This window comes from Cavia porcellus, unplaced genomic scaffold (assembly GCF_034190915.1).
Source record: "Cavia porcellus strain 051 isolate PalLab524CR breed Dunkin Hartley unplaced genomic scaffold, mCavPor4.1 scaffold_31, whole genome shotgun sequence".
NCBI lineage: Eukaryota > Metazoa > Chordata > Mammalia > Rodentia > Caviidae > Cavia > Cavia porcellus.
The window spans coordinates 5,709,859-5,854,037 of NW_026947514.1; positions in this window are offsets into that span (position 1 = coordinate 5,709,859).

Below are 144,179 nucleotides of genomic sequence, written 5' to 3' on the forward strand. Positions count from 1 at the left end.
GTGTGGTGTAAGCGATCGCCACTCACCTGTGTCTTGCCAGGGGCTCCTTTGACAGGCGGCTGAATCAAAGTTCACAGGAAGGGCTTTGCAGGGCCTGCGCCTCACAGGCGAAGCTGGTTCTGTGCATTTTTTTGTTTATCACGGTTTGGATATAAAATGCAACGGAATGAAGTGAACACTCTCTTGTGGATCACTGCTTCCAAAAGCATGAGTACCAAACAACCCCCTTGGTGCTTGCATGGGAAAAATAATAATAAAAAGGATTTAAAATTAAGGACAAAAGGAATAAAAGGGTAGATAAAATCTGAGCTGCATCGGAGGGAAGATAAAGGAACTTGTTGACAGCAACTCTAACAGAAGCTTTGCCTCAGTCGTTGGCTAATGTGGTGTTACTGCGTCTTCTTTACTAACCCTGGTGGATGCAGCTTCTGTTACCATCTCAGTTAAAAGGGACATATATCTCCAATCAGAATCAGCTCGAGCTGCTTATTGCACATTATTTTGTGTTTCCCATTTCCAGGCCACGCATAAGAGCGATCATCTGCTTAGCCCATTTTGGGAAAGATTGCAGAGTGGCCGTTCGTTTTCCCATCCGGCTCTGGCTGCTCCTGTGGATAGATGCTGGAAGCTCAGGGGATCAGGAGCAGAGAGGAAGCTGCCACTGGTGTACCAGGCCTCTGGGGAGACATTCCCACCTGGGTTCCTTGGAGCCCTGTCACCTAGGGGTGAAGATGGTTAGTAGGAAAGACAGGGTTGCAGGATGTGTGTGAACCTGTCTAGGGTCACCAGTAAAGCCCAGTTTTGGGATTCTCAGGCAGTGGTACTGATGTTCCTGGGGCCAGGAGTTTGCAGGGAGACCAGACAAACTGGTCATGATGCTGAGGCTCCACAGTCTTCCCCGCAAATAGATGCAGACCCTCAGCTGGAGGCAGCCACAGGGAAGTCCAAGAGATAGATTGTCTAGTGTCTTGTGCTGGCTGAGTCACCACTGTCTGACGGGGGTTTTATCTACAAAACGAGAACAATGATTCTTGCTTTACAGACTTCGGAGGTGAGGTGACCAAGTTCTTTTGGAATATTCTGTATGACTCAAGTCAGGGGACATTGTTGTTTTTGTAATTTTCATCTGTAGGAATTCAGCAGTCCTGGTCACAAGAAGAGTTCTTCTTTCTTTCAATACACAACAAAGGAAGCAAAAAGCAAAATAAAGTGAAACAATGTCAGTAAGCGTAGTTACTTACTGACCATGAACAGGATCATCTCTAGGCTCTGCTATCAGAAGACAGGCCAATGGGAGATATGGCTCCGTGGCCGGGTTAGTTCACCAGCGTTTGTTGCCACAAAGTGCCAGGAGCTGAATCGCTCATGCGGCAGCACTGTGGGCAGCCCAGGTGTGCAGGCTGTGAGTTGCAGGTTGCGGTGCATGCAGGGCCACGTCTCCTCTCTGCAGGTGCCAGGTGAAGCACCTTCCTGTCCTCTCTTCCAGGTCAGCAGCTCCTTGGCTGGTGACAGTGCAGCTCCAGTGTGCACATGACACTCTCCCTGTCAGATTACCCTTTTATAAGAGCACCAGTCACAATGGGTTGGGGGCCCATCCTGCTCCACCTTGACCTCATCTAAACTTATTTTATCCACAATAACCTTCTTTCCAAAGAAGCTCACACTTTGACATGCTTGGGGTTAGGAATTCTACATAGGACTTTTAAGGAGGGACATAATACAGCCCAGTAGCTATGACCAAAATGAGACTGCAAACTTTTAAGTTTCCCCTAGAGATTTACAGTATGTATAGCTATCTAAATGCCATGTAGTAATGTTTAAAAAGCAGAAAACCTGTTTAAAAAAAAAGAAAAAACAATTTAAACACTTTTTAAAGCATCATTTTTTGAAGAAACTGCAGCCCCTGGCTTAACCCACAACTTTCCATCAGCTCAGAGAGGTTTCATAGTTCCTCCCAGATCTGGCTCCCCAGAAAGGCATTTTTAGTAAGATTTCTCTGCTCATGAATCAACTTCAAGCTTTTTAGAAGTTTCTACACACGGGGTGCTACAGTCGGTGCTGTGTCGTGCCTGTTTTCTTTTACTTAGCATAATGTTTTTAAGGTTTGTCCACCTTAAAACCCATGTTATTGTACTTAGCAATAGCCTGGGGTTTTTTTTTCCTGTTCCATTGAATGCTGTATGTGGTGGACTGAATATTGGTGGTCAGCTTAAACACCAGCTGAAGTGAATCAGTGCGGTGCTGAGTGTAGATGGCCCACCTGAGGACGGTTGCCAGCATACAAAGGAGACCTGGAGAGGAAGAGTTAGAGTTGTGGCTTGGAGCTGTTGGCTCTTTTGGAGCCTTGGCTCTCCTGGAGAAGCTTGTCATGCTGGCTTCCCTGATATGAACTCGGCTGTTGTCATCCGAGGGGCTCGGGACCTTGTTGCTGAGAGTGGCTGGTCACTTTGGGGAGTGCTGGTCCTTATTTTGAGCATCACTTCTTGGCTTCCAGTGCAGACTCTTGGGCTTTTGCCTTGGATCCTTCGGCCTTGTGGCGTGGACTCTTCAGCTTTCCATTGCAGACCCATTGGCCTCTTGGTGTGGACTTCCACGGGGCACTGCAGGGAACTCCAGACCTTGAACTGAATCCACAGCCTCCAGTGTGCAGACACCCTCTGTACACTTCCTGATTCAACTCGGGCTGCCGTGGTAAGCCAATCTTGTAAGTTCTTATACATTTTCTCTATCTTGGGTTATATCTGTTTCTCTAGTAAAACCCTGACTAATGCACTATATATTTTTTTTGTATTTGCTACAATTTGTTTACCCATTCACCTCCTGAAGGGCATTTGTCTGTTTTCAGGTCTGATTATTACAAGAAAAGCAACTAGGAACACTTATGTGTAAGGGTTTATATGTGGACTATGTCTTCATTTCTACACCCAGGAGTAAAGTTACTGGGTCATGGTTAAGGCGGAGCTTTAATTTGGTAGAAAGGCTCCAGTTTTCCTGGTTAGCAGAGTCCTATTCTGCTCCCACCAGCAGTGACGGGGGGCTGCGGGGACCCGGTGTCCTGGCTGCTCTGGTGGTGTCAGTCTTTTTAATATTAGCCTTCCCGATGGGTGTGTACTTATATCTCACTATGGTTTTAATTTTTATCTCTTCAATGAATAATAAAAACTACAGTAATCAAAACAGCATGGTGTTGGCTGAAAGATGGATACACATGTGGAAGAAACTGAAGAGAGAGGCCAGAAATAGATGCACACTTCTATGGTCGATTGGTTTTTCAACAGAAGCACCAAAGCAGCTCAGTAGAGAAAATTCTTTTTTTCAAAAAATCCCAAAAAACCAAACCAAATCAAAACAAAAAATGATGTTGGAGCAACGTATAGCCGTATGGGAAACCACTTGCCTCCAACCTCATTTTATATTGTATATGAAAAATAATTCAAGATGGACCATAGCTCTAAACATAAAAGGTAAAACTATTCTTTAAGAAAACCAGATGGATATTTTTGTGACTCTGGGATGGGGAAATATATTTTCTTACCAGAACACAATGGTATATTCAACTTCATCAGAATACTTCTCATCAAGAAAATAGAAAGGACCGACCACAAAGCAGGAGGGAGTATTTGCCACATAATGTGGCATTTGCATAGGACTGCAGACCAGCACATAAAAACCTCCCACAGACCAACAGTAAGAAGACAAAAACCACCTAAAAATGCACAAAGTATTTGAAAAGATAGCTCACTGAAGAATACTATGGAAAGTGTAATAAGTACATGAGAACATGCTCAGCGAAAATGCACTGGACAATTTGTAGAACCCAGAGTTTTTCTTGCTTCTTTGATCAGTGTGGAGCAGGGATGTGAGGTGGCCCAAGTCTGGATGTGATCAGGACAGGTGGATTTCGACTTCAGCTCCACGGCAGGCAGGGGGATTCTCTGGGAGGAGGCCACCACGGCCGTGTTCCTCGGAGCTGTGCCGGGACCCCGCCTTTGGGCTTGCATACATTGCCAAGGGTGCTCATGAAAAGGCCTAACAGCCGCCATGCCCGAGTGGGGCCGAGCGGGGCTGAGAAGTTCCCCTGTAAAGGGCCTCCTTGTTGGGAAGAGCACATGTTCTTGAAATGCGGAGTTGGGATGGTAGTCTGGACTGGTGCAGAGAGAGCCAAAGTCAACATGCGAAGCTCCAGAGGCCCAGTTAGCAGGACGGCAGGTCAGCGGAGACCAGACTGGCAAACTCAGCCCCTGAAAACAGAGCTCTTGTTGTCCCTCAAGCCTGCAGCTTTCTCCTTTCTCCCTTCCTCTTTCCCTCCTTCTTTCCTTCCTCTCTTCTTTCTGTCTTTCTGTTAGTCAACACTATTCCCGTTACAAAGGCCCTGGCAACTTCAAGGAGGACAGGCTTATTCGTGCTCATGGTTTATTTGTGCTCACAGTTTATTTGTGCTCACAGTTTATTTGGGCTCATGTTCAGTTGGCTCCACTGCAGAAATGCCATGGTGACCCGGTGTGGCCGAGACAATCTTCTCAGCTCATGGCAGCCAGGAAGCAGAGAGCAGGGGACAGCCGGAGAGGAAAGGGGCCATCAAGGCCACACACCTAGTGATGTACTTCCTTCAGTGAGGCCCCTTCTAACAACCCATTCAGCAATGAAGGTCATGGGTTAATCCACTGATGGCTCTAATGGTCTCTTGACTCAGTCACTTCGCTAGATCCCCAAATTTTTGTTTTGGCAATCAATCCCTCCATACAGGAGTCTTTGGGGGATGCTTCATATTTAAATCATAACCTGTGGTTCCCTGCTCCCCTCAACCTTTCCCATCCTCTCTCCCCTCAACTGTCTACCTTAGCCATCACCAGGTCCTGCCAGCCGTCCTCCCTCTCCCCTGTGTATCTCACTCCCCACCCACTGTCACCTCTTAGTTCAGGTTGCCTTCAAGACAGTGGTCTCCTAGGTAACTCCTGGATCACAGCCTTTAACTCCTCTTCCTGCACCAGGACGTCAACCAGGCTGCTTCTGAGTTGGGAATAAAGAAACCACACTGTTTAGGTTATCATTCTACTGAAAGGCATTTGTGGGATGCTATCTGGGGGAGCCTCAACCCTGACTGCCCCAGAACCCCAGACAGCTCCCCATTCCACTCCCTCAGGAAGGAGCGCTGTGAGTGGGGCCGGAGATCCTGAGGGGCGCCACAATCCCTGTGGGTTAGATGTGACAGCCTGTTAAAGAAGTGCTGATTTTTAATCCTTGTCTTCTACTTTCTCCCCCGCTTCCCGGGGGATGGCTGGGGATGGCTGACTCCATGATATTCTTGGGACAAAGTTTATGTTTTCCTGTTGCTATGCTTTTATATGTATGTTTCCTTGCCTGGGAATTTTCATTTCCTATAATTTGCAAATATTTTCTCTTCAATCAATGTCCTTAGATTCATTTTCTATTCCATGAGAAATAACCATCAAGACAGTGCAAAGGGGGCAGAGGAGGTCCAGCATGGTGGGCACTGCAGAATTGTATAACAACCTTGTGAACAGTCACATCACACAGTCACATGCAGGCCACTAGCACGAGTCCAGGACAGCTCAGGAAGAGAGGGTCACAGAGAGGGGGGGCTGACAGATGCGTGGGTGATTAGGGCCACTTTAACACTCTGCCTGCGCCGATCCAATGAAAACTGTCCTTCTCCTCTTTATTCCTCAGAATACCTCTGGGAGGAGAACCTCTCATTTTTCAGGGCTTCCTTCATAGCAACACTGTGTATGCAGTGTGAACTGGCCCCTCTCAGCTCACACCCAAGGAAGCTTGGTGGGAACCGGTCAGAGTTTTCCCTCCCAGCTAGTGCCCCTCCCCTATGCTCACCTCTCAAATTTGACTGCATAATTGAAGGCACTTTGCCCACAGGTAACTGTTGTCCTGTTCTGCAGAACATAATTTGTCATCAAGGAAACAACCGTAGACAAGATCTGCTGGGCCACACCTCCCGAGTTTCCCTCTGGAGACTTTGGGTCTCTGTGCATCTGCACAGGTGTCACCTCCAAGTTTGGCTGTGCCAGGGTGGGATCCCTGGGATGACGAGGAGCAGTGAAGCTGCACGCAGATGCTGCTGAGCCAGAAAGACAAGGTCAAGGTCAAGGAACTTTCCCTCCTCCATCCCTTTGTCTCCAAAGCGCCACCTCCTTCGCGCTCCCTGAAGCCTGTCTCTCTCTCTTCAAACATTTCTTAATAAACTGTAATTTCGTGGAAGGGATAAAGGAGAAGAGGAACCTAGAAGGTAGCTGGATTTACATATGAATGTTGGGTTTTCATTTTAATTTTGACAAAGTGTAAAGGTTGCTAATAAAATCATCTGTCTGCCTCCCCGTTGCTTTGATGGACCCCAGAACAGATTGCTAAGATATGGAGACGAGCCTGGGGGGTCACCGGTTTGATCAGGAGCTATCGTTGATCCTTTAGCAAAAAACAAAACATCAAGATAATTTATTTTTTTTTTTTTTAAAGAAAAGGATACAAAAGAAATGACATTATTTTTAAGGCAGTTGGGCCATTCTTTGAGGGATGGAACCTGCTGTCAGCTGCAGGACAGAGTCTGTGTCTACCATGCATGGGCAGGACAGTCACATGGCTGGTGTCACACAGGCCCCTGACAGTCTGTGGCTCCCCTTAAAGAGGTCTCAGATCAGTCTCAGTAGCAGACAGAACAGGAGGCATGGGTGACCCAAGGGACAAACATAAGTCCCGGCTTTCCCTGTAGCTGACATGACTTTAGAGGTAGGTTTGACAGGATGAGGTGACTGTGGGTAGTGAGCAGGAAAACAGGGAAGACCCCAGGATGACTTTCAGGACAAGCTGATGCTCAGCCGCCTGTTTTGGGTTTGCAAGGATGCCAGCTGCCGCCCAGAAAGCGTGAGGGCCCCAGTGTCCGGAGGTTCTGGAGTGCAGATAGGGGCTGGGCCAGTCCTTGGTCCCCTACTAGCTTGCTGGGTGACCCAACACAAGATACGTTTTCTCTCTGGGCCCTGGCTTCTAAACTGGATGTGCCCAGGGGCCCAGAGATGCTGTGATAGGACTTGTGACATCCTCTGTGGGTACCACAGGGTGTGGTGGACATCTGTGTCTGCAACCAGGACAGATCTACTTTTAATTGTTCCACATCAGGGTTCTGAGGAAGAAAGGGTTGTGTGGTAGGACGGCCTGCTACTTAAAGAGCAGACGCTTGGTGTCAAGAGCCCAAGCTTCTGGTGCTATATGGGAAGCATGCTTGTGAGTACACATGAGTGTGTGGTGTTCACTCTAAGTCTGTTTCCCACTGGCTCTTCTGATCAGTTCACAACTATTCTGTCTTTATTGTAATTTCATCTTCCAGGGAAATGGCTCCTAGTTATTTGAGTTTCAAGGTTTATGTACTTTACTTTGGTTTGCTTGAGCTTTTCCCCCAGGTCTTTGAGGTCTCTGGAGGTGGTGATGACAGGATGGGCTGTGTAGCCATCACGATCTGTCACCAGTTCAGAGCTTGGATGCCAATTTTTAAAAATATCTTTTGATCATTTTTAAGGAATTGCTAGGTCTTTTAGGAATCACTGAGTCTCCATTCTCCTCTTCACAGATGGGTAAACTGAGTCACCGAGCGGCAAAAGGCCAAAGCCACACACTCTAGCACTCCTGTGGGTCCTGCTCCAGTCCTGTCATGTCCTTTTATTGAGCCGTTACTCAACTGTGAGCACGCTGGCTTAGTACCCTACTGCAATCCCTCACTTAGAGCACGGGTCACTCCTCAGTTACACATGTCCAGGCCCACCTGATCACAGTCTCATGACTCAGCCCAGTCCGGGTCCTCGAGCTCACAAATGCTTCTCTCTGTGTTATTCTGTTGATAAGAGTGTGGGGCTGGCAATCAAGACACCTGGCTTTTAGAAAGCATTATCAGTTTGATGCATGGAATACCTTCTTTTGATTAATGCTTATGTTTTTCTTGATTATAAAACTAAACAGGTATGCATGATGGACACCTGGGAAAGTACAGCAAAGATTAACAAGCTTACAATCATCTCCCATCCTGCCAGCCATCCAGTGGTGAAAACCTTATTCCACAACACACCGCGGTACGTGTGCATATGTGCCTGTGTGAGACGTGTGTGTGTGCAGGTTTGCACACGCTAGGCCTACCTGAATGAATGCTAAGGTGAGTGTGACATTCTTGTTTTTCTTCCCTTTTGCCTTAAGCATTTGCATCCAGCTCTCCTAGCTTTCTGGTGGTGTGGACTCCCTGCAGGACAGGTGTCCCTGTCAACTCAGTAGCCACCACATTATTCTGGACAGGGGTACTTAGGGAAGGGAGTCACATACAGAGAGACCATGGAGCAGGACTTGGGGTACCCTGCTGGCTAGGACACCCCAAGTCTCAACCAGCCTTTGCCTCTATCACCTCCTCACTCTCCAGCTCCATCTTTCCCTGGGGTCTTGCCAAGCAGAAAGAAGGCTTAATGTCCTGTTCCCAAAGTTAAGGGAGGATTCAGAGGGACCCTACCGATGTGACCTGTGCAGCATTCAGGTCACAAGGACCCCCCAGCTGTCTCAGAGTGTCACAGGCTGAACCCGAATGTCTAGCCTTCAGACACTTACCTCACGTGTGCTCATTCCCCCCGAAATCGACCCTGCCTGTGACACTGGGGCTCCCAAGACTGAAAATCATCTTCCCAGAGAGACCAAGTCCCCCATGTTGCAGGATGCCAGCTGTCCCATGCCTGTGTGCCACACCTGGGCCTGTTTGAAAGCCAGGGATTCCCTAGAGTGGATGAAGCTGCTTAGGCGAGAGGGGAAGGGGTGGCTGGTCCTCAGGGGCCTGAGATCTGACCCTGCATCTCTGTGACCCCAGGCCTGGTGTCTTTTGACTCTGTCACTTGGCCCCTGAGCTGGAAGGAGTGGGTCTGCTCCAGTCTATCTGGCAGTGTTCCCCTGGTGGGGTTGAGGGTCACACTGAGGACCAGGCCAGAGCTTTCACCTTTCACCTTGGCTCTCAGGGGCAGACCAGTAGTCAGCAAGGAGTGACCTCAGACCAGTGATCCTGGTGATCAGACTCTTATAGAGTCTGTGGGAAGTAGGAAGATGGGTGCATTGAGGTCCCCAGTGGCTTGGGTGGTAAGGGGGAGACTGTCATGACACCTGGAGCCTGCACCTGGGTTTGAGAGGTGTGCTGCCCCTGTAGCACCATGACGCCTAGGCAGTTTGGCAGAGTACAGCAACTTCCGGCTCGCGTGTCTGCAGCTGGGGTGTGGATCCGGTAGGTGAGGCACGGGGCAGTAGTGGAGGGTGATGTGAGACTCTCCCTCCTCCCGGGCTGCTGAGCCCTGGCACTGCTCAACCTGCAGCATCACCGGCAGCCAGTGAACACTACCAGCCCACAGGACACTCCTGGGATGGGGCCGGAAGTTCTCTCGGCTCCCCAGGCCTGAGGTGGGGAGATGGGGAGCTGGGGACTCAGCACGGGGCTCTGAGCAGGGCGTCTCCCCTCCTGCATGTCAGTCCCGTAGCACTGCAGTGCGGTTCCCTGAGATAATGACACAGCTGGCTTGTAAATTCCAACTCTCGCCACGAGGAAGATCGGATATTCTCCTTTTTCCTGCTTTTGCCCCACACATACACACCTGTGTGCACACACGCAAGTGCACACGTATAGCTTTGCACTTCCACTTTTGGGCCTCCGACTTCACTGCCTCCAGACCTGAGCTCTTTCTGACTGCTCTGGGGAAACGCGCTTCTCCTCTTGCCTGCTGTCCGGTTTCCTGTGCTCTTCCTCCAGGAAGCCTACCAGGCTGCTAGCTGGATACACACAGAAGGAAGGTTCAGGGGAGGTGTGGCCTGAAGGCAGGAGGTGGCATCGGGAGCTCTGGTTTTTGCCTGTTTTTTTTCTGCTCTTTCTGTGGTCTCCTGGCTCAGTTCGCTGTCTCTCCAGCCTTCATTCAGTCCCTGCAATCTGAACAAGAAGGCGATGGTCAGAGCTTCTTTCAGGGGACCCAGAGGCAAGGAGCCCCTTTAGAGAGGTCACAGAACCCCGCAGCCCCAATTTGGTTATGCTGGGACTCCCGCACCTATCCAGTGTCCTTCCTGGGGGGCAGCCAGCCTGGAATGTCCAGGATGGGATCCTAAGGACCAATCTGGGGACATTAGGCCACCAGGGCTGCAAGGGGCATTGGGTCTGAAGCAGTGGAAGGGTTGCTGGGTCTCACATTCCCCGGGAAGGGTGCGACTGTGTCTATTCTTTTCACTGCGATTAGCGAGTTTAGTATCGCTCTTCATTTCCAGGGAAATAATTCATGTTATGCAAACTGCGATTTCCAGCTCTGGTTCTTTCTCATGTGCTCACTTGGGTGGCAGAGAAGCTGCTCCGGGGTGGCTGAGGCTGCAAAGGCAGAGGCTGCGGACAGGGCTGGTGCAGATCACCATCTGGCTGGGGACTGAGTTCCCACATACCAAGAGATTCTGGCTTGGGGAAAATTGTCCTTCCTGTCCCAGGCCCCGCGGAGTGGGAGCAGCCACCATGCACTTGTGCGCCAGGGCTCAGGGAAGGAGACTCAGCAGGACCAGGGGCTCAGCCTCCTGCCCCGGTCTGCAGAGTTCCACTCCCCATATTCCCATTCCCTGTGCCCCAAGCTGGGCCCAGGTCCCCTCTCAATTTAGCTCATGGGCACAAGGGTCAGGCTTCCCTCCCTCAGTGAGCCTCCAGAGTCCCAGTTGCACCCCATTTCTGGTAAGCACCAGGCCCTCTACTGCTGGTTTCCCATGGGCCCAGGGCTTTGCATATGTTATCTTCCCCCCCTTTTCACCCCTGTCCCACAGATGGGGAAACTGAGTCTCTGAGAGGCTGACTTGCCCAAGGGAGTGGGAAGCCAGCACTGTCAGTTAGGTCTGTGTGACCATTGTTTTGAAGTGGATAAAACCAGGGCAGCTTCCAGTGGAGCCCAACATGGGTGACTCAGTGGGTGACAGGATCACATCTTAGGTTGGAGCCAGAAGATAAAGCAGGACCAGTGGGCAGGCAGGCGCCTGCCCTTTAATCCATTCCGAGGGTGCCTCCAGCACTGGCCAGGTGACCTTGGACGAATCCTTTAACTTCTCTGAACATCACCTTCTTGTCTTCCAGCTGACAGTGACGTCAGAACTCCTTTCCTGGTGCTGCCACACAGATGAGGTCGGAGCCTGGAGCACCGTCCTGGCCAGAAGAAGTGGCCTCTCGCCATGGAGCCACCTCTGCCATTTGGGCTTTTGTTCGCTCATCTATTTGCTCACCCACAAAGTCTTGGTGTGCTGGGGCATCTGGGGTGACCGTGATCTTCTGCCCAACACCACAGGCAATCGAGGGGCCCTTGGAGGGCCTGGCTCCCTGGGGTCTGATGTAGGAGTAAAAGGAGGAGAGGGGTGAGCCGGCTGCGCTGGGCAAAGGGGTTCAGCTGCCGTGGGGCCAGAAGGCACTCCTGGAAAACGAGGTGTAAGCAGTGTCGAGGGCGAGCTCTGCTGCGGAAGGGAAGGGGTGGAGGAAGAAACCACCCTGCGGCTGCGGACTCGGGTGGTAAGGGGCACCTTGAGTTGGTAAAATAATCATGACACATGGACCACACAGGCCGCTTTAGGTGTGGGATTTAGTGGCATTAAGTACATTTGCAGCTCTCTTGGTTATTTTTCTCTCATTACTGGGACAAAATACCGAACACCCAAAATGAAGGAAGGGAAGGTTTATTTAGCTCACTGTTTGTGGAGGTTTCCGTTTATAATCAGCTGGCTCCGAGGCCAGGTGGGCATAGCACTGGGGCAACATTTCAAGGCGGCATCCAGGACAAAAGCAGAGGGAACAAGCCTCTTCTCCTCCCTTGTATTGTACATAGAACCCCCCTCACCTCCAGGGCAGGTGTAGGACTCAAAATCTCCTGGCCCTCCTGTTACACAGGGTGAAGATCTTCACAAAGTGAGAACCCTGCTCCCTGCTGAGTCTCTCAGGTAAAACTTCTAAACTTCTCAAGTAGACACAATGTATCAATTGTAACTGCAGAGAGGTCAACACTGCTCCCACCCCAGAAGCCCTGGACTCCCTGTTCTTCCCACCTGCAGCCCCTCAGAACCACTTTGGGTCATACAGGCTTCCATCCCCTTGCAGCCGTCTGCTTTTTGCTTAGGATAGTGATTTCAAGATTCCCAATGTTTGGCACCTCGTTTTGAGTGTCTACTAAAACGGACAGGTTTTGGAAATCTGGTCAGTCAGTCCTAATGAGGTGCATGGCTCTCTCGGGAAGGCCCACTCCACCCTGGCTGGACTCTCACATTCCTGGAGAACCCAGTGCTGCCCATGCTGGAAACTCATGTTTGTAGCCTGTCTTCCCTTGGGCTGGGCCACGCTGGGCTTGGGGTCCTCACCAAGTCCACCCCAGTTTTTCATTTGGATGGATTTGGTGCCTTTCCTCAGCTCAACTCTGACCCCAAATCCCACAAGCAGCAGTATGGGCCAGTTAGGCCATAGTAGGGCTGTCTTCTTTTCTTCCTCTTGCCCAGGGCCTTTGCACTGATCTGTATCCCCAACCTTTTTTTTTTAAATATAGTTTTACTTTTTTTATTTTAAAAAGAAAAACAGAAAAATAGCTAAAAACAATACAGAATTTCAAATAAATAGAAAATTAATACTAGTTGATATATTACATACTGTTATCTTAGAAGTAGTTATTCAGGCTATAACATTTAGGAATGAAAAAGTTGCTCTCAAGTTGCTTCCATTTACCTATAAAAACCTCAACATTATCCTTCTTTACAGCTGATTAATACTCCATTGTATAAAAATACCACATCTTTTTATCCATTCTGTGGCTGATGGGCATTTGGTTGCTTCCAACATCTGGCTATTACAGATTGGGCTGCTATAAATATGGGTGCACATATACCATTATGGCATGTTGTTTTATTTTTTTCTGGGAAAATACCCAGAAAGGAAATGTCCCCAGCCCCTTTTTATTTTTATTTGAGACAGCATCTTGCTAAGTTACTAAGTGGTGGAGGCTGGTGACATACACTGTGTCAACTTGAGAAGTGTAGGGGCTTACCTGAGCAACTCAGCAGAGTCCCAGGTCCTCACTTGGTAAACATCCTGAGCTTGTGCAAGAGGAGGGAGGGAGATGGTGAGGGTGCCACCCCTGCCTCAGGGTGTGTAGCCAGCTTACAGTATAAGAGAGGAAAAGAGGCTTGATATCCCCCTTCCTGCTTCTGTTGCTTTTGCTGTCATCTGTCACCATGAACTGTTGCCCCCTGCCACGCCACCCTGCCTCGGAGCCAGCTGCTTAGGGACTGAAACTTCCACAAATTGTAAGCTAAATAAACCTTTCCCTCCTTAATTTTGGGCATCAGGTATTTTGTCTCAGCAACCAGGGAAAAGTAACCAATACAGTTGGTCTTGAGCTTGTGATCCTCCTACCTCAGCCTCCCAGAGGGCTTGGATTACAGATCTGCCCCATCGTGCCTGGATATCACACCCAGCGAAGCTTGGCTTCTTGAACAGTTTAGAGGTATCAGGGTTCTGGACTCCTCTCCCAGCAGGTTGGGACACACCTCTCAAGCCCCCTAGTGCTTCCTGGCTCATATTTCCTGATCAGACCTGAGCAAATGGCCCCACAGGACAGGTGACAAGGGCAGGTGCTCCTGATTGCTGCCATCTGTCTGCCCAAAGAGATGGAAAGGATGGCGGGGCTCAGGGATCACCATTTATTGCCAAATGTTTTGGGCCCAGCAAAACTTAAAGTAGACTTCTATTATGGATTAAGAACTGGTGGTCAACTTAACGCCAGCTGGATTACATCAGCATGGCATTGAGCAAAGATGCTCCACCTGAGGAAAGTTGCCAGGATAAATAGGCGGAGAAGAAGGGAGGTGTTGAGGGTTGAGGCGTTAAAGCGTTATTGCATTGTCTTGAGGTATTATGGGTTCTCCTACATGTTGCTGTTTGAGCCGTTGGTTCTCCTGCAAAAGCTTTGGTCCTCACATCGAGCATTGCTTCCTGGCCCCAGAGGGGAAGACATGTGCTGCTTGGTTTCCAGGATGAACTCGTCACGCTGCTTCCTGGCATGTACCCGACTGTGCTTGTCGTCAGAGGAGCTCGGAGCCTCCATGTCGCTGAAGATGGCTGTGGTGCCTTTCAGGACAGCCCTGGTCTTTGTTGTGAGTGTGACTTTTCGGCTCTAGTGTAGAACCCTCATCCCACTAGCACAGCTCCTTCATTCTGCTGGCATGGACTTTCTAGCTTCCACTGCTGACCCTTGGGTCTTCCCGGCACGGATCCATAAAAGAGACTGGTGTGAGTCCTTCTTGTGGGCTCTGGATCTCCAGTTGGACTCGTGGGAGGTACTGTCATGAGCTCTGGGTCTTCATCAGGACTCATGTGGGACATTGCTGTGGGATTTAGGCTCTTGACTAAATAATCTATGTCTTTGGTGTTGCTTATAGATTTCCTGCATTTTCTTGTGTTAAATCCCAGTGACCATTATAAAAATAATATAAACTCCATGTCCTGATTCTAATTGTTCTCGGCAAACCCTAACAACAACTTCTCCAAGTTTTTACTGTCAATTTTTCAAAAATACATGAGAGTTAGTGTGTGTGAGTGTGCATGTGTGTCTGTGTGAGAGAGTAAGCATGTGTACACACATAAGAAGCTGGACATGCTTTTCTCAGGGTGAATGTAATTGCCAAGTGTCTCATTTCTTCATTACAAGGCTAACCACTCCTCTGGCTAAGTTGGACAGGCTTTACTGGACCTCACCTCTCCCTCCTTCTCCCTGTGATCACACATGACATAGCTCATGACTTAGATCCTGGGCCTGGGAGTAAGCAGGGTCAGCCCAGCACTGCTGACCAGAAGCTGCCTCCTTGCCCTTGGGAAATCTGGGGCCAGACATTGGATGTCTGGACACCCAGGGGTGAACCAAGGGCTTGGATTTTGGGGACTTGGGAGCTGGTCCTGATCTCAGGATGCCTGCAGTTCCCTGATTAGTGCTCTCTCTGGGGTGGAGGGACCTTTAGGAGCCCAAATGGAAAGATTTTACTGCTCTTCTATGCAGATCCCAGCTGGCACCCAGGGAGCACCGCATCTACAAATGCAGGACTCACGGTGATTTGGAATCACTGACACCTTTCTGTTGGCTACAGAACTCCAGAGTATTGTCATCAAAATCAGTGGGTAAACAGTTGATCTCCCTGGGTGTGACCGTGATGCCCAGCCTCTTCCCTGGGATCATTGTCCAGCACCTGCAGGTTCATGTGCCGCCCTGTGAGACACCGTGGAACTCCACTCCAGTCCTATGGTCCTTGTTTGCTCTCATTAGTGGGGCATCTTCTTTGCATGGAGTTCCCCAAATTCTTGCTGGGTCAAATGTAGTGAGTGCCACATACCATCCAGTGGGCAGATGGGGGGCAAGGAGAAAACAGAGGTTATTTTGTTCCAGAAAACTTTCCTTGGGCCAATCAGCCTCTTGGAGACACAGTTTCCATATCTGACAGTGGACACAGAATATTTAGATTACCAGGGAGATTTCCAGCCAGAGCCACAGCTTCGTGGACATGGCTTTCAGGCTGGCCTCTGTCTGACGCCTGGGCAGAGCCACCCCCAGGGGCCTTGTGTTCTTTCTCACCTGTCTTGGTTTAGGCTGAGCTGTCCCCAGAGAAGCTAGACCTCCTTGTTCGCAGGTCTCTCTGGAACTTTCCTGGTGACCCCAGCCTCTCCCTGCCCATTTGTTTTCAGGATAAACGTGGAAAACTCACCTTTGGATGTGACTGACTTGCTGGGCCTCTGTATGATGCTTAGGACCTTCCAGGCCTGAGTGACCTGTCCCCCCACCATTGGCTGTCAGAGGCCATGTGTTGGCATGAGCTTGGCATTGTCCCTTTGCCTGCCCGCAGGGCAGGATACTGTCCTGTGGCTGCCATCCAGCCTGAGCCTCCCCGCTCTCTGCTTCTGCTGTTGTCTGTTCATAATTCTGTCCACCCAACTCGCAGGATCTCAAGTTCTGTCTCCTCATCAGAGGCAGCAGGGCAGTGTGCATCCTGCTTTTGAACTTAGGGTTCTGATCTTGTGGTTTCAGACCTCCTTCCTCTCTGCCTGGGCTTCTTTGCCCATCTGGCAGGAGGATTTGTGCTCAGAGCCTGTGTGTAGCAGGTCACAGACTTCTGGTCAGCTGGGAGGAGGGCTGGCCATGCTGGCCAGGAGGACTCCAAGCAGAGCAAGTGTCCACCACGGGCACTTAATAACCAGCTCCTGGCAGGGTGGAGATCAAGAAGGATCTGAGTTTGGGGCTGGAGTGTCATCTAAAGCAGAGGGAGGGACCGGGAGAGGTGTCACATCAAAGAGGCCAGCACTAGGCTGGAGGGTGGAGGAGAAAGGGGGTGGATTTGAGAGCGATCCTTGGTAGAGATCACTTATGGGTTTCCCCCAAATACTCTTGATATTTTTCTTTGTGTATGTGTGCATGTGTGCACATGCACATGCGTGTATCCTACACATAAATAGAATATTATTCAGCCTTAAAAAGGAAGACAACCCTGCCACTTTCAGTAACTTTTGACATTTTGGGAGTTCACTGTGGAGGGCAACAACCAGTATCTACAGATCAGTGTGGATTCCCTAGGAAGTGTGTCCTAGGCTGAACAATGACCGAACAGATCCAAGCCCTGGTATCCAGAGCCTGTGGATGTCACCTGCCATGGGGAAAGGGGTCTCACGGATGAGGTCCTATATGGAGAGGTGACAGTGGTGGTGAGACCAGCCCCAGGCAAGTCGCTGAGGACCGGGATACGTATCCTGCACTATGAAGTGAGCTCTGCCTGCTAACGCCCGCTGGAGTCTTTGCTTAGGGGGCTCAGCCAGGGACCCTGTGAGGCACCCACCCCTGCCTATTGGGGACTGACCTTCATTCCTCTGATCCCTGTACCAGCTTTGTAACTTGGATAAGATGTGATTTTCTAACTTTCTTGTCAAACAAGTAAATTTTAGAGAAGTTCAATGGTTTGTCTGAATTGTGAACTCTAAGTCAACTTATTCTCATCAGAGATATCAGAAATGTACATTAGACTGTACCTTCGATATGTAGTTCTGGGGAAGCTGAGGATCTGTGTAAAAAATCAACTCAAAAGGCATCAAAGTCCCAAATGCAAGGTGACCGAAGTGTGCACTGTTGGATGAATGAAGAAACAACCAATGGTATTAATGGACTGTTACGCAGTTTCAAAAAGGAAAGAAATTCTTATATATCTGAGATCATGGCTGGGGCTTTGTAAACGTGACGCTACGTGGAAGAATGGGTGACTCAAGGACAAATGCTGTGTGATTCCATTTGTACAAGATTCCAAGATATTCAGAAGGCAGGACGGTGCCTCCCTAGGGCTGGAGGAAGGAAAAGGAGAGAATTAGGGTTCACAGAGCAATCGAGCCTCACTTGAGAAGGTGGTGGAAAGGGTCCTGGAGATGGAGCGGGTGACAGTTTTCCAAACACCACCAGTGCAAACCCTTCAAAGTATCCAGACTAATAAATTTTATGTATACTTTATAATTTTTAAAACCTTTTTAAAACTAGTTGTTTTAAAAGAACCACCAGGATGTCCTTTAGTGTCACATACTTCTGGACATACCAGAGGACAGAGTTTTAGATGAACCTGCAGGGACCCTTCCTACAATGAGGAGTTTTGATGTCCCACCTATCTTTAGAGAAATGGACACTGATACTGGTGATTTAAAGACAGAAAGACAACTTGACTGAAAGGCCCCTCACCTCCCAAAACACCAACCCTGGTGGTTTTGTTCCTTAGTATTTGCAGGCTGCTGAATCGCATCATGAAAAAGCAGGTGAGAGCTCTTTGGAGAAGTCATGACACAGGACAGGATGTCAAGTGTTGGGCTTGGCAAACAAGTGACCCAGATGCCCTGGCCAAGCGCTCACTATACGGATACTCCTTTGTAGCTATCAGACCAGGGCTTATGGGTCTCTAACACACACAGAGGCATGGCAGGGGAGTCTGAGTGACCCTGTGTGGGACAGCACTTGAGCATTGGCCACCTGCCTTTGCATCATCTGTGGACCTGTCACCAGGTGAGAGGGCTTCCATGGGTGATCATCCCTGTTGGGGGCTGAGAGATGAGGGGGAAGCTTCTACCTCCACATCTCCCCTCGGCAGGGGGTGTCAAGAGGGGCTGGGAGGCAGGGTCTTCCTTGTTTTTGGCCCGGTTTACCTGGTCTCCCAGGACAACAGACTAACAGGCAGCCAAAGAGATCGTGAAGCAGCAGAGCGTGACATTCAACATCAAAGTGGGAATGGCACTCCTTGATCCGGACTTGGCCATACCTGCCGGGGCAGCGCCTCGGATATGACCACCCCGGGAATTCAAAGCACCAGCGGACACACTCACTCACTCACACACACACGCACACACACACACACACACACACACACACAGAGCCCCATCGCAGAGCCCTCCTCCTCCTCCTTTCAAATGAAAATAAAAGTCTAGACACCCTTTCTTCAGGATTCTCCACTGACCTAATTATTCAGATCCCTGCTTTCTTTGGGTCTTTTCAAAGAAAGAGAAGAATGGTTAATTTCAGTTAATGGAATAATTGAACGTCATAATTGTTTTTTACATTTCAGCACGAATGTTTGAGTTAAGCTGCAAACACACTCTCTCTCCCCGTCTAGAGCTCTTAATAACTGGGCTGCTCAAAGGGGCCTTTCTGCCGCGTGGTTTCGTCTCCGCACTGGACTGTCTGGGCTGGCGCTGGCAGCCGCATGTGTGGGGGGAGCGGCAGCTAATGACTATTTTGATCTGGGATGTTCTGATCTCTCCCTAATTCATTCTTTGTCAGGCATGAGAGGCACCCAGCAGGACCGAGAACAATGCCTTTTTATTCCGCCTTTCCTTTCCCCTTCTGCGCTCTGGGTGAGGGAACGGGGGATTGGGACCAGGTGCGGGCCCAGGAAGGTACCATCTTCCCCAGGTCAGTTCCACTCTGCTGGGATCCCATTAATGACCAGGGTGGAGACCCACTCATTTATGCCACTGTTCTTTGACTACAAGATAAGACGCAAATACATGGTTAATATTTAAACTGAAAATCACATTACAGTAAAAGGGACATGGTCAGCCCAACAAAATCCCTTCCCTCATTTCAAATATGTTTATCCCACCATGTCTGCTGCTTTCAGAAGCTGTTCTGGAAGTTCTCTTTCACGAGGGTCTTTACCAACTATGAATAAAATATAGGGAGTGCTGCTGCTGATACCCTCCAGTAGGAAGGCAGGTTCCTAAGAAAAGATGATGGATTCTTATTTGCATTATTCCCCTGATACAGTACCATGTGGCTCTGATTCTCTCCTAAAATCACATCCAATATCACCCACAGACAGCAGTTCTGTGAAGGTCACTGTACCCCAGACACAAAGAGGACTGTGGTCCCAGGCTGCTTCTTCCCTGTGTCTTTGCCCCAGAGACCTAGAGTTTGTGTTGTGAGCGCCGTGAGCACCGTGAGCTGTGAGGTCACGGGATGATGGTGGTGGTGCAGGTTGTGCTGCCCAGAATCTCCATGCTGGAGATTCCTCTGCTCCCAGATCCTTAGGACCAACTCTTCTCTCTCCTGGAGCAGACACTGCTAACTTCTCACAGGCAGATATGCCTGTGATAGACCCATCTGTACCCCCAAGATGGGAGTTACTCGGGCCTGGTAGCAGTACTCAGCAGTGCTGGATCTCATGCTTGGGAACCAGAGTGCTCGTTCAGTGAGAGAGTAAAGGAGAAGGGGCAGGGAACTCTCCACTCCCCGTACAGTGGCTCTGTTCTTTGGGAGAGTCTGGGTGTCTCTCCAGATTGTCAAACTGGTGTGTAGTAAGCTGGTTCTCTCTCCATGGAAAATCAAGACTTATCCCAGATCCACGGACCCCTCATGGCCACCTGATGCCCTTTCCTCCTCCAATGATTCAACTTGACCATCCTTGGTCCTTTGTTGACCCTGATGAGTCACCTTCTCCCATGTGTGTCCTGGGAAGCTCCAGCTCCTCACACCCCTCATTTTCCTAGATTCTTCCTCTCTGTCCCTTGTCCCTCCCTCTGTGGAAGCCACTTATAGTCTCCAGTTGACATGGTTTTCCCAGAGGTTGGGATCCAGCACTGAATCACACAAAGAACTCAAGAACGCCAGGATGGAGAAGCCATGAGGAGAGGATGGGGTGAGCACTGAGATGGAGAGGTACTGAGTTAGTAGTAAAAACCAGAATTTTGGTCATCAAGGGCAATGCAAGTTTTATGAACTCTATTGATGGCAAAATAATAGTGTGACTAACTAGGTCAAAGTTTGGTGATAACTAATTATAAAGTGCCAGATAACATATTTTAGGCTTTGCAGGCCACGTGCAGTTGCTGCTGGTTATTTACTTATATCCCTTTGAAGAACTGAGAACCACTCACAGCTCATGTGTTGCATAAAAAGTAGTCAGGGCTGACCTTGGCCATTGGGTATATTTATTATCCCCTGCAGTAAGCCATCATCCTCTTATCTACCATTAAATCTACAAGTCAAAAAGGTCTTGCCTTTTCTCTGCTGCTGAGGGTTTAGCAAAGCTGATGATGTAGTTTTAAGGGGAGATAAAGAGTGAAATCCAAGCCACACCTCACCACTCCCTCACGGGCAGACGGAACCATCTGTGTGGAATCCCAGAGCCGCATGGTCCAGGATGGCAGTCATGACCACAGGTGGCTGTTGAACACCTGAAATGTGTCTGGTTCAGTCCTACGTGTGCTGCCCGGGTAAAACTGCACTCGCTGTGAGGGCTTGGCGGTGGTAAGAGCATCTTATCTCATGAATATCACGTGTCAAAATGGCAATAGATATGATATGTTAGGTTGCCAGGATAATATTTTGGACATATTAGGTTAAATAAAATATCTTTAAGAAATTAATTGCACTTTTTTAAACTTTCAAAAATAGGGTGCTAAGAATGAAAAATGAGGTGCATGTCTTGTGTTATGGTTCTGCCCGACAGTGGAATCAGAAGCACCTGTCAGGAAGATAAAATTATTTTTCATGAACATGAAGCTTTGCCATGAGGGGAAGTCAGGTTAGGTGAAGGTGTTGTGGTTTATATCTGAGAGGAAGCTCCTGTGTTGAGTGATGCGGCTTTTGGAAGGGACTGGATCATGGAGACTCTAACTTCACCAATGAATCCATCCACCGATGAGATCATAGTTTGATGGTGATGTTGGGCGGGGAGGGAAACAGGAGGTGAGGCTTCCTTGATGGGAACAGGCCCCCATGGCCTTGCGGACAGTGTCTGGCCTCTGGCCCCTTTCCGACTGCCTCTTTCTCAGAATCCTAACTGCTCTGAGGTGAGCAGCTCGCCTCTGCCACACTCTTCAGCCATGAGGCTTTTGCCTCATCTCAGGCCAGAGGGCAATGAGGCCAAGTGACCATGGGCTAAAACCTCTGGAACTGTGAGCCAAAATAGTTTCATTTCTCTGATCTGTTCCAGCTGGGTGTTGGGACAGAGTAGCAGAGTGCCACCAAACACAGATTCTTTGGCTTCTGTCCCCTTTTTTCCTACTATCTCTCAGATAGAGCATGGGCTTCTGTTCCAATCTTGGATGCACACCTGCTACCCATGTGTCCTTCTGTCCCATGGTCGTCTGTCTCCCTGGTCTCCTATCATCTGGAAGTGAACCGTCCCAGTTCATTGGGGAGGAGGGGTAGGAGTAGACCTCTCACACACCAGCACCACTCCGCGAGCAGTTGCATAAATGAAGGTTCTGGTAACACTCATCTCACCCAGAGGTGCCCAGTGTTCTGGGTGATGCCATTTAGAACCTGCCAGAAGGAGGATCCTCGGAGTTGGGTCACGGCTGTACATGGACATCCCTTTTCAGCTCATCCTTTGTTCCCAGTATGTGTCCTTGGCTACCTGGCATTTCGGACCACTCACCAGGCTTCTCCCTGTTGTTACCCTTTTATTTTTATGCCCTGTGTGGCTTCGGTGACTTCTCTACTCCCATCTTTATCTTCTGCTCATCCTTTCAGATCTGTGCCTAGTGGGACCGAGCCCATCAGGCAATCTTGGTCCCTTCCTTTCTGGCCTTCCCACCCCCCCATTCAGCTTTGGCTGTGACTTAGAGGCAGAGGAGGCAGGAGATTTACCTCCAGAAACCCAGCATATGGTCAAGGTCTGGTCCTGCCAACCCTCAGGGATTCTTCAACAAACTGGCACATGGAGAGAACGGTAGCCTTCAGGGACTCAGTGAAGAATGTATCTGGGAAGATGTGGTTGTGTTTCTTTGCTCTTCTAACATTCACATCAGCTCCATGACTTGAGCCCTTCTAGATGAACTGTCTCTCAGTTTTGGAGGTCAGAAGTCTGTCCAGAGATTCCAGGAGTCGGTGCTGTTTCCTGTATCTTTCCATTTCTAGGGCCACCCATATGCTTTGGCTTGTGGCCCCGGCCCCAGCTCTCTCCCACTGCTTGCTTCTGTTATTGTTCCCCCTGTAGTGTTGGAGTGTTACTCCCTTGTGTCTCTTGGAGGAAGTTACTTGGAACTGCGCGGGGGGGGGGGGGCAGGTATCCAGGGTCGAGTCCCACCTCAAGATCTTTCACTTGTCCACATCTATAAAGTTCCTTTGCCACACAGAGTGGCACTCTCAGTTCTGGGGACAAGGCTATGGCTTTCTTCCTGCTGCAGGAAGTGCATTTTGCAAAAGCGTAAGCTGCAGGGAATTTCGTGCCTGCCTGCAGGATGCTGGAGCATGACATAGAAGGGGACCCTGGAAGGCGGGAGGAAGCACGATATAAGCTGTAGAAAGCAGGCCACCGGTTCAGGGCTGTGACTCTCCACACTTGGGGTGGTTTTGTGGGTCCAGTTTAACTCAGTTTGACTCCGTGTCATGGCTGTGGGGAGGGAGCCAGGTGACACCTGGGTTTCTGTAGATGGAGAGATGAAGGCATGCACAATATACAGATCAGGTCTGCCAGTGCAGTCAGTCCCTCCTTTGTTGTCCCCTGCTTCCCTCCTGGATGGGCCTTCTGTCTCCAGGAGCCGACACCTCTCACTGAGCCTGTGTGAACCAGCAGCTGGAGCAGGGAGATGGGGGTAGGCTGATGACTTTCACTTCCTGGACAGGCACCCCAGACAGGGAGGCCTGGGAATCCAGGGGCTGGAACAAAGCCCTGTTCTAGGAGGTAAACAGCCTGCCAAGAATGTCACTCCACTGGTTCTTGATGCCCGCCCTGCAGATCCCTGCCCTGGGCCATGTGGAAGAGCATCAACAGAAGGAGAAAATAAACCCAGCCCTGGAAAGCCAACACCACCTCTTCACGGCTACCCAAGCCACTGGCTCCATTGATTTAAGGCCTTTGTTCATTGCTACTTTATTTCTACAAAGGGGTGGGCCTTCCGCACAAGGAACAGGGTTCACATCCATGGAAAATTCAGCTAGAATATTCCTGTCATCCTCCCTTTTGGGAAGAGTCTCAAAGACGTCCAACCGCCTGCCTGGGCTCACACAGGCCTGTAGCCGAGGAATGAGTGTTCTGTTCCAGGTAACAGTGGCATCCTCTCGACATTCCAGCTGCTACTGGACACAGATTTGCAAAACAAGCCAACTCTTTTTCCCACCGAATAGTGGAAAATCCAAGCACTCAGCTAGAAATTGGTTGGGGGGAGGGGGACTGAGCCATGCCAAGACATTTTAAGTCTGACTCTGTGATAAACGGAGATTTGATATTTCTGGATAATTCCCAGTGAGCACCCTTCCCCTTTAATTATCTTGTGGTTGCCCTTTCAAAGGTGATTAAAGCTATTCTTCAGTAGATGTGGTTATAGATTGAGTGGGAACCTGGTCTTTTTTGTGGTTTTTATCGCAGCAATTAAATCTGGCCGGCTCGGAGAGGCTGTGTGGCATGAGGGTTTTACCAAGCGAAACGATTTTCCCCTTCGGGCAATGTTAAATTTAGGAAAAATACAATTAATTATATCAGACAGGTATCTATTATACATAATGCAGGCACCCAGGCTCCTGGGCTGGGTTTGCGGGGAGGTTCCCTCGTCCTCACTGGCTGTGACCCAGAATCGTCTCTTGAGGATCAGGATCCTTTCTTCCTACCCTCCACTCCCATCCTTGTGTTCACCCCCATTCTGCACCCACAGCTCTCTTTGGAAGCACAACTGAAAGGACTGGAGTTTTCCAGAACTTTCTCTGACACTGTCAAACTTGTCTCTAGATGGTTGTATTGGGAAATCGGGGTCCCCTGGAACACTAGGGTCAAGGCCATTCGTATGACCCCAAGTCTCCACTTACTGGGGAGGTAGACACCTCTAAGATCAGTGAGACTTCTTTTCACTCATCTGCAAAATGAGAGGCTTGGACCGGATCCCTCCGAAATCCCACTCAGCTAGGAGACAGGAATGTAAACGAAGGCTCAGTGGAACCCAAGTCCAGATTCCTCCTTAAAAGACATAATTGATATTTTTTTCCTCGGCTGCTCGCTTTGTTGAAAGGAGCCCTGGATTCACATGCGATTATGCTCTTTGCTTTTTGCTGGAAGCTTCATCAGCTCTCAGAGACATTTGGGAAGAAGAGTTCCCAGTCCTCACCCCTAAGCCAACCTCTGGACCGCCAGTGGGAGCAGATGTGCTGAAAAGATTTGGTGAGAAACAAGGTGACTGTTCAAAGGTGTCAATGGTTTGGAAGTGTCTCCCGTGCACTGGCTCAGGGTCACTTACCTACAAGCCCCAGGCATGTTTTTGCACAATGCGTGGGCCTGGCTCGTCCCTGGTTGGGGGTGCCAGCCAGCTGGCGTGGGTGCCAGGCCCTTGTACTTCCCCCTTGTTGTCAGATCTTGGCCCCTGTTCCAAATAGCATCTCTGTTTGTTCCTTCCCTTTCCTGATAAATGGGGGTAGATTTACCTACCAGCTGTCTCACGAGGGTGTTGTGAGGATTAATGAGATAATATTTTTTAAGTACTCAGAGATCTTCTGATGAAAGAGGCTATAAAAGTACAAAGTGTCACTATTATTGTAATTAATGGCACTTCTGAAGCTGTCGAAGTGTACGTTGGGTTACACAGAAGACAGAGAAATCCTGACTCCTAGAGCCTGTGTGTGGCCATGAAAGGGGTGATGAGGGCACTCAGTGTAGCAGGGGGACAGATATGGAGAACTTAACCCCAGGGCAGGGTCTCCCCAGGAGAAACAGTCCCTGCCAGGAAATCTGGAATGGTCTGCACACACAGCCGCCATTCTGGGAAGAGAGGCCAAGTGGAGGTCATTAGGTGACCAGAACTCAACCTGGCACCAAAGCAAACCACATTGTTGGATGAATCTTTGTCCTGGACTTGGTACTCACATGGGTCACCAAGGAGTCCTAGTGTGCACCCCTTACTCCACCAGGATGTGTGGGCCCCTCCAAATGTCCATCCTTGGCCAGGCATCAGGGACCAAAGCGGAAATGGCACAGATCTGTGCCAAAGCTCAGAATCTGCTGGGGAAGGCAGGCCATGCTCCTGGGTTGGAGCATGAGGTGATGGTGGGGCAGAGGCATGGGGAACGGGGACCACTGGGCAGAAGGCATCAGGGAAGGGGTGCTAGAGAAGGCAGCCCGTGAGCCAACTAAGGAATGAGGATGAGGAGTATGGGTGAGAGTGGCAGAAGGGCTCATCCATTTATGGGGACAGTGGATACTAGGCCAGGATGGGCAAAACCACATATTTGATTGGTGTAACTGTGGACAGATGGGTGGGATATGAGAAACCAGCTTAGAATATGGGTATTACGGTTTGTGTTTGGATGTCCCCCGAAAGCCTCATGCGGTCATGGTAGCAGGCTTTCTGGAGGGGACAGAATGTAGAAATTTTGACTGATTCATGGTCTAGTGCTGGGATTGGGTGGTGAGTGCTACACTGACCCCTAAGGCAGGTAGCTGCATACAACATAAGTGATGGAAAGAGGTGAGGCTTCTCTCTCTCTCTCTCTCTCTCTCTCTCTCTCTCTCTCTCTCTCACTTTTGGTGTCTTCCACAGCCGTGAACTGTTGCCCCCTCTGCCATGTGCCACCCTGCTTTGAAGCCAGGCAATTATGAACTGAAGTAGCTAAGGTACTGGGCAAGGCCAGCCTGCTACAAGGAGAGTCTGGCCATAAGGGGTGTGTGGGGGGCGCTAAGAGCCAGTAGAGGTGGATGAAGGAGGGGAGGGTTTACTGCAGGGTCTGTACTACTTGTTCCCATGTCTGAGTTGTGAAGTAAACCATGGGGACAAGGTACTGGGCTTGTCCAGTCTCTGAAAAATGAATGCTAAAGACAGTGTCGGTTACACAATCTGCTATGAAATTGGCGGGACACAGTGCAAAATGCAAATGATGAGTCTCTTTTTCAAACCATATGAATTTCAAGAGGATAATGGAAGGTCATTATCCTGAGGACCTTCTAAACCTGGGCCCCGCTCAGCTGCCCGGGGAGCCCCTGGACTTCTCTGTTGACATCAGTCTGGACAGCTGTGACGCCTTTAGTGGGAGCAACAGGTAGTGTGTTTTGGCTGGTTAGGTACTAAACACCAGCCAGCTGGCCTGGTGGTCCTTTTCCTGAGCACAAGCCCCATTCCAATGGCCAGGAAGACAGTGGCACGTATTTACATAGAAAAACAAGAGAGGATAGAAGTATTGGTGACCATTCAATATGTGTTGGACAAAAGATACAAAAGATTTTTCTATTTTCCATGGAGAAGCCATGCAAGTCACCTCTCATGTTGGCACCTGGATGCTTTCTCTTGCCAATGAATCAGTGGAAGTGGAAACATTAATTTCTGTAAGTTAGTATGTCAATGCGATGCCAGCACGGGGAATCAGCAGAACGTCCTCCAAGAAAGCTCTAAGAGATCGGTGCCTCTCCTGGGAGGGGACACTTTGAAGGTGACAAACATTATACATACATTAATGACAGCTTTTCGCCTAGAAACTGGGTCCGACTGTGAGAAATCCCTTCTGTCCTTATGGGGCTTTCATCTTACAAAAATCACTGATAAAGGACCAGTTACTTCTAAGGTCAGAAACAGAAGTTTCTGTACTTGAGGGCTGTCTCTTTGTGTTTGTTCAAAGCTGTCCTCAGTGGCTTCCTCTGCAGTGTATGTGTGCTTGTCTGAATCTTGTGTCTCTGAACTTTTAGCTCTGTGCCCCAGTCTCCTCCGTCCAAATGGACCGCTACTTGGTGAGTGTCTGTATTCTTAAGAACTAATCTAGACAGAGCTGTAACATTTTACTCCTATGCATCTTGGAAGTTCCAGTGATGATTATGTGTGTGCATGTGTGTGGCTGTGTGCCCTGCACGTGTGCACCTGTGTGTGCACATGTATATGCACGTGTCCACACACTGGGAAGCAGACATTCTCTTTTTCAAATAGTTTGGGTAACACAGCATTCACAAGGATCAGTGGAGATTTCCTGTTATCAGGAGGATGCAATTTTAACACCTCTATTAGTTTTGTGACCTGGGGCAAACTACATAATCCCTCTAAGCCTCTGTTTCTGCCTCAGTAAACCAGGGAAAACAGGGCCTTCTTCCCCGGGCTTGGGGGAAAGTGGTGCGAATGCCTTCAACACTGAGCCCTTTTCCAGTGTATCTCAGCCCCTTAATACATTGATTGCAGCTATTACTAATCTTCTGTGTATTCAGTATCACCCTTGAGAAGTTTGCTTGCCAGGAGCTTTTGAAAAGGAAAATCACCCAGACGATGCTATTGACATCTCATATTATTTCTTGCCCCATCTCTCCATCCCCAATATTTTTTTCATTTAAACTGGCCATGTTTTGGGGATTTATCTGGGGAGGCTTCCAGCAGACACACAGGTGACACTGTCAGACTAAAGGTTCACATCCATGCCGGGCACAGCCCAGTGCTGCATCTACCTGTGACATTCAGCCCTGCCATTGGCTTCTCCAGTCCCAGATGCCTCCTTCCTTCTCTCCACCCATCTCCAGAGGGGACCTGGCAGTCAGGTCCATGCAGGCCACACTCTGGGTGCTGGTCCTGTGTGCCTGTGGTTCTGGCCGGGGTAAAGCAAAGCTCATCCGTCTCCAGATTGTTTGCACTTCTCCACTATGAAGGAAAGTGCTAGAGGGGCAGTCACGTTTTGGAAGGGCAGATATGACATCTCCTTTAGCCATTTGCTAACACAACTGGCTCTCCAAAAGGCTTTCAGCTCTCCGCTGCCTGAGTGTGATTTCCTTCAAACAAAATCTGGTAAGCAGAACATGTTAAAATGAGAAAAATGCTTATTCTCTAGAAGGAGTATCACAGGCACTGAAGTTGTAAAGCTCATTTCAACTCAGGCTCCGTCCTGGCCAAGGTGGAAGAACTATCACTGCACCTCATCACCTCCAGCCTCAGGCTCCTGCAGCCTTAACTCAGGAGGTGACTTAGGGTGGATGACACAGGAAGCACCCTGGCGACCACTAGCACTGTGCCTGTGCTCTCTGTCTCCATCCCTAAACCCTTCCCGACTAGAATTCCAACCAGAGCTGGAAAATACTTCAGATGCCATCTATTTATGCCTGCCCTGTGATTTACAGACCTGGGAACCAAGGCCGAGGCAGTGGAAGACAATGTGAGGGTGGCCCAGGGAGAAGGGTACAGAGTTGGGGCTCCACCCGGCTCTGGGATTGTCACCCTCTGCCCATAGGAAGGTTCCTTCTCCTTTTGCCCCCTTAAGATATTTCTGATTCTAAGTTGAACAAAAAAGATCAAAATTTTAAAAAACAAGGAGAAAAAAAGAAGGCAAGTTTGACCCAAAGTGATTATTCAGTAGATGTTTGTGGGATGAATGGAATTCTTCAAAACTAGAGACTCAGATACAAATTCACTCAAAACACTGATGCGAAGAAATGTAATTTCGGGCATGTGTTGATAATTATGCAGTTCTGCCTGTAACCCTCATTACTGATGGCTTGAGTTGGATTATGCCATTTTTGGCAGCCAAAGGAAATGGAATCAAGCAGAGAAGAAGGATGTGTGGAAGGGTATCCCCTAGCCCTCCGTTGGTCCAGGATAAAGCACAAAGCTCCTGATCTTTGAGCCTGGAATTTACTCTTCAGTTCTGTCTTGTTTAATAATTTTATTGCCAATGTGAATACTGAGGGATAATTTGGGGGCGATAATTTGGGCTTGGGAAGAAATTTAGACATTAACTGACCCAATCCAGGAAGATGCAGTCTTCTAGGGCATCACAGTGGATCTGACTCAGATGGAGATTTATTAAACAGGGAGTAGATACATTTCTATATTTATTAAAAATAAACAGACCAAAACCTCCAAAACAAGAGCAGAAAAATTGGATGAGGCTGTTGTGGTTTAATAAGAAAAAGACAGAGAGATTATTAGTTGACTGTAGGATTGATTATATTCAATATTAGGATGTGTCTAATAAAACAGAAGTGAAATAAAAAGTGAATTTTGGTTGTTTTAAGAGAAATTTGCATTTAATGAAAGAAGAAATTGAATGGCAACTTTCTGTTTTTGTAATAAAATCACGTTGTACAGACCGTGTGAACCCCTGAATTGATGTGACAGAAAAGACCCTTCCCTTCTGTAGTAGTATTTTCAAAACCCATCACCCCAGGTCAGTCAGGAGGAAAACATCAGACAGACTCCAGCTGGGGCACATTCTCCAGAGTTCCTTGTCAATACTTGTCAAGAATGACATGTTATCAAAAATAGGAAGAGGCTGAGTATCTTAGTTACTTTTCTCTTATTGCTGAGGCAAAATACCCAACGCTAAAAATTTAGGAAGGATAGGTTTATTTAGCTTACAGTTTGTGGAGGTTTCAGTCCATAATCAGCTGGCTCCAAAGCAGGGCAGCATGGCGGAGGGGCAACACTTCGAGGTGGCAGCTAAAGCAACAAGAGCAGAAGGGGAGAAGCAGGGCTCTTTTCTTCACTGTATTGTAAGAAGGCTACAAGTCCTAAGGTGGGTGTAGCACTCACCCACCTTGGTGCCCTCCTCTTGCAAGGCTGAGGATGTTTTACAAAGTGAGAGCCCTGGCTTCTTGCAGAGTCACTTAGTTAAAACTCCTAAACTTCTCAGGGTGACACAATGTAGCAACCGTTACACTGAGGAATTGTCACAGACCAGAGGAGACAGAGAGACATGATAACTAAATTCCACATGACACCCTGGATTAGTAGGAAGTCCAGATAAAGTTTGGTTAGTAAACAGCAGCGTGCCGGTGTTGGCTTCTTGGTTTTGACCAACGTGCCCTGGTAATGTACAATGAAGGCTGCTGCTTCTGGTTTACCTTGGAGATGCTCAAGTTCCAGGACCAGCATGACGTTATTTCATGATGACATCATGGATTAATAGAAGGGTTAGGGTCTTTCTGTGTGTCTGCAGAGTTAGGGTCAAAAGTTAATGGAAACTATGGATGAGGATCATCTTCCAAGAATAAAGGCCAGTGTCATTGAGAAGCAATGTTGTAGACCAAGATAGAGGCCTGAAACACTGGCCAGGGGCTTTGTCTATCTCTATCCTCCTCTGTGCATCCTCGGAATTTGGGCTCTTTGGAATCTGCCGCAGGCATTCTCCATCTCCACCTCCACTAACACCAGGCACCTGCTGGTTCCCAGGACCTGTGTGCACGTTTGTCCCTCTTTGCCTTGTTATTTTTCCACTAGTCAAAAATATCCAGTTTTAGGGGACATTTAATTGCTATTTATTCACTTTTATGTGCAGGACAGTGTGCTAAGTGTTTTGAAGTATCTGATCACGTTGTCCTCATAAGCCCTTACCACCAGAGCAAGTAATATTATTATTTCTATTTTCCAAGTCAGGAACCGTAGTCTAAGGTCACAGAGCTGACAACTGGGATGAACAGGATTCATTCTCAGGCACAATTTCTTAAGCCACACTTAGGGTGAGTTACACCTTCTCTTCATGGAATTATTATGGGTCTTTGTCTGGAAAATTCTGGCTCAAACACCATCTCGTGGGGAACTTGTCCTGGAACTTTCCAGGTGATAACTGGCATATGGTAATTCTTTCTCTCTGTCTCTGTCTCTGTCTCTGTCTCTGTCTCTCTCTGTCTCTCTCTGTTTCTGTCTGTCTGTCTCTCTCTCTGTGTATGTGTGTGTGGTTTCCTGAGAAGCAGTGGGCTAGATCCTCAAGTTGGGAGGGATGGAAAGAGCATAGGTTTATGAGTTGTAGAGCAGAGTCAAATCCTGCTACAGATGTGTGACCTTTGCTGTGTGGCTTGTTCCTTCTGCACCTCACCATCCTGACATGGAAAAGGAGGGTGGTTTGTTTCTTTGCTGGGTTACCAAGCAGCAGTGAGAGTCCACAGAAAATTCTCAGCACGGTGCTCGGACATTAGCAGGAACCTGTGCTGGACAGCAGAGCCCGTTGCATGGATGTCTGATGCATAACAAGTATTCATTAGCTGATTTCTCCCCACTCACAAATAATCCAGTGAATTGTGGTTGTAGTTTTTCTGGTTGGCCCTGACATTCAGCTTCATATACTTAGAAGAGATTTCAGAGAGGAAAACCAACATTTTTCTTATATAGACAGGAAAGCTCAAGCCATTAATAGTTAGAAAATAGGCAAAAATCTTGAAGATACTTCTAAAAATAAGGTAATTCTTTATTCTTCATGCCATACCTCACAGTGGTGGCTGTAGACTGCTTCTGTTGTATGTCCCCCTTCATTGCCTGTGGACACTCAAGGTCACCTGGAGAGAGAGGCTTGAAGGCTGCATGTGTCCTTCCTGCTAGGAAGGAAGGGAAGCAGGCTCTCAGTTGATGCTGGGGACGCTCTGCTGGGTGTGGATGGGCATGTCTCCTACGGTCCTGGTGCGTGAGTCCTGCTGTCTTGGTTGAGGAGACTGGGAGGCAGTCAGAGACTGTAATTTGCTTCTAGTGGTGAAGCCTGTGAGCGGTCTGAGCTCAGGGCGACAGGTCCAAGTCCCAGGAGCACAGCCCTCCCATCTGCCTGGATGTGGAGATTCAAGCGGATGTTTCTGCGGGAATTTCAAGCAAACGAAGAATAGGGCTGGACTTGAGATGGATGGAGAGGTGGTTTCCTGGGCTGAGATCTGGCATGTTTAGGAAAAAGCCTGGAAGTGCTGGGAGCTAGGGAGAGATGGGCTCACTGGGGTCACCAAAGTGAGATGGGAGGAAGAGGAAGAGGCCAGGCTATGGGGGACACAGGACAGCTGGGGGCGGGTGGAGAAACTATGCCAGACCTCAAGCAGATTTATACTTGTCTTGTTGACTTATGGGGACACCTCTGAGCAAAGTCCTAGACCCAGTACCAGCCCTCAGCTGCTCTGTTCTTCTAATTCAGTGGATTTAGTTCTAATCACAACGGTGACTGGCTCACGCACCTCAAACCTTGCTGATTGGAGCCAAGGAGCCTCAGCTCTGGGACTTTTGTTTCAGCTCTCACGGACAGGTACTCTCGCTCCCTGTGTGGACTTGCACTTGAGATGTGGTATTTGGTGCTGCTGGACTGAGAGGAGAAAGAGTGTAGGTCCTGGTGACATCCCATGATGCCTTGCATCCAGCCCAGCCCACCTGCATTTTGTACCGGCATCTAGATGTTCCTTTCAGCTTTGGCTATTCTGTCATTTTTATCTTTGGTTGCTTGTGATCAAAACAATCTTGATTTTATTCATTTGTCCATGGCTGGACTCGTTCAGCACACATTTCTGGAGCTACCTTTTCCTGCCAAGCTCTGTGCTACCTAGCAAGGGGGAAAAACCAAGAGGACAGGGCCAAACGAGCTCGGAAAATAATCAGTGGCTATTTGGCCTGCTCCTTCCAGGCTGAAAGTTTGGACACAGACCCCCTGTGTATGACATTTCCAGAACTTCCCTCTCCTTAAAAATGTCCATGTTATCCACTCCCCACCCCTTAACCAGAAATCATCTTCGTTACATATTTCCTTGAAGGAGCCAGGTGCACTCCCTCAGAATGAGAGATTCAGGTTCAGTTTAATAAGCTCCCTGTCCCCAGGCATGGGCAGGTATGGGTCAGGGCAGAGTTCCTCTTGCTGAGGACTTGCTGGACAATGTCAGGGAAAGTGGCCTAGACGTGTGTCTCCAGTGCCAGGAAACAAACAAAATGACAGAGGTAGGACCTCCTGCAGTGGGACACCCTGTGGCCCAGTCACCATCCCCATCCCTGGAAAGCTTAGTTCCCTTAGAGGGGTTCAGGGGAAGAGGGTCCCCATACTGCCTGCCACAGGAAGATAGACTCAGGGGAGAGTGTGCCGGTTTAGAAGGTTTCAGCTGGCTGCAGCGATAATGGTCAACTTGAATGTTCTTCCTCTCCAAGGCAGATTTGGGGAGAAGGAGCAAAGAAGTCGGGGTACACTTGGGGAGGCCCTGCCATTGGACCATATACAGAAACATGTCAGTTTTTCAGTTCTATCTTGGAACCCTTAGGAGATCTTGGCTTTGCAACACAACATATTACCTCTGAATCTGAGATCTCAGGAATGCTAGCAGGGGGCCAGTCCAGCCAGCTCTGGTGCCATATGTGTTTAGAATCCCATGCACAATAATTAATTTCCATTCTGCAAAAATGAATAATTAATACCACATCCCATGTCCATTGATCCAAACAGGAGTTGACACATATTAAGAAAGACACGGCTGCTGAGCAAACTTTAAATGGGGACATTTGATTAACAAAGCAACTTACAAAAAAAATCTCTATCTTCCAGACAATGGGAATTGAATGTGTTCCAACAAAAAAAGGCAGACTGGACAGAGAGTCCAGTCCTGATTTGGGAAAGAAGAGAGTGTGGAGCCATTCCTTTAAGTTGCTGATGAGACAGTTGGATACAAAGGGGACAAGAAAATAAATAAGGCAGAAAAGGAAAATAAAGCTTAAAGGAATTTAGTAGCTAAATGTTTTACTTGATTATTTTTGGTAGGGTGATACTGGGGATTGAACCCAGGGCTTTCACACTGAGCTACATCCCAACCCCTCTTTTAATTTTTGAGACAGGGTCTTATTCACTTACTAGGTTGCCCAGGATGGGCTTGAACTTGTGATCTTCCTGTCTCAGCCTCTCGGATTACATATGTGAACCATCTTGCCTGGCAGATTTTTAATTATGCAGCCGTGATAGTGAAAAGTGGGCACAGAAATGATAAAGTGAGAGGGATTTGAAGCATTTGAAAAATTCTCCGTGACAGAGGCTGGTGAGCAGATGCAATGGAGTCTGATGGCTCTATCATTGCCCCATCGGATTCCAAGGTTTTCCTAATGAGTCAGTTGAAATGAAGATCATGTTACAAGGTTTGTGGCCGATGAGAAGCTGCATTATAAATGCATTGGTTCATACGATGAGGGCCTAAAAGATCCTTTTAGATCAGACACCACAAAATATATCAATTTGATTACCATCATTTTTTTGGTACCAGGGATCGAACTCATGACCTCACACTTGCCAGCTTGTGCTGCTGAGCTAAAACCCCAGCCCCTGATTGCTATCATTTTTATAACCCCAAATCTTCTGCTTAGTTTGCAAATGAGCTGTTTTCTAAGAGGGGACAAATTCTGGACCCGGGTCTTCAAAAACAGTTTTTCTAGTTGAAGCAGGAGGAGGATCAGCATCTCTAACATTTTTCCTTTGGAATCCGGAGGCACCAGGTCTGCAGTGTGTCTGTTTTTACAGTTCCGGCCTGACCAGGATGGCAGTCGTGGACATGACAGTTTTGGGCTGCCTCTAAGAGCACTCTAAGAGCTATGGGTCTTAGAGTGGAGGAGGTGGGGGGAATGGACTGTAGGGGCCTGGATTAGGACAGATGTCTCCTGAGGGGTGCATTCAGCTCTGGTGCCCCAGGTTAGGAGCACCAGCGTGCTCAGCGAGAGGACACCTAGACGAAGGCACTGGAAGTGGGTATGTGAGGACAGTTCAGGAGCTTTTGATTTGCTGAAGATGCGTTTTCTGAAACCAGGCTTCTATTCTCTGTCCTCTAAGGGTCCTGCTTGGAGGTTTTCTGACTTCCCCAGAGTCCCTGAGCAGGGACTCCTGGTTGGGACTCCCAGCATGGGCTTGAACTCAGGGAGAAAGCCCAGCATCAGCCGGAAGCAGCTGCTTGCCTTTGACTGGATGCTGGGTTGGGGAGGAGCCTGTGGAGGGGCAGGAGATCCTGCCTTGTTCTTTGAGGATGGAGGAGTCCCATGCTGGGCACAAGGAGAGCATAGAGCTGGGGTTAGCAAGAGGGAGGAAGCTGGGGAGAAAGAAGTGGGGTGGAGGAAGTGTTGGCTAGCCCCAGCCAGCCACTCTCTGAGAAGCAGGAAGACTTTTGCATGTCTGGCTACTCAGGACTTCAAAGATTCCAGCCCCAGGGCTATGCAGCTGCAGAAACCAGAGGACCTCAGAGCCAACAAAGGTAACATCGATGGCTGTTAAAGGTCCCAGAGTTGGGGATGCTGTGTTATATAGCAGCAGACCCTTGGAGGGGTGGCTCCGTGGGGGTGACCTCCGTCCACGTGGCCTGGATGGCTGTTAACAGTCTAACTATGCCAGGCCGTGCCTCTGTAGAAGCAGAAGCATCTGGTGACTCTTCAGGACTTCACTGAGAACCTTTCACCCTGCCCTCCTGTGGTGGCTGCAAACTCCAAGGCCAAATGGTGCCAAGAAGAGTGGGAAGGCATGGGATTGAAACTGGGCACTGCCAAAATGGCCCATCTGGGCCACCGTGGGTGTCACCTCCAAGCGCAGGTCTCTCCTTTCCACATGGGGACTGCTGAGGTCGTGGGAAGATGCAAGTGGTTGCCACCTAGCCTGGCTCAGCCCACGTGGTCACACTGGCGACCTCATGGCAAGAAATTTCCTGGACAGTGGTCTCCAGATTCCTAACTCCGTCCTCTTCCCAGCACATCAGTGGCTTCTAGAAAGACTTCCGATTCCACATCAGCACTAGAAAGGAAGGTTGGTGCAGGGCAGGAAGCGGCTTTGGTGGACACAGGGGTGCGGCCTCGGTCTGGACTGTCCAGCACCCTCTGGTGTACGTGCATGTGTGCTTGGAATAAGAGCCCCATCTTCAAGGCACCATTCCCACACCACAGTGTCCGCCGGTGCGGATTTGCTGGTGAAGGTAAATGTTCACTTTCTACTCAGTAACCACACTCGGTCTCAGAGGAATCATAATTTATTGATTTTATTTTTAAAGAAGGTAACAACAGGAAAATTACCTTGTGACGATAGCCTGTGGATGTCCCAGAACAAGACTGTGCTTAAAAATAGAGAAGGAAATGTTGTGATTTTACAAAACGAATGGCTATCTGTGAAACAATTACAGATGGAAACCGGAGGGACCCCAGGCCTGGCTTCGTCACAAAGGTCATGTCAAGCTGCTGGCTGCGGCAGGCACACGGCTCTGAGGGTCCGCTGGCCGGTTAACGTGTTATCTGATAAGCGGATAGACAATATTAGAAAGCCTGTCTGGCTTCAAGGGCAGCTCGCTGGGCCCAGTTCCCAGATTCAAGGCCCACCTTGGGCAGTGGCCAGTGTGTGCTCCAGCGCAGCAGGTGAGAGGAAACAAAGCCTCGGAAATGACCTTGGACATGTTAATGGACACCCTGGGACTCAGTTTCTCCTTAGAAATACACCCTAGACTAGGGATCCCTGGGTCTCTAGAGGTCTGAAAAAGCTTGTATCATGGGTGCAAAAGCCTCCGCCCGTGCACTGGTGGCGTGACCACACACACACACACACACACACACACACACGCACACACACATGTACAGATACACACGCACGCACACACTTCCTGAAGATCTACATTATGTTAAATGCATTTTCTAGTGAGTCAGCATGCAGTGAGCAGCCAGCACACTCAAGTGTAGTTTACCAGCAGTCCCCTGCAAACCGAGATGCGTGCTGGGCGGGGAGGGGTCATGTGTGTCCTTCGGGCTTAGCACTGGTCTCCACGTGGGAGCGTTTGCTTTCTGTGTGGGAATCTACACCTCAGGTTAAAGGCCTTCAGGTCTGAACATCTTTTCATTTCACTATACTTTTTCATCGAGGACTCTCCTTCTCCACGAATATTAGAAAAACATATTCTTGGACGTGAAGGCGGAGGAGCAGCCCGCCACCCGTCATTCCTGCTGCGAGAGGGCTGTGGCTGTGGGCTCACAATGTGGAAGGCATTTGACTTGCTGTATTAGTTTTCATCAAAGATTCACAGCTCACACGCAACAGCTTCTTTGCATTAAAATCTGTGACTGTAAAATTTCAGGGAGAAACATTGATCTTTCTTTTGCTCATTAACCCTTCCCCCCCATGCTCTGAGAAAATCTACAATACCCCATTGCTTCTCTGTTTCCGAGTTTGCTTTTCCCATCAAGCACAGCTGGGCCTCTTGAGTCTGGAATTCTGCAGGGCTCCCTGCACCCCACCAGGAGGGTGGAGTCAGAGGACTGGTGCACCCTGGGTGCTGTGTTGGAGGAGGGCACCTGGGTGGGCCACGGGCACCATTTGGGGCTTTGAAGCCCCCTTCCTTGGCCAGCGTCCTGCTTGGGGACTGTCGCTTCCTGGACATTGCACAGGGATGTATCATGCTTCCCTAAGCCCCATGGAGTTCCCAGGCATGTGGGCACCGAGTTGAACTTTTTTGAGACAAAGATCCTTGGTAAATTCAATTAGCTAGATTTTTCTTCTGCTTGGTTTCTTTTTTCTTCCTTTCAACTGTGGTAAAATACGGAGCATAAAACTTACTGTTTTGGCCTCTGGTAAATGTCGCATGGAGAATACTGTGCAGTGATCATCGCTGTCCACCCCAATCCGAAAGCGTCTCTGGATCAGAAACAATTCTCACTTCCCCTCCCTCCGGCCCCGGCAACCTCCTTTCCGCTTCCTGTTCCTGTTCCGCTCGCCTGCATGGAGTCATACAGTGCCCGTCCTTCTGGGGCTGACGGGGGCTAGCTCCTGTGTGGAGATTTCCTTCCTCTCTGAGCTGGATGGCTCCCTCGTACGAATCTGCCATGTCTTGTTCATCTTGTTTAATTCTACCCTTTGGTGATTGTGAATAACACCGCCACAGATGCGGGCTTCCTGCGGTCGGTGCCTTTGGGTGGAGCCCAGCGTGGCATCGCTGTGGGACGGGGTAATTCCCACTGAACTTTCCGCAGCTTTGTCGTACTGTGAGCTGACACTCGAGTCTCAGCCAGGCCCTGTGGACAGCTGTGTGTGGATCTTCACAGAACAACAGCTGGTTCTTTAGGGACAAATGGGCCTCCAGAGGCTTCCAGGGGTCATGCCACCCGTCTGCCGTCATTGCAGACTCAGGGCCACGGCCATGCAGATCCCAGCTCTTTAAGCATTTTCTTTTTGTAGCATATAAATTTTCTGAAGCACAAGGTACACTGAGTTCTTGATCGGAGCTTGTGTAGGGAAATTATCAGACATGTTTCAGAGGAGTTGCTACCTGCCCCAGACCCTCCCATCAGAGGTCACCTCTATCACTCTTGGGTGGGGCCTTGGGCACAGGAGCCCAGGTCCCATCCCCAAGGAGGCAAAGATTGCCTTAGAGACAGCATGTCCACACACTGTGACAAGCAGGCTCTAACAGTGACTTCTATCATGCCCCAACCAGCCAGTGGCAAGGCTGGCGCTGGGCCCTGCGATTGTGAAGCCCATGACTGCACAGGCACGCTCTCCCACCTCCAGTCCTGGGACAGGCAGGGTGGGCAGCAGCAGGCAGAGGCTGCTACAGTCAACGCCAGGCTGTGTCTTGGGGCTGACGCTGCTGCCGGGCCACCGCTGCCTCTGCTGTTTCCTGAGTCTGGATTGGGCTGAGGTTGTAAGTGGTTTCCTGTTTCTCTGTGTCTCAGGCCTGGCCTAATTGGAAAGACATGTCAGACCTATGTGTCCAGCACACTGGAGATGAGGAGGAGGTGGAGGAGTTAAAGATGAGGAGGAGAAGGAGCAAGAGGAGGAGGAGGAGGAAGGAAAGAAGTCCAGTCTGCTCAGCTCTCAGTTGTAGGAGATACTGGAGGCAGATCCTGGGGAGAGCCGGAGCCTGCAGACTGCTGGGGCTCGGGGCAAGCTGGCAACTCTCCAGTGACTTCAGTGGACCACGAAATGCAGGCCACTGGGTGCAAAGCCGCTGGGAGGAGGATGTGCAGCCTGCTCTTTGCCGCTCCCTCCCTCCACTGCCAGGGCAGTTTTCCAAGCAAGAGGGCCATGGGCCTGGTAGGTCCCCGTGTGCATTGTGTCCTGTCCTTGAGTCTGTGTCTGAAACCCTAGGGCAAGGGACATTTAGGGGCCCAAAGAAGCAGAGCACAAGGCCAAGTGTGCAGCCCCTGCAGGGTAGGTAAGGCAGGGAACCAGAGCATGCAGCACACGCGTGTGAACGTGGGTACCACAAAGGCTGACAGGGCAGAGCGGCTCCTTTGTGTTTGTGCCTACACTGTTCCTGATTTGGTCAAGAATCTCCAGATTCCAATGTTAGCTTCTTGCTCCAAAATTCAGCACGAAGGATGGGATAGGAGTGCTTTGCTCCTCCATTCTCTCCTCCTCTGAATGCCAGAGTTTAGGTTTTCTCTCCTGCAAAATTGCCACGAATGTATTGCCTTGGGTCTGGGATGGGACCGACTGATAGGAGCTGGGTCCAGGTCCCCTGTGCACTGCTTTTCCTCCCCAGACATGGTGGCTGACCAGTGGCTCTACACAAACCACCCTAGCCCTCCTGCTTCTGCCATGGAGCTCACGGCAAAAAGGCACACTTGGGAGGCTCAATTTCATGCCGTGAACTGGCTCCCACATGCCTGGGAAACCAGGGCCACCACGAGCGGCATTCCATCCTCTGGCCCGTGGTGGCTGGCCACAGGGATGTGCATTGGGCTCCATGCGTGTTGGCACTAGCATCCATGTCCAGGCGGGGCGCTGGAGGAGGGCACACCGCCTCCCTACGTGGCAGCTACCTGGCTGAGCCCTGCAGGGCCCCAGGCTTGTGCAAAAGAAAAGCCCAGATGGTGAAGATCTCGGAGCACCCAGCCCTCATTTCTGTTTGAGGCAAGGTGATCCCTTGTTTGGCTGAGCGGCTTCCAGGGTCCCTCAGGCCATGGCTGGCCAGGATCACACACGGGTCTCCCTGCTGGTCCTGGGTCAAACACCACAGCAGGAAATGTCTTCATGCTGTCTGACTTCCAGAGCTGTGTGGTTTGGGACAAGCTGGTTCACCTCTTCAAGCTGAGATTTGCACTTTTGTAAAGATAGGAATGCTCTCTCTCTCTCTCTCTCTCTCTCTCTCTCTCTCTCTCTCTCTTTCTCTCTCCAGCTACATTTGTTCCAGAGAACCGAGCTCAGTCCATCCAGAGTGTTATTAAATACTCTCAACCTCTTTTCAGCAACTACTGAGCACATACTGTGTGCCAGCCACCCTCCCAAGTCACAGGAAGAGGATGCAGGACAGTTTAGACCTTGCTTGTCCTTGAGGATGGAGCCCCTGGAGACAAGCAGTCACTCCCAGAATGGCACAGGCCATGGCAGGTGATGCACCCAGGGTCTGAGGGGTTCTAGTCACTCACTGGGTATCTTCAGACACCTGCAGTGTTCCAGCCTGGCCCTGGCACCTGGCATGCTGGGATGGATGCTAAGTGGTCTCTGCCTGGAGGGTTTATGGTCCAGACAGGTGGGAGCCCACATAGTTCTAGCACGGGGGATGAAGACCTAGAAAGTGCAGCTTTCTAAGGCAGCAACCTGCTGAGGGCTCCTACATGTTTTTGCTCAGACATTATCACCTTGACTCTAACGAGTTCGAATCCGGACTCCACTGGGGTCATAGTGGTCACTGTCCACCTCGGCTTCCCTAATTCGTCAGGTATGAGGTGAGATGATCCAATATGGGGGTTCAGTCTACCTGGGCTAGAAGATTTGATACCTTGGCTCATTGGAGATGGATGAGTAGGTAAGACTCACTTTCCATAACAAAGTGGAGACCGAAGGGACAGTATGACTTGCTTACAGTCCCCCAGCAGTGTGTAGCAGAGAAGGTTTCAATTCTAGCCTTGTTTGTGTCCAGAGACCCACGTGTTTTGCTATCATTGCTGTGGTCATTACATTCCGCCTGCCTGGGCAGGACTAACTGGTACTCCGTATCCGGACTGTCACCTAGAAAACAACCCATAACCAAATTCAAGGGATTTCACAGCGTGTCCCCTAGCGGCCACCCCATCAGAGCACAGCGACTCTCCGTGGGTCTCTTTCCATCACAGCCCTCTCCGCACTCTTTCTCCAACACGAGGGGCCAGAATCCCCAGATCCTAAAGAGCTTGCTTTCCTGTCCATATTTGGAGGGAACCCCGTTGCTCTCTGTTTATCTAATTGATCCCAGGGCTGGGCAGTGGCGAGCCAATGCCTGGCATGTGCTGACAGGGTGCCATTCTATTTTTTGAGTTGAGATTCACAGGAAAGTGAAGCCACAGTGTTTGCAGCCAAGGGGGTGGGGTGGAGCCAGGCATTTGAACAATGGGTTGTCTCCTTGGCCACCCGACCGGGCACAGTCATATTTGGTTATGTGTGGGGCAGGAAATAATTATTTATTGGTACATTTTATTTCAGGGCTCTGGGTAACAGGCAACTGAATCCAAATATGGTCTGAAGAAAGCTTTGGTTCCATTATATAGTGTCTCCTCCTGGCCCTGCTCTTGTAGCTGTTGCTCTTGGCCTTCAGACAATTTGAAATAGGTTTTCCCATGAGTTAATCATGCTAGACGTGTAGACGTACACTCACGGCTACATCCAAGCTGTCCTTGTTACAGAGTTCCGAAGCAACCTTGTCACAATTGGAGCTTTCTATGGAGATTTGTCTCCTGGTATCCTGAGGGTTTTGGCGTGCTGAATTGTGACATCGGTTTCATCAATGAGTAGCTCTGGGACATGGTTCCAGAAGTGATGAGTGCTCCACATCTCAGTTTCCTCATCTATAAAATGGGTGCAGAGATTCCTACCCAACAGAAAGGACATTTGCTTTGAAACTCCTTGTGCAGGATAGGCATTTGCCTGGTTTGGATAGTATCCTTCTGAATTCATGACCCTGCTTAGGTCCCATCGTACTGGGGACCTATTTGGAAATAGAATCATGGCAGATGTAATGGGTTCATCACAGTCACCCGGAGGAAGTAGCCCTTAGCCAACACGATCGTGTTCTTGGGAGCAGAAGATGCAGATACAGCTCAGAGCCAAGCAGCTGTGAGCCAGGGACACCAAGAGTCAACACCACAATGGCTAAAAGGAGACAAAAAAGAAATCTGTCCAGAGTCTCAGAGGAGCACAGTCCTGTAGCCACCTGGATTGCAGGCTCCCAGCCTCCGGAATGGAGGGAGGGCACGTTTCTGTTTTCTTAGGCTCTTAAGCCACTCCATGTGGTGATTGTGTCATGACAGCCCTAGGAAACTAATCTACTACCTAATAAATAGTTGCATAAAGAGCCCTGTACTGAAGCTGGCACAGAGGCCTGCTGTTACTGGCTGCCTGTTGAGGTGTCTAGAGCTGCCTTGACACGGAGCACACAGTGCTGATCGAGCCCGGCTGCCTGACCTCCAGTGACCCCATCCAGTGCGTGCAAGTTCCTGTCTAGCCTGTCCGCTCTTCTCCATTGAGTCCCCTGCAATCTCCTCAGCAGAGAACTTGCGACCAACTTCACACACGTTTCCCAAACATGCAAATCCAGGACGCTTGCATATTTCACACAAAGATAGCGTGTACCAATTCCCTCTCCTGCTATCGTTTTTTATAAAGCACCAAGTTTGCAGAGATGTTCTGAGGTGCCATCGCCTTCCCAGGCCTTCCCAGGAGATGTGTTGCCATCGAAGAGTGGAGTGGGCGAGTGCAATTTATGCAGGCATAGATCATGCTTATAAAGGCCAGCATTGCTTCTCCCGGCCCCCGTGAACACTTAGGGCTGACAGTGCCTAAATAAACCGGTTTATTTACTGCTCTAGTTACCTGTTTAAGACTAGCTGTTATGTTAAGTAACACAGAGTGCCCAGACTAATAAATTTACTGAGTGCCTATTTGTTTTACTGAAGAATTTATTGCGGCGGTAATAACTGTCAGAGGTGCGGCTGGTGGAAGGGCTGGAGCCCCACCGAGGATCCATCACAGCCTGGCCTTCTGACAGCCACACTGGAGGGCTTTTGTCACCAGCTCGTGCTCTGTTGCAGAGACCTTGAATCAGTGATAAGGGAGCCTGGTGTCCAGGTTCTTGGGTGAAGGACACTGCCCCTACTTGACTCCCATGGGGATGAGTGACAGGCTTTCAAGATTGTGGAGTGATTCACTGCCAACCCCTGGAGACGAACTTCTGTGGACTTGAGGTTATTATAATAGGAATTATGGCTAGTATACTTATTTCTAGGCCGATTCATATGCGTAACCAGTGGTGCTTCCTGCCTGCCAGAAGAGGGGAACGCCTGGCTTTCCAATCGCGGTCAAGGAGACGGGCTAGAAGAGAAATCCACGGCTCCCTGCAACCCTAAATCCCCACTCTCCATTCAGTTGCTCTATTGATTTTAGATCATCCAGGGACTTAAGGACCAAAAACGAGTTAGATTGGAGGTGTGGAACTGTGGGGTGGAGCCTTCTGCAGCACGGGCTTTAGGGACTAAGTTAGGGAGTGATTCTAACAGGGGAGTGGACTTAAAACACGTGACAGTGAACAAAACCTATTTATGTTCACTAAGCCACCCATTGCTCTGAAAACCAGGGTGACCATCTATCTTACAAGGCTGTTACGGGGCAGAGAGGTGATCTTCAAAGTCACAGTGCCTGAGTGTGCTGGCTAAATGCAGCTCTCACGCACATTCTGGCTGACTTTGTATAGGTGCTTGGATCCTCCAGTCTGGCCCTTCTCCCTTCCTTGGTTAGAGGGAGGCACTGTCCACGTGAAAAACCACGGTTCGCCCAAAGTCATGTTGTGAATGAGTGGTGTGATGCCTTGTGTCTAGGTGTCCTCTCAAAATCCTGCAAAGTCACAGGTGGGCCTTTTTCAGAAGTGGCTGAATCTAAAGTATGTGACTCATTTATGGTGCAATGCTGGGCTTAAGGGTGGGTGATTACTAAATCAGTCCACTGATTGGTTTGGTAATCCCGGTAGCTGGATACAGTATAAGGGACAGAAAGAGGCTTATCTGGCCCCTTGCTTTCTTGGCTGCCTTCGCCCACCATGAACTGTTTCTCCTCTGTGATGCCTGTCTGCCATGCCACTCTGTCTTGGAGCCAGCTGACTGTGGACTGAAACCTCTGCAAACTGTGAGCCAAATAAACCTTTCTTCCTTTAACTTTGTTTTTTTTTTTTTTTTTTTATTTAATAGGAAAAAGAGAAAAACACAAAACAAAACAAAGCAGTGTAAGGTTACACATAATACATAACTACAAAAAAAAAACATAACAGTAAGAAATCACCTGTTAATAGATTACATAATATCATCTTGGAAATAGTTGCTCAAATCACAGTATCAAAGAATACAAAGTAGACATTCAAACGGAGAGACTGCAAACAGCTGTGTTCAATGATCCAAAAACATTAATATAGTCAGCTATTTAACATCCCTAAACACACTTGTTGTTATATCCGTTAGAGCTCTTTTTTTTTCCCCTCCCTCTCTTTTTTATAACAAAATTTATACATTTTGGATTTTATTACTCCTCAGTTCTCATTACTGTCTTGGGGGGGAGAGAATAAAGTCAAATATGGCAAAACAAAGCTGTAAGTCCAAACCAAGGATAGACATAGCACATGATGTAGAACAGAGTACAAGGTCATCAACAATGGTTATCAACATTGTCTCTTGTTTCCTTAAAAGGAATTGTCCATCTCATTAGATATTATAAAGCCGGACAAAACAGTGGAGAACAAGACCAATAAAACTTAGGCATTGTGAACATTACAGGACTTCCAAAGGAGACAATAGTCAAACCAGAATGGGCATCTTTGTGAATCTTATTGCCTTCAAATTAGTTGCCTATACCCTCAAACTTGATACTATCGCACAGAATGGAACAGAGTCTAATCAGTCAAAACAAGATCTTGGGAGTATTACAGGACTTCAAAACAAGTTAATAGGAGATCAAAAAGAGTTACTACTATATATCCTAATTTTTTAAGTTTTTCCCTTAATTAAAATAAACATAAGAAATAGCTAAATAATTTTTTTTTAAAGAATAGTAGTTACCATAGTGTCTGTCTTTTTCCTTAAAATATTTGGATAAAACTTCATATACTATAGCTTCAAATATTTCCATATCAAAAAGCCCAGAGTAAAGCCTTTCTAATTAATAAGTGAAAATTTTATAAGGCTTCAAGGCCACATAATGGGGAATCATGATTATCACATATTTTTATATATTTGAATCATTACTTACATTAGGGAAACTATTCGGTATTCATACATGCGAGATTGATTTATTTCACTTATGAGTATGGTCTCAAGCTGCGCCCATTTATTGATAAATATCTCAATGCGATCCTTCTTTATAGCTGAATAATACTCCATTGTATAGAAATACCACAACTTTTTTATCCATTCCTCAGTTGATGGACACTTGGGTTGTTTCCAAGATCTGGCGATTACAAATTGTGCTGCTATAAACATAGGTGCACATATATCCCTGTGGTATGATGCTTTCAGTTCTTCTGGGAATATGCCTAGAAGTGGAATAGCTGGAATAAATGGGATTTCCAATCCCAACTTTTTGAGAAACCTCCAGACAGATCTCCACAAAGGCTGTACCAGTCTACACTCCCACCAACAGTGCAGGAGAGTTCCTTTTTCCCCACAGCCTCTCCAGCATTTGTTGTTGTTGGTTTTCTTGATCCTGGCCATTCTTTCAGGAGTGAGATGGTATCTCAGTGTGGTTTTAATTTGCATTTCTCTAATGACCAATGATGATGAGCATTTTTTCATGTATTTATTTGCCATTTGCATTTCTTCATCTGAGAAGTGCGTATTCATCTCAGATGCCCATTTTTGGATTGGATCTTTGAATTTTGAAGGTCTGAGTTTTTTTAATTCTTTATATGTTTTAGACAAGAGTCCCTTGTCTGAGAGAGAGTTCACTAAAATCTTTTCCCAGTTTGTGGGTTTTCTTTTCACTATGCTGGAGATTTCTTTTGACATGCAAAAACTTTTTAATAAGAAGTGGTCCCAGTTATTGATTCTGGGAAGTATTTCCTGTGCAGTTTGAGTCCTATTCATGAATTCTCTACCTACTCCTATGTCTCCAAGGTTTCTACCCAATTTGTCTTCCAATAGATTTAGCGTTTCTGTTTTAATATTCAGATCTTTGACCCATTTAGATTTTAATTTAGTACATGGTGATAGACATGGGTCTAGCTTTAGTTTTTGGCAAATGGAGAGCCAGTTTTTCCAGCACCATTTATTAAAGAGACTGTCGTTCTTCCAGTGAACCTGCTTGGCTCCTTTATCGAAGATAAGGTGGTTGAGTGTGTTTGTAGTTGTGGTTGTATCTTCTAATCTATTCCATTGATCTTCAGCTCTGTTTTGATTCCAATACCATGTTGATTTTACTACTGTTGCTTTGTAGTATAATTTCAAGTCAGGGATTGTGATGCCTCCTGCTTTGTCTTTGCTGCTTAGAATTGCTTTTGCGATTCTAGGTCTCTTCTGGTTCCAGATGAAATTTAGGAGTGATTTCTCTAGATCTATAAGGTATGTTGATGGTATTTCTATTGGGATTGCATTGAATCTGTATAAGAGTTTTGGGAGAATGGCCATCTTCACAATGTTTGTTCTTCCTATCCATGAGCAAGGGATGTCTTTCCATTTTCTGAGATCATCTTCAATTTCCTTTTTCAGTGTAATATAGTTTTCACTGTATAAGTCTTTCACTTCTTTCGTAAGAGTAATTCCTAAATATTTCATTTTTTTGCTTGCTAATGTGAATAGTCCAGTTTCCCTTATTTCCCTCTCTGTGGTATTGTTGTTTGTGTATAGGAATGCTATTGATTTCTGAGTATTGATTTTGTATCCAGCCACATTCCTGAATTTATTTATTGTATCTAAGAGTCTTTCAATGGAGCTTAGGGGGTCTTCTATGTAGAGTATCATGTCATCTGCAAACAATGACAACTTAACTTCTTCTTTTCCTATCTTTACCCCTTTTATTTCTCTTTCTTGCCTAATTGCTCTGGCTAGTACTTCCAGTACTATATTAAATAGGAGTGGTGATAAAGGACATCCTTGTCTTGTGCCTGATTTTAAAGTAAAGGCTTTCAATTTTTGGCCATTTAGTATGATGCTGGCTGTTGGTTTGTCATAAATGGCCTTTATTATATTGAGGTAAAGACCATCTATTCCAATTTTCTGTAGAGTTTTTATCATGAATAAATGTTGGACCTTATCGAAGGCTTTTTCTGCATCTATAGAAATGATCATGTGATTCTTATTTTTGGCTTTATTGATATGGTGAATTACATTTATTGATTTGCGTATATTGAACCATCCTTGCATTCCTGGGATGAATCCCACTTGGTCATGGTGTATAATCTTCTTGATGATTTGCTGGATCCTATTTGCCAATATTTTATTGAGGATTTTTGCATCTGTGTTCATTAGGGAGATCGGTCTATAGTTCTCTTTTTTAGTTGGGTCTTTCTCAGGTTTTGGTACTAGAGTGATATTTGCTTCCAGGAATGACTTAGGCAGGATTGCTTCCCTTTCAATTTCATTGAATAGTTTGAGGAGTGTCGGCATTAGGTCTTCTTTGTATTTCTTGTAGAATTCTGCAGTGAATCCATCTGGGCCTGGGCTCTTCTTGGTGGGTAAGGACTTAATTACATTTTCAATTTCAGTAACCGAGATTGGGTTATTCAACAGTTTTACATCCTCTTGATCTAGCTTTGGCACTTCATATGCTTCTAAGAAACTGTCTATTTCTTCTGTGTTATCAAACTTTTGAGAGTAGAGGTTTTCAAAATAGGTGTTGATGATCTTCTGTATTTCTATTGGGTCTGTAGTGACTTCTGCTTTTTCATTTCTTATTGCATGAATTTGAGCTTTTTCTTCCCTTTTTTTAATAAGGTTGGCTAGGGGCTTATCGATTTTATTTATTCTTTCAAAGAACCAACTCTTTGATTTGTTGATCCTTTGGATTGTTTTCTTAGTCTCTATTGCATTGATTTCTGCTCTGATTTTTATAATTTCCTCTCTTCTTTTGGCTTTGGGCTTGACTTGCTCTTCCTTTTCTAGCTGTTTGAGGTGTAGCATCAAGTTATTTATTTGTATTCGTTCTGTTTTCCTGATGTGGGAACTCAGTGCAATAAATTTTCCTCTCAGAACGGCTTTCATTGTATCCCACAGATTCCGGTAAGTTGTATCTGCATTTTCATTTTCTTTTAGGTATTGTTTGATTTCTTCTTTAATTTCTTCTGTGACCCACTGATTACTCAAGAGTGTGTTATTCAGTTTCCATGTGTTTGTGGGATTTTTGCAGTATCTTTTATCATTAATTTCTAATTTCAGAGCGCTGTGATCCGATAACACGCAAGGGATGATTTCAGCTCTTTTGCACTTGTTTAAATATGTTCTATGAGCTAATATATGGTCTATTTTAGAAAATGATCCATGTACTGCTGAGAAGAATGTGTATTCTGATGTTGTTGGGTGGAACATTCTGTATATGTCTATCAAACCCATTTGTTCACAGGTATGATTCAGTTCTGTTATTTCTTTACTCATTTTCTGTCTGGTCGATCTGTCCCTTGGTGTCAATGGCGTATTAAGGTCTCCCGTTACAATTGTGTTACTGATAATTTGAGTTTTCATTTCTGTTAATAATTGTTTTATATAACTGGGCGCTCTGGAGTTTGGTGCGTATATATTTAAGATAGTTATCTCTTCCTCTTGGAGTTTTCCCCTTACGAGTATGTAGTGACCTTCTTTGTCCTTTATGGTCATTGTTGGTTTAAAGTTCACGTTGTCTGCAAACAGAATGGCTACTCCTGCCTTTTTTTGGATTCCTGCTGCATGAAGAATTGTTTTCCATCCTTTGACTTTCAGTCTGTGAGTATCCTTCTGGGTTAGATGGGTTTCCTGTAAACAGCATATGGTTGGATTTTGTTTCTTGATCCATTCTGCTAGTCTGTTTCTTTTGATTGGTGCATTGAGACCATTTACATTAATGGTTATTACTGTTAAATGTTGTTTAATTGTAGGATTCTTATCTCTCTGCTGTTGCATCTTTATCTTTCTGTTCTGTTTAATTATTTGCTTTGCTTAGTGGTTTTTTCCTTTGTGTATCTAAACTGTCTTTCAATATTTTTTGCAGGGTTGGTTTGGTGTTCATGAAGTTCTTCAGCTGTTCTTTGTCATGGAAGTATCGTATTTCACCATCTATTTTAAATGATAGTTTTGCAGGATATATCAGTCTAGGTTGGAAATCATTTTGCTTTAGGATCTGGAATACTTCACTCCATGCTCTTCTTGACTTTATTGTTTGTGATGAGAAGTCTGCTGTGATTCTGATAGGTTTTCCTTTATAAGTGATCTGTCTTTTCTCTCTGACAGCTTTTAATAATCTATTCTTGTGTTGGATTTCTGGGATGGTGATTATTATATGTCTGGGTGTAGTTTTATTTTGGTTATGACTATTTGGAGTTCTATATGCTTCACTGATCCTGATGTCAGTTTCTGATCTCATGCTTGGGAAGTTTTCAGCTATTGCTTCTCTAAATATCCTCTTGATATCCTTTATGTTGTCTCCTTCTTTTTCATTAATCCCTATCATTCTTATGTTATTCTTCTTTGCATCATCTTGCAGTTGTTGAATTGTTGTTTCCTGATTCCTTGTTATTTTTAAAAGATCTTTCCTTTCCTGTTCACTTGCTGCAATCCTGTCTTCAAGGTCTGAAATTCTATCTTCACTTTCATTAAGGCGGTTTTTACAACTTTCAGTGGAGTTTTTTATTTCCTGTATATCTCTGTGCATCTGCATTATGTATTCTGTTTGTTTCTTATATTGCTCGTCTAGGGATTCTATCTTTTTGTTTAATTCCTCCAATTTTTTATCTGTGTTTTCTTTAGATATATTTAGAATCTCTTTCATTTCTTTTATCATTTCTTCTTTTATCTGGGAAATTATTTCGAGTTTGAATTTCTTTAAAGCTTCCTGGAGTTGCTTGTCAACTTCAGTAGCTATTGTGTCTAATATATGAGGAGGATGGGATATATTTTCTTCTAAATACACTTCTCCTAGGGTTTCCTGAGATGGGCTGGAGGTTTGAGGTTGTAATTTGGTCTTTCGTTTTGTCATTTTCCTATATTTCTGTGTTTCAAGTGTTATTTGAAAGCCTCCTCAGGATCTGTTGAAAATCCCCTTCTATGTTTGCAGCTACTGAGACTCTGGCACCACTCTACCCCAGGCCATTGGGCCTGCAGAACCAATGGCCCTTCTCTGCTTGTTCAGAACTCCACGGTTCCAGACAAGCTGGGCCTCAGGGACACTGTGCGCCCACCTGCCCCTTGGTAGATCCACAGCTCTTGGATCGCAGCCGGGTTAGGGTACTCACCACAGACCGCAGTGCCTCAGGAGCCTGTGATCCCTCCCTGCTTGCAGAGATATCCACAAACCTCCAGACAAACTTCCTTTAACTTTGAATGTTGGGTATTTTATCTCAGCAATCAGAAAATACCTAGGACAACTGGGGAAGTCTGGGTAAGAAATCATGGCTCCAATCCTAACTCTGTTCTTATTACACAAGTGGCTCCAAGCACCTTCTGTGGCCATGGCAGAGATGGAAGACCCATTCGGGCTGATGATGCAGCCTTGAGCTGCTCAGGACCTTGAGTGTCAGGCATGGGACCTGACACAGAGCAGAGAAGTAGAGGGATTGTAAAATGATTAAATGACAGCCCCAGTTTAGTCAGGTGCACATCCCATGATCAGGCAAGTATAGAACTTTGAGAGATCTCAGAGGAGGATCTGTTGGTGCCATGAAGATGAGGATGGTTTGTAGGATTGGAAATGTTCTCATTTTGTCCTGATGGTTGGTCCTGAGCAGCCTGGCAGACAGAGAGCAGAATGATGTTACCAAAAGGGGAAAAGTATGAACAAAGACCACATGCAGAAAAAGAAGAGCCCTTTCCGGTGCTACTAACATGTAGATATGATGGCGTATGGACACGTGCTTGGTGGGCAGGGGGCTGTCTGAAGACCCTCCTTGCTGTGCCTTCCTTACCTTCTCTGCAGTGACCCTGAGGCACTGTGACCAGGCAGGGGACACTTCCTTCCACCCTACTCAGGAAGCTAAGGCTTTGAGGCCAAAAGGAACGGTCTCAGATCACACAAGGAGTGAAAAATGAGGAAAAGCAGTTACAGAAAATACTTGGGGATGTTGTAGAAGAACATTTCAATTTAAAAGTTTATCTACTGATTTTTAGTATAAAAGAAGAAAAAATGAGCATGTTTATATCACCTCTCCTGTTCTCCTTCTCAGGTCTCTGATTTTTGATGGTTACTCAAGGAACTTTATCATATGTAATTTTTATAGTTAGATTTTTTTGTACATGTACGAGTTCTTTAGTCTTTCATTAATCTTCACATGGCTTCTCTATTGTTGACTCTTTTATCTTATTCTTTGGTTTTTGACTTGGTTTATGGCTCATCAGCTTTTCAAGAATGACTTTTGGCTGTGGAGTCACCAGGTTATTCAGCCTTTATCTTGGAAAATATTATTTTAAGCTACCATTGAGTAGTGTTTTGTTTTCCCTTCAAGAGCACCACTTATACGTATCTTGGTTTTTGCTTAGCTCTTTATGTGAGTTGTCCTCAGTGTGGTCCTAATTTGTTGTTTTACTCTTCTATTTTACATAATTTCTCCATGTTTATTCACCAGGTCTTTTTGCTCTCTGTTGTGCTTATCCATTTTTCCTGTCTCTAAATGGCTTTTGTCTTTAACATTGTCCTCATCTTAATTTCTTTATTTTCTAGATTATCAGCTGGTTTTGTGTCTGAACATCTCTTCTTGACCACTATATGACTTTCTTGAACTCATCTTTATAAAGAAAAATCTCAGGGCTGGGGATTTAGCTCAGTGGCATAAGCACCTGCCTTGCAAGCAGGCAGTCATGAGTTCGACCCCCGGTACCGATTAAAAAAAAAAAAAGTTTCTTCATATACCTTCTATTTTTTTCTTTCAGTTTTTATTTTTTATTAGTACATGCTTGTAGTACATAGTGATTATTCCTCATGGGGGAGTTGCTACTTGTACATCATACATCTTAATTATTTTTTTTCTTCTCCTTCACCTACCCTCCCTTCCCCTTCCTCCATCTATTCATCGCTTACTGTTTGAGAAAGATTTATTTCCCTACTTCCAATTATATATCTTTTATTTTTCTCTTTATTTATAATTTGAGCTTCTTATATGAGAGAACCTGTGATACTGTGTGTCTGCTTTACTTCACTTAACATTTTGATCTCAAGGAGCATCTGTTTTCCTACACATCACTCAAGCTTATTCTTCTTTATGGCAGAGTAGTGCTCCATTATACCATATTTTCTTTATTAATTCATCTGTTCTTGGATATATAAGCTACTTCTGAGGTTCAGCTATTATGAATTGTGCTTACATAAACATGGGCATGCATCTGCCACTATATGATGCCACTGCTCTTTTGGTAAGATATCCAGAAAAGGAGTAACTAGATCAAGTGAACTCTCTATTTTTAGAATTTTGCTGAATCTCCAAACTGATTTCCACAGTGGTTGCACCAACTTACACTCTCACCAATGGTGGAGAAGGGTTTTTTCTCCCTTGCAGCCTTTGTTATTGGTTGACTTCTTCTTTTCTTTTGTACTGGGAATCGAGTTCACAACCGTGCACTTGCAAGGCAGGCACTTATGCTGCTGAGCTAAATCCCCAGCCCTGGTTGACTTTTTGATCACAGCCATTCTCTCTGGAGTGACATGTGATCTTAGTGTTGACTTAATTTTCATTTCTTGGGTGGCCAGTGATGTGGAGCATCTTTTCTGTTCTTATTGGCCATTTGTATTTCTCCATCTGGGAAATGTCTATCCTTCTCAGAGGCACGTGTTTTGATTGGGTCTTTAAACTTGGGGGATATCTATCATCCTTTGCCTCACTGTTTGACAATGCGATGTTGCTATGGCTATGCACAAAGCCACAGGGCCTCTTTGCCACCAACTTACGCTCACTGCCTGGTCTCCTCTTCACTTCCCCTGGCCTTCCCGACTACTCTTCAACTTGGAAACAATGACACGATGCTCCCCCAGCCAGCACTTCTTCAGACAACCAGTGTTCTTGCATGAGATTTTTGCAAAGGTGTTGCTAACCTCTCCTCTGCTTTGTCCAGAGCCAGCAAGTCATAAAGAACCATTGACTTCCCTGCTCCATGAGTGGACATAACTAGGACTGTCCACACAGTTGGGGATGGGTGGCAGTGGAGTTTCAGTTCCTCTACCATTGTCAAGTGGACCATTCTTGCAGTTTTCAGGTCAAGAGAGATGGTGATCCAAGGCCTCTGCACCTCCATTTTAATTGATAAAAGAGGTGACAGTTGAAACTTAAGAATTGGGGCTTAAAGCCAAGGGATTAGAAGATCAGTATTGTTTTGCTGTCCAAATTAGTTTTGCCAAAGGAAGATTCAGCATAGCAAAGATGATACTGACTGTAGCTAATCAAATGCCCACAGCAGCCCAGGTACCTGGCCAGCGTCTAGGTTATTTTAATTGCAATCCACAGAACAACACATTTTGGTGAGATTTGTTAGACCCCATCTGACTAAACAGGAGTGAGAAAAAGGAGGATCTGAAAAACGAGGGAACCGGAAGATAAATCACTGAGCTTGCATTCAAAGCCAATAGGGGTAAACTCCCTCCCTTCCCTCTTTTTCTATGTGTAAGTGTTACATCTCAAAATAAAATTCTGAGTTAGCAGAAATTCCAGCACACTCTCGTATTCTTCCGGTCCCCCCGCCCTCTTCAGTGCATCTTTCCCGGTGTCTAATTTGATAACACCTGGTGGCCTCCTTTACCATCAATCAGTTCCCGTCTCCTCTCTGGCTACTCTTCCCGTGCTTCCCTTGTTATCAGGATCCATTCTTAATCAATTTGTGATAGTAATTGATCCGAGTTTCTTGGATAGGGAGAGACATAGCCTATTTTGGGCTATGTCTATAGCTGTTGTCCTGATTTAAGGATTTGGTCTGCCCCCATCAACGCGCTGTATGACAGCACCAACTTCAAAACCAACATCCTGTCGTTCACAGCAATCACAAATAAAACAAAGAGAAGGCCCGCACTGGGAATTCGCGTTTTCTTTTAGCTTGTGAATTCCCTCCCTTCCTCACAGTGTCTCTCCTGGCCTTGCTCCTCTTCTTGCTGGGTCTGCCCTTGGCTGAGGAGCTGATGACCCCAAGCTGGTCAGCAGAAGCAGGTGGACCCCCTCCCCAGCCCTGATGTCCATTGTCTCCACACTTCAGTGGCTCACAGCTCACTGCTAACGTCTCTGCCTCCCTCCCTGTCCTGCTGGTGTGGTCAGTAAGGTTGTTAGGTGGCCCTTTAATTAATCTTTTATGTTTGCTGAAGCTGATTTTCAAGTTTTTGCCTTTCAAAACCAGACTACGGTGAGGTGACTTTCTGTATGACCCTTGGAAACCTCAGAGGTAATAAATACTCTTGGCCACACAAACCAAAGAGACACAACTGAGAAAATCTGTACAAATTCAACATAGCGTATTGCATTTAGCCCATTTCAAAAAACTTGATTTTCTTATTCTTTCCCCAGAAAAATCTACTCTCCCATCCCCAAATTACATTTTCAACCCGGGCGCCTATGGCACTCTGGAGCGCCTTGGTTCCTGTGTTTGCCACACTCTCTGAAGCTCACCAGTGCAATTCTGCCTCTGCTAGGCATGATTTGAGTTTCCATCTTCCTTCCAGGGCTTCTCTGCATCCCACATCTCTAGCTTATAGCTTGGTACAGACTGAACTGCTGGAAAATGTTTCCCACCCAAGACGCAAAACTCCTGCTCACACAACACCGAATCATGAAACCCTTCCCAACTCTGGAAAAGCCGTTGCTCACAGAGCACTCTCTGAATTGTGTCCTGGTGATTAAAAAGCAGTGTGAGAGACAAAGCACCTGTTTGCTTGGTGTCACTAAGCTTGGTGACCCCGACGATGTTCCACGCAGGAGTTCTCCCAAGATGCAGGGCTCTGCGAGGCCAAGTTCACGGCCAGGAATTGCAGACATCAAGGTACCGCTCTGCCACATCGAACCTTGCCTTGCCTTTTCAACTCCTCTCTTCCTCAACTGTGAGCAATTCGGGCTGCCCGAGCATATTCAGCATGGGATTAAATTGAGGCCCTGAAGTTTTTTCATAAGGAAGAGAGAACGCCTGTGTTGAGACTCGTATCCTTACAATACACATCCTCCTGTACTTCTCACCTGATTTTATAGAAACATTAAATAGAAAGAGGGTAGTAAAACGCATGCCATAGGAAGTCACATTCTGTATCATTTATAGGTGCCAGGGATACATGTGCTTTAAAGAATATAAAATGGTATTATGAGCAGAGCTTCATAGTGTTCCAAATCTCCAGCAGACGGGGACTTCGGACTTCAGACCCTACAAATACAGTATGCTTCTTGGTTAAATGTGTTCCTCTGTGGGACTTAATTTATTTGGTAGCATGGAGAACTTTAGTCAAAGACTCCATATTGTATCACTGGTGTTTTCGAAAACTTTTTCTGATAGCAAGATGAGAAAAAGCTCAGAGATCCTTGGAGTGGGAGTAAATCAACTCTTTGCTCTGAAATACTTTTATTGTAGTCCCAGGAAGCTTTATTCTGAGGCCTTGAAGATCCTAGGCATTGTACCTTTTGGTTTTACCCCCGCTGAGCAGTGGGCTGGATAGGAAAGGAGACTAGGTTCTAGGGGCTAGGAGAGTTTCTAAAGAACAAGGAGGTACTCTGGGAGGCCGAGGCAGGATGATTACAAGTTCAAGTCCAGCCTGGGCAATTTAGTGAGATGCTATCTCAGAAAAACAGGTGTAGTACTGACATAGCTGATGTGAAGGTGCTGGGTCCAATCTCTAGTAACACACACACACACACACACACACACAACCACAAGCAAATGGTCCAAACGTTCTGACCTCTTCATTTTATAGGTGGGGAAGAACCAGGGTCCAATGAAGGGCGTGGCCTCTGCACAGTCCCCAAGCCAGATGTCACAGTGTGGATACAGAGTCAGTACCTGCCTGCAGCAGGAGGGACTCCCACCTGCACAGCCTGGCTGTGTGGGAGGCGTTCAAAGACCCTGGCTCTTGGCGACACAGGAGCAGGTCCCTGGATCCTTGTTCTGTACCATAGTCTGGGTCACTATGCTTCTTCCTTGCTGTGGGGCCCACACTCATTTTTGGCCTTGAGAACAGGTTTTGGGAACCCTTATTCTGGGCCCGACCAGGACCGGGACTGCATCACTGTCTGCCAGGGAGGCCGGCTCAGCTGAGGCCACTCCACACCAAACCCGGGCAGTCAGGCTGCATTGCACAGCTGGGCCAACCGGCTGTACTTCTGTGGGGACATCTTTCTCTGTCTCACACTTGCACTGGCTTCATTTTTAGGGGTTCTCTTTCCTGAGCCACCCTCTGGCTTCATCCAGTGGCTGAGATGAGCTGTGTGTTGTGAGCAGGAAACCAGCCTCTTCCATTGACAACCTTTGTGATTTCTCCTCAGGCCCAGGTGAGGGCCACACCCAGCTCAGGAGAGTGGGAGCCGGGACCTCAAACTCACCAGAAGCCTAGGGACTGAGAGAGGGAGGGAGAATCTTCTAGAAGAAGACTGGATAGTCATGATGAGAACAAAGGGAAGTGTGGTTTGAGCAGGCAAATTGGCAGGCACCCAGCCACTTCCCTGGCCTCTCTTGTCCTAGCCTTGGGTTCTGGCCCTGAATTTCTTGGCCTGGCCGCCAGCCTGACATCTTCTCGTGACCTCCCCAGAGATGATGTCCTCCTGCATCCTTTGGCCAGCTGCTCATCTTTGCTCCAGATAGGAGCTCACCATCCCCCTCTCCCAGAGATGACTGAGCTGGACGGTGACCTGCACTGCTGTCCCCATGACTGTGAACCTGAGAAAGGGACAGGTACTTTCCCCACATGTAATGCTGGTGTCTGAGCCTTGCCCGAACCTCTGTCCTGCGTGGGTGAATGGGGACACATCCAGTCGATGTCAAATGTTACTGGCACCTGCGGGGCTCGAAGCCAGACCCCAGGCTCCTGTGCCCTTTGCGCCATTCCAAGGAGCCGACCACCCTTGGAAACTGAACAAAGAAACGAGCACAAAGCGGCCCCACATGTGAACGTGTCAGGCAGCCTCCCTCCGAAGAGAAGAATCAATCAGTAGGGGCGGGGCTGCCACCGGGTGTTGTCGTTATCGACGGGCACCAGTGTACTGCCATCCCGGAGCGAGTTCCTTGACATGCGGGGGAAGGACCGACTTCATTAACTTGCGTGGGAGCAGGGCGAGAGACGTCCCTGGGAAATTCTGGCAGCCGAGCGGGGAGGGCATGGCGGTGGTGTTTCATATTGAACTTGGCATGCGTGGGACTGATGGCTGTGTTCGTGAGCGATCAGGTGGCACTTCCAGTATGCTGCAAGAGTCTAATTACTGACCTGACACCCATTGCTTCACATCGGCCTGGGAAGCAGCTAACTGGTGCACCATGGCGTCTGGGGATGCGATTACCCTGTCAGCTCCTTCGCCACGTGGCACGCTGGCATCAGACGCTTTTTCGCCTTGATATTCTTAAAAATGGAGAGTTGCCGACCAGAGCAATTTAAAATGATACATAGTTATTTTTGACTGCTCTGCTATCGAGGGAGAACTTCATAAATGATGTCACAATAAACGGGAATGTGAGAGAAACCTCAGAAATGAAATTTGTAAGGGGGGAGGCTTCGAGAGCAAGAGAAAGATCATCGCTGGGGCCGGGGTGCTAATGAATTAACGGGGAAGTGGAGTTAATGAGTGCTGGGTGGGGGGGGGGCTGCTGTCGGAGGTTCCGAGGTAATAGAGAGGAGTGATGGGGCCAGAGGCAGAGCCAGACACTCAGCAGGTTCCCTGCAGCTCTGGAGAAGCAAGGTGGGAAATTAGGTGGGTGAAGCCCAAACTAGGTAATGACTTGGGAAGACAGAGAGGGTGATGGAGAGAGACCAGGTCCCCAGGTCCCTGGAGGGCTGTTCAAGCTGCAATGGAGAGTCCCTAGGAAGCTCATGAATGTTCATTCTTCACAGGAATATGGAGGGAGTTACCCAGCTCCCAAGCAGGGTAACTCTGATTCCATCTGAGTCTTCTGGACTTTGCCATGCAGAGTGTAGATGCCATCCCAGGCTCAGAGAGTGCTCAGCAAAAGTGGGTGAGGCTGGCACAGTTCCTCCAAAGGTTCCACATGTGCAGAAGCTGGAGGAGCATCACCCCAGAGTTACCTCCAACCTCTGTCTGGAAGGCTGCTTCTTCCCTAATTGTAGATGTCAACCAGGATCATGGGTGTGCTAAACACCATGTCAGAAATCTCACAGGAGAGGTTCTCTGAGGCTTGTGGAGGAGAGTGTGGTCCAGTTCACTTAGATGAACTATTAAGGCAAACAGATACCAGACTGCTACAGCTTGCCTTGCTCTGGGCTTCTCTGGTTTCTTTGCTTCTTTCCATCAGAACCTGGGAGAGCAGCATTGAAAAGCAGTCAGAAGGGGTCTCAGGGGTGCTCAGCCCCGGGGAGGGAGGGTGAGGCCGATCACCCCCATTTGGCCATCAGGTGAGATGAGAAATCTTGGAGCCTTCACACTAGCCCCCTTCCTCATTTCCTCCCCAGACCTCAACCTGGTGAAGCTCTGTCTTGTCCTCCACTGCATAAAGCTGGGGAGGTCAGCCTTAACCCTGGGCTACCCTGGGTGGCCACTACTGTGTCCTCTAGTGGCTTCCTTGCCTGCTCGTCCTACTAAGTGGCTTATCCATGCCAAGAGCACAGCAGAGTCACACTCTACCCTGAAGACGTGGCACCAGCATCTCGGCCAGGAGCAATAGGATTCAAGAAACCATTGTTGATTTTATCAGTTAATATCTGAGCGCTTAAATGAAAGGATTCTCTTCCTAAACTCCCTGTCTACAATCAATCTAAATGAAATCTGACATCTAAATAACGAATGGTAGTTATTTTACAAGATCTACACATTTCGGAGTTGATACCATTTCCCTTTTTCTGTGGTCTCTAGGAAGCTTAGAGCTCACTTTTTGGCAAGTATGAAACCTGGCTTCCATTTCCAACCGTGTTTTCCTCCTCTGGTTCTTCTTACTGCAACATTCCACTGATTTCTTTCTCTTTTGTGTTTTCCTGTAACCATCAGATTGGTTTTTTCTTTTCCAGAAAATGGGAGCTATAAACTTCTGTTTAAGCAACCTGCGTGGTCTTCCTCTTTAAATTGCTGGGTCACTGATGGCAGATTCAGTGCACGTCCGATGATAACCCTTCCCTCCCTCCTTCTCCCTGAGGGTTTCTTAGACAAAATACGGTACTGCGCACCAGCACATTCAGATGAAAAATCCTATGGTTGGTGATAACTTCCACTGATAGAATCTTAATAAACTTTCTGTGTTTGATTGGCTGGGATAACGAGAGATACATATCATGTGTGATAGCTGCGCGACGGAAGATAAGCTGGTCATCATTTTCAGATAAAAATGCCCATCCATCCACAGATTGCCATCAGGGCCCTGCTGTGAAGTTCCTGGTGTATTCCAGTTAATTAAATGCTAAATGAAACTCAGAGCCCTGGCTCCTCCAACTTCTGCAGTCTGTCGCCACGCCTGGAGGCCCAGGATACAGCAGGAAAGGCTTGCCTCGGGGCTAGTAGATGCTCAGGAAATCCTTTGGTCCTGGCTGATTCCCTTTGCTGGAACTCCTCCTCCAGAAAGCTGGAAAGAATCTGTCCACGCTCCTTTCTTCCCCTGCGAGCTGGGATCCCAGGGATTTGCCAGCATGACGCGTGAAGTCTGGGAGGGCCTCTGACGTTTCTCACTCTGACTGCCATGGGGTCGCCACTCCTGGTCGCCACTTTGTGGACTCAAATGCTCGTGTGGAAGTGAGAGAGACAGATCTATGAGAAGGATTCTGTGTGGATGTGAGTGTGGGTGGGAACTGCTCTGCCTTTGCATTCTGCAGTCACTGGAATCCGAGGGTCTCCACTGGGTCTTGGTTTCCCTCTGTAACTTTATCTAGGAAGCTTTTCCTTGGGGCTTCACAGAAGTGAGCCCTAATCACCAACATGGAGCTACTGCGAACCCCAAATGCTAAGGTAGGTGCTCCACACTGAGTTCAGTCCATGCAGCAGCCGCCAGGGAAAGTGTTGTTGAGTTGAGGTGGGTGACACTGAGCAAGTGACACAGGTATGTCCTGTCTACCTAACACTGAGCTTCTGTACTGAGTAGGGTTTAACTTTGCTATTGGAGTGATTGAGTCCAACACACCAATGTGGTCAACTCTGTGCGAGGCTCTGAAGTGGGGCTGGCATGTCATTTTTGGTACAATCGAGGGAAGTCACCAGGCCTTCTTCTCCCCTCACCAAGGCTGTGGGCCTCCTGTGTGTCCCCTGTCATGCGTTCCTTGAAGGGGAGGCCTCTCATCACCTCAGCTGTCCTAATTATAATGAAGAAGGTTGACTTATCTCTTCTACATTCTCTTGTTCAAAGCTAAGGTCCCAACTCCAACAGCGCATTTTTGCCATGAAGCTCTGCACAAGCCCAGCCACTGATGTTCCTGGGGAGGGGATGGGGACACAAGGGCCTGTGAGATGTTTCAGCTCATCTTGTTCCTTTTGTTCATCCAGCACTGCATGTGACAGTAGCCAGCAGCCTACCACTGGGCAGAAGTCTCAAGGCATTTGAGCTGCTACAGCAAAACACTGCTGACTTATGGGAAACCCAAATCAAGTCACAGCAGATCTGGTGTCTGCTGAGAGCTTCATCTGGGCAGCACCGAAGGCACTCCTGGCTGAGTTCTTGCAGGGTGGAAGGTGCAAGCAGACCTTTTGGGGCCTGCCATGGTTATGTCTGTGGCCCCCAGGCCTCATGAGTTTGCATTGTGTATTTGTGGTTGGTTCATTGTCTAGTGCTTGGACTGATGGTGTCAGTGCTCCACCCACATAGGGGTGGAGCCAGGATGTGATGTAATGGCAGAAGAAGGTGTGTCTTGCTCTTTGCTGGTTCGAGCTTGCTATTTACAGCCGCCATGAAAGGTGGCTCAGCCATGCCGGCCTGCCTGGGAGCCAACTGAGTGTGGACTGAAACCTCCAAAAACTGTAAGAAATAAACCTTTCCTTTCCCAACTTGGGCATCAGGTATTTTGTCTCAGCGACGTGCATAAAGTAACTAAGACAGGGTCTGTTTTATAAGGCACTAATCTCATTTAGGAGGGCAGAGACTTCATGACCTGCTCATCTCCCAAAGTCCTCACCCCATAATTGTGTTAGAGACGGAGTTTTGTCCTGTGAGAAGGTGAGAAGGAGCAACCACTTTCAGACTCTGGCAGCAGAGCACAGGTGACAGGAGGACAGTCCAAGTTTCCTTGGACCACTTTTACTTGGCCAGAGGAATAAACCCTGCTCTCTGTGCTTGAATGCAGAAAGGTAATCAAACACCACCAAGTGTCTGAGACAAACCAGCATCACAAAAGAAAGAGGCCAGGGTGAATATATAGACTCTAGGAACACAGCAGAAAATAATTCAGGGACAATCACCTCCAGGCTGAGAGTTCTTTGAAATGATACATATTAATAAAACACAAAAGACAAAGTCCAAGACAACTCCTACTCAGCTATTCTAAAACAATAGGATAACAGAAAAAGAAGAGCTGTAGAAAACAAATCCAGGAAGGTTGATGTGTGAGTTTCTCATTGCTTTTGTAACAAGTGACACAAATTCAGTGGCTTCAAACAGCAAAAGTATACACAATACCTTATAGTTCTGTAGACTACGTATTCATTGTGTGTTATCTCTCTGAGCTAAAAGCAAAATGTTGGCGGGCGGGGACCCATCTTGGAATAATCCATTTTCTTCCTGTTTCCCCTTTGGAGAGGTTACATGTGTTTCTTGGTACGGACCTCTTCTTCCAGCTTCACAGTCTTCTCCCATTTCACAGCCGTCATCTTCCCTTCCACTTTCCCTTTATTGTTATTCACAGACCCTTGCAATGATGCTGGTTTCACTCTGTTAGTCCAAGATAATCTCCCTAAATTAAGGACAACTGATTACGAACCTGAATTCCACCTGTAGCTTTGATTTCCTGTGTCTGTGTGACCTAATCCATTGGTGGGTTCTGGGAATTCAAACATAAACATCTCCGGGGAACTGCATTGGTTGGCTTTCTGGGGCTGTAACAAAATACCTGAATCTTTATAAAGGGAGGATGTTTAGCTAAGTCATACTTTCGGAGACTCAGGGGCCTGGTGTTGGAATTGGCCAGGGTCAGGGATGTCTTCCTTGTAAAAAACAGCATTGGCTGGAGTGCCTGTGAGAGGAGGTCATTCCCGAGACAGAAGCCAGAGAGCAATTCGGGGGTTTGGCTCTTTCTTGAGAAGACTGATGGGAGGTCCCAGGACAGTGCCCCAGTCCCTCCTAAGCTCAGAGCCCCAGGGACACCTCCCATGAGGTCCCACATCCTAAAGGCCTCACCACTTTCCAATGTCACCACACTCAGACCAAGCCTCTGACACTGGAACCCTTGGGAGACACGCAGAACCATACCCAGACCACAGCAGGAACCTTTATGCTGTCTCCCATTACCAATAGGCAACTTGCTAAGAAAAGAGGGAGAATACGAACTTAGCTAGGACACAATGGGAGATTTTCTTTCCAGGACTGGAAGGAGGCACAGGTCATTGGATTGAATATAACTTCCTAGACGGGAATAGAATCAACAGAAAATGATCCATTCATAGACTGACCATGTGACATTCAAAATGCAGAGAATAAAGCCCATATCCTGGATAAATGAGAAAAAGAAGAAAAAGGAAGAGGAAGGGAGGGCTGGAAGGGTTGTGGGATGGGATGAAAGCAGCTGAGAGCCTGAGAGTCTTAGGAGGAGGGAGAAATAAAGACTTATTGGACCAGAGCTCAGTAGACGTGGTTTCCTACTTCATTAAGGTTCTCAACTTTTTGCTGCTATCATTTAGCTCTGTCACCCTAGGATGGGCCCGACTCACCATCAACTTGTGGAAAATAAGGGACGAAATTCAGTTATTCAGAATTCATGTCCGTTAACCCACGGAGTGCTTTGGCATTTCATCCAGTTTCTCTCATATTCAGAAAAGTCAATCTGGACTTGTGTCCTTGGGAGGGAGTCCTGTCTCAGCAAGTTTACTACTATCCATCATCACAAAGGTGCTAGAGTATTCTAGAAAGAGTCATATTGCTTGGCACCATTTGCCAAAGATTGCAGCAAAGGAGAGACACAGAGGGCTTTGGCTTAAAGAGTGTGAATACAATCCAGCTCCACTGCAGGAGCACGGGTGTTTGCGAGGGTGAGCTTCTGAGCTAGCTACTTCTTTGGGTTTTGTTTTCTTGACTGACTTATTCATATTGTCTTTGGCTTTTCCCGCTGGACAAACATTTATGGGGCAATGGGCTGTGGGACTGCTCCAAGGTGGCTCCTTGTTGCATTCACTTCAGTTGTCCTGGCTGGACTTTTTGTACAAGCTCCTGCCTGGATCAATCACATGCTGCCTCCTACCTGCTTCTGGTCATAGCCTGGGCCTGCCTAAGCTGCCCTCTCCCCAGCCAACATCAGCTGCCTGAGCCCCAGCCTGAGCCCCAGCCCAGCCAGCATCAGCTGTATCTAAGGCTCCTCTTGGGTTCAAGACTTTGACAGATTGTGAAACACTTGCACATACATCAGCCCCGTGATATCACTTAAAAGTGACAGAACTCTGCAATGATAGACTCTGAGCACCCTCAGTGTGCTCTGCAGGGTAAAGAGGAAGTGGATAAGCCAAGACCTTCCTCCTAACACACTGTCACTCTGGGTCTCCCTGTCTTATCCAGGAATCTGTCCTGGACTCCTTGTTACTAACTTGATTGTCTCTCTGGTTTGGCATCCGAGTCTGAGTTAATCACCTTAATTTACCTTTTCAGTGATATTTCCACACCCACCCATTAGCACCTTACAGTCCAGTTGAGCAGAATAAATGACACATTTGTTCGTGCCTGTCCCCTTTCTCATGTCATAGCTGGGTGCTTTGTATATATTGGGTGCTCAAGAAGAGTCCACGCATCACACTGAATACAACAGAATTGTCACTGCCGAGCACATCTAATTGTGGATTTTCCTCGTCGCTCAAGTTGCTATTGTCCGCCCACGGTGAAGGGAGTCAAGGGTTGCCTACATGTGACAGAAATATATCTAAGGTCTTAGAATATAAGATTAGAGTGACAGAAAGTACCGTAAGGACAAGAGAGCTCCTACTCAAAGGGATTGCTCTTTGACGTCCTCTGAACCCTCGAGTCATGGTCTAAATATAGACAGCTCAGGGAGGAGGACATTTGTTTCCCCTGGGAGAGTCTGAGGAACTTTTGACTCAGGGACTGTTGGAATTCACCCCACTTTCCCTGCCGGAGAAGCCTGGATTTTCTCCTTTTTTTCACTTAGCATGGATTTATTAAGTACCCGCTATCCACAGAGCTCAGCTAGCGGTGCCGGGGCAGAGAATCACAAAGGAAGCCTGCCCATGCACCCACAGCATGGATACTGCAATAGAGGTGAAAAAATCACCTGTTAGATGTGAAACAAATTGCGCCTGGGACTAGAACATGGACTCTCTGGAGAGTGAGGGGCCCGAGGAGACAGGAGTGAAACTGCCCGAGATAAAGCCAGAACAGGGGAGCTCCAGCTGGCTGACCCTGCAACTCAGGGTTCTGTACAGCTGGAGCATGGCAGAAGAGGTGTGGCAGAGTGTAGGGTGCCAGCAGTGCGGCACGAAGAAGTGACTGCTTGAATCAGACAGGGCACTGAGCCGAGAAGAGGAGGCAGCATCTTCCCTAACCTGTTACGGCTGTAGAATCTCCAGGGCTGGTGATGTTTATATGAACGGCAGTTGGAATGGGGAGGTCAAGGGCACCCGCAAGGCTCCTGGGAGGAGACCACAGAAGGATGAGATTAAACACAGTAGAATTGTGCAGGTGGTGTTTGTGGCTAGAATTACTGTGCATGAGGTAGCTGGACGCCCCGTTTAATTTTGTTAGGAGCACAGTGACATGGCAGCTGGCCTGACCCCACTACAGAGATGAGGAAACAGAAGGAGACAGTGGTGGAGTCACCTGCCTAGGAGAGCTGAAAAGCCGGAATTTTCATCCTGACATTCCGACACCAGTGTCCACCCCTTAGAACTGGCTTGTAGCAAGCAGAATGCAACCATGAAAAACCAACAGCAGAGAAAAAAATAAGCCAAGGAGTCCCTGGCATGAAAGGCTCCTTCCTTACAGCAGGGTTCACCTCTGGATTTCCACTGTGTGCACCCTAGTGAGCTCACTGCTATGCACAGGGCTTGCTGAGTGGTGCACTTGCTCCCTCCACACACAGACTCATACACGTACATGCACATACATGAGAAAGCTCACACACACACATGCACACACACACACACACAAGCTGTTGAGAAAGTGATCTGTGGCCAAAATAAATGATTTGTGATGTCCTTAGGCAGTGCCTATAAAGACAGACAGGGCAACACCCCTCTGCACACACTCTTGGGGCACCCCTGACAAAGTCTCTGGCTCTCTGCAGATGCCCCTGCCCAGTCTGAGCATTCAGCTGGCTCCTGAGTTGTGAGTTCGTAGAATGGTCTTATACTTGCTGTTGCCTCTCGGCCATTTATGGGACACGTGCATGTGCCAAGAGGGAGCTCTGGACCTTTGCATGCATTTTTTTTCGCTAGTTGTGCATGACTTCTGGATTAACCCACCCCGCCTGGGGCTTCACCCGCCTCTGTCTCCCAGCTCTCCCTGCTCCTCCCCAGGCAGTGCTGGTGCTCTGAGCTGCCCCTCCTGTGGGGCTGGGGAGATGCCATTTTGCCATCCCATTACTTGACTTTTCCATGCAAATGCCACTGAGGCATGTTAGCCTTTTAAACCTCTGATTTCCTGTAGATTCTTGGGGTTTTAGGGTTTTTTTGAAATCTCCCTCACATAAAGATTTTATACAGCAAGAAGGAACTGAGATTAGCAAAGGTGATTTGTCACTGCTATGTTGGATTAAAAAATGCATAATGGGAAAAGAAAACTTCAACTCTTTGCTCACATACTTACAAAAAGAAAGAAAGAATTAAATTTGGCTGATTGCAACTTGTTAGATCTGCTGCTTCTCCAGTTCCATTTAGGAAAAAAAAGTGACTTTATATTCCCACCCGCTGATTTCCAACTAAAACACAACTTAGTTGCCTGCTGGTCCTGCTGGTTTTTTAAATGAAAAACTTATTCTTTTTAAACTACTGGAAAATTATATTTAAAAATCAGCATAATTCCACTGCCTATTCTTTCTGGATATCTTGACTAATGTAAGGCTGGCTTCTGGGACAATGCTACATAGCTGGTATACAGATTCTACTGTCCACATACACGTGTGCTGATCTGCACACGGCTGCACTGTGGAATCCACTCCTGTATGTCAGTCAATGCAATTTGAATCAAGAATTTTCTAATTGATCACTTCTGATGGTGAGACATTTTGGTAGATTTTTAGAAAAGAATAATATTGTATGTTATATCATTGTATGATGCCGTGTCTGTGATGCATGCATTTTGCATGTGTATCCTAAACTCTTGACTTAACCAAGGCTGACTCTCAGTAGATTGTTTTGAGCCACTAGGTTTTGGAGTTGTTAGTTATACAGCAGAGAGGGACAAGGATGGTGTGTATCCACCAGAATTTATAGCATAAAACATTGCCCTTTCCTTACCCCATCAACTCAGCAATAGATAAACAAGGGCTGACCACATCCATTATGTGCCTGCACTTGCTCTTCCTTACAGAGAACTCAGCTCTGTGGGATTCCGCATTTCGATGTCTCCTTATTCTCTGCTCCCAGGTGACAGTGCACACTACGGTGTCAGCTCTCAGGACCTCTACTCGTCAAGTGTTTGGTTGCTGGAGGGCAGATAAGGGATTCAAATGAAGCAGCCTTGCAAACAAGATTGGAAAAAGAGTCCAGATGGATGCTGGGAGTCCCTCAGCTCTGGCACAGGGGAGTGACCGTGGGAGATGAGCAGTGTGCTCAGGGTTCCAAAAGACAAGGCAGAGGGGAGCCTCAGACACAGGGTGAGAGTTTCCAGGTTGTGTTCTAGAACTTTCCAGGGGTTTAGGAAGAACATTCTGTAAATGTTGGATATTGTACTGATGCTAGACCTACAGGCTCACTACAGAGATGAACTAATAAATGAATGCAGAGAAAGATGGCACCAATAATGATGCCCAACGTCTAAACACCAGGATCGCAGGCACTGTGCTCAGCTTTGCCTTGACCTACTCATATTTATGAGGCTGATATTTTAAGTTTTTCCAGCTTTATGGAGGTGGAAACTAGCACTGATCACATGAAACTTTACTCACCCAAGGCTGCACAGGATTGCAGTAAAAGAGCTTGCATTTGAACCCAACCCTTTGGACGTGTATGCCTCGCTAGCATACTTCATAGGTGAGACAAGGAAGCAACACAGAAGCTGGTGTCAGAGATGTTTCTTCCATCACATCACTGGTGCAGGCATTTGCTTGGAAAGACTCCACAAGCGCCATTTTTGAAACGCAATGGTAGCCAGTAGCATTGTGGGATTGAGATGGAGAGTCTGGACACAGTATGTAGATGGTTCCTAAAATAAAACTGTTCTACCACTTCTGGAAAATTCATGCTTTTGGTTATTTGCTCATTTATTGGACAAAACTCAAGGAGAAGTAACCCTGAGGTAGGCTCAGTGCTTGCTTCAGAGATACACAATCTAGGATCCCATCCTGGAGCCCTTAGGTTAGTGCGGAGATGAACCTGGGAACAGGGAATGGGTGATGTGACTCCTTGGGGAGAATCCTGGAGCAAAAGAGGCTGCCAGGCTGTGTGCATGTGTGGGGTGATGATGGAATATGGCACGGGGAGGAAGGGAGTTTGAGATTGGCAGGTGGATTGGAAGAGATAGGGAGTCATCCCAGCAGGAAGGACCAGGTCACTAAAGGGCCAGGGCCAGGAACAGGGCTTACTTGGGAAACCCTACATGGGAACCTGCACTAGACGTGAATGCCATTCCACTAACCCAGAGGCTCCCCTGGCTCCGGTGAGCAGTGGGGCCAGAGAGAGGAGCCCCATTTCTCACCAGTCGCGCACTGATAAGGGCTCAGGCGCTGCGGAGAGGCATTCGTGGTGGCTGGGGGTGTCCACAAGTGTGGGGGAGCAAGGTGCGGCTTGATGAAATTTGAACAGCGTTTGCTTTTAACAATTCTATCTTCATTGCTCTCTCATAAAAAACAAACAGTTGCACAGTCAGCTCTGGAAAGACAGGTACTAATATGCAATTCTTCGACTGTCCTCCGTAACCTTTTCTATTTTCTCACATGTCCTTAGAAAGACAGATAGAGCTACAGATGATTATCAGGTAAGGAGGGGAAAAGATAAGCAAACACAAAGTAATAATATAGCTCTCTGAAATCATTGGTTGTTTCCCTGCCGAGGCTGAGCTCTCCAATAAGCCATTACTTAATGTCTTATTCTGCTTCTTAATAAAAATCTCCCGAAGGTGGGTGTTCTTGCCTCTCACCCTTGGCTCCACTGCCAATAGGCTCTGGGAAGCAGAATATTTCTTTGGCTTCCCCCTCTGCTGTTCCTGTTTCTTTCAAACTCCCTGCTCCGTGGATAAGTGGGAGCCCGGTCCGTAGCTGCACGGGCTGTAATTCTCATCAGCGGGCACCTGACACCTTACGACTTCCTCCTTATCCTTTGACTAACACTGCTCATTTCTACCTCGGCAGCCTTGTCTAAGGAACTTGAACGCTTTTCGCTGTGCTGGTGCCATGTTGGGGGGCATTTGGGGAAGGGACCAGCAACATGGCAGGGTTGAGTGTGATGCTACTCTGCCATCTGTCCCCCAGCGGCTTACACAGGACATTTGATGGACTCCTGGGAACCACAGGTCCCTCACTCAGGTCTGTGCAGGAAGTTCATGGCACCAATGGATCTCTAAATCCTACCTCTTCAAGATCCAGCACCAGGCAGATGTTAGGGCTGCGCTAGGCTTCCCCATGCTGGGAGACATGTGTGGAGTTTGTGCACTGCAGGCTGCGGGAAGAGTCTTCCCAGAGATGAGCTCATGGCTGTCCCCAGAGCTTTTCTCACTGGCCTTCTTCTGGCTTTCAGGGACTCTGAAAGTAGTAGCCCACATGCTGCTGCCCCTTCCCCCTGATGTCCAAGTTCTGCTTCCTGGAAATTCTGCAGAAGGTCAGAGGAGGGACCCCCTATGCCAGGGACCCCTCTCTTTCTTGCTCAAATGGCCCCAGTCTGCTTGTCCCTCACCACCCAGCCTTGCTGTGACCAGCAGATCATCACTGAGGTCTCGGTTTGATCAGATTGCATTTAAAATACAGAGTGACTTGTTAAATTAGAATTTCAGTTAAATATCAAGCACTTTTTTTTAGTGCAAATATGTTCTCAATATGGTATGGGGTGTCCTTAAGCTAAAAATTGATTATCTGAAATTCAAATTCAAATTCACTCTGACTTCATGCCCCTGCTCACATTCCTTTTCCTGCTCCTCCAGGGTTCTCTGCAGATGTCCTGAGCTCCTGCCCTCTTATGCATGGTGTTTGCAAGTCCTACACCTTCTCACCGAGAGCACGGGGGTGTCCATGTGTCCCTCTCCCACCACCTTGACGAGGATCCTTCGCCCACCAATGCGCCTCCTAAGACCCTGCGTTCAGTCACTGCTCTCTGTATGCCCAGCCGACTTCCCATGCTTCATATTATTTACTGGGGCTTGAGATATCACGTGATCCCGTTGTATTGGTTTGTGGGCCATCTACCCACTGCTGCTCCAGCAGAAAGGGTGATTCCAGCTGTCTTGTGTTCTTCTGAATTCTTATGGTGGCACAAAGTGCCTGGGATTGAGTATCTAATAAATATTAATCAATTGAAAGAGGGAGCAGATGATTATTGATGGGAAACCCCTGGGTGTCAGAGTTCTTCTCTCCAATCCCTAATTTCTAGTGTGAGACCAGAAATATAGGTTCGTGGCTAATTCCAGGCCCATCAGGACCTTGAATCAAAGTGTTGCATGCTGCCCCTGGTTCTCTGGCAACAGAGCACAAAGTTGTGATAACATGACCTTGGAAATTCATCGTAATGTTATGAAATTTGAAGCCTGCTACTGGAAATCGAATTACAGAAAATAAAATTACAGCCTTGGAAAACTTGGCTTTGAGTGTTACCCATACCCTTAAAAGATCCTGACCTTGAGCTTTCTCTCCAGGGTATCAAAAGTTCAGAGCTGCTATTTCTTGAGCAAAAAATCCATATGGACCAAGAGCACAATCAACATCTCTAATTAGGAGCAGAACAGGCAAACATAGGATGCTGGATGTAGTAAGTGATGTAGTTAGCAGCACTGGAAAAACAAATTTTTCAGCCTTTCTGCCCTCGGTGAGTGGTGGCAGGTTTGATTGGCACAAATGCCTATTTATTAGCAGGAAGATGGCACAGCCTGCCACAAAGTGGCAGAGACACTCCTTGGAGTGGATTCTCAGATTCACAGAAGCTCCCTGCCGTGTGAATTCCTGGACCTGACCCCTTCGCCTCACCAAACAAATGATAGTAAATGTGTGATGGGGTCTGTGTCCTTGAAAAATCAATAGTTTTAGTTGGCCCTGTTTAAGAGAGCTTTCGGCACTGGAGATGTGCTCTATCTGGGATCTCTGGTGTGGAAGCTGCGAGCCTCATGTGGCTGTTGAGAAGGAACATGGTTAATAGCACAGAGCAGCTGGATTTTAAAATGCACTGAGCTGTAATCAATTTCCTTTGAAATGCCACATGTGTCTAGTGGCACTGGCTACCATAGCATAATTCTAGGCTGAACTGAGAAAGGATGCGAGTAATAGTTGGGCCAGGGTGGCAAAGTGTGTGGAACGATGAGCCCCATTTCCATGGAAACTTGAATGCATTTCCTCTAGGAATGGCCACGGTGCTCTTATCTCTACAGTAGAGATGGTAGTATCTCCTGTCACTTGGGGGTCAAAGTAACCAGGTGAATGAAGATGGGCAGCTGGGATGGTACCTGAGTGTTATGGTTTACATCCAGATGTCTCCCCATGCCTCCTGTGCTCATCAATGGGCCTTCTTGGACCACGGCAGCACGATAATCATCAGTAGATTATCCCACTGGTGAGTTTATAGCTAAATGTGATGTAGGGAGGTGAAGTCCGGTACAAGGAGGCGGGTCACTGGGTGTGACTTGCAAGGGTCTAACTTTGTGTTCTGCTTCCTGCTGGCAATCCAGGAGCTGTTTCTTTTCTGAGTGCCCCTCTGCCGTGCCACCCTGACTTGGAGTCACTTGGCTATGAATTGAAACCTTTATTAACTGTGAATCAAAATAAACCTCTCCTCCCTTTACCTGTGGGTACCGGGTATTGGGTCTCACCAATGAGAAAGTAACAGCAGGACATTGTGCATAGTCAGCCCTTTGTAAATACCATGAATAATTGGAGTAATTATTTAGAGAGGCAGGGGGCTAAGAGGTGAGCTATTTGTATAGTAGTTCTACTTCTTTATGTGATTAGAATGTGGGAAGCCTCTCTCTGAGTTCTTATTAACTCAGAACACAGTATCTCTGCACCAGGTTAGGGGAACACTGATGTGCATACGGCGCTTGGTGCTTCCTCTATCCTCTGGGTGCTCACATCCAGCAGCCGTGGCCAGCATATAGACAGAGCATTGCGACTTGTGACTCTATTTGCTCAGAATTTACCAAAGACCTACCATGAGCCAGCTCTAACTGCATCTCTGGGAATTTAGTTGTGAATAAGACAAGATAGATCACAATCATCAATCAATCATCAATCAATCTAATGGCAGTGACAGATGATCAATCAAGAAGAGTTAAGGGTGACATAAAAAGCATTAAAGAATGAGAGTGTGTTGGATGCTGAGTGTTCTGCGAAAACCTCTCTAAGAACTGAGATTTATGCTTGAAAATCAGTGATGAGCTCTCTGCCATAACAAATTATAAGGAAAGTTTCCAGGCAGACAGTGGAGAAGCAGACTGTCTAAGGTGGGGCATGGCCCAGGGCAGCCACCAGGAGGGTGGCAAGGAAGTGCATTCCAGTTAAATTTAGGGATAGTGAGCATGGGGAACAAAGGGAGGGTGGGAGAGGTGTGATTATAGCTGCTGGGATTGTGGCAGGAACTGCAAGGATGGTGCTGCTGGTGGGCACAGGAAGAGGAGGAAGGAAGGCACAGAGTAAGAACTGCTGGACGCCTGTGTGGATTCTTGCATTAAGTTCAATGTGCTAATTAGATATCTAAGTGGAGGCAGGGTGGTTTAATTTCAGAAACAGCCAAGTTTTAGATGGTCAAGAAGGAAGAAGGGTATTTTAAAAAGGTGATAAGAGCTGTGTTGAGTTATCACCAGACACAGGCGCTAAACAGGCTAACAGATCTGGATTCTTGTGAGTGGAGGCAACAGAAGACAAATTACTTCTCAAAGACCAGGAAGTACTAGGAATAGAGGCAGGGGAAAAAGCAATGCCTCTGAGAGTTATCCTGGCTTGTCTTATTTACGACTAAATTCGCAACTAAACTCCCAGTTATCCTGATGCCTTCCGTGTTGGTTACTTTTCTTTCATTGCTGAGACAAAATGCCTGATGCCCAAAATTAAGGAAAGAAGGGTTTGTTTAGCACACACTTTGTGTCAGTTTCAGTCCTTATTTGGCAGGTTCCAAGCCAGAGTGGCACATGGCAGAGGGCAACAGTTCATAACTACAGAAGGCAGCAAGGAAGGAGAGTGGATAGAAGACTCTTTCTGCCCTTATATTTTACATAGACCACACCCACTCGAGTGTAACAACTCACCCGTAATCCTAGCATTGGACCCTAAGTTATTCATAAACTCTGCAAAGCTGCCCCCTATGATTGCATGTGGCTTTGGGGGGACATCCAGACACAAACCATAGCATCTTCTAATTCTCTGTATACAAAAAGGCCTAGTACAGGACGTGGAGGTAGTTGTTTTTGCAGATTTATTGCATATTTAATAATGAGCAGGCATCTGAACATTTCCTCCCATAGCATTTTTATCTGTCCCTGTTCTGTTGCTAAAACGAAATATGCAATGCTGGTGTTCTGTTTGTATCTTGGTGTCCCCTGGCCCCACAGCCTCATGTGCCCATAGACAGGGCTGGGGGGGGGGCTGGATCATGGGAGTGTGATAATCAGCAGTGGATTCATCCACTGCTGAGGTTATAGCTGGGTGTAATGTTTGGGAGGTGAAACCTGGTGGGAGGAGGTGGGCCACTGGGTGTGTGGCTGCAAGGATCAATATCCCTCCCTCCTGCACTCTGTCTCTGCTTCCTGCCACCATGCCATGGACTGTTCCCTCTCTCCCATGCCACCTGCCTAGTAGCCAGCTGATGATGGACTGAAACCTTACAAACTGTAAGCCACACTAAACTTCCTTTCTTAAATTGTGGTGTCAGGTATTTTATCCCAGCAATGAAGGAGGTAACTATGACAGCAGAGCATTTTGTAAAGAAAAAGGTGTTGAGCTCACAGTTTTGGAGGTCCAAGAGCATAGCGCTCACATCTGTTGAACTCTGGAGGGTTCCTATGTCTGTGTTACATGGTGGCAGGTGGCGTCATTGCCACGGGTGAGGGAAATATCACTTGATGAGGCAGGAAACCAGAGAGTGGGGAAGGTGAGACCTCCTGCTTTATAACAATTCACAGGGACTGGCCAGGGTCTCAGAGAATGCTTCCAGTCTGTCTTGAGGGCAGCAAACCCCAATTACCTAACCGCCTCCCATGAGGCCCCACCCTTTAAAGGTTCCACCACCGCAACATCCCCACACTGAAAACCAAGCTTGCACCATGTGGGCCTGGGGACAAACCACATCCCAGCCACCATAGCATCTTTGACCAAAAAAGGCTTTCTGAGATCTTCTTTGTGTAAAAAAAATATGAGCTTCCCTACATGGTCTGTGTGTACTTATAAAAAGCAAAAGTCAAACAAAATCAAAAGATTTTTTTCTGCCTATAAAGTTAAATGATGGATTTGGTACATTTCTGTCCTCATAATTAACCTGTTATTTTCCTTGTGTCAACAACCACTCCTTGCCGAGAGGAACAACTGTGACTAGACAATGCTGCAAAGTAGAACACACTCCTTGTTTTGAACGTTTCTCTTTTCTCCTCCATGTTGTATTACGAGCCTTCCTCCATGGCCATGCTAGGTCGAGATCCTCCACAATTTTATGCTTCCTGGGGCTGCAGTTCTTAGTTTCCTATATTTACATGAAAGGGCACTTATCTGAAAATTACACTTCCACTTACATTAAAGTTGTTTCTATTTTAGTTTATTTTCCCTGATTATAGAATCATTATCTAATCTTTGTAGGAAATTCAGAATGCAAAGTATAAAGAGAACAAAACATTACCCATAATCCCTCAATATTATGTCATTATATTTCACTGAGCTCTGGGGGCATCAAGCAGTTTTAAAAATATTTTTGGAAAATCACTGCATAAACAAAAATTTAGACAGTGCTGAGAGTATACAGTGAAAATATAAGTCTTTCTCCCTCTAGACTCCAACGTCTTTTCAAATATCTAGGACCCTACCTTGCCTGGTCAAGCAAACAGTCATATATCTATGTATATATGCATGCAGAGCCTCGTGCATTCCTAGGTGGGACTTTGGAGGGGTGACTTGACCATGAGCTTAGCTCACTGGTGAGTTTATAGCTGGGTGTGAGGTTGGAAGTTGAAGTCAGGTGAAAAGAGGGGAATCACTGGGGGCGTGGACTGCAGAGTCTATCTCCCTCCTCCCGCCTTGATCCTAGCCTACTTCCTGCCTGCTATGAACTGTTTCTCCTTTACCATGCCACTCCTCTTTGGAATGAGCTGAGGACTGAAACCTCTACACACTGTAAGCCAAAATAGGGTTCTCCTTTCACTTATAGGTATAGGTTACTTTGTCCCAGCAATGAGAAAATAACAAGGACTATATACTTTATATTGCCGTTTCCATATATTTGAGTATATTTTATGCGTATTTGCAACGTTGATTCTTTTCTCTCTCAGTGTTGGAGATCATTTTGAACAGGCTATTTTGACTTATTTAATTCTTAAATAGCTATGCCATTTCAATGCCTAGATATACTGCAATGCAACTTACCTTATTTCTGAAAATATCTGTAGTGAACAAATTGCCTCAATTTCCTGACACTGTTTCTATGGAGAAATCCACTGTTGATCTAAACATTATCCTTCAAAGGCTATCTGCATTTTTTTCTGTATGTCTTTAGGATTTGCTTTTTGTCTGTGATATTCTTCCATTTCCTAATGATGTATTCAAATGGAACTTCTGTTTATATTGTTTTGAAATCTGGTAACATTTTCTGTCTAGAGACTCACATATTTGTTTACGGTTGGAGAATATTTTTCACAGTGTTGGGATGGAACCCAGGGCCTTGCACATGCTAAATGCTCTACCAATGAGCTGTGTCACCAGCCTGTAGAATTTCCATCTATTTACTCTTTAAATAGCTTTCTTCACCATCCCTGCTCTGTTGAACTCTGTGGCACATGCATTGGAGCTTCTGTGAATCCGAACACTCCAGCTGAGTGGAGATTTTAAATCGTTCTGAGTCCCTGCATTACGGTGGCCTCCTTCACATCTCTGGCTTCTGCAGCAGCAGAAGAAGCCTCTTTGTATCATCTCCCATCCCACGGAAGCTGAAGATGAGGAAGGCAAAGTCTAAGTTGCAGATCGGGGACTCTGGGCTCAGTGCTGTGGCCACATCGGGCACACTACACTGGGGCTGCTTCCCAGGGCTGCCTGGAATGCAGGAAAAGTAGACAGGTGTTCACTGGCCAGAAAGGTGTAGCCTGCGGGGAGGAAGTGGGCGTTCCCTGCATTCTTGCATACACCTGGACTTTTCTCAGTTCTTCCCTCCAAAAACCCGTGCCCCATCATCAGTAGCAAGAGGGCAGAGAGCGTGTGTCCTATCCACAGCTGGCCCAGTGGTAACTTCCCACTGGTAACCCTGCTTCCTCTCTTCCCTCTGCCCCCTGGATGCAGATTCTCCACGGCCAGCGTGGGAGTCACGTCCTGAAGGAGGCTGAGCCTGAACCCCTCCCCGTGTGCCCCGCTTTTGTTTGACTGAGAAGCCAACTTCTTTTGTGTTTAGTCACCGTGACTTGGAGGCTAGCAGCACATCCCTAAAACAAACGCCTGCTTTCTTTGCCCCTGTGGGCTGGTGCCCTTAAAATATGACCTCACTGTCACCTGAGTGGTGTCTCAGGAAGGAGCATGTTCAAGTCACCACGATTAAGTAGCATTTCTCCGGCTTGCTTTCCTCTCCCTGCTCTGGCTCTGAGAGCTCCTCCATTTTATTTTTGAGTGCGTGAATTTATTTGTTTGTTTTTAAACTAGCTTTGCTATCGTTTCCATGGATGGGGTGTGGGGAAGGGAGTCTGTGTTAGTGCTCAGATTGCTATCTTCAAACCGCTTTAATGTGCTGCCGGATTCTATTTGCTAATATTTTATTTAGGATTTTCCATCAATATTCATATGTGAGCTTGGCCTGCAGCTTTATTACATCCTCTCTGCTAGGTCTTAAAAACTAGAACTATCCTGGCTTCACAAAAGGCAGCTAGAAAGCTCCCTTCTCTCACTGTGTTCCCCGTTATTTACAAGAAGTTAGAACCTTTTCCTTAGGGAGGAGAGGGATCTACCTGCAAAATCATCTCTGCCAGTGTTTTTGGAAGCAGAGCTTTTAAATAATTGTTTCTATGACTTTAAGGATACACTTGGTGTCTGGAGAGCCCGTGCCTCTAGGAATAACTTGTGCGCTTATGATTCCTTAGAAGAGCATTTGTTTCATTAAGAATTTTAAATTTATTTGCATAGCAGCAAGTAAATTAGTGCCTTATCTTTCTTTAATTTCTATTGTTTTCCTATTTTCTTTTTCATTCATTTTTTTGTTTTGATGTTCATATTTTCACTTATGTATTCATGCTTTTAAAAATTTTTGTTTAGCTTATCTATCTTTTTAAAAGTGCTTCCTGGTAAGGCTGGGGATTTAGCTCAGCGGCATAAGCACCTGCCTTGAAAGCAGGCAGTCGTGAGTTCGATCCCCTATGTTTAATCTTTCTAAACTTTTTCTGTTTTCAAACTTGTTGCTGCTTTTAACTGCTTCTGCTTCTCCCAGGTTTCTTGCATTGATCTTTCTCTTCTTCACTTGAGTGGTTCTTATATTTTTCCAGTAATAAAATCTTTAAGATCACCTTTCTCCATGACAGTGCCTTTAGCAGAAGGGCCTGGGTCAGATGCTGAGCATTTCGGAATTCTGTGTTATCTACACATGGAACCCTTTGCACCTAAAACTCAGCCCTACTGACCGGATTCACCCCAGTGGTGCATCCCTCTGAAAGCCAGCTTTCTCTGGATAAGGGAAGTCTGAAGAAAAGTGTGTGTGGATTTGTGGATTTTAGGCTTTCAAGGGATTTAAACTGAGTGATCAGGACAGGACCTGTTTACCGGGACCAGCAGGACTTCCCTGCTTGTGGAAATTAAAGGAAGAGGATCCCCTAGGCTACAGTAGCTTTGTGTTCTTTCCTGCAGGCAGGTTGGCGAGGAGGAGGTCCCCTTGCGGGTGGTGTTGTGCACTGACTTATCACGTACCCCTTCTTCCGTACCCCTTCTTCCGTGTCTGTGCAGCCAGGAGACAACTTCAGGGGTGCTGGCTTTGAGTCCGGACCGTTACATGAGAACACAACTCAATTCTATGTGTTTCTTTATGTAAAATGTACTACATAACTACAGATTTGTATCCGACGATATTTCAACATCCGTTTTAACATGGACAGGATTCCAGATTTTTTTCCACATTTTTTTTTTTTTACTGGTACCAGGGATCAAACTCACAACTGCACGCTTGCAAGGAAGGCTTATGCCATTGAGCTAAATCCCCAGCCCGGCAGAGTCACATTTTTAAGTCACTTAACTACTCTCCTGGCCAAAGACATGCATGGAAGTCTCGTGACAGTTGATTTCACTTTGTGAGGTTCCGTCTTACATTTTTACTCCATTTTTGCTTATTTTCTGCTGGTTAAATTGTTGCACGCATGTTAGCACATTGGGGTGTGTGTGTGCGTGCATGCGTGTGCATGTGTGTGTGTGTGCTAGGCCGGAGGGCTGTGTTTCCGTGTAATCATTTCTAAGGTCTAATGTTGCTCTCAGTTCCTCCAGCGCTGCACTGGTAGCTGTAACTGTAGGACACACGACCGGTCCCCTCCCGCGGACTGTGTTTACTCTCACCCCGAAACGCAGACCCAGGACTCTTGATTTCTTTCTTCACTCTTCCCTGCCTCCGTCCTCTCCATGCCATCAGACTTTGTTATATTTCTGTGTCTTCACATGAATGCTTTACACTTTAACCTCAGTTATATGTTTCTATTTACTGTCAACTCGCAGGCTTTGTATGGTCTGTATATATTGATTTACAAACTATCATAATAAAAGATGATGAGATCAATATTCCTGTAAGCTGCCTTCCCTTCTCTCTTCCTCATTCCACCTTTGACAGTTTCAGTGTCCTGGTTAGGAAAATGTACCGTCTCTTTGATAGGAAAAAATTCCCCAGAGCTGTGTAGTGTTCATCTAAATTAATTCATTAAATCAGTATAATAGCTATGGAGTCCTTTGCCATGTCTTCTTTCATGATTTCTGGATTGGTCACTGTGTAACTTTTGATGTTTCCTTTAACAAGAGTTCCTGGTGGGCTGGGGGTGTGATAGACTTTGTCCAGCTTGTATGAGGGGCCCAGAGTCCACAACAGGGAGAAAAGGGAAACTCATTTTCCTGTTAATATTAAAAAATTCACTTTGTTGCTTTACTCTGAAGGGATATTTTGACCGGGCATAAGATGACCACCTTACAGTTTTCTTGAGGACTCTTGAGGCATCTTTCCCTTATTTTCCAGTGTTGAATGTTTAAGGGGAATTCTAAGGCAAGTTGATCTTCTTTTCTTGTTAAGTGGCTTCCTTTCCCCCAGCAATAAGGTTTTGTCTTTATTTTGGAGGTTAAGCACCTACTGTGATGTAATTCTCTGCTGGTGGATGTGCCTCAACTTTTCAATCTATACATTCAATCTTTATTCAAGAAGTATTTTCTTACCTCTTATTTTTGAATAATTTCCGGGTTCTATTTGTCCTGGTAATGAGTCTGAGTCACTGATTTTGCATATTTTTGATTTCTCTGTCACTTGTCTAACATTTTCTCTTTTACACTTTTTAAACCTTTTGATATTTTCCCCCTGTTATTCCCCCACTTTTCTCAAGCCTATCCTTTGGGCCTCTGCCTAGTCACTGCTTCCACAGTAGCATTTGCTTGTGAAATACACTTGCTTTCTTTTCTGAGATACGCTGAGCTTTGCAGATTTTTAAAAATTTTATTCTGTGCTTCCCCTTCCCACAACCATACTGGAGTCCTCGTGTCTCTGCTTTGGCATCTGACACCATCTCAGGGCCACTGTTGCTTGATGTGACACCAGGGCTCATGATTGCCATGCAGAAAAGCAAAGTTCTTCTGAGGCTACTTCTTGATGCTTTCCTTCTGGGATTTGGGGTGTATCTTGCTGGGTCTTTATCTCCAGTTTTCCTTCATGCTTGAAGAGTGAGTTTCTTCTGCCTGAACAGTGTGTTGCTGCAACGTGTGTCATAAAGGCCAGGCTTTCCTGGGCAGTCTGCCCCGTGAGGGAAGTTTGAATGTTATTTATTATTGATGCTACTCTCATTTATTTCCTCCTTCTTCTCCTCTTCTTCCTCCTCCTCCTCTTCTTCCTCTTCTTCCTTTGTCTCCTCCAGCTCCTCCTCTTCCTTTTTTGTGGTACTAGGGCTTGAACGCAGGGTGCTCCACCACTGAGCTACAGCCCCAGCCCACTGTACTTTTTTATTTTGAGACAGGGTTTCACTAAGTGGCAAAGGCTGAGTTTAAATTTGCAGTCCTTCTGCCTCAGCCTCCTGAGTAGCTGGGAGTTCAGGTGTGTGCCACCACAGCAGCCTGCTTGTATTTTGAAGAGTCTGTGGTCTCCTGAGTTTGTAGGTGTCCTGATAACATCCTGTGTGCAGACTCAGATTTCTCTTCCAAGTGACCCTCCTGAATTCATGGAAGACAGGATTTGTAACTTTTTCCCTTTCATTTTCTTTCATTGTCCTTCTTTATGGTTTGCTTCAGAGATAGTGTGGATCAAAAGCCTATTAACTGTAGACTTTTAAGATTGAGTTCTCTGGAAAAAAAAGTGCTCTAAAGGATACAACTGCAAGTGTGTTTAGGGGTGTTAAATAGCTGACCATATTAATGTTTTTGGTTGGATCATTGAACACAACTGTTTGCAGTCTCACTGTTTGAATGTCCACTTTGTATGCTTTGATCCTGTGACTTGAGCAACTATCTCTAAGATGATAATGTGTTAACTGGTGATTAACTGGTGTATTAACTGGTGATTTCTTACTTTTTTTTTGTAGTTCTATATTACTCATACCCTTACACTGTTTTGTTTTGTTTTTTTCTTTTTCCTTTTAAATAAAACAAGTAAAAAGATTGAGTTATTTTAATATTTATCTAATCGTTCTTGCAACAACTTACAGTTTAAAATTCTGTATTTCCAGTATTCTAGGTTGAATCTTATGGTTGGAAGTTTTAGCTGCATTTGTGGCTATTTCTTTGGGGCAGACATCTACAGGAAATTATTGAGTACAAGATGTGGACATTTTAAAGACTTCTGACTTAGATACAACAGATCAAACCTGATCATTTCACAACTATTATTATTATTTCACAACTATTTATTTACTTGTGGATTTGATATTTAAAAATTAAATGCTTCTTTCTCTTGCATGTTTCAGCTTTCTGTCCATGTTCCTCACCCATTTATCCACGCAAATAACTATATTCTTATCAATTTGTATTTTTTAAAATAAAGAGTACTATGTTCATCATAGTGGTTAAAATAGTGCTTTTTAAAAAAATTAATTTTCTAGATTGTCTATTTTACTTTGGGTTTTTAGAACATCTGTGTTGAAGTTGATTTTTAATATTTTGTTGATTTTTGCTTTGTTTTTAACCTTAGGCATTTTTTCAAACCTGGAGACTGTGTACTCTTCTGGTAGCTTTTCGTTTGGATTTATTTATTTATTTGTTTTGAGACCAGGTCACTCCCAGTAACTAAGTGGCCCAAAGTGGCCCGTATTTGCTATCCTCCTGCCTCGGCCTCCTTGCGTGCCATAAGTGTCCTGCTGTACCCAGGTAAGAAGATTTAATTCTTTACCTCACATGGACTGTACTCTCTGTCTAATTTTGTACTGTACATCCTCTTACTATTTTATGCACGTAGCCTTGCAATCATCGACTTTATCACATGGTTTATTTTTCTGTGCGACAGTGTCTCAGGGGATAGACCATGGTTTTGACCTTCTGTTTAGCTGAATAGATCGTTTCTGGGGGTTTCCCCATTTTAGAGCATCATGCAATGAAAGCCGCCTTCTAAGTAAATATTTGCTGTAGTTTGCCGGTTTCATCCCATTAAAAAGGCTGCTCTGCGGGTCCAAGTGGATGGAATCTTTGGATGCAGATGACTTTCTACTCTCCTGGGTCCTCTTCCTTTGGGGTCCGATCAGGGCATGGTTTGCAGAACTTTCCCCGAGGAGGACTCCCGTGGTGACCAACGGGTTAGCGGGTGCGCTGGCTGGAACTTCGTCAGCCTCTGGTGCACACACCTGCCCTCACGGTGGTGGTCATTTATTTTCTCATCTGTGCAGATAAATATGGCATCAAAGCTGCACTCAACACCTCTTGCCAAGGTGATAGAGCCAGAGAGTGGATGGGGCCCTTCTTCCTGCAGTCCTCTGATGTCCCTTCCCTGTCTCACCACCTTTAAAGGGTTGATGTGTGCTCCCAGATCAGGAGCCCTCAAGGAGGTGACTGCACCCATTCAAGAAGAGCAGCGACCACCAGCCCACACCAGGCAGAAGCACTGGGAAAATGCCTTGAGAAGGAAGGCACCTCTGGCTGCCCCCGCCAAAGTCTCGATGATATTCAAGAAATCTTTTTGCAGTTTCTGCTGAAATTTTGTGAGGCAAAAACCCAAGAATTTGGCCTGACTTTAATCAAATATTTATGACGCCCTCATTAGACTCCAGTCCAAGGGAAGTGCAGGCTCTCATTTGGGCTCCGGAGCGTGCGGGAGATTTGAAAGGCGATGTCATATTCTATGCACTGTTTATACAGATCAAATATGCATGTGTTGGTTCTGCAGGCTGGTGGTGGCAGCGCTGCTGTTATTTACCAGGACGGTGATAATGAGGTGCAGCAGGAGCCCGCTGGGGATCTCGGGAACATCTGGGCTGCGGTGGGCCCAGGGAGGCCACTTCATGGCACTCAAGGCTTCGGTGGGGCAGCAGGGATGTGAGGAGGATCCCTGTCACCGATCGCCTGGCAGGTCTGACTGGGGTGTGATAATCAGGTGCTATGCACACCCAGCCAGACAGAGGAGGGGAGGAATTTTCCAGAGACAGCCACTTCCGTGCAGTCGGGCCAGGAGAGAGGGGAGGTGTATTCTCCCTGGTGTGTTGCCGCTGGGACCGAGCACAGGGTGCAGGTGGTGTGTGGAGGAGAGGAGGGCAGGGCTGGGGTCTGTGACCACATAGGCCCTGCTCAGATGTCTCCAAGTCCTCCTCAAGATAGGGAGAGGGCATCTGTAGGCTTTAAGTGATGGAAGCCAGTGGCATCATGTGGCTTGTCCCTTAAGAACACTCGAACAGCGTTGTGAACACAATTGACAGGAGATGAGGGTGTGCTAGACAAGGTAGAGGCCGAACCTGAAACCCCAGGCAAAGGGTGAGGACAGGGCAAAGAGTGGAGGCCCTGCAAGAGGAGGAGGGGAAGCCTGTGTCTAGGCTCTGCAACCCCCCACTTCTCTGTGACTGCTTGGATGCCTGGGGGAGCAAAGTGGAGCCTCTAGGACCACCCTTTGTTCAGCCTAGGCGGCTGTTCGGTGGGACCTGGAAAAGAGGAAGCCAGCTTGGAAGTGACCACGACTTGGGTCTTAGGGAATCTGGCTTGAGGAACTGTGCCATCCTTGCCGAGACTCTGAGTGATGCTGGTGTGCACAGGTCTGACCTGGGAGAGAGAGGAGAGGAATGTCCAGATGTATGGAGCCCTGGCGGCTGGACAGGAATGTTTTCTGGTCTCAAGGCCTCTGCTTTTTCGAAGGGAGCAGAGTGTGTGACAAGTGGGGTCTGGGTGAGGACTCACGTGGGTATGGAAGGCTATGCAGGGCACCTGGCCCCAGCCCTGAGGGAAGGGAGGGAGGAGGAGGAGGAGGAGGAAAAGGAAGAGGAGGAGGTGGGGAAAGAAAGCATACTCAGGCTTGAAGCAGAATAAAGGACAAGGAAGGATAATCTCTAGAGCAAGATCTTGCAGGGCCTGGCTGACCCAGGTGCAACGTTTGGGCTTTTGCTGGTGTGTGTGTGTGTGTGTGTGTGTGTGTGTATGTGTGTGTGTGTGTGTGTGTGTGTGGCCAATGTGGTTGCCGGCGGTGTCTGGAGCAGGGTGTGGTTGCCTTCCCTGGAGCTGGCTGCTCTTTCCACAGGACTTCTGGCCTTCCCAGCCTGCTGGCGGTGGCGCATGCTTGGATTCTGTTGGCCCCCAGGTCTTCGTTCAGTGCAAGCTTCTCGCTGTTCTCACTGAACAGGCTCTGGAGCGTTGGAGGTCCGGGCAGCTGTCTCCAGCGGAGCCTGCAGCGTGGCAGGTGTGTGACAGCAAGGACTCTCCCTGCCATCCTGGTGGCTCCACATTCTGCCTTTCTCAGCACCATCACCTGCCCAAGCTCAGGGAGGGCCCTGAAAGGAGAAAGAGGGTGGGGAGACACAGAGACAGAGACAGACAGAGAGAGACAGAGAGAGACAGAGAGAGGGATAGAGAGAGACAGAGGCAAAAGGAGAGAGAGAGACTGGGTGAGAAAGAAAGAGAAAGAAAGACAGAGGCAGAGACAGAGAGGGCCCAGAGCTGGGCCTGTCCTCAGCAGAACCAGCCCCTGAGTGCATCCTGGATCCAATAGGCAGAGACTGGTGCCAGGCCTTGGAAGGAAGGAGGAGAGTGTAAACTCCCTTCTCTCTTCACCTCCCATTCTGCTCTCTCTCTTTAGCCCACAGTGAACAACATTGCAAAGCCAATGCTGCCTTTTTCTTGGGAGCCCTCATACCATGGGGTAGTGGTTGATACCTTGTGTCACCTTGAGAAATGTAGATGGTTAACTAAGCAAATTTGCAGGGAGCCATGGTCCTCACTTGGTAAACACCCTCATCCTGTGCAAGAGGAGGGCAAGGAGATGGTGTGAATGCTGCACCCATCCTAGGGAGGGTACCCTGCATACAGGGTAAGGGCGGAAGACAGGCTGGCTCTTGCCCTTTTTGCTCTGTCTGCTTTTGTTGTCTTTGGCTGCCCTGAACTGCTGCCCTTGTATGATGCCACCCTGCCTTGGAACCAGTTGATTATGGAATGAAACCTCCACAAACTGTGAGCTAAATAAACCTTTTCTTCTTTAATTTGGGGGTGTTGGGTATTTTGTCTCAGTAATGAGAGAAAGTAACTAAGATAAATATTAAGGACACAGGCTTTGGGGACAGACAGAGCTGGTTTAGCTGCTCCTACCAATTTATGAGGTAGCATGGATCACTTCAAGTCTCTCAGCCTTTAAACAATTTTTAGTTCTTAGATAAGGGTTTTATTTTTAATCATAGCATGGGCATGGGCTGTAGTGCATAGTATTTGATGGGTGTTTAGTAAATATTCCCTATTGTTCTTCTCAACCTTTGGAAGCATTTTTGTATCTACAGATCCAAGAAGGTTCTAGAAGGAGGGCCAAGGAGACAGAATCTTTCAGAAAGGGAGCAGATAGGGAGGCCAGATACTGCTGAAGGCAGAGCCTAACTGTGTGGAGAGAGGTGGGTGAAGAAGAGATGGACCATTACTTAGGACTGTGGGAGGGACCCTGGGACTCCAGCTTGGAGTGGGGGACAGAAGTGCCCCCAAAGGAAGGGAGGAGGCTCCTTACTTAACCCTTATGAGTGTGGCCCTGGGTTGTGTCCTGAGCCCTCAGTGGAGTGTCCAGGTCACAGAGGAGGAATCAGGGGTCACACACCAAAGGGCATGTCCTGCCCTCTCAGGATAGCAGCTCCTTGTTCTGGGACAGGTTTATGGTTGACTTGGAAAACAGGAGTACTTGAGATCTACCGTCTCTGAGGTCATCAGCTAGGAGAGGTGATGTGTGTGTGTGAATCCCACTGGCTCTGGGATGACCACATTCAGAATCTAATCTCTGCTACTGGGAATAATCATGAGTCACTGACAGATGGGCGCATGGGGTCATCACATTCTCCAGGAGAGCTGCAATCATCCAGGTAACTCAGGCCTGACTCTGGCCTCCATGCAGGCTGAGGAGAACCAAGGAGACCAAAGCATGGCAGGGCTCTCCCACCTTGGCTAGGTCACAGTTGCAAGAGTTACCTCCCCAAGTGTTTGTTGAACAAAAGAACGTGGAATGTTCATAGTCAGGACATGTGGAAGGTGATTGGATTAGGGGTTTATTGTTGACTGACAGGAGGTGGCATCTGGTCAGAAGAGGAAGTTCCCAGGGCATGACCCGGAAGTGTTTACAGTATTTCCCTTTCTGACCCCACCTTTCCTTCTCTCTCTGCTTCCTGTCCACCATGCTCTGAGTTGCTGCCCTTCTTCCTTGTCCCTCTGCTACGCTGTGTCCTGCCTTGGAGCCAGGGGACCGTAGACTGAAACATGACTCCAAATAAACAACCCCACCTTTGATGTGTTGGTGTCAGGTATAGAGTTCCGGGAAGGAGAAAGTGACTAAGACACGTGTCAAGAGTGTGAAATCAGAAATGATTTTACCTGGAGAGGAAGCCAAGAGCAGGGATGATTGACCAGCAGAGGTGGCAACTCCAGAGCGCTCTGAGCCCAGTGTGTGGGAAGCGAGGTGGGGTGCAGCGCTCCTTCTGCCCTGCAGGCCTGGGCAATGTTCAGAGCAAATCATAAACTCTGCTGTCGGTTCTCCATCGGGGGTGAGTAGATCTTCACACTGCCCACGCATCCCACCTTAGGTTGGAAAGCGCGGATACCAGGTTAGACCTGGATATGCTTCAAAGAGCACATCTTGCCCCCTACCAGAGGAAGCTCTGGCCACTCCCTGTTGACATGCCCAGGTGCTCCTGGGTCCAGGCCTGGTGCCCCGTCTTCATCCCCCTCCTGCCAGTGAGCAGCTGTTGACATTTGTGCTTATTTTCCCAGGGAGCAGCTTGTACATTTGGAAACTCCCTGAATCCCTAGCTATTATCTGGATCTTCATCTCTGGGTCCCTGGACCTACCTTACCCCTTCGTGGCAGCTGGGGCCCACTGGTCTGTGGGCAGTGGTGGAGCAGGGCTGCCTGGGAGAATGCAGGGGCAAGCTGAGGCCCCTCGCCCTGGCTCCTCCCTGCTGACTGTGAAGCTAGGGTCCCAGCCCTGCTGCCTCCAACAATATTCTTTCTTTCTTTTTCCTTCCCTCCTTCCTTCCTTCTCTTTCTTTCTTGCTACCTTGCTTTCTGCGGTTCCTAAATTTAATCATAGACGTTTTCTGTGTTCACCATGCCAATCTAGAAATTCACTGTAGAAATTTAAATTTCTCCCCAACCTAATTGATCATAGAAAATTATTTAAATCGACATTTATAAAAATTAGTCCTGTTCCACTAGATAGCATATAAAACAGTTAATGTCTCGATAATTTAAAAAATCTTACCACTTATCTGAACATAAAATTACCTATAATCAGAAACATATTTATTAGTATAATTTAAAAACTGAAATAGTACTGTTTATACAATTTTTACTAAGAATTATATAATATATTTAATAATAATGCATTTAATATATAATTAAATTATGTAATTTTCCCCTAAGCATTTTTAAAATAAGTTTAAAGTTTTACTGTTTTATAGATAATTCATTTAGTTGTTTTTATCTTTTGGAGTGTTTTAGTCCATATTTACTTTTTGATATAATTGTCAGAGAGGAAATGATCATATTGTTACCTAAATGTTTGAGGACAATATTGGTTCTTTAGTATGAAGTTTTCGATTGGACTATTTGTCAATATATACGGATATTTTAAGATTGGTGGTACAGATTGCTGAGTAACTTTTTTCTGGCAAAGACCCTCTCTTTACATAGCTGTCAGTGGTGAGAGTGTTTGTCTCCTAACAATCCTAATCCACTGGGACCAAAATGCTAGAACAGCTTCAGCCTAACAGCAGGTCCTGCTGGCTTTTATAAAACTCGTTGGTTCTCCAGGGTCATTATTTAGCTCCTGATTTTGGTTAATCTCTCTGGTTTTGTAGGCATAGTCAACTAAGTCTTCAGACCCAGGGCTCTGTTGGTTGACAGTTATTGAGCCACACATTTTGTACCTCAAACTTTTGTTTGTTGTTTTGTGTATCCGTCACTTATCCCACACAATACAGAATCTCCCTTGGGTTTTCTTCCTTCTTAAGGGACCTCTGGTGCATGTTTGGCATACGCAAGAACTTTCTTTTCTTTTCTTTCTTTTTAAACCTCTTTCCTCACAGTCCCCCGGGTTTGGCCAGCATTTGCTTCTTCATGTGCATGTGAGTTCTGTCCCACTGACACAGGCTCAGCCTCCCTGCCTGAGACGTCTGCTGTCTTCCAAACCTAGCCGCCACGTCGGCTCCAGCTGTTTTAACTTTGCACGATCACCTTTAACTGGAGATGGTTGACATTTTTCATGTTCTCAATATTTTCTTGCCTCTTCCTCTTGAATTATTTTAAATTCTTTGTCTTTTGGTCTGAATTTTAAAAGACCCAGTTAAGCTTGTTCTTCTTGTCAAAATGATCTTATTTTTCATGGTCTGACTCTGCTCTTTAATGTCGCTTATGGAATTTTAGGCATTTGGGGGGCCCCTGTGGCCTGTGCTGGTCACACTCTTCCCTTTTTCCTTCTCATTAAGTTGTTTAACTTTGTTCCTATTGGTCACTTCTGGCTGTCTCTTGTAAAGACTTCCCCCAGTGCCCCTCCTTCCTCTGCAGTGTTGCTCGTAATCAGGTTTCCCTTTCCTATATTTTGCGCTCAGATGAGATGCAAGCTTTCCAAACCTGTGCTGCCCAAGGCGGGCCACATTCTGTGTTCTTGCACTTGCGGTACCACTGGCCAACAAACAGATCGTGTTTCTGAATTCCAGCCTCTCCTACACCAGTGAGAGTGAACATGAGAAAAACAGGAACGCTCCTGGATGGTTTGCTTGCACATGCCACTTGGCAACAAGATTCGCTGTATTTTTGATCATGCCGTGGGAAGACACTCACAAAAAAGACTTTCAGGACTGCTTCAGAGTATGACAAGAATGGTGGGACAAGTGTGTCCCTGAAGTAAGAGGGAAGATTTTGAGGTGCATTAATAGCAATGTGTCTTTTGCTATAATACTTTTTAAGATTTAAGCATCCACTTACAAGCATCACTCCTTGTAAATCTTAGTCGCAAAGGGTGGTTTGGAGAGATTTTCTCCATTTTTGAGCCTCTGACTGCTCTCCAGCTAACTAATAATTGTAATACTATCTTTGTATAGTTTTTGTGTCAAATAAAAATGGTACCAACCCTTTAGCAGATGGATTGGCTCAAAGATGTACAGACTCCAAAATGTGAATTTCTCCAGTCATGGACATTCGGTGCATAGAAAGAGAGTAGTGAACAACTGAAAGAAATTCCATCAGAGACTGCTGGCTTTGGGTCTCTGCAAAAGCCAAAACAAGGAAGGATGATGCAAAAATGCGTGCTGATATGTGTTCCAGTCACACAGGCTGTAGATTTGTGTCTGTCGCTGGGAGTATCAGACAACAATGCAAGATATTAGGCTCTGGTGATGCTAAAGCCCTGGCTGCTGTGGCTCTTGGGCCCTGATAGCTAATGCTTGCTTAGATGGTGTCTGGGACCACTCACTATCTTACCCCCCTCATGTGTCACAGGCTTCACCTTCACTAAGCTCAATGCTTCAGACCTGAGAACCTTGGGCATTCTGTTCCTTACATTCTATGGCAGCTAATCCATCCATGCATCTATGCATCCATCTGTACACCCATCCATCCATCTATCCATCCATCCATCCATCCATCCATCCATCCATGCATCCATCCATGCATCCATCCATCCATCCATCCATTCATCCATCCATCCACCCATCAATCCATCCATCCATGTAACAATTACTAAACAACTGTGCACTAGGTCTAGCACCCTGTGCTGGGTGCTAGGAGAGATGAACAAGAATAATTAGTACAGACCCCATATCTTGGTGCCTTGCAAGTATGTTTAGATGTTTCCTTGAAAGAGGGACCACGATTTCCAAAACAGAAAATACCACCATCTGCTCCATCAAACAGCATCCACCTGCTCCTTTCTTCCAGGCAAAAACCAGGAGAAGCCAAAGCGCTCCTGCCTCTGAGTCGTGCATTGCCAGTGGTGGTCTGGCAGAGGTCTGCTGGGATCCTGGTACGGGGCCCCCCAACACCACCCTCCTCTGGATTACTTTGGCTTCTTTGCATCTAGCCTGTGCCCATGGCGCTTACAGAGGCTGTCTGCAGAAGAGAGAACTCTGGCGTGACAAGCTCTTTCTGAGGGTAGATATTTTTAAAGATTGTCAGGAGCCTGCCAGCAGCTCTTATTACTGAATACTTCGAGGCTCTTCATGGCAACAAAGTTGGGTGCAAATACCTTCCTAATGTGCAGTCCGCCCTGACAGAGAGTGTGTTATTACTACTCCAGGAGGTTCACAGCCCCTTGCGTGTGCAAGGTAATTCATTACTTTTTTCATGACTTGTACTTATTTTCCAGCACCTGTGAAAAAACACATTGATATTTCAATACCTGCTATCACCACTGCCACTTGTGCTTCTTGAAGGCAGTACATATTATTTTTTAAGTGGAAAGATATTTAAAAGTTTAAGATCAACTTGGGTTCATATTAGTCCTTTTAGCATTGGACGTCATCCCAATCAAGAAATTTGGATTGGAATAGTTGAAAAGCATTATTTGGAATTTAGATTTTAAAACGTAGGGTTTGGATTTTACAGATTTGAAAGAAATTCACCCAAAATAGATCTCACCTAGCGGGTCCTGGCTTTGTTTTCTGAGCATCTGCTGGAAATCTCTAACTCGAAGTCCTGTGACCGTGCAAACTCAGCAGGCAAAAAGGAAAATCATTCCCTTTTCCCTGACCCCTCCCCTCCTTCCGAGTCTTGTGGTGTTTGTGTGCTTTGAGCTTCCCTATCCTGAAAATCTGAAATGAAAAACACTCCAGAAGCTCAGACTATCTGAGTGTGGGCAGGGCGCGGCAAGTTGAAAGTTCCCTGCCCGACCTCATGGGACAAGTGGCAGACTCACTAAAATGCTTTATAAAATTACCTGCACACTGTTCACAAGGTGTAATGAAACAAACATCAATTTCGTTTTCGGACTTCTGTCTCATTGTCAAGATGGCTCATTATGTGGATGCAAATATTCCAGCATCCAAAAAACATCTGAAACCCTTCTGGTCCCAAACATTGCAGATAAAGGCTGCTCAACCTATGTTCACTGCCTCCCCCATCCAGCTTCCAGGGCTGCAGGCCCTGTGTCCACTTGCCAGCTCTCCTCTCCCTTTCCCCTGTGTTGAAGCCAGCCCCTGTGTGGTCGTTGGACACTGCAGGTTCGTTAAGGGCAGGCATCCTTGTCTTATCTAGAAGTCTACTGTGCAAGGCTTTCACACGTTGCAGGGTCATTCTGCTTGAGACCTCTCACCTGTGTGTGGACCTGGCCTTTGCTTCTTGTTTTCTTTCCCTGGTGACCTGCTAGTTCTCCTTTCTCCTCATCCTTAACCTGTCCAAGCCTTCCCTGCATTCCTGTCATAATTAGATCCTGTGCCTGGGCAGGGAAACAGTTAGTGGGACTCCAGGCCTCAGGGTGATGTCCAGGTGAGTGCGCACAGCATCCTCAGAGTTCTAGTAACATTTCCGATGTCACTTGCCATTTTCCCCCAGGTGCAGTCGTGCTAATGGAGAGAATACCTGACGGGTCTGAGAATCCAGCTCTGAGGTCAAGTTTTGGATGCATGTGGAGTGTCCAGAACAGCAAGAGATTGTGCTGCTGACCAGGACACACTTAGATCACTGTGTGTGAGGGTTGTACGGACCTCTGGGTGCAGTCCTTTGAGAGCTACAGAGACAGCCATAAGCCCTGAGGGTCAGTTGGTATAAATTACCACTGGGGGTAGCTAATGTGGTGCTTGATACATTGTGTCAATTTAAGAAGTTTAGAAGTTTAACTAAGTGACTCAGTGGGAGACCAGATCCTTCACTTTGCAAACATCTTCAGCCTGTGCAAGAGGAGGGCGCAGAGATGGTGTGAGTGCTACACCTGCCCTTGGGCGGGTACCCTGCAGACAATGTAAGGGGGGAGCAGAGGCTTGCTCCTCCCCACCTTTTAACTCTTGTTACTTTTTCTGACACCTGCTGCCTTGAATGATTTCCCTTGTGCCATGCCACCTGCTTTGGCACCAGCTGATTATGGACTGAACTCTCCAAAAACTGTGAGCTAAATAAACCTTCCTCCCTTAACTTTAGGGGTATGGTATTGGGATCACACAGGAGTGTTTCCGTCCTTAGGGCCAGGGCCAGGGCCAGGTTCAGGGCCAGAGGCTGGAAACCAAGAGACACTGTGCTGTGGTCAGGTGAGTGTCTGTGTAAGGCTTGGTCCTCAGCCTGGTTATCTTGGGGTGGCCGTGGACCTCTGAGAGGTAGCCCTGATAGGGTGTGCCCCAGGAGGGGTGGTGGAAGCCTCTAGTCTTGCATCTCTGCTCTTTGAGTCATGATGAGTAACATTCCGCGCCCCCCCCACCAGTCTGGTTCCCCCACCAGACACCCAAAGTGAGGGCCTCCTAGTCTTGAGCAGAAGCTTCCAGAACCCCTAGCTAAGTAGGTCTCTCATCTTTACAAGGTAATTGGCTCAGGTACTTTGATATGCAGACTGAGACTTACAGTCATCAAAGAAGTGGAAAGTGCTTGAACACTGCCTGGTACCCTAATGCAAGAGTTTTATGACTATGTGACATTGAAGATTCCCTCTGACACCAGGGTTTGTGTACTTGTCATTGCAAAAGACCTCCCAGCTCATGACAGTCACACTCTAAAGCATACTGCTAGGAAGCAAAGCCAGTCGTCTGTCCCCTTAGAGCCTGCGCGCTCTATGCAGGCTGACTTTTTTTCATGAGTGGAAATAACTTTTGCATCATCTTTCCATGTTGCCCCTTTCCAAAGCGTCATACCCTACTGGCATTATCTTGTGTGGTTTCTAAGATTTTTGTCACCAACCTTTGTGACAGCAGGTGCCAAGTTCTGCTTTGAAGCCAAGAAATAAGAATGATTTGAAGGCAGCTTCTGCCTTGGACCCTGGTCCTGATAGACCAGGAGGCTCCTGGGCCATTTCCCAAGGTTGGTGCTATCTAGGAAATTACAGATATGTTTTTAATACAACTGGGGCTGGCCTCTGGGGATGCATTTCCATACACGGAGTCTCCCGTTCTCTTCCTAACTTATGTTTCCACACTCCAGCATATGGTGATGATGCTTATTAAAGTTGCAGCTGATTGATTCATGGAGTTGTAAAAATGACCCTTATTAAATATTATTGCCAAGAGTTCTGACTTTACTATTATTGGAAAAAATTATGTTAAGATTATGGGGAAACTTGCTGGCAAAATAATACTTTGTGCATTTCTTTTTGTCTTCTTCCTTTGTGTTTTCAGAGCTTAAAAAAGGTTCAGGTGATTAAGAGTAGTTTTAAAATTGAGAAATTATTGCATTTTAGAATTCTTGCACAAAAGGTATACATATGTGTCTATGCATTTATGTGTATCTATAGCTCTTACATACATATACAGCACTTATAGTTGAATTTTAAAAAAGGTATAGATACATATGACACTGGAAATTTTTCTTTCCTTCCTTCCTTTGTTTCTTTTTCTTTTCTCTTTTTCTGTCCTTTCTTCTTTCTTTCCTTTTCTTTTATCTCCTTCCCTTCCTTCCTTCTTTCCTTCTGTCTGTCCATCCAGGCATCCATCCTTCCATCAATCCATGTATCCATTTATCCACCTACCCATACACCCATCATCCGTCCATCCATCCATCCATCCATCCATCCATCCATCCATCCATCCATCCACTATATGTGTATCTCACATATCAGTGGGCTGGAATGCACACAGATTGACAAGCTGAGGTCACTTCACCTTCCTCATGGCTTTGATTTTCCTCGTTACTTCCTTGAAGATAACAATTATCAGGCATTTCAGGAAATCCACTTAGTCCAATGTTTTTTCTGTCTTTTTGAGAGTGGGTCTCACTATGTAGTTAAGGTTGGCCTGAAACTCACTTTGTAGCCCAGGCTGGCCTCAAATCCACAGTGATCTTCCTGCCTCAACCTCTTGAGTGCCGGGAGTATAGGTGTGTGCCAACACGCCCGGCTCTGGTCCATGTTTGAATATGTCATCACACGCAAATCCATGACCAACCTTTTTTATTGTGGGTAGTAAATTACATGGCTATACATGGTAGCTTAATGTGTACACAGAGGGAAGGACATCAGGTTTCCTTTGTCTTACACTCTGCTTTGTGCATCCACAATGTGTTTCAGGGAATTGTGTGTCCAGCTCGGTATCATCTTTTACCCGCTTTGTAATTTTCCATGTCATGAATGCAATCCATTTTGTCTATCCCTTTCTGTCATTTGCAGTGGGCACATCTTCTTGGAAACTATGGGGAGAGTTCTGTAGGACAGGGTTATACTTTTTGGAAGTTTGAAACTTAACAGAGAAAGAAATCAAGCATTAGCTTCACTAATCTTTGCCTGAAACTTGGCCCTTACCCTACCATGAATGCAAACACAAACTCCAGTAACACAAGCTGTGCTCTTTTCGAAAGCAATGGGAATCAGTTTTAAATCACATTACAGTTGCTGAAGGTATCTCAAAATATCGTTTACAAGCATCAGCACTTCAAAATTACAGTAATTATGAGAACGTTACTAGATTTCTATTTTAATGGGTTGGGAAAGAACACATATACTGCAATATGAAAGATTTGTTTTTTAAACATTTATAGCTGTTTTCAAAATAATTGGCTTGCTTTGCAATCCTGTGTATTTTATTGTGTATATTTATATTTGCACATACACATATCCATACATTTACCGTACATATATTTAGCCACATCATGGACTGCTATGATGAAATAAATGGAATAAACCTTCTCTAACCTATGCATATTGGTGTTTGCAATTCCTGCTTCAGTAGACATGAACAATTAAAATTCTAATAAAAGGCGCTGTCATCCATGTGCCACATGCACCGGAAATACTGGAAACTCACACTTCCTGTGTTCTTGCCAGTAGCTAGTATTTGGAAATTTTTCCTATTTTCCAATCTGATGCTTGGGGAAGATGATATTGTCATTTTAACTTGCATTGCTCTGATTCCTAATGAGCATGAGTTTTGTTTCTGATGTTTATTGGCCATTTCAGTTTCTCTTTTGCAAATGGGGCAACACCTCTATCCCCAGGACACTCTGAGACGGTGATGAATATACAGGGCTTGGGACGCTGGTTTTCTTTTTCTATGAATTTATACTCATAAATTACCTTGAATCTCATGTTGGGGCCCAGGCTGGGCTCAAATTTATGATCCTCCTGCTTCAGCTTCCAGGAGTGTTGGGATTACAGGCATGTTCCACCATGCCCAGCCTCAATTTCTTTTTTCTTTATTCCTACCATATCCTGTTTCCTGGTAAACTATTGTTTTCTTAAAGATAAGGGGCTTTGCCCACCTCAGGACTCTGCTTCAAGTCCCAACACAGTGCCTGGCACTGAGCATGGCATAGGTGATCAGCCTACTGAATGAATGAATGAGAGAGAGAGATGGGTAGGGGGAAGGAGAGAGAAAGTGGAGAAGGAGGAGGAGGAGGAGGGGAAGGGGGAGGGGGAGGGGGAGGGGGAGGAGGGAAGCAAGCACCGGGAATTCACCACTAGGGTTGGAGCTGGCTAGAAGAAGACTCCAAAGCGTGCTCATGAGCAGCAAAAGAGGCAGATGGGACAAGTGCCTGGCATGATCACTTGGCGTGGGCTGCAGTAGGAAAGCTCCCTGCAAAGGTGGAACGGGAGGCCTGATCCTGTCTCCAGGGCTGGCATTAGGTGGTTTATCTGCTCAGCAAGAGATGCAGGAGCTAAGGAGCAGAGGTCCCAGCTCCGACTGCCCCTGGTGTCATGGTCTCAGTACCACTCCTGGCCCCCCAAGGTCTCTGGGTCCAAGAGCAAGCATGACTTCTGCTTCCCATGGCTGCGGGTAGTCTCGGGTTTTGTCTCTTGTCCTGTCCCCTATGACAAGTCTGGGGCACTGCAGGACAAAAGAGATGTGAAGAGACCCTGGCTCTTCTGATCCCTGCCTTGGGCTTCAGCTTTGGGACACAAAGCCAGTGCAGGCCTGGGTGTTTGGTCACTGAGCATTGTGTGGACATGGAGAGTCATGGCTTCCTCTCTTCTCAGCCTTGAGTCCCAAAAGCCTTTCTACACAGGAAGCACCTAAGGCCTTTGTGCCTGCGTGGAAGTGAGCTGTCACGTGGGCTACAGGGAGAAGAGAGAAGGTCATCAATGTGGCATAAAGGAGATATCCCTTGGTCCAGAGCAATCAGCAAACACACTTCTGCGTGCTGTGATGACAGGAGAGTCTCCACAGAAGATGACTGCGGAAGACAGAGTGCAGAAATGGAGCTTTCACCGCTGGGGGTTGCAAATGATTCCAGATGTTTCCCAGGCTGGAATGGGGAGCCCAACCCCAGGAGAGACGCTTGCCAGTACAGACAGCCTGGCCGCAGAGGGCAGGCAGCAGCGGGGTGCCCTCTTGTAGAGAACCTGCACCATCTGGTCATGGGACACAGAGGAGGCGGCCCTGGACCTAGGATCAGAGGCTTGGAATCCCCACTCCACCTCACGGTTAAGGTGGTGTTGGGGACTTAACTGGTGCAGCCTCTGGACTGCGAGTTCATGCATTTGCAAAGCAGCAGCAAGCTAGTGCGGTTTCAACCTATCCAGGGACGAACAAGGGACTTACTTGGAATCTTTAGTGAGAGCAGTTAGCTTTGCTCAGTCCTTGGTGGATTCGCTACATCTTCAATAAATGTACCATGAAGACCAGCACCCAAGGCAAAGATGCAACTGTGATTTGAATGCCTTGATTCAAGGGAGTACAAGGCGGTGTGAGGGGTGATCCGAGCATCACCTTTGACTGAAGGAGACAATGGAGGCTCCGTTGCGTTCTGTGCTTCGGGTATCACACCCCCCTACCGTAAGCTGAACTGCATGTTGCACTGGGGTGGCACTGGGTACCACTGTCACGATGGTGTCCAGCTGATCCTAACCATGAACTGGAAGCCTCACTTCTGAGAAGAGCCTTGGTAGTAGCAGGTTCCGTGGCAAAGATCCTGACTTGCTGTGATCTTCCTAAAGCCGCTCAAGGTTGCAGCCTTCTCAGTGCCAGGACTGGGAGCTCTCATTTCTCCCCTTGCAACCGGAGATGGTGACAGAGAATGGAGCTGGTTGTGCCTGGGTTTGGGACTGGTAGAAGGCTACCGGAGACAGGGCCATCCTAGGTGAAATTCACCAAAAGAAACTGGACTCCTGCTCTTTAGAAGGGATTTGAAGACGGAGCTGCTCTCACTGGGAGCTGTGTGGTTAAGGAAGTACCGCGAGCATCCTCCAGCTGCAAGGCGCTGTTTCTTTTCCCTGCCTTTGTACTTTGGATTTATTCCTCCCCCCATTTGGTACTAATTGGGCTGTATTTGCAAAAATTGCTATGACCCGTTATCCTGTATGCTTGACCTCAGAGACACTTGAAGGGATTCAGAGAGGAAAAAAAAAACAAACATGAGAAAGATGAAGAAGATATTTTTTTAGCACTCCTAAAGTTGAAGGCAAAATACAAAACAATACAGTTCCAGCCTATGGAAGGGCTTAAAATGGGACTTTTTTTTAGGCCTCAAGTGAGAGCAGTATTGCTCCGTCTTTCTGATTTTAATTTTTTCTCTTTTTTTATTTGAATGTACCTGGAGACTCTTAAGCAGCTGCTGTTGGCTATTTTGAGAAAAATGCAAGTGTTCTCTCGAAGCATCATTCAACATTTTCAAAAAGTACCCACTTGGCTTTTAAAAAGTGGTTTCCTTGAAAAGGTGACATTTGTTTCATGCTTTCTCTTCAGCCCAGTGAGCAAGACAGCAGTGGGGGAAGGGATGATTTGCTTCTCCGTGTGGTGTGTTTATTATCGCATCCTATGGCATTATATTTGTTTTTTTTTTTTTTTTTTGTCTTTTTCATTTTTATCGGTACCGGGAATCGAACTCACGACCGCCTGCTTGCAAGGCAGGTGCTTATGCCGCTGATTTGGAGATAAAACATGGCCTGCCCCGGCAGCTGCAGGACTCTCTCGCCTCATCTCCCGGGTGCCCTGGGAGGCAGGCAGTCTTCAGCTCCTGCAGACCCCATCTGCCTGGCCCAGCTGATTGAGACCATCACAGCATGCAGGTGCAGTAGGGAGGGTCCTGGAGGGCTCTTGGCTCAGGACGCCGAGACAGAGAAGTCCTGAGGTCTAGAGCAAAAGACCCTTGTGGTATGCTGTGTGCATGCATGCTCACTCATCTCCAGACCCCCTGACCTGAGTGTGGCATATATCTGGCTCTAGGTTGGATGGTGACACAGAAGCAGATGACTCAGGGTCTCTGTGGTTACAGCTCTCCCTGGGTAGAGGGGAGACTTGTGTGCAAGCAGACAGGAGTGTGCAAGGAGACTTGTGTGCAACCTGCATTTGGTTGCCCCTGGGGTCAGGGTGAGACCTCAGAAGAGGCAGCTTCTCCAGTCTCACATTCAATCCATATTAAGATGAGTGTCTAGAGACCCCCGACCCCCAAGCAGCATTCACTCATAGGTAGGGCTCTTCAGGGCTGGCTGGATCTCAGATGTGTGACCCTGGGATTAAGAATGTGGGGCCATAAATTGATTGGCTGACTGGTTTAGTGTAGTTCTGGGTGGACAATGGGAAGGCCCACTGTGGAGTGGGCAGCACTGCCCACCGGTAGCTTAGAAGGGATGAAAGGGAAGGGAATGCTTGTTGCTTCCTGTCTGCCATGCCTTGGACTGTTTCTCTTCTGCCATATTTCTGTACTGTGCTGCTTTGCCTTGGAGTCAGCCAGCAATGGACTGAAACCTCTACAAATTGTGAACTGAAACAAACCTTTTCTCTTTTAACTTGAGGGTGTCAGGTATTTTGTCTCAGCAATGAGAAAGTAACATGATCTGTCTATTGAGCTTCTAACATGCATTATCATTTGTTAAACAGACCTGTCTGCTCCTTGTGATCAAGTCTACTGTCAGTATAGGATTCCTCCTGTTCTCCTCACCCTCTAATCTCTCAGATGTCCAGATGTGTATACACAGAAGACACACACACACACACACACACTGAGGCACACTCATAGACCTTCTCACAGACTATTTTAGTCTAGGAGGAGGAGTGTGTGTGTCTGTCTCTGTACAGACAAGACAACTTATCAGAAGCTGTGTTGTGTCAGCTGCTGTCTCATCAGGGATGTTTAACATGAGGAGTTTGGTGGACCCGGAATTCTCCTTTAGCTCAGGAGCTGACACTGTGAGCAGGGAGTAGGGCTGGAGCTGCCAGGGAGCTAACAATGGAGAGGGGCTTTGCTGGGGCTAAGAATGGGTCTGGGATTAGGGCTGGGGGTGAGCGAATGGCAGGTGTGTCCTTGATCTCTGTGCACCTGCACAGAATGAGGCTGCCCGGAATGAGGACTTGCGACCTTGTCCTGGGGCATCCTGAGGGCACAGAAGTCCAGGTGGGGGAGACATTAACTGTGGCCATCAGCCCCCTCCTTCGCCCCACTGTGTCTTCCTCCTTACTGCCCTGAGACTTCTGCTGCCTCCCTGGCTTGAGCTGGTACGCTGACCAAGCTCTACCTAAACTGTCCCATGGCTGGGGGCAGTGACCCTATGCTTGTGGACTTGAGTGGAAAATTAGGAGAATGTGAATTCCCTCACACAAGCAGGAGATAAGGAGGAAGTCATCAGGTAACAAGCACCAGAGAGTCAAGGGAGGAAAAATTAGTGATCAAGTCGGACTTAATCAGGCAGGGACCCACATCGGCAGTAGGCCGCAGGATGACATCAACACAGTGCATCGCCCAGCATGTGTTTGGGGTGACTCTGGGGGAGCCACCTCTCACACTGCTGGTCTGTGAAAGTCCACTGCATGCCACCAAGTACAATGATACCTCATGCTCGGTCACATAACAAGCAGCCGTATTCCTGCCACATGTGCTTGCTGTGCTCCGCTTTCTATCAGTATTTATAGCGCATTCCTACACTTACTAAGGCAAGTTACTCTAAGATCAGAGTGCTGGGCTACATGGTCAAGCAACCTCACACACCTGGTGTTTGCCCCCTACCCACTGTAAGGTACTGAGGGTAAACTCAGGTCCTGGGGACTGAGTTACATCCCTAGACCATTTGGTGTGCTTTATATTTGAGACAGGGTCCTGCCACATCGCTAAGTTGTTCAGGCTTTGATTGACTTTAGAAGCCTCATGCCTTAGCTCCCAGAGTGTTGGGATGACAGGCTGAGTCCATCGAAGGGCCACTTCCAACGGCTGACCAGTGCCATCAAGGTCTATGGGGGTACGCATAAGTGTTTGTAAGATGACAAAAATCACATATGGGTGTGTGTCTCTGAACACATCCCTGCATGAGAGCCATTGCTGTGTGAGTGATGATTAGCAAACAGAAAGTGAGACAGTCGTGTAACTTATTGTGTTGCACGAAAGTGATTCTAATTATAGCTACTGGTGAAAACCACTGTTTACATGAGCACACTGTGTTGTTACAGTGGGGACAGAGGGACGTTTGCAAAGCCCATTTGAAGGTAAGGAGGCTGCAGCTTGGATGCCGAGTGGTGAGCTGCATTCACTGGACAGGTGGGGTCAGAATCCGCCCTGGCCTCTGAGCAGGGGCAGCAGCCTGGGGGTAAGTACCAGGAGCCATGAGTGCTGAGGAGAATGAGGTCCTGCAGAAGTGAGTCCCTGGGATTGGAAGGTGGAAAGTCTTCCAGAAGGCAGGGGACCTGTAGACGACTTAATGGGGCTCTAGCATCTTTGCATCTTAGGCAAAACCCTTACCACCCTTTTCCCCAGTCATGAAGCAGGTCACCAAATCACCTCCAAGCTCCCTGGAGCTCCCACCTGGAAGGCTGCCCAGGAGAGGGTGGGAACAGCCCATAGAAACAAGCTTCCTCCTCCTCCTGCTCCTCCAGCGCACAGCTAATCCTGACTCGACCAAAAGTTTTAATTCCTCTTTCATTGCACTGCAAACAATTTGATGCTCCCCAGTGCAATGCTGGTTAAAAACACAGATGCTTGGGTGCAACCTTGGGCAGGTTTTTGGTGAAAGTCAAGTCCATACATATTTGTCTATTAAAACAGGCCCCTTAAGTCGCCAAGCTGGGTGGAAAAGTTAAGTCTTTAAATGCATATGTGCAAACTTCCCTGTATGGCAGAGATTTTTCTGTAGCTCTGGTTTTTATTTATGGATTTCTGCAGTTTACTTTGACGGGGGGATTATTTTTCTCTCTGCCAACTTTAGCTGATTGATTCAATGCGGCTGCTCACTTTCAGATACGGCCAGAGAAACTGCAGCCCAGGCTCGTGTCTGTATTTAAAAATTGGGAATACAAAATGGGTTTAAACTTGAATATTTCATCGAGACATTGCATTGTACAAGTAATTTATTTTGGAAATATGGGCCTCTGCCTGGGCAGTGTAGATTCTGGAGAAACTTGATGCTCAGACTTACTCCTGAATATTAATATCATTTGGGCTGTGTACATTTGGAGATTCCATACAGTCTTATCTCCGCTAGATACTTAGGCCTCGGAGGGAATAAAGTGAATGCTTCTATCAGGATATTGGCTTTCCACACTATGACTTTAACTAATGTGATCTACACAAGAGAAACAGCAACAATCACAATGGAAGACAACTCTGTTAATCACAGAAGACACTGCAGGTGAGACTTAATCATTTTTAGGACCCTGGAAGTTATACATAAAGAATAAACAGATTTTTCTTCTGTTGCCAACTCACCAAAATAAATATGTGCTTGGTTTTTATTTTTATCTTTATTTTTTTTGAAGATGGAAGCTTCAGAAGTCATATTTCTCAAAGACTCACCCATCCGTTAATCAGTGCATCCTGATTAGCGCAACTTCTAAAGGGCTGGAGGGAGACAGAAGGGCAGAATGGAGTCCTGGTCATCGAGATCACTTCCTTTCTGGGGATCAGTTTCCCCTTCTATCATTTTCGAGCACTTCATACTTCTCAGCTAAGAGATGACTATTATTTTAGACAAGAAAGGAGTCTGACATCAGAGGGGAGTAGGAAAGAAGGCAGTGGTTATTTGGGGGGCTCAGGTAAGTTCCCCAAAAAGGGGTGTTAAAGTCTTAAGCTCATAGTGCCTATGAAGTGACCAGTGCTCTGCAGATGTGAGCGAGGGTTGGACCAGGGTTGGTCTGAATCACGTTTGCTAGGAGTTCTTATAGAAAAAAGAAAGACAGAGACCTGGACAAAGAAGAGGGACCAGGCTCCCAGAAACTGGAAGAAATGAGGAAAGAGCCCACCCTAGCGGTCCAGCGGGAGCCTGGTCCTGCTGTCCTCTCGGGTCCTAACTGTCATCTCCGCATCTGTGAAGATGGATCCCGTCTGAATCTTTCAGTTTGTGGCGCTTCACTGGGCAGCGGGAGACCGGGGCTGGAAGAGGGGAGTCTTGGCTGGGGCTCAGGAGGTGGGGGTCAGGGTTCAAGGTCATGGGCTCTCCTGGGTTTTGTGAGTTCATGAGATAATTTGAGCTGTGTAAATGTGAGGATGAAAATTATTTACCACATATGACTGTGCACAGGTGAAACACATGATGTGTGTAAAATGCTTAGCATTGTAAGCCACCGTGTGTGTGTGTGTGTGTGTGTGTGTGTGTGTGATTGCATCAATACATGCTGATCAATTTGTTCACTGATGTCAAGGGCTAGGGCCTCAATGGCAACTATATCCTTTAGTCCAATACAAGTTTGTTTGAATCATTGAAAGTCGTTTCTGTCCTTTTTAAACATGTTCATCTTCTGAATCTCTGAAATGTCCATAATCTATCCCAGAAGTCCAGTAGAGAGGAACGGACACATGATGAAATCCTTGGCAATCCCAGCACTTGGGAGGCTGAGGCAGGAGGATCCTTGCAAGTTAGAGACCAGCCTGAGTTACAAAGTGAGCTCAAGGCCAGCTGAACTGCAGAGCAAGACAAAAAAGAGTCTAAAAAGAGTCTAAAAAAAAAAGAGTCTAAATCCAAAATTTTGGGCCCAAACTCAGTGTCTACAGCTATAGTGTTCACCTGACTCTAAAATAGTTACTGGAAGTCTCTGAGCTTCTCCGGCAGCAATGAAATGACACAAATCATCAGGTCATCACAGGCTCCAGGCACAGGCTGAAGAGATATGAGGTGAAAGGTTTATTCAGCTGTAACTTCCCAGAAATTACTGGCTGTGATTGGTAGTGGAGCACAGCGTACGACCAGGGAAAAGCCTACCATATAGATGATACTCCATCCAATTGATTCTTATTAAACTGAGTTGCAGGGGTCTGAGTATCACCTCCCTCCTGTCCTCAGGGTCCCCAGCCCTATTTGTTCTGGTGGGAGAACACAGCTCCATGGGTGGATGATGAGGTCCTGTCAAGGCAGGAACTGGGTATCCAGATGTAAACACACCTATTCCTGGTGAAAGCCTGCAAAGAAGAGGTGTTCCTTGAGTGACTGAGATATCTTTTAATGGAGCAGAGTTCTCTAAACCTTTTCAGACAGTCACGCACTGGATTAGCCCAGATGGGAATATGGCGGCACCATGGCTGGGGCGGAGGGAGGAATGGGCAAGCTTCCGAAGCCTGCGTGAGTCCAGGAGGCTGCCTCCCAGGAGGCTTTCAGAGGAGAGAGCGTTTCCTGTCCTCCTCCTGGCCGTCTCACCCCACCAGACCTTCCCCAGCTGTCCCTCTGAAGCCTAGGGGCTGGGGCCATTTAACCTTTATAAATTCCAGTTGCATCATTGTGGCTTCCTAGAGATTATGCTTTTTGAGTAACACAACTGAAGCAGAAACCTTGAAAACTTTAATTATCATGGTTTGTACTGTTTGCTTTGTTTAAGACCAGATCCTCGAGGCAGGGAATCTCTGGGGCAAATTTGAGGGTGTAGGCAGTGGGTGATGCCTCTTTTGTTGTCTCTTGGATTCTCCAAGTCTGCACCGGCCACAGCAAGCCCCGGGGCTCCACGGCAGAGGGGAGCTGCCGCCTTGTCTGGCTGCACTCTGGGAATTGTTCAGGGGAGAACTGAAGACCAAAAAATAGGCAGGATTCCAACACAGGTGGGGCCTTGAAGCTGGCCAGCGCCCTTCCCACACCCTGGAATTACCCAGGCTGGTAGTCACAACGGCGCACCAGACAGATCATACCTCCCACCAGAAGCTGACCTAAGCATTAGCCATAAAATTGCTGTCAAGAAAGCCATCTCTTACAGGAAGAGCCAAACAATAAATTTGGAGTTATCTCTCCAGGAAGGTTCTTATTTTCTTTCATCCAGCAATTCTACCCTGTAACCCTGGCCTTGGCTACCCCGGCATGGACACTCTACCAGCAATTCAAGGAAAGCAGCCATCTCTTCAAGGGCTCTGGTGGATTTAGCTTCCCCTCTTTCTAGGTGGTCTCTGGCTGCTATTTTTCAAGAGTTGCATGAATGCCCTTCCCTGTGTACACAAATATCATAAGCTATTACATGTAGGACCAGAAGGCAGCAAGACGAAGTCTTAGAAATCTAGGTTCCTCCTTGAAGCCTCTTGAAAAAGACTTTGCATGTTTTCCTGGCATTTTTGTGACTCTTGACTCTAGAATCTGCACTGCTATCCAGAGAGCCCCTGACACTGACCACTTCCTGGCGAGTGCACCCTTTGACCTGGAGTGTCTCTTACTAACTGTGCACACTAAAGGCCTGACCAGGCTGACTGTGGGTTCTAGTTCTCCATCTTCGAGTTTTATCAGCCTGTCCCCTCATGCTGAGCAGAAATATCTTCCCCTGTCACATTGACATCTGCTCTTGCTGCTGGGCATGGCCATATCTTAGGCTGCAGCTCTGCCAACTTCTAGGGTCTCTTTGTCCCCTGACTCCTGACTGTCCAGTCCTTGCCACGTCATGCATCACTCCTTGAATCAGAAGCAGGGCTCTGCAAGCACCTGGACAATGCACACTCTGATGAATGAATGGGTGTCATCACCGGGAGGCCCTGGAAATGTTGGCAGAGTACACAGTCCTGAAAGATGGGGGACCAAAGTCACGGCGGCCAATGAAGGTCACAAAAAGCACTATCTCCTGAAACCCCAAGGAGGCTGCTGTGTTGAACCTGACATGCCTCCCACAATTTCTTTTTTAAAATACCCCAGGCAGAGCTAAGCCTGGGCTTTGGATTCATATTCAGAAGTGACCCCCCCTTTTGTTTTTAGTACTGGGGATTGACCCCAAAGGCTTTGCATCCCCAGCCCCTTTTTTTCACTTTGAGGCAGGATCTCATTAAGTGCCTATGTTGCCCAGGCTGAGCCTGAGCTTGTGATCCTCCTGCCTCAGCCTTCTACAATCCTCCGCAAGCTAAAGGCCCATCTTTAAACATCAGAAACCCATCCATGCCCTCCATGCTGAGACATGCCACATGTGGGAACTGGGACCTGTTTAATACAAGGTTTTGGAAGTCACACTTATGGGGACATGGTCACACAAGGGTTCGTTCTCTCTAAACGGAGTAACAGACAGAAGAGTCACATGGCTTTCATAATCCACCGTCCATGAGCCCCGAACAGCTCCCCCTGTGCTTACAGGGGCTGTGACCAGGACACTGCCTCCTTTTGTTCTGGTTCCATCTGGAGAAGACTCTCTTGGAGCACAACCCTCGTCCCTCCAAAGACACCCCTGCACCCTCCTCTCCAGGACAGGGCTCACCCTGCTTCAGCATGGGGGCCTCAGGCCGGGTGGCAATGGGGCACCACACTACTGAACTGAGTCATCTGTCGCCACTGACTTATTTACAGTTATTTTTTCTGTATTTTTTCCCCTCCTTCAAATTGCAATCTCTGCTGAAAAAACCCTGGGGCACAGAGACAATAACATCATTCATTAAAATATTTAAATCAGCTGCCGCAGCAGTAATGACCGAGATAAAACCTTGAAGCCCAAATGGGCTGTAACAGAGCTGCTTATTTTGCCAAAGGGGCTTGGAACAGTCTGGATTGGGGTGCTGGCGATGGTGAACGCTTGTCAGTAGACAGTACCTTCGAGGAGCTGGGGGCTGGGGCACAGGTTCCCGCCTGGCTCCTGCCTGGTCTTCACCTACTTCCCGAAGATCTCCAAGCTCAGGGTTTAATAAGACCACCACTTTTTCATGCCAGAAATAGAATCCTTATGCAAAAAACTCTTACTTAAGATAAAAATGATTGCACTCAGTTATCTGACAAAAGCATTATAAATAGTAGTTGTTTCTAATTTTTCCTAGGGAGATTAAATTTTGCCCTACCTCCTGAAAGCAAGTCATTGTTGGTTGATAGAATCTGGGATGAGAACAAAGACCCTGATACGTTTTGTGTGAGAAATAACCCAACCAGAAAGCCAGGAACTATGGGAAAGAGCCCTGGACATGGGAGATGCAGGGCAGGGATGGAAAGCTGGACATGGGGCGGGGCGGGGGTTTGTGAAATGGTTCAGAGTAGAGTTTGTGGGGTGACAGTGGTATGGGGGAGCCCCCACAATGTCTCACTAGTCATGCTGCCATGGCAAGTGGTTTAGGAGGCCCCGTGGAGGGGTCTTCCTCTGCAGGCTGGGAGGGGACTGGCTACCTCGCTGGGTCCTGCGAGGGACTGATACTTGCCATTCTGTGCTCCCTCTCCCAGCTACCCTCCGGCTTCCCATCCGCTGACAGACCTGGTGTCACTCCAGCAGGAGCACTGGCCCTCTGTGACTCCAGGTTCCTGGGTTCCAGCTCCCTCTGGATGGCCTGAGCTGCTGGGTTCTGACAACACCATCTCCTGTCCTTGGGGCAGTGGCTTCTTAGTGTCACTAATCCTGGGGTTCTCTCCTGGTGCTCTCGTCTGGCTGCTTGACAGTGCTGTGACCTGTATGACCCACTGTTGGAACCGGACTCCTTTAGTGGAGGCACTTTGAGGGCCTTTCGTCTCCTTGACTGGTTATTTTCTGAAAGAACTTTCTTTGGAGTCTCCAGGAGAAATAACTGTTTTTCCCTCTTTACTGCTATGTCATCTATTCAACCTCCATTTTATCACGAACAGGAAGGATTGCAATTCTCCCCTCCCCTCCCCTCCCCTCCCCTCCTTCCCTCCCCCTCCCCTCCCTCCCCTCCCCTCTCCTTCCCTTCCCTTCTCTTTCCTTCCTTCCTTTATTTTCTTCCCCATTTCTTTGGCCCTTTCACCTTTGCAAACTTACCTTTAGGCACACAGGGACTGTCAGCTGATTTTACTGACTTAATTCATGCAACGTTGTACACCTGACCTGGGATGCAAAGTCAGCCGTCCAGGGTGGCTCTGGAGATGGGGGCGCCTTGGCCTCAGGCACACCGGCCCTTTTCTCAGGAATTCTTCCTTTGGATCTGGATCCAAGGACGCTCTTTACAATGCTTTGGCTCCTCGACCTCCCACCATCCCATTTTAAAAAGCACTGTATAATTCATAAACTATCTGCCTAAATAAATGTTTATCTGAGCACCAGGCAAGGAGCCTGCAGTATCTCCATGGAAAACGAATCATTATTTAACCTTTGATGAATTATTATTTATGGTACTCAAACAAGCCAACAAATCCACCCAGCTCATCCTCTCCCCCGCCGCTCCTTCTCCCCGGAGGGAAAATCAGAACAAATCCCCCTGTCCAACGGCCAAACCTGTCCAAAGAACAAGGGTTCAGGCTGTAGCTGCTCTGTGTCCGCTGATGAATCGCAGGGGAGACGGACCGAGGCGGCAGCCAGAGAGAGAGCCCGGCTTGGGTTTCTCCTTTGGGGTCTGTGGTGTCAGGCTGGCTCACAGGAACAGGAGAGCCCATAGGCTGTCCTCAAGCAAGATGCCCCTGTCTGTCTTACAATTTATCCCTACAATGAGGCAAGCATTAAATGTCCCAACCTCTCATTTCTGTTTTGTTTTGTTTGTTTTGGTTTTTTGAGACAGGGTCTCACCATGTAGCACAGGCTGGCCTTGCACTCGAGCAACCCTCCTGTCTCAGCCTCCTAGTGCTGGCATTACAGGCATGTGCCGCCACACTCACCAGTTTCTCTTTTACTTTTTACTCTTTTTTAAGTTGAGAATAACTGCCTGCATCATGGAGCGTGCCTGTGTCACTGAGCCTAGAAAGCAAAGCTATTCAAGAATGGGGGGGGGGGGAGAAAGGCCGGAACAAAGGAGCACAGAGCCATACGACTGCTGTCATCCCCCAGGCCGGTGCTGAGTTCTCAGGGCCCACAGTGGCTTGGACAGTGAGGCGAGAAGAGGAGCCCGCCAATTGAAGGCAGGAGGTCGTGGTGTGTGTGCCACTGCCTGTGGCTTGCTGTGAGATTGTGACCAAAGCCAGGAGGCAAGTTCCCCACTGAGAACCAGTATGGGTGAACCTCGTTTTCCTTCTCCTGAAAATACGAAGCTGCGGGTAGGGGGGTAGGGGCATTTCTGGGTCCCAAGCAGGGTCATTTACGATGTCAGTGGGCGGGGTGGAAAGAGGCGGACGGCTGGACAGTGTGCTTTCCTGAATGCACTGCTTCTCTGTTTGGTCTCTGACACCCACCTTGGGAGAATCCGCATGGCCCCTGCACTGTCTGCTCACAGGACCTGCAGGGGACAGTCCATGTCTTCAGGTATCCCCTTGAGTCTTGTTGTGGGAGAAATGCTAAAAAAAATTGCACCTGGCACAGATACACATGCTCAGAATCCCAGGTCTTTGACCTTTGAGGGTCTGAGGCAGGAGGATCTCAAGTTCAAATCTAGCCTAGGAAACTTAATGACTTAGCAAGACTCTGTCTCAAAATTAAAAAAAAAAATACATAGAAATAAAAATAAAATAAAAGGGGCTGGGATGTAGCTCAACGCCAATATCCTGGGTTTAATCTCCAATCATGCAAACAACCACTCACTCCAAATTGCTAGCTTTTATGAACTGTGTATCACAATTTCAGTGCTTAACACGCTTGCTTAGAAAATAATGTTTAGGGGCGCAATGATGCAGTCTGAGTTCAGCTGTTTAAGCATGTCCCCCTCTTCCCGCACTCATGTGTGCAGACGGACCTCAGGTACGCATCTCAGCACCAGCCCGCTTCCCTTTGTCACGAGGAGAAAGGCAATTAGATTCTGTAAACATCCCGTTTGTTATCAGTGCCCGGCATATGTTTTGGTTAACCCTACATCCTAAAGCCACTTTCATTTAAAATAATTCAGTGGACAGAAGGGTTATTTATATTGGGGTCCACTCTTTCAGGATTGGTGCTGACAGCTGTCAGAGCTTGGGGATGCCCAGGCCGGCCTGGAATTAACCAGCGTGGAAGAAGCCAGTGTTGCTTGGCTTTGCAGTGGCTCTGTGTGGCCCACGCACCCTGTGGGCTGCTTTCTACCAGCCTTAAAATGAAAGGTTTGGTGAAGGCTTTGGGGAATGATTTCTGAAGTCAGTGGCGATTGATTTTAGCCCTGGTGGGAAGCACAGGGTTTGGCCAGACAATGAAGTTCCTCATATTAAAGCATCAACACTCAGTGCCATTTAACCAGACCCAAGTGCCCTGCAGCAATCACGTTGGGTAATCCAGGATGCACAGCGGGCCCCAGGCTCTTTCCTGACTCTGCCGCCCACTTGCTGTTGCATGAGGCTACTTGCATGGCTTCCACTTTTCTCCTGAATCTCCTCAGTGGAGGTGATTGCTCCTTGATGTGAACTGCAGATGCCACCTTTGGTGGTGGGACAGGGGTGACTCTTCACTGTTTGGCAGTCAAACCTAGCTGTGAGCTCTGAGGACAGCAATTTTGTCCCAGTGACTTCTGACCCTGTCTCCTTGGCTGCTTGGCTTTCCTGGGTGTCTCCACAGTCCTAGGGCACTGTCTCAGTCTGTTCAGCTACCATCACAAGATGCCAAAGACTGGGGAATTTATAGAGAACAGAAACAAGGGTCTCATAGCTCAGGAGGTTGAGAAGCTTGCATCTGAGTTCAAAGCTGGAGAGGATTGTTGTGTGCTTCCCATTCATAAGGCAGAGCCCTTAGGACTCAGCTGTCTCTCCAAGGCCACATGTCCCCATGCTGCTGGACTGGAGAATACATTTGGCCATGAATTTCGGAGAAGAAAAAGACAGGGAAACAATAGCAGCCACACAGCTCGAATATGTTGATTGGGATAAAGTGTGTGGTGGGAAGAATCTCCCACCTGCCCACGTGCATTGATAAATGGGGGTTTCCCAGCCTGCCCCTGCCTGGACTTGGGGGCTCTGTGCGGTTGGTCAGTGGGTTCAGGTGAGGATGACTCCCACCTTGGAAGCTGAATCCCACTCTTTCTGCCTGCTTTCTCTGACATCACTTTCAGCACGGCCCGTGTTGTCCTGACTTACACACTCGTGGAATTCAGAAGCATAGTCTGTCATGCAAAGGACACGAAATCATCATCTTGAGCTGATTTCTCCTCCCAGGCAGGTGCAAAGGCAGATCTGCCAGTGTCCTTCCTCATATGCGAGACAAACAATAAATTTGTTTTCTTCCCAATCTGGAAATCATTCCTTTCTGATTGAAAGGTTCGAGTCTCTTCTGCTTGTAATAATATTATTATTTATAATTTATGTTCTTAATTTTTATAAATAGTGCTCAGTCACCATGGCAACAGAATCTTCACAAATCATTAAATTAAATAATGAGTAGTCATGATGCTTTGCACTTCTGTTCATTTTCTTATTAAAAAAAACCCTTGATCTCCAAATTCTTTAAAAATACTAATTAATTGGGCCTTTCCACCAGTGTTTTCTAAAGGTGAGGAGTGAGGTAAATGCCTTTCACCTCTTGGCAGCTTCTATCAGCACCAGGAGAACCTCAGCAGGGGAGCTCCAGGGTCACAGGGCAGCGACTTCTCAGAGCACTGTCTCAGATCCCACCCTAGGATTCCCACAGATACTGGTGAGTGGGAACTCGGCTCCAAAGGTGGGGCCCAGAACCACGGAGCTCGGGGTTCTTGAGTAGGAGCTCAAGGCCAGGAGTGCACGCTTCCGGCCAGCAGCCTACTTGCCTTATGTGCCTGGTTTGCGATGCACTGTGGTCCCGGTCCCCTTCTGGCTGGGCTTTCGTCCAGTCTCAGCGCCATTCTTGGCCAGGCTGGGAAGCCCTTGCTGTGTGGTTTTCCCTGGGGGCTGGAGGTCCCTCAGCAGCATCTGCCAGTAACACCCTTTGTGCACCCAGTGTGACAACAGAAGTGTCTCCAGACATGCACAGAAGTCCCTGGGGGAGCACAGCCAGCCCTTGCTGAGGACCTTGGCTCAGTGTTTTGGATCTCACTTGAGACAGGTGAAGGATGCTTTCCTGCTCTGTTACTTATGCTATTTTCCTATTTGTTTTTGGAGAGCTCCTTAGGGAAATTCTCCCACACGCTAACACCTTATTTCCTGAGGGCAGCTGTGTGTGCACCTTGCTGTCACCCTGGGACCGGAGGACCACACCCATTCCCGTCCCGGCACAGCCTTTCCCTTTGGACACCTTTGTCTTAGGCTTCCGGAGTCACTTCTCAGGCTTTCGCCTTCCTTCCAAAGAGTCTAATTTGAATTCTTTCCGATTCTTTTTCCTCCCATGTCCAGTTGGCGGCTCAGTGTCCACAGAGGAATGTCACAGGTCTCCAGTGACATTTGTTCTGCCCTGTTATTTGGAAAGTCTTCTAATACGTGGCGATAAGAATACAAGGAGATAAAGTTTCTAGACGAGACTTAAAAGTTGAATTCTGAGTCCATGTATTTTGCTGAGCAGGTCACGGTTTAAAGGTAGATGCGGGGAAAGGAATCAGAATGGTACCGGAGGGAGGACAGTGACACACACTAGCATTTTAGCACAGAGCGAGCAGAGGAAGCATTATTCCCTCCTTCAAGTGTCAGTGCTGGAGACGGCGATGAGGAGAGATGGCATTTGCCTGGGTGGCAGAGAGGAGGGCTGGCAGGCCAAGGAGGAGCCCCACGGTGGACCGAGCTCGCATTGCTGGGGAATGGACTGCAGGAAGAGGGACAGAAGTTGCCAGGAGCGCGGTGGGCCCAAGTCGGAGTGAGTCGGCTCTGTGTGGGATGCCCTTAGCACAGAAGCACCAAAGAGATTCCAACCTCTGGCCATTTGGGAGACATTGCCAGAGCTTTCCTGCAACCTGGAATAGATCCTCTGCCTCTCAGAGGGCCAGCAAAGGGAAGTACCCTTAAGCTGCTGGAGGGCTCCTGCATTTCTAGGGCAAGGCAGAGGGGTGCTTGTCCAACAAGAAGGACTCTAGCTGCTGGAACTTTGGGGAGAGCTAGCTGAGAATGCTGCTGGAAAGCCAGCTGTGGACCCCTGCATGTGTTCTCTGAAGTCTACCCTGTGGTCTGACACCTAAAAAAATAGCCACTGTGATGGCTTGAGTTGTGACCCTTTTCAGTTCATACACTGAAGCCCTGACCCCCAGGTATGACCACATTTTACCCTTGCAGATACACAAGTAATCAGTCAAGATGAAGTTGGTCCAGAATGGAGTGGGCCCTAATCCAATGTGATGGTGGCCTTATAAAAAGAGGACCTTGGGCTGCACGGAGGTGCACACAGGGAAAGCACCATGCAAAGACACAGGCAGAGATAAAAGTGATGATTCTGCAAGTCCAGGGAGACAGCTGGCAGCTCTCCTGGGCCAGAGAAGCAGCCTGGAGCAGGTCCCATCTCCCCTCAGAGGTCCACAACCACTCCCCCACCCTGATCTTAGATTTTTGGCCTCCAGAACTGAAGGGCAGTACGCTCGCGTTGTTTAAGGCACCTGGTCTGTGGTACTTTGTGTCTGTCCACAGGCAGGATTCTAGGGTTGTGTGAAAATCAGGTGGACTAATACAGAAGTCAGAAGGTGGGTTACATAGCACTCAGCACAGGTCCTGCCACTGGAGTCCAAGGTGCCCATGAGGGGGATAGGGCTCTAGAAGGAGGATGTGAAGACCCTGGGGCCCAGGGGACAAGACACAGCCCTGTCCTCTGAGCCTCTGTCTGTGTTCTCACAAGGATCAAAACAAAACAGCTCTGGGTCTAAGCACCTGCCCTGTCCCATGCGGTGGGTTTAACATGCAGGTGAATGCACTCTTCATATTCAACAGAGAAATTTGCTAAGGTTCAGAGAGACTTCAGTCATACCCTAACAAGTAGCAAGGACTCGGGTCATTGATATTTGGGTCCCCAGCACCTTGCTTGGGTCTGGGAACCAAACAGAATCTGGATAATGGTTGCTGATTTGTGGATGAAGGAAAAAAAAAGTGGAGGTCAGATTCACACCCAGGACCTTCTACCCCAGAGCTTCCTCTTTTATCTTCTCTGTTCTTCCCTACTAATCTGGCAGTGAATATAGCAGGATAGGGAGGAGGAAGAGCCAGCTGCCACCTGTCTAGACCCTCACTGGTCCCCTCAGTAAATGATCAGCAATAAAGTGTTTGCCAGGGCCACTTTAGTTGGCTAAATGAGCTATTTTAAGCGAACGGGCCTTGCAAACTGTAAATTGCCATATAAACACAAGGAAATGAAATGACAACGAAAACTGTCCACTAAGACTTCGCCTGCACCCAGGTGCTTTTATTTTGAACATAGCATTTTGTTGTTAATGCAGCAATTTACTCCCAGAAAATCCACACTGCGTCCCAGGCAGCTTCACCCAGAGCCAGCCACTCAATTAATAAGTCCCCATTACCTTGCAAGAAAAAAACCCCAAACAAGCAAAAAGCCATGTTCTAGTACCTAAACAACAGGATTTTTGACTTAAAACACAAAGCCAGCCTAATTAACTAATTAGACAACAAAATAAATAATTATCCAGTGTATCAGCGAGAGAAAGAGAGATGCATTAAAAGGTTACTTGGATGCATTGTTTGCTCTGCAAAGGGATTGGGCAGGCTTCACCAGGAACCTGAGACCCTTGTTTGTGGGCTTCTGTCAGAAACCTCTCCAGAGCTGCCTGCTAATTACACACATCTCCTGGTAATGACAGAGCTCGGGAGTGCAAACTTTCTGGGTGACGAGCATTTCTGTCTCTCTCTCCCTTTCTGTCTCTTCCATCTCCGTCAGTATTGCACAAGCCTTTCCTCCAATTCTCTTCCTAAACCAACTTACCAGCCCTGTATCTAGTGCTGAAGTGGCCAGTACCATTCACACACACACACACACACACACACACACACACACACACACACACGTGTGTGTACTCAAGTGGGTGCTGGTGACATCCTTTGTGCTCTTCAAACAAACAGATTCTCTGTCATCACAACTGTGAGCACACACTGGATCTGGGGTAAAAGCCCCATTTTTCTGTGAGAGTAGAATTTATGCAAAACATTCCACTGAACTTAACCTGCTTCCATCCAGGAGACTGGGGGTCCATGTGGCCGACACACACAGTCTGGTGGCTCCCTCTGGCAGCTCTCATGGATGTGTCCTGGGAAGAGCAGGTGCGTTGTACACAAAGGATGGGTCTCCATTACCAGAGGTAACAGAGTTGATGATGCCACCAAGTGCAACCCAAATGAAAAATGTCCCCCAGTGAAGGCATTGATCTCACCTTTCAAAGGTTAAAATTCCAAAAGGACACCAGCACTTGGCTGGAAGTAAGATGATTCTGGATGCAAGCATTATGAACATAATGGGCTGTCATGAGCTCAGACAAAAGAGCCATGTGTCTCTCGGGTGTGTCGGTGAATAGCTGGCCAAGGAAATCCATTTGCACACAGAAGGGCTTCAGCTCTGCTGTGTCTTGGAGATGGGAGCCTTTCTTCCTCCTTTTCTTCCTTTCCTCTTGGCAGATACTATACAGGCACCAAGAATCCAAGAGCACGTGGCTCTGGGATTTCCCTTGGAAAAGTGATATTCTTGCCAGGGAGGTGACCATTATTCTAGTTGCACAAATACTGGTGCAAATAACAACGTGACGATTATGTAAAAGATGCATCTAGAACTTTGCTAGTGTTTAACAAAGTGGGCCTCAGCTGGTTTGTGTGTGTCTCTGTGTCTGTGTGTGTTCCCTTAGCTAAAATTTAAGCAAGTCAAGAGGAAAGGCCATGTTTAGCTAGGTATGCAGAGTGAAGGCTCTGGCTTTTACCCTAAGACAGTGGGGAGTCGTAGAAATACAGTGACATGTCACACAGTGACAATGTATTCACAATCATATTGCCGCTGAATGATGGATTGCTCTGTTTCCTGGACAGTGGGAAATGCACACCTGTATGTCAAACATTGTAGCAGCTGGGCCCAGTGATGGACCCCTGGGATCCCAGCTACCTGGGAGGATGACATGGGAGATCTGCAAATTTGAGCCAGCCTAGAAAACTTAGCAATGCATTGGCTCAACAAAACAAAACAAAACAAAACAAAACAAAACAAAACAAAACAAAACTGCAAGGGTTAAGGGTTAAGGATGCAGCACATGGTGGAGTGCTTGCCTAGCATGTTCATGGCCCTGTGTTCAAATCCAAGCACTGGAAAAAAATCCAACCACAGAACAATGTCATGTGAAAACATCAGTGTTACCTGTTATAGTGTGGAGACCATGTTGGACGCGGTCAAGATCAGGTGATCAGAGACAGGGTCTAAAGCTCTGAGGTGCCAAGTGAGACATGAGGTGAGCTGGGGCTGCAGAGATTCCCTTGGCACTGGAGATGCAGAGGCACAAATGCTTATGTTTGGGGATGACTTGGTTGGGGTAGGGATGAGGGACAGCAAGTTATCTAAATCTGAGCCCTAGAGTTTAGCTCTACCTGGTGACTCAGTGGTCTAAGCACTGAGATAGAAGGAAATGCAATACACCAGTTCCAAGGACCTCCCTCTGTGACCCCCATTCAAGGAATGAACCCTCTGCCCCTGAAGTGGGGACAGAGTGTATGGAGATGGGGGACATCTCACGCCTGTCAAGGATAGCACTGATGCAAGCTGTTCATGTAGGGTCAGAAAACTCGAAGCAAAGGACAGTGATGCCCCTTAAAGTTGGCCAGAAGTGCATGGACCTCAGCTGGGCTGCAGGAGGACAGGGAGCCCAAGCAGATGCCCACAGGCAATGCACCATACATGGAGAGGTGCTCTGTGGCCAGCCTGAGTGTGGGCAACAAATCAGGTTGGCATTCCTGATCTGTCACTCATCAAAGGAGTGGCATCTCAACCTCCCTGAGCCTATCATCTGAACAATGAAGGCAACATCAACCCTAGCTCAGTGAGGACTGGGCAAGGTGGAAGGGAAAGAATCCAACACTGCACCGGGGAGCGACAGGTGTTCAGGGAAACCACTGCAGGCCCTGCAGTTACACCATCAGTGGAGTAACAAGCCCGATACTCACAAGGAGCCCGGGTCGGGACAGCAGGCATGGAACACACAGGGTCAGACTGGTAGGAGAAAGGCTAGGCCTTCCCCAGGGCAAATGCTGGGCTCTGGCTGGGTTTAACTCCTGCACACTCCTTTGCTTCCCTAAAACCTTCGTTCTCTGAGCCCAGCCACTGGTCACAGACCCGTACATTACCACATGGAATAGTACTGTTCAAAGTGCTCTAGTCTCTGGTACCACGCTTCTGCAGGGATGCACCAGCCTTGGACTTGGCTGAGCTGGCAGGCTTCATCAGGTCTGGTTTGCAACACTGTTTAATCTCTGCACTGTTTTATTTAAAATTCAGATTCAACACATTAAAATCCTGTTCTGTCCAGATACCCGAAGATGGAAGAACCTTGCCTTCGGGTTCCAGACCAAAGGAGGAAACATTTTAGGAGACACCTGCCATCCAAGTCCCCAGAGTCTTAGGTAACACGAGGTTTTCTGTTTTTTTTTTTTTTTTTTTAATGCTGTTCTTTCCCCTCTAACTTCACCAAGCCCTGTAGACTTGGAAGTTTTTGGAAACTTTGTCTAAAACAATGGCTTTCCAACTATGTTCCAACAAGGACATGATTTTTTAAAAAATGATGCATAAGTATATGCAGTAGTTAATGTTCTTTTACTGTACAAAATACTCTAGGATGGGTAACTTTATAAAGAAAGGGGGTCAGTTGGCTTACGGTAATGGAGAGTCAAGGCTCATTTCTTGTGAGCACCCCTTGGTAGATGGCAGCCCAATGGTGGAAGCAAGCAGGGCCGGTCATGTGACAAGAATAGGAAGCCAGGCTGTGCCTGGGATGCCACACCTTCCACACCTGTGTCCCCAGTGACCTAATATGTCCCTGTGAGTTTCACCTCCTAGAGGTCCTATCCTCTAAATCTTGTCACACTAGGATCAGGCTTGCATCACACGAAACCCTGGGGGACACACTAACACAGATTCGAGCTGGAGCTGTATCAGTGGCCCATCAATGATACTGATCACTGATGCTACTTCTCAGTCTATACAGCCACCCACAAGCGTGCACTTGAGCTGGCATGAAGCAAAGGTAAATGACCAGCACTTTTTTGGTCTCTACTAATGTACTCTAATGTCTCTGGCTTGTCTGTACTGGAACCTGGCAGCGATCTCAGATGTGGCTCACTTGTATCGCTTTGGTTGTCTACACTGAAGCCCTCATGGCTCTCGTCCAGGTGTTTTGCCATCTCTTGCTTCTGAGATGCCCTCGGCCCCAAGTTTGGGTTCAAAGGAATCAAAAGTTTTCTGCACCCCGAGGGAAGCGTCATCTGACAACTCCCCTCCACAGTTTCCCTTGATGAACTTGTACGCACAGAAGACGCGGCCCGCTCTGTTCCAACAAAGCAAAACACAAAAAAGCAGTAGCAGTGAGACAGTAGACAGGGCAGGTATTTCCCCAGTAGCAATATCAGTGACTTACGGAACTACATTTACGCGAGGACACTGTGTTCCCTCAAACACTCCATCATGATTATCTGGCAAAATCTCAAAAAGATTTTGTTTTTTTAATGCAAGTTGTCTTTGGTCAATAAATACCATAACTGAAATGTCCTGGGGGTGGAGATTTATGATCTGAGCATAACAAACACGCCCATAAATCAGGCAGAGAACGCTTGCAGGTAGCCAGCAAGGCATGATGCGGAGCTCAGAGGAAGCCAGGAGGTCTGTGAGGTCCTGGCAGCGCCTCCCTCAGCTAAGCTGCTGGGGCGAGAACACGGCTTGGTGTGTTCAGCCCACAGGAGCAGACACTGCACCTTCTCGTAGTCCAGTGTCTCTGCCTCCAATCTGCGCTTGCTGGGAATCTGCCCTTTTCCGCTGCTCACGGACATTGGCACAGAAAGGCATGCTGGGCAGGAGCTGAGGGATGAGACCACCGATTGGCTGGGTGATTCCGGACCAGTACCCAAGCTCTTCTGGCATTTTGCATGCTAACAGAAAAAGTCTGACTAACCCTACTCACCACACAGGTCTGTGGTTCCGAGTAAACAGTGTAGTGAGGTGCTTAGCACCTTGCCTTGCAAATGGGAAGCAATCGGTATGGTTTAGATTTTCTGGATGATATTTATAAGGTGTCTGGCACCAGGCTAAGTCTTCTATAAATTACTTTTAGCCTGTTCAACTATTCTAATTCATGGGTGAATGTAAATGATGCTTTATAATTAACAACAGCTTCCTCCAGGCTCAAAGTCTCATGGGAAGATGTGTGAGTCGAGTTCTGATGGAGTCCTGTTCCGATCACTGGACTTCTCTTGGCCTCAAGATCCAGCTTTGGGTTGAATCTCAGTTCAGTGTGTTTTTATCTGTTCCCATCTGCAGGTTCTCCAAACTTGCTTCGCCCTCCCTGAGCCTGAGGACCCTTAACCTCTGCTCTCCTCTCCTCTCCCATTCCACTGTTCTCTGTCGCCTTTCCGCTGCCCTCCCTCTCCTCCCTTCCCCACCACTTCCTTTCCATTCTGTTCCCTTCCCCTCCCATCATTCTCCTTTATCCTTCCCTCCCCTCCCCTCCCCTCCCCTCCCCTCCCCTCCCCTTCCCTTCCCTTCCCTTCCTCCATTCCCTTCCCCCTTCTTCCTTTCTGCTCCTCTTTCCCCAGGCATTTAGGACACTCTGCTGTCATCTCTGATGTTTCTGTGGTTCCAGTTCTTCCTACCCTGCTTACCCCAGTGAGTCCAAATGACCTACACCTCTTCTCCATCCTCCTCTTCTGAACCTCTGGTCTCCATGTCCACGTTAGTTCTTCCCCTGCATTTCTCCTGCAACCTCTCACTCTCTCAGGGATGGAAACTCAGCATGTCCCAGGCACACACCTGGACCCTGTCCTCCTTTCTCAGTTGTTTCCAGCTGGCATGAGTAGAGTGCTGAGGAGACAGCAGAGAGAAGCAGACAGGTCCTGCCTGGGACAGCTGCCCCCGCCCCCCGCTCTCCTCTTTGGGGTGAATGTTGCCAACCTTAGGGGTTGTCCAAGTGACAACTCGAGGATCAATTTTCTTCTACCACATTCAAACTTCTGCAATGTCCTGTGAGTGTCACCTCGGAGGGACCTCTCGCCCCAGCTCCTCCTTCTGTGAAACTGTCACCTGTCATTTTGATGGAGGTGACTGGCAGCCTAGCCTGGAGTCCCGTGTTTTTCCCGTCTCATGCAGCAGTGAGTATAACCTCAGACGCCACCTGATCTGACTTCCTTGCTTGAAACTCTTCCATGGCTCCCTGCTGGGCGCGGCATGACATCCAGTGTCTTTACCTGGCTTTCAGGGCGCTGAGGTCCAGTCTCCCGCCTCTGTCCCTGCCATCCCTCCGGCTCCTCCCTCTCTTTTCCCTTCCCATGTTTGCTTTGTTGCCTTTCCTGTCCTCCCAACCTTCACTGGACTCATTTTTTCTGCCTGGAAGTGCTTCTGCCTGCTCCCTGGTCCCTGGCTCTGGTCTCAGCTGAGCATGACCTTCTTACAGGTGCTTCCTTGCTTTCCTGCCTTGGAACTATCCCCTTGTCCTCTGCTCTGCCCTGTTTGTTCCGAGCTCTCCATAGTGGTCCCAAGGTGCCTGTGATAGCTCAGCTGGTCACAGGACGCCATGGAGTCCTGGGCCACTGTTTCTCCATAGGCACCCAAACTTCCTGGGGAGAACACTTTAGAGAAACAATTTCCTGGTTGGATTTAGCATACTGCTTTCCAGATGAGACCTGGAACATACACAGTGATGCCTCAAAACCTGGATTTTTACTTTCAGCCACCCAGGGTCACCCGGATCTGAAAAAATTAGATGGAAAATTCGGGAAATAAGCAATGAATACACTTTAAACTATACGATGAAGTTGGGAGTCATCCTGCCTCACCCTGCCTGAAGTATGACTTTTCGTGTTGGGCATATCCATCCTGTATCTGCTACACCCATCAGTCACTAACAGCTGTCTTAGCTGTCAGATTGAGTGTCAGTGCTTGTGTCCAAGTTACACTTATTTTACTTAACTATGGCCGCACAGCATGCAAGGCCAGAAATTCTGAAATTTCAGCTATGCCAGATAGAAGCCATAAAATGCTTCCTTCAACTGAAAAGGTGACAGAAATAGTTTTATTAGAGCGTATTGCCATAAGGGTTCTATGTTAGAATTAGCTATTGCTGTTAATCTCTTACTGCACCTAACTTATAAATTAAACTTCAGCATGCGTTTATAGGTAGAGGAGAATAAGTGGGATTGTCCACTTATTCTTAGGGGACAGAGGATTAGGTGCTCCATGGGTTCAGGCTCCAACAGGGCCGAGGATCCGATCCTCCCTGGATAGAGATGGGCTACAGTATTTTATTGAGTTCCACACGTGATTCTTAAGCCTGACATGCTGTTGCTCTGAGTGCTTGGCCTGTGGATCAGAGGAGGATTTTAGGAAGACTAACGTTGCATAAAGGGCTGTGTGGGTGAGACCCGAATTCTCAGGATGCCCCAGGTGTGTCTCCATCCCTGCTCTCTGTTGTCACTACACAGTTCAGGTTTCCAGTTCTCTTATGATCACTTGACACATTTCACCAAAAGTGAGGAATTTTTGCTGACCACCAGCACGAGTATCCTACCTCCTTCCTGTCCTGGGGTCTGCACATAGATTACACTGTGTGGGCACCCTTCTGATACATGTGTAAGCCTCACTGACAATAAAAAGCCAGTATCCCAAGTCACGGATATGGAAGAGGAGCATGGAAGTCAGTGTGTGCTGTGAAGTCTGACCCTGTCAGGGACCTTTCCACCTGTGACATTCCCTCTCCTATCCTTCTGAACAGCTGTTTATGCCCTAGGGTGGCACAAAGGGCAAGCCTGGTCCAAGCCAATGTCATTGGGCCATTACATAGATGGCCCTGTAGATGCTTCCTTACTTTTATGAAATTCAGGATTATTTTGTGTGAAAAGCTCAAAGCACGCTCACCAGGAAGGGGCTCGGAACACACGAAGGTCTGCATACAGGGAAGCCTCCTGCAGGTGTAAATGCCCTCCCATCTCCCTCTTGGCCATCTTCATGTCCATCTTGAGCATCCAGAAGGCCAGCTCCTCTCTGGCATGTTGCTGTCATCCTTGAGCCAGGATGGTTCTTTGGTATAGTATCTAACATTTTCCTCACCTCATCCTTTTTCAAAGATTGAGAGGATGCAAAGCTTCATTTTCCATAGGGGGAAATCTAGAATTTTAGAATTGTCTTTTTCCCCTTTTTTTCTGACAGTCATCTGACCATCTGAGTGGTGATCCATCAGGATTTGGATCTTGGCTCTACCACTGACCAGGGAATGATCCACAACTCTACCACAAACATCAGTGACACGCCTGGCATCAGACACTGGCCTGAGGTTTGGCTGACTCCTCCCTTGTTCCTCACATTATAATTATGTTTTTTTTTTTTGTTTTACAGATGGGGTAACTGAGGCTGGGTCAAGTGAGTATATTTTGTGAGGATTCATTGGTGAGAAATGGTTGGAGGTGACCAAACTAAGTATCTCACTGTGACTCTCTACCTCAATCACTTTGTTTTCTAAGTCGCTGGTACTTATGTGGCCAGGATTTAGAATGAGTGGATTGGTTGCATATGGGTATAGTGGGCAATTATGCAAGGCAGTGGGAGGAAAGGGCTTGGTACCACACCTGTACATGGTGATTGTCAAGGCATCCCGTGTCCTACTGGTGATGGAGCATTCTGGACCTTTCCCTTCACCATAGAGGTTCCTGAAGTGGAGGCAGACCCAAGGTTTGTCCCTGCTGCATACCCTGGTCGACTCCTCTGTGTTCTCCAGTCTTGCTATGGGCTCTTTTCTGATGCACAAGTTCTACTTGGAGTAAATTTGTTTCAGTTCCCTCTGAGGGTCATGTTCTCCAGGTCTTGCCTCTATGCCATGGTTCAGAAAGGCATGGGTGGAAAATGCTTGGCAAGACACTAACCTCTAAAGGTCACTGAAGGGGTCAGCATTCTACAGTACATCTAATGGGGACCAGCTCCCCAAGCTTCCTGTGTCCTGCTGTGACTTTCTGTGCAGCCTAAATTTTGTGGGTTATTGCAACATTGGTTCTCTATCTTTCTTCATCACATCTCAGGACCTTGCTGCTCTTTACCCAAGATAATTTGGCATCCTTCTGGTGGCTTCCTATCTCTGAATTCTGGGTCAGGGGTCAGCAAATTTCAGTGGGTGGTCGAATCCAGTCCCTTGCCTGATTTTATGGCTCTCATGCTGAGAATATTTCTATAATTTTAAAGGATTGTGAAAAACAAACAAAGGATGAAAATAACAAAGGCCAACAAGACCACAATGCCTAGACTATTTCCTTTACCTATTGCTGAGTCCTGGTCACTATCTTCACCCTGCTCTTCTCCTCCAGCCCCAAAGACCCTACTCTACCCCACGGGTCCCACACTACATCTCCAGATGGCTCAAAAAACTTTATACCATTCTATGTGTAAGGAAGGCCCTTAAAGCTGATCTGAAATGATCTGAATTCAAATTTCATCGCTGTTATTTAGGAGCCATCTGACTCTACTGGGCCGATTTCCTCAAAGACAGAGCTAACACAAATCCATAGTGTGCATAGGAGACCCTGAGATGTGCAGATGCACTCTGAGTTTTAAGGAGCTCTTCAAAAGTAAAACATGTATGTCATAACTCTGTTGTCTATGGGTCAGAGTCTGCTTTGAAGGATGTCTGCAACTGTCCCTGGTTTGCTTTCAAGGCTCTTTTCTTAGGATGCTCTCTATGATCTCCAGTGTTACAAGGCTTTGCTCCACCTGCCGTGGTTGAAGTCTTGTCCCATGTCTTTCTGCGTTTGAGTCTTATCTGCTCCTCTAGGCTCCCTCCCAGCCACATCATGCCCTCCGCTGTGCAGATCTTGGAGTCTAGGTGGGGACACATGGAGATTGACAGGACCTCCTGATCCAAGGGCACTTGAACCCAGGCCCAGAAGACATTAATAATCTCAGTCTTTGGCCCTGTCTTAAATTTTCTCCTCCCTTTTTGTTCTTTCCTAACATGAAACTCAGCCTGCTATGCAGTAAAAATATTTTGGCTGTCTCACTCTTTAAAACTTTCTAAAAATAAACAGAATCATCTCGCATGCGCACATGGTGGGCTTCACTGATTGTTTCCCAGGTGACAGAAATAAACATGCAGTGCCCACCCCTCCTCAGAAGCAGCAACAGCCACTTTCAGCCCAGCCATCCAGCCCAGAAACTGTGAAGTGGAAACCACATTTGATCAGAAGCAAGTGCTCTCTTTCTTAGCTGGTCATGTGAGCTGCTGTGGTCTACCGGCTTAAAGAAATTGGAAGGAGCAATGTGACATCCATGAAAGTGCATGCGAATCATCCTTCTCTTTTGGGGTTTGAGATTTCCAGGAGGAAATAAAAAAGTTTTGAATGTCTTTCCTCTTTTAAACTCTGGGTTCCTTACCTGAGCTCTGATTTGCATTTCTTTCAGCCAAAGGGAGGCATCGTGGCATTCTGAGAAACTGTCGCGTGAGGAACCAGGGAGATGAGGTTCTAATTACCACCTGCCTCTAACCTCCCGTACATCATGGGCTGTCTCTGAACCTCAGTCTCTTTACCAAAAAGAAAAAAGAAATGGAGAGGCTTAATTAAATGACCTATTCAGCTTTTTATAGCTCTGAAATTCTGTGAACCGTCAGCTGAAATTGTAATATGTAAGACACGCCACAGGTCTAGAAAGCAGACTTTCTTTCACTCCTAATGGTGCTTTGTGGGATAATGCACGGGGTTTGCAGAGTAAAGTGCACCACCGGGGTGAGTGTTGTGGCCTCAGCACATGTATTTATGCAGAGCTCAGGTGTTTACAACCAGCCACTGTACTGAATGTTGTTCCTATTTTGCAGGAGATAAGGCTGAGGAGAATTGAAGTTGGATTTAACGTTCAAACGCTTGACCTGTCATATAAATTCACTGTACTCAAAAGGGCTCCAGAAGCATTAAGAATTCCCACAGTAGGCCTTCAACTTAGTGATCCCTCAGACATTCTCAAGTGTGAAGAAGTTCTTCTGGTGCTATTAAGTGAGATAGGCCATTTCTGTTTGCAATTATTTCAATATGGTATTTCATTCAGTGCTTTGGAACTGTCATAAACTGAAGTTGGCTTCTCGTACAATGTCTCAGATTAATAAAGATTCATGATAATGTGGCCTTTTTCGAAAATCAAGATTTCTCAGCCTTGTACATTGTTGTCACTATAGTAGAGAAGAAGCATGTTTGGCATATGAGACCAAGAACAGGGAGGTTGGTGCCTAAAAGCCGTCACAATGGACATGCGTTTGGAATCCCCAAGGGGCCCTATAATTTGTTGATTTTCTCAAGGTTATTTTATGTGAAAACCTCTTGTTATAGGACTTTTCCTATCACTGGCATTCTACGTTTCCTTCAATTAATCCTAATTTCCCTTTTGGATGTTGAATCTTTGCTTTTTCCTACATTATAAAAAAAATGATCATTTGCAAAAATTTAGACATTTCATTGTTTCTAAAGTATTTATCTCTCTTGCTTTTTAAAATGATCCAGAGAAATGGAAAAAATCACTTCATTGTACTCATAGAGCAAAGAAAATTTCATTTCAGTATGGCGCACTGGATAAACCCTGCAATCTTCCCTCCCTTCTCAGCGCATAAGGATGATGGGGAAGATATTAGTAAAGTATCCTAAGCACATGGCAGTGCTCTAAGTGAAGAGTGGGCAAGCTCCCGACATCAGAAATGAAATGTTCTTTTGCAGAGGGCACTTGTGGTTATCAAGGGCTGAATTATTAAGGCCCAAAGCACTGGAGTTTCAAGTCCTCAGAAGGCCTGGCGGCCACATCTGGGAGTCTGATGTGAAGATTGCACATATGCTGTGACTCTCAGGGGTTGCTGGAAATCTGTCCTCACCACCCCGCAAATTTCAGAGTCTGCATTGGTCTGTGCCTCCTTACCCTGGGCACTGAACAGAGCTATTGTCACATGCCAAGGTCAGGGGCCACCGTGAGGGTAAAGGCTATCTCAAAATAAGTCCATGCTATGGGATGAGGTCTGAATTGGGACCCATGCAGAACCTGTGTTGTGAGCTATGATCACTGTGTTGGGAGTTCCTGGAACACAAAGAAGAGAAGTGCCCTGCAGCAAAGACAAGCTCAGAACCAAGCACCCCAAAACACAAAAGGTGAAGCTCATGGAGCCATTTACACAAACGTTTGCATGGAGGAGCCCACACCTGCGAAAAGAAAAAGATATATGGAGATGCCCAAAGAAATTTAAAGTCTATTTAATTTCTTGGAAGAAATAACTAGAGGGAAAAAGAAAGGTCTGGAGATAAAAAAGATTTGAAAGTAATAGGGAGTTGAGAAAAACAATGCAAATTTCTGTATATAAAAATATTTTTGAAAATTAAGAAGCCATATATGTTTAAATGATGTGCTTAGCAGAGTGAACCTCCCGGACCACAGTAGTACAAACAGAGAACAAGATGGAGAAGTCACAAGATGACAGAGATGGCCATCCTAGAAACTACAGCCCAGTAGATTCAAGGGATAATGAACAAAACATGAAAGGAAACAGTGTCAGAAAGTATGCCGTAGGAATTTCCCCAGCATTGCTGGATGGCACCCAGAAACCCCCCTACACAGAGCGTCTATAAAGGGACTCTCAAACTGTTACAATGTGGACCAAAAATGCCCCTCACAAATCAAATGCACTAGCGATATGATTGCACTGTGAGGGTTTTGCATGCAGTAGTGGGTTATTTATTGATGAGTTCACAACTGAATGTGCCAATAGGAAATGGGTGCTGGTTGGAGGTACGTGACTGGGGGTATGGCCTGAAGGTTATTCTTGTCCTCCGTTCCTCTCTTCCCTTCCAGGGCTTCCTGATAGTCATGGGATGAGCAACTTTTCTCCACCAGACACTTCTACCATGCCGTTTTTGCCTTGAAGACATGACTTTGACTGAACCACCAGAAGCCATGAGCCAAATAAACCTTTTTCCTTTAAGTTATGGGTCTTGAGTGTTTTGTTTTGGGAATAGGACAGTGACTAATACACAAACTATCAAAGGAAATTAAAACCAAAGGAAACTATGCACATCCACATAAAACTCAGATTTCCTGCAAATTACATTGATTATGAAAATTACATTGATATCAGATTTCTCATCAGCAGGATGGGTGGCCAGAAGAATAATTATCCAATACATTCAGAAAGAAATTTCCCTTATTATTATGAATGCATTGCTCACCCTAAGAGATATTTGAGAATAAAGAAAAGACAGATAATAAATAAAGATGTATGTAATACAACAAGTTGACCACAGGTTGCCTCTGAAGATCAGGACCTCTTAGCACTGTGGTCAGTAGATACCAGTGGTTGATCTGGTCTAGCTGCCACCTGTTTTGGTATGACTTGTGGGATAAGAGTGTATTTTATGTTTTTAGGTGATTAAAAAGAAATCAAAAGAAGAATAAAGTTGCGTGACACATAAAAACCATATAAAATTGAAATGTTAATGTTTACACATCATGTCTCATAGGGACATCACACATGTCCATGTATTTTTCCTGTTGTCTACAGTGTCTTTCCTGAGACAAGTACAAGGTTGAGTAGCTGTGGCCCATAGCCTGTGAGCTTAGGGTATTTACTACCTGGTCCTTTACCAAAAATCTTTGCCAGCCCTAAAGGATGTTGTTATGGTTTACACCTGGATGTCCTCCCAAAGTTTCATGTGCTCATAGATGGGGCTTTGGGGTTGTGACTGGACTATGGGGGTGTGATGGTCAGCAATGGGTAGGTCCACCGGTGAGTTTACAGATAAATGTGATGTTAAGAGGTGAAGCCCCATGGGAGAAGGTGGGTCACTGTGGGGTCCCTCCTCCTCCCTTGATCCCTCTCTGCCTCTCACCACCATGCCATGGACTGCTCCTCCTCTGCAATGCCCCTCTGCCATGATGCCCTGTCTTGGAGCCAGCCGACTATGAACTGAAACTCTACAAACTGTGAGCCAAAATGAACCTCTCCTTTAAGTTATGGGTGTTGGTATTTTTCCAGTGGTGGGAAAGGCAGGTGTATTTCAGCAAGAGGAAATATGCACCTACGAGAAAGAAATTAGAGGCCAAAGTGAAAAGAAACAATGCAATAGACATAGTAAAATGTTTGAAGAATATAAATGCTTTAAGTAATAATCATGGTGTAATAATTACTATTTAATAAAACTGAAATATATAAAAATAAGATAGGTTAGATTTCCGTCAACAGTGAACCAGGGTAGAGGGTTATACAGATAGTCTAGTTTAGGAGATAGAGATGTTGATGATGACTATGTCTGAGAAAAAATACAAGGTTATGTGTTAAATTTTTTGAGAGATGGTAAAAATATAATTCTCAAGGTCTTATAAATAAAAACAATGATTCACTAAAACTTCAATTATTTAACAGAAAGAAAGAAAGAATGGAGTGGGGGAAACCTATAAAACAAAGCAAGCAGAGAAGTGGAAAAATTAACGAGAAAGCGGAAAAAACCCCCAAAGTTTCAATATCCAATATGAACTTGTTAAACTCACCCTGAGCAGACCTATGAAAATATGATAAAATATTGTTTTTAAGACACCCAGCTAAGTAAATGCCTTCAAGGAATAAAAATTCTCACCTAAAGAAAACCAGTGTGGCAATATTGACATCCAAACAAGAGAATCCAAGGAACAAAAGGGACAAAGAAAGAGCTCCTGGTTGATGAAAGGACTCATTTGTAGGTTAGAAACTTGCGGGACCCCATTAAATGAGTAAAAGCTGTTTTAGCTGACAGCCTGTCCAGGAACAGTCTGGGACCTGGGTTTGGGTAATCTCTGCTTCAGGGCATCTGGAGGCTGCGAGGTAGGGGTTACTTCTGGTCAGCGATAGCAGCGATCTGCAAAGACAGAGACTGATGGGAGTGAGCAGGAGGAAGAAGGCTCACAAGCAAGACTAGGGGTCCGGTTTGGAGAGCACAGCCTCACTCCGGGGAGGGTCCTTCAGCAGGGTCAACAGCAAGCAGCAGCCAAGCTCCTTGAAACTCTGCTTTCTGATTCTCAGGACCAAGGTTCACCCAGTGGAAGTGCTGAGGTGCAGTCGTCACTGACCCTTCATGAAAACAGGACCTAACTTGAGAGATAGACACAAAGGCAGCAGGCGATAGAGCTTGAGCTGAAAGGGGTCGTGTGGGGTGGCAGGCCCAGGCAGCAGGTGAGTCCCAGTTCGTCCCCTCCTAGGCCGTGTCTGTAGACACATCTTGCTCTCACAAGAGCATCTGGTTCCTTTGCTTCTCGTTGTTCTGTTGTTGCTAATTTCTACTCACGCTGTGACCACGTCTTGTGTAGGGGATGAGCAAGGCTTAGAAGTTGGTCAGTTTTTGTGCATCTGCCATGCAGAGCTGAAGAGAGAGCCCCGTCTCTGTGTGCACACGTTTATGTGTCTGAGTGGCATGATGCGCACATCTTTGTGTGCGGGAAGTAACATTTCAGTAGTGATATTCAACCCTAGTGCGTCTTTTTCTTATGTTACATCTACTTTGTTATTTCCTGAGCTAAGTTCATTAATATTCATGATGTGGGGATTAGTCCTTTTGTCCCCCTAATAATCTGTAAGTTTGTAGTTTGTTTATTGTTACTGTTTTTTGTATTTTGGGAGTTATATTATTAGGTGCTGGAGAAAAAAAAATTCCCATAATCTCATCCACAATTCTTCCAAATGAACAGAAGGAGCACGGCACTGCTGTGAGCACCTCAGCCAAGCTCTGCCTTTGTAGCTTTCATGGAATCCTTCTACCTGGTGCATCCTCTCATGGCTGGGTGACCCATTACCAAAGGGTCCTTTCTTTAAGCTCCCTGACTTTTGTCTGATACCCTATTTGCCTGCATAACCACCACTCTGATACCAGAATCCTAACCTTATATTGTCCCTGACATCCCAGGGAAAACTTGGCCCAGAGCAGCTTCTGGTTTTCCAGTGCATTTTGGAAAGTTGCAAAATCAACACATTGCTGCAACTGGAAATAAATTCAGAGATATGTTACTTACAGATCCTGGGCCAGGAGAATGCAATGGATTGGGAGGACAGCTCTCCATCTCTGATGAGGAGAGAAAGAGATGGAGAAGGAGAATGAGAGAGGGGGGTAGTGGGAGGACTGGCAGTATACACAAGGGAGTGGAGGGTCACACTAAGCCAGCAAGAAAGCACCTGTGTTCCATGGAAAGGAGCCCAGGGAAGAGTCTGAGGCCAGTCTGCAGGTGGAAGGCAAGCCTCTAAGTTCCATTTGGGTGTGGGATTCCGCCACCTCTGTGGTGTCCTTCTGTTAGAGAACCTAACATTACAATCATATTTCCCTCCTCTGCAAAGCAGAAGCTAGTTAAGCATCCACAAGCATGTGGAGAAACTGGAACGCTTGTGCGCTGTTGGTGGAAATAGAATCAGAATTGCCACTGCGAAAAAGGGTTGTGGTTCCTCAACAAATTAAACCAGGAATTACTATTTCTAAGGTTTCCATTTCTGGCTAAAGACTCAGAAGAACACAAATTGGTAACAGCCTAAATGTTTATCAACAGATAAATGAATAAACAAAAAATGCAGCCTATCCTTTCAATGGAACATGATGCAGACTTTAAAAAGGGGTGAAATTCTAACACATGCTATACCATGGAAGACCTTGAGGACATTAGGTTCCATGATTTACGCCACTCCTCAAAAGCTAATCACTATGTGAGTCCACTTGCATGAGATACCTAGTATAGGAAAGTTCACAGAGACTGGAGGCGGAGCAGCCATTCCCAGGGCCAGGCGGAGAGGACAAAGGAGAATCAGTGTTTCATGGGCACCGAGTTTCAGTTTGGAGAAATGAAAATGTTTGGAGGTAGATGGCAGTGAAGCCGTGTGACACTGTCAGCGTACACAGTGCTGTTCAGCTGTGCACTTGGAAATTACTACACTGGTAAACTTGGTGTTATATACCTTCTGTCCTCACACAAACGGTAACCAAATGACCGTGTGTCAGTATCTTTCCAGACAGGATGCAGGCCAGAGTGATCAGATCGGGCTTCAAGGAGAGGACCGGGTCAGCACACACTCATTTGCCCCGCCTAGTTCTTCTCTGTCTTTCTCCAGCCTGGCTTTGTCCTCCTGGCTCCTACCTCAGGGCGTCACATGCTTCCTGCGTAGCCCAGTGGGATGCTAGCAGGTCCTGCCTTCACTGAGGGGGCCAGTCTGACCTTGGCATGAAGGACATATGGTATGTTGATTGATCTGCTGTCCCTTGGTCAGGAGGCCCTCCTGGGGCCCCCATTCCATGATGCGAGTTTCCTGGGATGCAGCAGAAACAGCAGTGCATTGCAGAGTTAATTACAGTCAGCTTCAGGGAGGTGACCTGTTGACATGCAGCTCAAAGCACAGTGCTGGGAGGGTCTCGCTGGGCAGCAGGGTGGGGCGGGGCCAGCTAGAAGACCCCATGTTCCCAGCCTACACCCCACTTGTCCCCTACTTCCTTGGACCCTGCCCTGATGCCAGCCCACGCCCACTGCACACCCATCTCCCCAGGTGAGGCATTCTATGTCCAGGCAGGCAGCAGTAGCCCAGGTGGTCACCTCACAGGAGCAGGGCTGGGTCTGCTCCTCTAATCCAAAGACAAGGTGGAAGCCCTTCCTCAGGATTCCTCTCCTCTCCCCACATGGGGCTCTCGGGACCATCTCCTGGTAGGTCGATGAAGCAGGCCTATGCTTTTTCCCGTGGAAATTTGTACTTGATATCAAAGGCTTCCCAGTGGATGATGGTAGCGGCTCCCTGGACCAGCTCATTTCCTGAATATCCAGCCAGTCCTTCCCTGGGAGGCTCCAGAAGCCAGCAAAGAGGAGCGGGCTGGGTTTTTTGTTCCTTTGGGCTTTGATGCTTCTCACATAACAAAGCTGTCATTTCTTCTCTCCTTCCCCATTGCCTCCATACACCTTAATTGTCATCCTAAACCACCATAAATCATATACTCTCTTCATAAACTATGAAATGAGCATTTATAGAAGAAAAGTAATTCTGCTCAGGGCACTGTGCTGTTGATGGGGAATCCTGAGATAAAATAAACCAAGTCTTGAGTCTCCAGCAGCTCCTAATCTAGTGGCAAATGGAATATATAAACCGAGAGTGATAATTAATATATACTAGACGTTGACTCTTACACACATGGTTATTTAATCTTTCATACAATTACTTAAATTAATCCTCAAAACAAACCACTGTCCATCTCAACAGTGACAGTCAGTCCCGTTTTGGGGAAGAGGAGGTTGCAGGTTAGAATCAGAGGCAGAGGCAGGCTGCTTCCCTGATCCAGAGATGGCAGTGCCACACTCCTGCAGTATAAGGCCCCTTATATACTGGGGTGTGACGTTCACCGTGCTGAACAGGCTTGATGGAGCAGTCACCTGATGAAGGGTGGTGGGTTCAACTCTTGACGGTGACATTCTAAGGCAGCCTGCCTAGAGCTGGGGACAGAGTGCACTGAGTACTGTGTGGCATGTCAGAGGTCATCAAGGAGATAGAAGAGAGGCTGGAGGGGGTGAGGACAGAGAATACAGAGCTCCACAGTGAAGCCTGGCGTGTTCTAGTGACTGTGAGTTGTCTAGCATTGCCCAAATTATAGCTAATCTAGGGAACAGGTACAAGGAGCAAGGGCAGGTGTTGGAGGCAGGAAGCCAGTGGAACCAGGACCCAAGTGTCCTGCAAGCTCTTCTCAGAGCCCCAGAACCTCTAGGTGCTGGGAGACATAGATATGTTTTATGTATCTTGCCCTGAGAGTAGTTAAGCAATACCAGGTACATAGTAGGTGCACAGTTAGTAACTATAAAAGAGATCCATTTGCTCAGAAATCATCTCTGGGGTTTTTTGTTGTTTTTGTTGCTGCTGTTGTTTAGATTGTTCATTAATACAAAGAACTAAGCTGCAGTAAAATCCAACCATGTGTCTATTACATGGCCATGTCTGTTTTAGACCATTCACAGAATAATTATCAGGATGCCTAACAATGGATGATTTATTATAAATATCAGCTTTGCTGCTTGTTAATTCAGAACCAAAATATTTGCCCATTTCCTTCCCAAAGGGAAAAATCTAGTTAGTTTGTTCCCCATATTATAACTATGAAATTAAATTAAATGAACTGAATGAATTGCATGGGGGTAAATAAACTATTTAATTTAATTCACAGGATGAAGAATAATACTGAATACATCTATAGTTGGCTAAATAAACCAATTAACCATTTTCTATTTAGACAGTGCAAGCCAATAGCGCAGTCAGGACAAAAAGAAAAAAGAAAGGATGAAAGGAAAGAACGCATCTTAATTAAGTATAACCCCAATGGGTCTTGGGCTGCTGCCCCAGTCTTCCGGCTCCCGTGCCTTCTGGGTGGCCCGAGGTTGTTCTCACTTGTTTATCTTGCTTTTCAGGTTTTTATCACAGATCGAGAGCAATAAGAGACTGAAGAGGATGGAGCTTTGTTTCTCTAGTACATATCTAGAAATGAAGAATTGTGTTCACATGCTCACGTGATAGGCAAGAATTTAGGATTTGGGCTGAGCAGGTTTAGGGTGATATTCTTGGTGCTCATGGCTGGGGCTTCTAAGTGGGATCCCAACCTCAGCCTCCTTGCCGGAAGGAAAATGGTTATAGTGCATATCTAGTTGTCCCCCAAGAACCTCATGCATTCATAGGAGGGAACTGAGGAGGTGACTGGATCACGAGGGTGCTGAGGCTAACTTGTGGTGAGGAGGAAGGATCTGAAGAGGTGGTCCCTGGGTAATGACCTGAAAGAGTTTGTCTTCCTCCCCAGTTCTCCCTTTACTCTGCTTCCTGGACCCCAGGACATGAACAGCTTTCTTTGATGTTGGCCATTCTAGCATGTTCTTTTGCCCTGGATTTGGCCGATTGTGGATTATAACTGTGAAGCCAAATTAAATTCCTCTTCTTTTAAGTTACTGGTGTTGGGTATTTTGTATCAGTGACTGGGGAAAGTGACTGAGACAGGACAATCACAGTGACTCCTTTCAGTAATGGCGTGAAGATCAAAAGGGACAGCGACTATACACAGGGTCCGTGGGTGGGCACAGGCACAGCTGTCAGTTGCCTGATCTGCCTTGGACGGTGGGTCATCTCTGCTCTGAGAGTCAGAATGAAATTCCTTTATCCACCTTTTCGCCATCTCCTACTGCATGCTTGAGTTATTTGCTGCAGGAGGAAGAGAAATGACAGATAGATGAATAGGACCCTAGGGTGCTCTCCAGAACCCTATATTCCAGAGTTTAGTCACAGAGGGGTGCACAGAGGTAACAGAATTGGAGTTTGATAAAAATGCACTGGAAAAGACAGTCCAGAGTTGAGCTAGACTTTAAAGTGTGTCATGACCTTGAGAAGTCCCTGACAAAAGTGGCTCTATTTTCTACTACATTTCAAGCCTAACAGACCTCTTCCCTGTATGTTTCTGAGATCGATTGTTGGTATACTAGAATATGATTTTGCTTACTTTTGCTGATGTCCTGAGACTTTGTGGGAGGCTAAGACTCAGGATGGATGTTGGACTAATGAAACATGTGGAACAAATTTCAAGGCAGCCCAATCTTCAGAGTGTAGCATGGACCTTGCTTCTTGCTTCTAGTAGGATGTACTGTGAGAAATGGGAGTTTAAAATCAAGTGGAATAATTTGAAAAATTTTGCTGGGGCCAGAGAGGAGGCAACTGTAGAATTGGGGCCTATAAAATTTTGGCCCATGATAGCCTTGCTGCTACAAAATTAGTATTATGTAGAAGCCAAGTACTTTGCAAGGAATCAGCAAGACCCCATTCCTTGCAGACTCTAGAGTTTAAAAGTGAAAAACAGTATTTCAAGAAGAGAGTCTTAGAATACCCCTCTCAATAATGGTTGCTTACAGAAGTGGTGTCCCAGGATTCCTTTCACAGTGCTTAGCTATTCAGGTATTCAGAGGCCTCTGCAGTTATGATCCAAGAGGCCATGCCTACTGCTCTAACTGGTGGCAATGTAATTGACTTGCTGCTAGAAGATAGGGCAAGTCCTAAGGCTCAGGACACTGAAATCATGACCTGGAATGCTATGTATTCCTAAGTGATTTCTTTGCTTCCAGAAATTTAAAACACAAGATGCTTTCTTTTACCCAGTCTCTCCTACCAGGTTATCTCTCCTTGGAACTGCCAGACCATGGACTGAAAACATGACCCAAAATAAAACTCTCTTCTTTGAAGTTATGGTGTCAGATATTGTGTCCCAAGGAGGAAAAAGTGACTAAGACATCCTGCTTCGAGCTGACAAGAGGCCATATAGTGATTTTAGGGATGCAGAAAAGAGTGCAGTAAGGAAAAATTTAGAGGCTAAATCTTAGGGATTTCAGGGATATGTGAGGTATGATAAAAAATATAGTCAGTGTTTAAAGTTTTTTAAAAAATGTGTTACAGTAAAAAATGTATTATATTATCATTAATCCTCCTCAAAATATCTTCCCTCATTTTAAAAACATGTATCTATCATTTTTGTCTTGTTACCAAGTTACTTTTTGAGTGTTTTATAAGGTATGATCACAAATACAGTTCAGGCTGATGCCAAGTGCCATCAGACAGAAATTCATTCACCGTATTCACCAGATCTGGCATCATGCAACTTCTGGCTCATCCTGAGTCAAAATGACCACAAAAGTAAGCATTTTGAGTCATTTCTGGACAATGAGGTATCCATGGCAGCACAACTAAAGACTAGAAGACAAGGATTTCAGAACTCTGGGGCCAGCCAAGGAAGTCAACAATTGACTGGTATTTCAAGTGTTGCTCCTTGGAGCTGCCCCTGCCCCAATATATTAGCTTAAGTGCTTCTTAAATGTATCTTTTGCTCATTTTCTTCTGTTTCAAGCTAGGGAATGAGTTGTTCAGAGTAGCTTTTTACTTGGAAACAGTTGCCAGTTCTGAGTGATGCCTAAGGTAGATCCTTATCTCCAGCTCCGATTCGGAGACCTCTTAACTCCCATCAGCCCCACCTCAGGGCTCACCCGGCCACTTAGTCTGCATGGGAGGAGCCTGCTACTTTGACCCAGGCAACTGGCAGGCAAGAAGCCTGGACTGATTCGCACCTCTTCCCTCCTTGTCACCCTCAAGTCTCACATGAGACCATGTGTGACAGGTGGGGATCAGTGTTCATGTTCTGCAGAGCCCCTGCCCAGGAGATGTTTGCTGTGGTCTGTGTGCTTTGAGACTTTGGGACAGGAGAGCAGAAAAGCCCTTGTCATGTTGCTTTTCTGACTTTTGCTCTTTCCTCTAATAAGTATATAGCTGTCCTCATTATCCTGAAGTTCAGCTTAGAGTAACATCAACTGCCATAGGCTCCTGTATGTCTTTGTACAAAAGCAAAGAGAGTTTTTCTGGGGTCCTTGGATCTTGGAGGTGGCAGGGACTTATTCTTGACTGCTTGTCCAATCTTACATGCTTTCTGTACTGGAGTCACCACTCTCCTGGGTCTGTCTAGGAATTATTCAGCCTGGCTTTGAATATTTTCAAAAAGGGCGAACTCATTCACTTCAGAATAAGCACAGACTGTAACAGAAATGTTTAAGAAAGTACTCTGTTAAGTGACACTAATGCCTTTATTCTTGTAACATGTACAAATTCATCTTATGTAAGAAAATTTAGATTCTGAAATCTGACAGCCCATTCATTCCTCCATATTATGAGCTCCTTAAAGACAGCAACCAGCCTTTTCTGTCCTCACATGAGCAGCTTACAGAAGAATGGCTGATGATGTTATCACTGCTAATGCCTGCTGGAGGATGGAGGCATGGAGGAGAGGCTGCTGCCTGGTTGGCTGGCTGGAAGGAAGGAGGGATGGATGAATGGATGGATGGATGGATGGATGGTTTGGTTGACACTTTGTCTGCTGAATTCTTGCCCTGTAATCTCATACGGATTACATACCCTTTCTGAATTTGATCTTCCTTACCTGAAAAATAGGCACTGCCATTATTATTGTTACATTCCCCATCTATCTGTGTATCCATCCATCCATCCATCCATCCATCCATCCATCCATCCACCCACTTGGTGACCTTTCTTATGCAGCAAGCTGTGTACTAGATGTAGGACATTTAGTGGTGAAAAAAAGCCAGTGAAATGAATGTTATGAGGTGGCTCTTGTTGTAGGGATATCACCAGTTCTGGATTAAAAGTGTGACAGGAGGGTCCCAGAACGTGGACCAGGCCCCTAGCACAACATCTTCCACACATACATGTACAAGGCCTTTTAGGCCCCTTTCCCCGCTCACACATATGGCTTCTCATCAAGTACTGGAGACCATGATCAGACAGTGGTCAGCTCTTTGCCCTTATCTGTCTATGCCCAGGATGGAGGCAGAGGGCAGGAAAGGCACCTCATGCTTGCCATGTGCCTGAAGTTCCCCTGCATTGTGTAGTCATGGGTTATGGCCATAGCTCTTATGGGGAGACACTGACAAAGTCTCCTTGATGACTCCCATGTCTCACCTCTTCTGCCTGTTCTTCACCCCCCTTTGCTCTCTTTGTTTCCTGGTACATTACATTACTAAGGGGAGCACCCTCTTCATATCTTCCCAGGTCCACCCACCTGCCTCTTTCACATCCACCCACCTACCCACCTGTGAATTCTGTTTCTCCTCCTCCAGCTCCAATAGAAACAGGAGCTACGTCTCTCTTGCTGCCATCAGCCTGCCCCATGGGTCTTCACTCATCCTTCCATGGTTCTCCTTACATCATGGTATTTACATCTTCCATTCTATAGTTCTCTCCACCTACATGGCATCTCCATGTAACTATGTACTACCTCGGTCAGCTGCGTGGATCACTCACACCTACTCCAAATTCTGCCTGTGTCTCCGTTTCAATGCACTGCATTATGCCAGTTTGCACACAGCACTGGTCCTCCCATCCTGTCCCAGAGCCAGGCAGGACGAAGCAATATCCACTTACACAGCTACCACCCTTTAATCATGGCCACTGATATAACAAAGACTTACAGAGCAGCCTGGTTGGAATTCAACTTTAAGCAAAGGTGGAACAGGCTGCACCACAGAGTGCTACCTGGGCATACTGACGGGGTAGTGGACGTGGGTCCACCTGGGATGACATAGGGACATTTTCTGCTATTGGTTTCTAATGGCACAAAACAAAGCTACAATAAATGGTTCTCCAAAAGGTCTTTAATGAATGTCAGTTAAGTGCTTTTGGTTTTTTGGTCATCAGTAGTCTAGAGCAACACCCACCACTTCTTTTATCTTTCATCAAAGACAGATTAATGTTTGTTGAGTGATTCTCACATACCTGGAGGTGAGACAAACTACACTACAGAATTAAAGCATATTAATTTTGCCTACTACTCTGCATGAGAGATATTCTGTCACCATATTCCAGAGTTTACAAAAAGGCTGCCAATCCGCAAATAATCCTGCCAGCATCACATAGTTTGTATCTACTGAATCTGAGTTGATCCAACTCCAAGCCTTTGTTGTTTGTATTTAACTATTTATGAGTCACTGACTCACAGGGAAAAAGGAAAATCTTTTTTTATTTTAAAAAGATTAAGATAAAAGAGGTCATAACAAAACAGATCAGAACAATTTAAGCAACATAGTATTTCACCACAAAATAACCCGACATAACAGTCGTTACCATACTGTCTCTCTCCTTGAAATACTTGAGTATAACTTTGTATACTATAGCATCAAACATATCAAGACAGTGTGAAACCATTCAAGAAGATGAAAGTATTACAGGGTATTTAGAACCAGCTAACAGAAAATGAACAATGGTTTCTATATTATCTCCTTTCTATAAAAATTTTGTTTCTACTATCACATATAATAAAATCCAATAAGACACAACATGATAAAACCGACAGAACAAAAGCTTGGTGGGACTTCAAAACAAGATGATATTAAATCAGCTCTAGCTATTATATTGTCTTGTTTTCTTCAAAATAACTGTTCATATCATCACAGACAATAAAGTCAAACAACCCAGAATAAAACCATTCAAACTAATGAATGAAAACATTATAAGGCTTCAAAGCAATATAATGGGGAATCATGATTACCACATACTTTTATGTATTCTTACCATTTCTTATACTAGGGAAACTATTCAGCATTTATATATGTGAGTTTGATTTATTTTGCTTATGAGTATGGTCTCAAGCTGCATCCATTTATTTATAAATATATCAATGTGATCATTCTCTATAGCTTAGTAGTACTCCATTGTATAAAAATATCATTTCTTTTTTATCCATTCCTCAGTTGACGGACACTTAGGTTGTTTCCAAGATCTGGTTATTACAAATTATGCTGCTATAAACATGGGTGCACATATATCACTGTGGTTTGATGTTTTCAGTTCTTCTGGGAATATGCCTAGAAGTGGAATAGCTGGAGCAAGTGGGACTTCCAATCCCAGCTTTTTGAGAAATCTCCAGACTGACTTCCACGAAGGTTACCACCAGCCAGGGATTTAGCTCAACAGCATAAGCACCCGCCTGGCAAGTCCGAGGTCGTGAGTTCGAATCCCGGGTACCAAAAAAAAAAAAAAAAAAAGTTACCACCAGTCTACACTCCCACCAACAGTGCAGGAGAGTTCCTTTTTCCCCACAGCCTCTCCAGCATTTGTTGTTGGTAGTTTTCTTGATCCTGACCATTCTTTCAAGAGTGACATGGAATCTCAGTGTGGTTTTAATTTGTATTTCTCTGAGTAATGATGATGAACATTTTTTTAATGTATTTATTTGCCATTTGTATTTCTTCATGTGAGAACTATGTATTTTGGATTTTTGCCCATTTTTGGATTGATCTTTGAGTTTAGGGGGTCTGATTTTTAAAAAAATTCTTTATATGTTTTAGACAGAAGTCCTTTGTCTGAAGGACAGTTCACTAAGATTTTTTCCCAATTTGTGGGTTTTCTTTTCATTATGCTGGAGATTTCTTTTGACATGTAGAAACTGTTTAAGAAGACGTGATCCCAGTTATTGATTCTGGGGAGTATTTCCCATGTGGTTTGATTCCTGTTCATGAATTCTCTATTTACCCTTATGTCTTCAAGGTTTTTACCCAATTTGTCTTCCAATGGATTTAGTGTTTCTGTTTTAATATTCAGATCTTTGATCCATTTAGATTCTAATTTAGTACATGGTGATAGGCATGGATCCAGTTTTAGTTTTCGGCATATGGAGAGCCAGTTTTTCAAGCACCATTTATTAAAGAGACTGTTGTTCTTCCAGGAAACATGCTTGGCCCCTTTATCAAAGATAAGGTGGTTGAGTGTGTTTGTCATTGTGGTTGTATCTTCTAATCTATTCCATTGATCTTCAGCTCTGTTTTTATTCCAGCACTATATTGATTTTATTACAGTTGCTTTGTAGTATAACTTCAAGTCTGAGATTGTGATGCCTCCTGCCTTGCCTTTGCTGCTTAGAATTGTCTTTGCTATTCTAGGTCTCTTCTGGTTCCAGATGAATTTTAGGAGTGATTTCTCTAGATCTATAAGGTACGTTGATGGTATTTTTATTGGAATTGCATTGAATTTGTATAACAGTTTTGAGAGAATGGCCATTTTCACAATATTTATTCTTCCTATCCATGAGCAAGGGATGTCTTTCCATTTTCTGAGATCGTCTTCAATTTCTTTTTTCAGGGTATTATAATTTTCACTGTATAGGGCTTTCACTTCTTTTGTGAGATTAATTCCTTAGTATTTCATTTTTTGGATGCTAGTATGAAGGGTATGGTTTCTCTTATTTCTCTGTCAGTGATTTTGTTGTTAGTGTATAGGAATGCTATTGAATTTTGGTTGTTGATTTTGTATCCAGCTACATTGCTGAATTTATTTATTATATCTAGGAGTCGTTTAATGGAGTTTTGGGGGTCTTCTATGTAGACTATCATGTCATCTGCAAATAATGATAATTTAACTTCTTTTTCTATCCTTACCCCTTTTATTTCTCTCTCTTGTCTAATTGCTCTGGCTAGTATTTCCAGTAATATATTGAACAGGAGCAATGATAAGGGACATCCTTGTCTTGTGCCTGATTTAAGGTAAAGGCCTTCAATTTTTGGCCATTTAGTGTGATACTGGCTGTTGATTTGTCATAGATGATCTTTATCATGTTGAGGTAAAGACCATCTATTCCAATTTTCTGTAAGGTTCTTATCATGAATGAATATTGGACCTTATCAGAAGCTTTTTCTGCATCTATAGAAATGATCATGTGATTCTTATTTTGGCTTTATTGATATGATGGATGACATTTATTGATTTATGTATGTTGAACCATCCCTGCATGCTGGGATGAATCCCACTTGGTCATGGTGTATAATCTTCTTGATGATTTGTTGCATCTTATTTGCTAATATTTTATTGAGGATTTTTGCATCTGTGTTCATTAGGGAGATAATATTTTATTGAAGATTTTTGCATCTGTGTTCATTAAGGAGATTGGCCTGTAGTTCTCTTTTTTAGTTGGGTCTTTCTCAGGTTTTGGTACTAGAGTAATATTTGCTTCTAGGAATGACTTGGGAAGGATTGCTTCCCTTTCGATTTCATTGAAGAGTTTAAGGAATGTCTGCATTAAGTCTTTGTATTTCTTATAGAATTCTGCTGTGAATCCATCTGGGCCTGGGCTCTTCTTTGTAGGTAATGACATTTTCAATTTCATTAATAGAAATTGGGTTATTCAGCAGTTTTATATTTTATTGACCTAGCTTTGGTACTTCATGTGTTTCTAGGAATCTGTTCATTTCTTCTGTGTTATCAAACCTATGAGAGTACAGGTTTTTGAAATAGGTGCTGATGGTCTTTTATATTTCTACAGAGTCTGTAGTGATTTCATCTTTTTCATTACTTATTGCATGAATTTGAGCTTTTTCTTCCCTTTTTAAAATAAGTTTGGCTAGGGGCTTATCAATTTTGTTTATTCTTTCAAAGAACCAACTCTTTGATTCATTGATTCTTTGGATTGTGTTCTTTGTCTCTATTGATTAATTTCTGCTCTGATTTTTATAATTTCCTCCCTTCCTTTGGCTTGACTTGCACTTCTTTTTCTAGCTGTTTGAGGTGCAGCATCAGGTTACTTATTTGTATTCATTCTGTTTTCCTGATGTGGAAACTCAGTGCAATAAATTTTCCTCTGAGGACCACTTTCATTGCATCCCACAGATTCTAGTAAGTTGTATTTGTATTTTTGTTCACTTGTAGGTATTATCTGATTTCTTCTTTAATTTGTCCTGTAACGCACTGATTGCTCAAGAGTGTGTTATTCAATTTCCCTGTGTTTCTGGGATCTTTGCAATTTATTTTATCATTAATTTCTAGTTTCATGGTGCTATGATCTGATAACATACACGGGATAATTTCAACTCTTTTGCATTTATTTAAATATGTTCTGTGAGCTAGTATATGGTCTATTTTAGAGAATGTCCCATGTTCTGATGAGAAGAATGTGTATTTTAATGTTGTTGGATGAAACACTCTGTATATGTCTATCAAATCCATATTTTCACAGATGTGATCAGCTCTGTTATTTCTTTGCTGATTTTCTGTCTGGCTGATCTGTCCCTTGGTGTCAATGGTGTGTTAAGTTCTCCTGTTATAATTGCATTATTGCTAATTTGATTTTTCATTTCTATTAATACTTGCTTTGTATAACTGGGTGCCCTGGAATTTGGTGCATATATATTTAAGATTGTTATCGCTTCCTTTTAAAGTTTTCCCCTAACCGGTATGTAATGACCTTCTTTATCTCTTTCGATCATTCTTGGTTTGAAATGCACATTGTCTGCAAACAGAGTAGCTACCCCCACTTTTTGGGGGGTTCCTGTTGCATGAAGTATTGTTTTCCATCCTTTGACTTTCAGTCTGTGAGTATACTTTTGGGTTAGATAGGTTTCTTGTAGACAGTGTATGATCGGATGTTGTTTCTTGATCCATTCTGCAAGTATGTTTATTTTAATTGGTGAATTGAGACCATTTACATTAATGGTCCTATCTGTTATATATTGGTTTATTGTTGACATGTTATCTTTCTGCTGTTGCATCTTTATCTTTCCATTCTGTTTAATTGTCTGCTTTGCTTAGTTGTTTTTTACTAGGTGTATCTAAACTTTCTTTCAGTACTCTTTGCAGGGTTGGTTTGGTGATCATGAAGTTCTTCAGCTGTTTTTTGTCATGGAAGTTTCTTATTTCTCCATTCATTTTGAAGGACAGTTTTTCAGGGTACATCAGTCTAGGCTGGAAATCATTTTCCTTTGGGATCTGAAATACTTCACTTCATGCTCTTCTTGACTTTATTGTTTGTGCTGAGAAGTCTGCTGTGATTCTGATAGGTTTTCCTTTATAGGTGATCTATCTTTTCTCTCTAACAGCTTTTAATATTCTATTCCTTTGTTGGATTTCTGGGATGTGATTATTATATGTCTGGGTGTGGTTTTACTTTGGTTGTGGCTGTTTGGAGTTCTCTATGCTTCACTGATCCTGATGTCAGTTTTCATTCTGATGTTTGGGAAATTTTCAGCGATTACTTCTCTAAATATCCTCTTGATATCCTTTGTATTGTCCCCTTCTCTTTCATTTATCCCTGTCAATCTTATGTTGTTTTTATTTGCATCATCCTGCAGCTGTTGAATTGTTATTTCCTGATTCTTTGTTATTTTTAAAAGATCTTTCTTTTCCTGTTCACTAGCTGCAATCTTGTCTTCAAGGTCTGAAATTCTATCTTCACTCTCATTGAGTTGGTTTTGACAATTTTCAATGGAATTTTTGATTTCCTGTATATTTCTTTCAATCTGCTTCATGTATTCTGTTTGTTTCTTATATTGTTCATCCAGAGATTCTATCTTTTTGTTTTGTTCCTCTAAGTTTTAAACTGTGTCTTCTTTAGATGTTTTCAGCATCTCTTTCATTACATTTATCATTTCTTCTTTTACCTGGGAGATTATTTCTAATTTGAATTCTTTTAGAGCTTCCTGGAGTTTCTTCTTTATTTCAGTTGCTATTGTGTCAGGTATTTCAGATGTATGGCATATATTTTCTTCTATGTATATAGCTCCTAAGCTTTCTTGGGATAGGCTGGAGTTTTGAGATTGCATTTTGGTCTTTCGTTTTGTCATTTTCCTATATTTCCCTGTTTCAAGTGTTGTTCCAATGCTTCCCCTAGGCCTGGTGGAAATAGTCTTGGCCCTCAGCTCCTGGGATTCCAGCAACCCAATTCCCCAGATTGAGAGAAGTTCACTGCATGGCCTAGGCAGGCCCGAACCTGCGGAGCCTCCAATGGCCCAGTTCCCAAGATTGAGAGAGAGTCACTGCGGGTGGCGCAGGCAAGCCCAAGACCTGCAGGCTGATTGAGTGTGGCAGGAAGTGGGGAAGTACCTTGGTTCATGGGAGTGAGGATTTTAAACTCCTGGGGCTAGGGATGGTGTGCAGACACTCACCTCTGGTTGCCCAGTTTCCCAGACTGAGAGAAGGTCCAAAAATGAAAAATCTTAGAAGTCACCTTCTTTCTCCACTTCACACCCAGTGCAAGAATCTCTCACTCTACTGTTTGTACAAAAGTGGCCTTTGTTTATGCTGGTGCTGTACTTGTGTCTTCCTCACCACCATTTCCTCAACTTTGTCTCCATCCTCATCACCCCCACCAGCTTCACTGTCATCATCTTCAGCATGTTCTGCATTTTTAATCAGAGTTCACATGCTAATCACTCCCCAAATCCAGTGTCCACAGATCAAAGAAGGAGAGGTTTAATTTGGCTTATGGTTTTAGGGGTTCAGTCTATGGTCTTCTGACTCTAAGGTAGAAATGGAATAGCAAAAGGGTTTGACTGAGAACAGCTGCTCAACCCACAGCATCCAGGAAGTAGAAAGAGATAAGGCAGAAACCAAGAGAAGAAGACACACTTC